Source organism: Microchirus variegatus (assembly GCF_963457635.1).
Source record: "Microchirus variegatus genome assembly, chromosome: 7".
Taxonomy (NCBI): Eukaryota; Metazoa; Chordata; class Actinopteri; order Pleuronectiformes; family Soleidae; genus Microchirus; species Microchirus variegatus.
Window position 1 is genome coordinate 19,099,884 of NC_139808.1, and position 144,179 is coordinate 19,244,062.

The window sequence follows — 144,179 nt, forward strand, 5'->3', positions numbered from 1 at the left end:
AAAGTTACTTAAAGCTAAGAAGTTGCACTTCAAAGCTGATATGATATGAAATTAAATTAAAATCAAATTCCATTTTTTTCTTTTCTTGACTTTAAACTGTTAATACACTCTTTTAACATGCAGTAAAGTGTAAATAAGTGTTCTGGAGCACTGTTAAAAAGCACTTAGTCACATTATTTTATGGCTGTTTTATGGGAAAACTAAAAAAAAAGGCCAGACATTTTGAGGCTTAGGTGTTAAGGGTTCACCTGGTCATTCTGTCTAGGACGTGCAGTAGAAGAGTTTAGGCCTAGTATGTGCAGAGGCTGAACACCCAGTAGCTCAGTTTAACCCCAGGTTACAGTCTGTGTAATAGGATAGTGGGTCTGTAGTTTTCCTCTGATCCACTGTCAATAATTAAAGACTAAAGAGTGATGAAAAGAGAATGATTAGTGCTCAGACCTACATCTCTGCATGAACGTCACAGCAGGGTGCTGGTGGTAACATCTTCTCTATAGGAGGAGGTACATTCATGCTGAGGCACACATGGAAGTGGAAGGCACTGCATGTCGTGGTGCCACATACAAAGAACTGCCACCAGTATACCAGTAGTTTATGGAATATATAGCAGATATATGTATATGCATCTGAAAATATGCCATCTGTCTCACACCAAAAGGTTCCTCCATAAAAAAGGAGATATTCAGCACAGGTGGAGATGTGGATAATGATGTATAGTTCTGCCACCAAGGTAATAATTTAGATTTTTAATTCTGTCCCTCATAATTCAATGAATCATATTTGTATTGAATAATTAATGCAATCTTTCATCTATCTTTTTGCCTGGCATTGACTTCCCTGTTGTACCAAAGGAATCATTTCTGGTATGTAAAGTTTCAGTGGTGCATCATGTGACATACTGTCAACTAATCTGAATGAAATACCGATAATATAATAGTATATAACCCCACAAACCCCACAAACCCACAAAAAAAGAAGAAAAGAAAAAACTGAAAATTAAATGAAGCAGATTCTGAGACAATGTATCACTGTATGGGTGATCAGGAATAATAATATAAAAAAATGCTTCTTTCAATGTAAATGAAAGGAATAGTATAAGATAAGTGTTATTATTATGTTAACATTCAATTATTAGGAAAGTTTATTGGCAGAAAATACTACCAGTAACTATGGTTTGTGCATAACTGATTCCAAAAGAAAACTGTTTCATGTGGCCTTGGAAAAAGCTTTTTACATGTACTTTAGTCAAGAGACTTGCTTTGAAGCAGCTGAAATGTGTGAGTGTTTCACATGCACATGAAACAATGAAAGTAGGAAACAAGACCACCGTAAATGGGAAGAGGTCTTCTGTTTTACCATCTGCAGTCTCACTCGTCACAAATTCCTACACTCTGAACGTTTTAATTTGTATTTTCTGATTCCACGTTACGAGTATGTAGTGGTTGCGTGCGCGACATTAACTGTACTAACTAACCCACCGCTGCACACATTCCCTCTCCACTCACTTCAGTCCAAGGACCTTCACTGTTCAATCACACGAGTGCAGAGGTAAAAGTGTGTGTGATTCTGACGAATGCTGCAGAATACATTACTTTGATCTATGCAGTGATGAAACAGGCTGAGCCTTTCAAACTCTTGGGGCTGCTTGACCCAAATTCAGAGCTCTACTTTGTGTGCTGGGTGGAAGTCGGCACGTTGGGCACAGCGAGAACAGGGTCAGAGCGTGCACGAGATGGTACACAGCTATATTTATTCACAAGAGGTGACCTAGAGCAACTTCTATCACCAGCTGATTTCGTATGAAGGTCAGTGTGCTCTCTGCGGAATCTTCAATGAGGCCACTTTCTTCTTTGTGTTTCTCAGATTGAAGTTTGTTTTAATCGCAGACTGTGTATATAATGTGGACATTGTCATCTGGTTGTAAAAAGAACTCTAATAATTTTGAAGCCTCAGGTTTTTTTCCACGACAGTTTTGGAATTGGAAATTCAAAGATGCCACCACCTGCGACCAAGTAGCTGTTGGGCGGTAGAAGTCACACGTGCTTTGTCGTCTATTCTCTTCTAAATGGGAACTTTATTTATGAAACTGACCTCATGTGTGTTTGATGAAGACCTGAAACTAGAGATTGAGATAAAAAGTTGCTGGTGACGGCTAACTGGTACTTCTGTTCCCCTTCCTTGACCTCACAATTCACACCAAAATGCTATGTCTCGTTTTTTAGGTACAGTGAAACAATTGAAAACTGTGCTTCACGTCCCTTTTGAAACCAGCCATATCGCCCTCAGATGGCTTTTAAATAAATTGTGACTTATTTGTTATACTATGCCGACTTTTTGTGTACTATCCATGGTTTTGATACATTTTGCGATAACCATTGTTACGTTTTCAACATATTGTTTGTCCAAGAACGACTGTGAGTGATGGTAGAACATTTCTTGGCCCAGGATTTCTTTGCTGCCCTCTAGTGTCAACAACAGCAGTGTGCTTTATTTACATTTCAACAAACAGAAAAGGAGACTCTGAGAATAAAAGCCTGTGAAGTTAAATGGATCATGAAAAGAAGGCTTGCCAAAGCACCACCGCAGGCTCTCGCCATAAATGGTCCACACTTTTCCTCCGCCTCAAAACGCACGTCCAGCCCAGCTTCTCTTTTTTCTCCCACCCTTCCTCCAAGGCTACACCTGTCCCACACAACGACATGACATGTTGTCGCAGCTTGTCCTCCAGTGTGTGTAAATGCACAGATATCACACAGAGTGAGGATGATTCTTCTTCGGTAGTTGGACAAACAGATTGTAAACAGCCTCAAGTGACATGACCAGGTAATGTTTCATGTTTCGTGTTTTTACCTTCTTTTTTTTGCCCAGTTTGAAAGTTAAAATTATTATGTTTTCTGTGGAAATATTCCATCTGTGATTAGTTGTTATGTTCACAGTAATATATATTTGCATGTTTTTAATTTTTGCTACCATGGTTTACATGAGGATGGGCCTTTTATATGGGCCATATGTGAGTGAATGACACGAAAAGTGCTCTGAAAAAACTGTGAATTTCACAGGCTTTTATTTTGGAAACATTAAATATACAATATTCAAAGCAATACTTTTTCAATTTATTAAGGTGTCACCAACAATGATTTGCTTAACATAACGTCCTTAACCTTAGGCTGGCATTTACATTTGACAGCAACTATTCTGGCCTCAGCAGATTCTCTTTCAGAACTGCTCTTTAAAAAGCTTTAATGTTAATCCACTCATTGCAGGTATTATATAATTTTTACCTCCTGTAACTGCAGCAGGTTTTTCTAGTTTTTTCTTTGTATCTGCATCCTTGAAAGTCCCTCTAAAGAAATCCAGACTTGGTATAATGTGTGAGAAATCATGTGGTTGAAATTTGATTTTAGATACATATAGCTTGAAGATGTGACATTGAGCTGTTTCTGTTGGACATTTAGACAAAAGGCAGTTGGACGAAGTAGGTCAACACAATTGTCAAGGTGGTGAAATCCATTCACTTGATCCAGCAGGTCACATTTCCTACCTGTGGGCACGTTAGTCTTGACAAAAAACCAAGTCGCTTCACTGACTTTTGGTCACTGACATTGACAAGAATATCAGAATGTATATCTGTTGTTGTCTTTGTGGGTCTGTGGGTTATGTTGAGTCATGGAGACTAAAGGTGATGACCTTTTAACAGCTTCCTGTGGCCGTTGTGAGGGTCAGCTGCTTCTTCATGAAGATGCCTGCTTCTTAACTTTGGTATGAGAACAGACATAGATTTTACAACTTTAGCAATATGACCATGGCTGAATGGCTCATAGATGTAAGCAGTGTTGCTCCCTGTGTCCTTTCATAATTTTCAGTTGTTAAGCTGTCAAAGAGAGACACTCATTCTTTTCTCGCAGTCCTGTTTTCACTGCTGCGTTTACTGAAAATAATCTGTTTTTGAACAAGTGCTTCGTGGAAATGAGAGGTATAATCATATAAAGTAGATCACATATTATTTACTTTGCCTGTCCCTTGCATACACTACTTTATTCAGCAGTTTTTCCCAAACGATATATGAGCACCCACTTTTTAAAGATGACCTATCACGACCAAAGAGATGTTAATTAAAACTTCAATACAAACATGTTTGGACCCTTTGCACATAATTTGTTTGGTGACCCACCCAAAAATAAAGTCTCCAGCAACACATCTGTGGGTGCCACTGCCAACCCAGTCTCTGGGATTGACTCTTGTTTGATGGAGCAACTGCTTTAAACCTGGATTTTCTATATTTAGTTGGTTGTTTTTTTTTTTCCAGCAGGTGCATCGTCACATTTCCCACTTAAAAGCTTTTAATGTCTTCTTGAACGGAATGCTTCTCAATCCTTGACAAACACAGGCACAGACAGGTGTGTCAGTAAAAAAAAAAAGGGAACACAGACACACGTACCAGCTGTATGCAGTGTGTGTGTGTGTGTGCGCGCAATTTTATTTATTATTATTTAAAATTAGATTTAAGATTTTCATGTAAATGTGAGTTGTGTAGTTATTTGCTATGTGACACCTACTTAACGTATAATTAAACTGACTCCCCAGGAACATAACATTTGTTTTATGACATTTATATGGATTTTTACCATCATGATTTTTTTGTTTATTGGTTTTATTCCATCAGTATATTATGAATGTGCGACCCCCTTATGAACACATCATCCTATGTGTGTGTGTGTGTGTGTGTGCAAATGTGCAAACATGTCATGTAAAGACCAGCCTCTTTGCTACCGTTGTCTTTGTCAGGTCGATTGTTTACACAGCTGCAAGCACGCACGCACGCACGCACGCACGCACGCACTCACGCACGCACAGACACACACCCAGCATACATTTTAAATCTTAGTCCTAGAATTTACAACTTCCTCAGAAATGAGGTTATCCATCATTCAGGCCAGGTTTTGGTGTGGTCTCACAGTTAAAGAAGAAAAAGGATCTTAAACCAGGGGTGTCAAACATATGGCCCGTGTGCCTGAAACGAACCAGCAGAGGGTCTAATCCAGCCCGCAGGACGAATTTGGGAAAATTTCACATTATCGTAGCGTCAAATACTATATTTTTCAGTTCCAGATGCCTGTGGCAACGTGTTTTGTGGCTTTGTAGATCACTGTGATCTGTAAATTGTAATGCACACGTGCAAATGGTAAACTTAGCCTTAATATTGTTGAAAAGTGTTATTTTTCTCAATAAATTTTAAGTTGTTCATAATATGTTATGTAAAAAGATACTTCGATTTTGGAGTCCTTGTTATAGGTTATTATAATATTATTGAACTGCTCTGGCCCATTAACTAATGAGTTTGACACCCCTGTCTTAAACAGATAACATATATACACACACAAAAACAAATCCACCTGAAGATCTGAGACATAATTTTAGCATGATTCCAACATGTGTACGCGTGATCGGTTTGTAGTTCTGAGTCCTACTTTTTGTTTCAATGACTTGGACTTAGCCCCCCCTCCAAAAAAAAATGTTGTAGATGACAATTAATGCAACTTTTGATTTGTTACTTTTGATACCAAGCAATAAGTAAAGTAATATAACTACTAATGAGTAATAAGTCACTTATTAGACTTATAAGTAATTTGGCCAACTTTGCCTAGACAACTCCTCCCCCCCCCCCCTGTGTGTGTGTGTGTGTGTGTGTGATGTTTATATCTTCAGACATTAATCTCTTTGATCTCAAGTATTTTTGTCGGGCTGGAATACTGTGAAGCTCCCACACTGTGTTCCATTATGTATTATATTTCTATCGCTTTCGTAATTCACTGATTTCCTTTTCTGTTCACCACCACATCAGCAGCTCAAGCCAGGTCCTTTATCATCGACAGACAGATGTGAAAGCATTTAGGTCATCCAGATGTTCTTTTGGGTTGTGAGGATAATGCCTTAGAAGGAGGCAGGTGAGGGGAGGGTCATGAGGCTTTTAGTCGGTTGTCAAAATGACATCTGGATCAATTTATACTGCGAATGGAAATGACTGCCTTCACCTGGCAGCAGGAAGGAAACACTTATCATTAGCCCTTGTTTGGTTTGGTCTCGTTTCACGGCATCATCTTTGTCTTTTTTAGGAGACGTTGCTCATGAGCCTTATGTGTACTGTCAGCTCTTTTTCACTGCAGATGCTTTGAAGTCACGGGATGATGTTGATACAAAACAGAGCAGAGGGAGGACACATACTTTCTCTCTCTCTCTCTCTCTGCTGTCTTGCTGTGAAGCATATTATTTCAGTCTGCTTCTCAAGTTACAGTCACAAGTGAGACAATTGATGTTAGCTGACCTCTAGTGGTGAAACATGTACATTGCAGGTTTGCTGCTGAGGTTCGGACTGTGCATCAGATGGGGGGGAAAGGGTAATTCAAGGGACTTGAATGTTATGATTAATGGTGTCAGAAGGGCTGGTCTAGTCTTTTCAGAGTTTTCAGAGTGGTTCACAGAGAATGGTCAGAAAAAGAGAAAAATATCCAGTGAGCAGCAATTCTCTTGACAGAAAATGCCTTGTTGATGCCATAACTCAGTGAAAAATAGTCTTATTAGAAATTACATAAAGGCAACAGAAACACTTTTGACAACCAAAGAATGAAAATGACCTGATCTGAACACATCAAACTTTGAAGCAGATGGGCTATAACCACTCCTGACACTTGTCTGTGTCCCTTATACTGAGTGACCAGTGATTGTATTCAAGTATGCTGGTTTATAGTTTTGCTGTTTTCAGTCTTATTTAAATGCTGTTTCAATGTACATTACATTTTTCCCTCTGTCCAAGTTTACAGTGTAGTGAAAGAAGCTGTGTTTCAACGTGTTTGCTTTGATCCCTCCACCCCAATGGCTGCAACATACTCATAACATGCCAAAATGATATATCAGTATTTATTTGGGGTGGTTTGTTTCATCATGTACCCCTAAGCTAAACCTTTACAGAAGTCCTAATATTCACAAGTAGACGTTAATCACATCCTGATGTGTTTATGGACCCTAATGTAAGTGAAATCTGAGTCTTTGATGTCTGTTTGTTTCACAGTATTTATGATGTTATGTTAAAGGGCAAAGCTTTTTGACTCCCCACCCCTTCCACTAATTTTCATACAGTCCCTTAGTGGTGGCCTTTGTTCGCTGATCTCTATCACAGGAACTGTAAATCATGGTCTTACTGAGCATTGGGCAGGACCCGAAAACTTTCAACCTATCACTTGTCTGACTTTATGGTTCAACCAAAACATCTGCTGCACTCACAACCACAACTCAAAGAAAGCAAGAAGAGCAGCAGGCCCTATTGGGACATGGAGAACTCAACACAACTGCCGTAAAAACTGTTTCACATCAGCAGACGGGCCTCGACAAAGTCAAGACTGAAAAGACTGAAATAGTTTGGGAAACACAAGTGTTTTATTATTATTTTTTTTTTTAAATATGAACACAGGAAATTACTAGAGGTGAAATCTGAGGGAGAGGATGAATTGTTGTAAAAGTACATAGTATAATAGGGGTTTTGTGTGTCTCAGGAATGGATTATCTACTTTGACCAGTTCAAGTTCCAGACACCAAGTAATAAATCAGAGAGATTTGCTCCACTCAGACACCGTCACCTCCCAACAGCTGCTTCTGCACTGTTACTGCAGGGAAAAAACAAATAGCAGATGGGATAAGGAATAAACAGAAGAATGCATATGAGAAGAGATGACAAGAGAAGAGAAGATGCATTTAGACGAAAACAGGGGAAAGTAAATAGAGATCAGTTCATCAGAGCAAAAAAAACAGATGTGATCAGAATAAAAGGATCCCGATAGAAACTGAGGTGATATTTGACGAGACAGATGCTGCAAATGAAAGAGGCAAAGATAAGTGGGGAAAGCTGACAGATCAAAATCAAACACTCATGTGCTGTGAAAAACAGAGTTAACTCTCCTGTTTACTCACACATGAATCATACCATGAATCAGTTGTTGTTATCACTTTGAGTTTTGTCTGTTTACCGACACATCCAGTGACCACCGACTGAACTTAAACCTCAGTTTGCTGAACGTTTCATCTAAAAACAGGCTCTGTCAAGCAATACTATCAGACCTGACTGAAGGGGTGTTCATGTACACCAGCAGCACAGAACCGGTCAGGGGTAAGAAGCATGTATTCAGTCGAACTGCTCAACGACCACATTTTATGAGCAGTAAATGTCATACTTTCTTTGTTAGCTGTCTGTCATAATGTGGTTTTTGCCTTTGTCTGTCTTGACATAATGGCTTCCTGTGTTCAGTGTGGCAATGTCACCGGGCGACACCAGATCTAAACACTGCCATCGTGAAACACACAGAGAGATTAACTGATGAGCTCAGTGATGGGAATAATGGTGTTAAAAATAAACGGCATTACTAACTGAGTTGTTTTTCTCAGTAATGGGTTACAGTTTCTATTGTCACAACGTTTAGTGTTTTCAAACTGGAAGTACAGTCATTACTTTTCCCTCATTGACATGAGAAGCAAGAATATATATGTACATCAAAAGTTCTAAAACATCTTTGAAACATGTCATTGTTCATAGTCATGATAATATTGACAATAATGTGTTAAATTTGATCACTGTCTTGTCTCACAACATTAAAATAGTGTAGATTAGTGTTTCTGTTAAGAATTTATTCAAGTGTCCATTTCATTCATTTAGCTTATATTCAATTTTATTATTGAACACACAGTTGAAATTAAAGTTTTATGGACATATTTGAACATTAAAAAGAAACTAGATACAATGTGGTAATTCAGTTACTTACTCTAAACACTAACTTTTTGGGAGAAGTAACTATAACTAATGAGTTTTTTTAAATGAACATGCCCAACACTGGATAAACTTAATCTCTGTGTGAATTAATTTACCATTGGTTTGGATTTAATTGACTGGGATGTGAAATGTAATTTTCAGGTTCAGTTATTCTACTTTACAGCATGAATAACTCAAAATTGATTTGTCCGATTGTTGCATGTACAGCAAACTCCAGCAGTCAGAGTAAGAAACATCAAGATGTCTCCTCTAATCTGCTTTTTTCCCACACAGCCACACTCACACCTGTTCTCCACTTCACCTGAAACAACATGGTCTGTGTGTGTCTCTGACTCAGCTGCATGTTTGGATCTCCCCGTTTCCCATGGCCCGACAGCAGGCATTGTTTTTAAATACCACACTCCCAAAACACCACTGTGTCGACAGCTTTGCTTTGGCAAACACGTAGAGATGAGAGTTAACCATGAAAAAAAAATTCATTGGTTGTTGTTTGATGATGAATTTGAATATGATAATATAGAGCTTAGCATGAAAAGACATCTAATAATGATGTTAATAAATATTCTTACAAAACAACATGTCAGAAAATAGGGAGAACCCCCCCCCCCACACACACACACACACGAAAACATAATTGAAAAATCAAATCAAAATTTTATTTAAAATTGGTCCCATGCAGTAATTGATTTACTAAATAAAACCATATTTATCAGTATTCACCACACTGCACTATCTTGATTTTTTTTTTTTTTAGTTTTTCCATACCTATATTAACTGATATAACGGCATGTAATCTTCAGGAAGTCTAAATTAAGAAAAAAAATACTGTTTGAAATGTAAAAATAAAAAAATGTGAAATGACAAAAATAAATAAATTATCTAACAATAATTTCCATCCAGAGATATTTTATTTTCTGGTGTGTGATGATCAGTAGGTTCAAGTATGTGTGACTGAGTCCACACATTGGAAAAGGACAAACATTTCTCACATTTTAGTGCCTCAGTTTGCAGTTATTTTTCTTTTGCTGTTGTGAATTCAACACCTGCTTCCAACACTCGACCAGCGCCCAGCAGTGACCGGCTGAGGTCAAATCCTCCCAGCACTGTGGCTCTCAGGAAAACACATCAAGACAGAGAGGAACTAACCAAAACATATGGAACCACTCAGTGGCTCTACCACAAGACTTTGACATATGATTGTAATCAATATTGCATCTAAATGCCTACTTCTTTCTGTGGAGAAAAAAAAAAAAAGCTTTCAGAGCCAGAAAAGCTCTGTGAAATATTTAATTCAATTAAGTGTTCCACAGAAAAATATTTCACTTGACAAAACTGTCTCAGGAGGATACATTTCTCTTTAAATCATTGCAGCCTCTACCACTGTAACTTGAAGTGATATCAGTAAACTTCCTCATTGACAATTATCCACTTGCATGTCCAGCTGAAGTCTGCAGAAGGAAAACAAAACAAATATGGTTTGTGTTTTTTTCCCCTTTCTATGGCAAAGATGTTCCCAGTTTGGGATGCCTTTAATGTATCATTCCTCTCCTGCAGAGAATGCACGGTGCATTATTCCCAGCATTTGATCTACTAAGCTCTTGCAGACTCAGGCTCTATCCTGGATTGCAGCGGAGACGGGTTCACTGGCAAAGCTCGCTGTTTTCCACAGGAGAGTGAGGATCGTATTGTGGATGTGGAATTAATGGGATTTTGTGATATGACAACATGATGAGAGCATTATGTAGGATGCGGAGAGCATGACTGTGATGATATCTGAATTAACAAAGGGTGATGAACCTTTCAATGAAATATTGTATAATTAACTGAGAGAATAGCTCTGCTTTGAACCACTATTTTATCACTCGCCGTTATATTATATTCTACAACAAGTTTCATTTTAAATAGATTCTCAGTAGTGTGCCATTTTTAACATTTCTCCAGTGTTCCTTAAACCCTCCCTTGTGTTTAATGTGCCTATTTTGAGGTGCATTATGTAATAGCTCTATAGCAACTGGCCATAAAATCCTCCTAATATGTCACAGAGACTCAGGAATAATGTTCATATAACAAACTGCAGACTGAAAATCATGTTTATGTTTTGAAAATCATGTTTTGGCATGTGGCGCCACCTACCGCCGTCTACCAATCATTGCAGTCAGTAGAGTCTCAGCTGCCGAGCAACCACAGGTTGCCAGTTACGTCAGAAAACAAAACCTAAGACCTTGGTATTTTGAATTTGAATGTAGTAACTGTTTTTGGCCACATTCTTACATATGGCACCTTTAAATGTGTAGTCTAATGTAACTTCTCTTATTTTAACTGTTAAGGCTTTAAACACAACAAGGAGGATTCAAATGCTCAACTCCAAAGTAGGGTAAAAAAAAAAGGAATGTATTCAACAAACAAAAGACGGTCTCAAGGAGGAAGGCAAACGTATGGCGGATCAAAATCTATACTCTAAAAGCTTAACTTTTACTTGTGATGCTGTGGTTCTCGGACGACAGGACTGTGAAGCAAGATGGACAAAAACGAACTGACACAAGACAAGGGAAACGAGGACTATTTATACATGAGGTAGGGGAACACAGGTGAAACCAATGAGGGGTAGGTTTGGCAATCTCAGGAAAGGAAAGGAAAAAAAATCACACAAAGGGAGGAAGTCAGGATCTGAGAACAGAGGGAGAAGATGAGTACAAAATAAAACAGGAAGTAAATGACAAGACTGGACATAAGTGACTTACTAAACATAAAGCGACACAAAGGACCAACATGAACTAATCGACATGACAAAACGTGAAACACTAAACATGATTACATTACAACATTAACATATTTGACAAGACTTAACATTAACTGGATATATGGGTGAGTCTATGTGTGTAATATAGTGTTACCCATTCATTTACTTCATGTTTTAGTTCCATGAAAGTGGTGATTGGCAATTTAATTTGTGCAAATACTTCGATAGAATGAGGCCTTGACGCCATAAGATGTACAACTCAATGTTTCCGAATAGACTGAACACTGAAGGCTCGACATGTTTCGCACAAATTTATTGTCTTTTTTTCAGTCATCTGTGAGAAGCCAGATGCGTTTACATAAATGTGAAACTGCACCGACCGAAGGCCATGATTGTATGCCAGCAAGCCCTCCTTTCTGTATTAAAATGTGATGTCTCATTATAAAATCTCAGTGGGAACAAAGCTGTTAAATTGGGACAGATGGAGAACAAATTAAAGTGTTGGAGGCGTCTCTGTGCCACCTTTTATTAGCCATAAAAAAACGGAGCAGTATAAGGAGAACCCAGACTGATGGATTAACACATATTTAAGGAGGCAAATATTTTGGGAACATGTCACGATGTATCACTCAACAGCACCTGAATGAGAAATGAACGACAAGCACACACATGCACACACGTGTGTCCCGCTGACCCTGTTGGAATGTCCTTGAATGTACGTCTTTTCTCCTCAAGACCATTTTTTCCCTCTATTCACAAAGTGACACACAGCTCAAAATATGCTTTATATCCTCTCTTTAAAGAGATGATGACACATCACTCACAAAAACACGTGTGGTGTAGAAAGACGTCAGCAGGGAAGAAGCTTGGACATATATCCGTTGTGTTTGTTGAAAGAAAAAAACAATTGTGTAAATCACAACCCTGAACCCCCGCCAATCTTGACAGACTGATGTCTGACAGGAAATGATGTCACAGTCACAGCAGCAGAACTCCAGATACTGATAAGGTCACTCTCCCTGGGAAAGTGAAAAGACGAGAGAGAGACAGATAAACCTATTGTTTTCTATTGCTTCCCTTTCTTGTCCCATCAAGACAGGAGTGAAAACAGCCAAAAGCTATTCACACATCCATCACCGAGATGGCAAACTTCAAAATAATGTCACTTGAGACATGCTGTAGGTGTTTGGGTCAGGTCCAAGAGCAGCGTACACTCAGAGAATTATCTTGGCTAAGATTACTCTCCTCCTGTTGTGTTAAATGAAAACAACCCATGACACATAAAGTTAATGAATATAAGCTCAGAGAGCAAAATGTAGTCAGGTAATTGATCCAAGAAGTGATGCAGGAGGTAGACTGCCAGGGGGAGAGTTGCTGCTTTCCAATTCTGTAATTGACAGTTAGTGTGTACACTCACTGTGAGTCATGTTTTATAGACTGTAGGCTGCTGTGTCTAAGTGCACGCAGGGGGGTTATGTGGGCAAATGTTAGATTGAGGTAAATACTGATGAGGTTCTGCTCATTTGCCGTAGGGGTCTCCCACTCACGAGGAAGGAATTAGGCACGGAGCAATCTGGGTCCAATCCTGCTGCGTTTGTGTGCAAGTATGTGTGTGTGAACATATGTGTTTATTATCTATATTGACAAAGTTGCTCATACATGTGCATGTTTTTATGGTTGCTTAATGAACCCTTTTGGGTGTGTGCTCCAGTGCTCCAGACTTCCTGTATTTGGCAGTATCTCCAGGACTCTCACTCCGTATCTCTGTGTACATTTCCCTGTCTAGTTTTGTCTGGCCTTTGTTCCTATGTGTGTTTATGTCTGCAAATTTTAGAGCATCCTATCACATCTCCATGTTCACTGACTCACACAGAGCACAGAACCTCCTCCACCCCCTTCCACTGTCTCACTGTTGGTTCAGCCCATCTGGTTTTCATGAGGGACGGAGCTGTGGCCTGCTTTCATCCTGATCAGTTTCAGCTTCACTGTAGAAGGATTAGCCTGGACTTGTCTGGACCTTCAATAATAACTTGAGAAAAAAGTAGACTGCTTCCATTTCCAAAAAATAAATGAGACTCAGAGATATTTCAAAAATATATCTATATAGATATATATCTATATAGATATATATACAGTATAATATATAATATATGGTGGATGGAGGTGAGCAGTGTGGTCGTTGAGGTACTTACAAATTGTTAATATGTTGCTGAACGTGCCACTAGTGCACCACTGCATTCAAGAACCAGTCTGAGACACAGAAAACATGGCTACACGCACACAAAATAACTTATTTTAGCCACAAATCTTCACTTTGTGAGGAAATGTTTGCCACTTTACCTCAGCCTTTTCTGGCTGGAAACTGAAGTTTATCTCTTTTGTAAACCCCTCCACCACAGGTGTTATTGATCTACTGCTAGTAAAATTTTCTGAAGATAGTATAGACCAGGCCAGGCATAGTCTTTTATTAGGGGAACATATTGTTAAGTGGCAAAGAGTGATTAGTGAGAGTGAGAGTCTGTCGCTCAGGCTAGTTCTGGGTGATGGGAGTAATCTTGGAGAAGGCCACGCCAGAGGACAGCAGGATTACTTATTATTATGATTATTACTACTGGCCATTGGTTGGTCTTGTCCTCTACTTACTCCAGCTTCATGAAAGCAACACTTACTTAAAGGGACAATATGTAGTATTTATGGGTTTATATAACCCAAAATCCACTTTTTTTATACATATTATGTGCTCCTGCATTGTCTAGTCGCTGTATAATATTTTTTGTTTCATTTTCGTATTGTTTCAAAAAGTCATGTAAAATAACATGGTCGCGGGATGCGGTTGCATAGCCACTGTTAGCAGCGAGACGCCATGTTTCTACCGGAGCCTGTAAGGACAAACGCGAGAGAACATATCAAGCGTCGCTTTACTTGTAGTGGAAGTCCCGCCTCCACTCTCTCCGCTTCGTCTGCTACGGCCGCGGTAGCTCGCCCTCTCCCTCGCCTCACGAACCTCATCTGCTGACACGGAGAAAGACAACGAGGACGACATTTGACCGGCTGCGGATACCGTAGCACTCAGGGAAGGGAGGGGGTGAGCAGAGGAGCAGTTCTTTGTTGTAAATTTCAGCCTCTCCTCGAGATGGCACTATAAACTACTTACTTCACCTTTAACTTAACTTTATCTTTTTCAGGTGCATGATAGCCAAGGAATATTACGTTATATCAGTGTTACACAACATATTCTACATATTCCTATTAATATACACTTCATATTCTACACAATCTGAAATACAAATACAATTGAATTGAATTATAAAGTTAATGAGACCAAAGTACATATATCCTTCTGCCATCGTGTTAAATTTGGTCTTGGTAGATTCTGTAGCTGTTGGAGATTGCTGTGTCAAGGAATAGCCTTATAAGTTTAAATATTTGTGATTGAGCCGATAAACCAGTGGTTGGTGTTTAAAGCAGTGCATCTGCTGCTTCTCTCCTTGTCCTCTTAATCCCTTCTAAAAACAGATGTCCACATCAAAGAAACAAGCTTCAATCCTTTTCCCGAAGGGGAAGATGAGAGTGAAACAAAGAGAAGAAATGGGAAAAAGAAAAAAAGGAACACATTTTAAAGATCACCTACATATTTTTGTGGTTTAAGAGTGAAAGACAAATTGGCATGGCTTTGGTTCTGCGAAAGAAAAACATTCGAGGAATGTTCAAGAGACTGCGCTCTCTGCCGAGTGGGAGACGGCAGATACAGCGAGAGTCAGAGGAGGAGGCTCACAGTTTATGGTTCAAGCCGAAAACCTTACCTCATAAAAAAAAAATGTCAAGCAACACGTTTGTATTATGGAAGAGGTGGATTTCTGGAATTCAAATGGACAAACAGACAGAGAGGTGGAAGCCAAAAAAGTTACCTGCTTGTCTAAACTCATATCTGGCCTCCAGTCGACACAAATAAATGTTGACCTGTCAATCTTTTTTCATTGGAACGTCTCAGTGATGAGTCCCACGTCTTTGCAGCAGCAGCTCTTGGGTTTCATACTTTGTATATATCTTCCAACTCTAGATGTAAAATGTAGTCTAGAGGGTGTAACCCTACATTCCTCTGGCCTAATGCACAGTTATAGCCACACACTCTTCACATGCTTGCTGCTGCTTGGCTCGGACCTCTGCAGGGAAGCCCTTCCGCTTTGATATGAGTGAAAGATTGGGCAGTCTTCTGGAAGACAATTGCTAAAGAGAGGAAATGAGAAAGCCTGAAGCAGACATTGGAGGTCTGTAAAGGACAGGAGAGAGGAGAAAGACTGACTTAGCCTTCTGAAAGCTCCCTGCGATTAAAATAGAAAGGAAGGGGCCACAGATGAGGGTCTGGATTTTCTGCAACTCTGTCATAATGTGCAATGCGAAAGTGAATGCATCCGTGTGTTTACAAACAGGACGTGGATGTAGGAATATCAAAAGTCTCACACGACATAAAAGTAACACAAACATTCAGTGATTTTTTTTTTCTTTTGTGCGTCCAATTGTGAAATACAGTATATATCGAATGGTTAGGTGAGTGAAAAAGCCTGAGAGAGAGGGAAGAAACTCAAAAGCCTTGAGGGGGATTTCCTCAGAAAACTTTTCTCCTCCCAGTCTCAGACTCTCTCTCTCTCGCGCTCTTGCCTCCTCCCCTCCCTCTCACCCCAAACACTCTCAGAGAAGCCTGAGAAGTGAAAGAGGCGGATCAACAGGCAGCTTGACAATTTGCTGCATTCTGTGCTACACATTCTGATGTGTGGAGAGTCTACGAAGGCTGGGAATTACTTTTTGCGTACTTTTCAACCCATACAACTTACTGTCATGTGGATGTACTTCAGCCACCTTCTGCTGCTGATACGCTCACCATGGCAGCTCTATCAGCACAGTGTGTAGGGAGGCTGTCTGAGCAGGAATATCAGGAACTAAAATGAAAACTTTCTGCCTGAGAAAACAGAAGAGAAACTCCTGCAAAGATGGTGAAGTAACACCACGTTTTATTTGTGGTTGTCATACTTGTCTGTTGTTACTTTCTGGTTTAAAAGTCGTAGTGCTCCACTGACCCACTGACTGAGAGTGTAAGTGTGTGGTGTGACTTTTTTGTCTCTGAGTGGTTTTGTTAGTAATGTGTCTCTGAAGTTCTGATAAGCCCAGTTTGGACCGAGCAAACAACACATCACTGCAAAAGCTTTAACTACCTCAGTAGTTGTGTAATACTAAACAGATGCATTCTCTTTGTTACCTATTCACGAAACCTTATCTTTGTGGCATAGAAAGGCAGCACAAAGCTAATGTCACCATGCTCTTCCAATCCTTTTTGTTGTCCTGAACACAGTTGGTGGTGGTTTGTTTTCACATCAACAAGCCTGCAGCATCTCAAGCATTGTAAGTGCATGCACGCTGACAAAGAGACACAGAGAGGCACATTGTCTTTTGTTTCAGTCCTTTAAGTCTTTTTGATTAGTACTTAGTTCATTGATGCAGATGGAACACTTACTTCAGGTTAGAGTGATTTGTTGTGTAAAATAGAGTTTCTGACAGCTTTGCATGTGCACATGATTGAATTCTCCATGTCAGTGTTGCGGCTCTCATAAAAGTTCAACCGCTGGGCTTTAATGACTAGAGAGGAGAAGTCTAATCCTGGTAACAACAGGAGCAAATAATGACAGTGAAAGAGCCACATGATGGGAACATGTTAGACTCTGACGATGGGTTTGTGGGAGGATGTGGCCTTTTTCAACTTTTGTTTACTGCCTGTTGTCTCAGGGGAAATTGAAGATAAATAAAGATTATTATTGTATGAAGACTTTTGGTGAAAATCCATCCACTGAATTCCTGGGGATGGAGGATTTATGTGCATTTATATGGAAAGTGTTCAGACTCATAATATCTCTCTAAGTGTTGTGGATAAATCATAGCTTTAAAAGAAGGATGTTTATAGAAATCCAGACTTGGCTGCTCTTCATGGCCATCGCTGCACTTTGTCTTCCCTTCACCTCCGCTGCAGCTCTTGTTTGACCAGCTTTTACAGCCTCGACTGTTTGTTTTTCTTTTTGCATGACTGATGTTGTCATCCGTTACCACCCACCAACTTATAGTCATGACCCCTATTGTCTAAATTAGTAGATTTACTGTGCTGAACGTGACCAGGGGTTTCTATCTTGTGCAAACACTCAACAATCGTACAAAACCCAGAGCACCGCAGTGCTGGCGTGCACTTTATTTGCATTTAGTTACTGTGTGATTGGGGGGGGGGGGGGGCAAGAGTCACTTATTCACCAGCAAGGTCAAGCACAGTCTTCTTAAGACCTTGGGGGTTGTGTTGGACAATAAACTTGGTGATATGGTGCAGGGCAGATCTGCTGCAGCATCTGTTGCTGTATTCAAAGTTTATTTAAAGGTAATGCAAATCATCAAAACCTGTGCTAGAGTTGTCGTTCTTCATGTAAGACATGTTTGGTGTAAGCTCAATAGACCATTAATTAATTTACCGGGTCATGCAAAATCGTGTTAAATCCTATAAGACAGATCTTTTTGAACCAGCATTCATTGTCACTTTGTTTCCTTCAATATTCACCTTATGTAGAGTGAGATGTATTTGCTGTAATGTCTGTAGGATTGTAAGTCCTACATTCAATCAGCATCTCTTTTTTGGAATTCCTCATCTTTTTCATCCTTAAAGAGAACAACTTTATCATTCAAAATTGCAATTTGAACCAATAGAATTAACAAATCACAAAGTTTATTTTTGATTATCCTGTGTTCTGTGTCAATTAAAAAATGCAATATATTAATGTGAGAAACAATGAATATCTTTAAAATTGCTCGTTAAAATCCTTAAAGTGGTTGGTATTTTGATTGTATCGATTGTGCTTGCTTTAAATCTATAACACAGTAAATATTGACCTGAAGGTGGAAATATTGACTCAAATCATAAATGCAATTAGATATTTTTTGTAAAACTACTCTAGCTCTACAGGCTGCAGAAATGTTTGTGCTGTGAATCCAAAACAACAGCTGAAAGATGCTCAATGTCCCATATGCCTGAGGGTAAAAACTCTCCATTTTATTTCCACATCAATGGATCATGACTATCTCAACAGACACAGTGGACATTTTGAGATATTTTAAATCAACCGTATGAATTTTAACGTGATATTTTAACTGTTGGAAACAGTTGCCTGATGTGAAAGTGTATAGACACACGAGGCCACATCTGTCTCTCTCTCTCTTTGACAGTCCTGGGAAAGTCATCATTAGCTCTATTCCCTGCCTGTAATGAGTCATCACATCTTTATATCATCTGTGCTCCAGTCAGACTTTTTGCCCACCGCTCCACTTGCTGTGATTTTGCGCAATTGCTACAGAGCCAGACGGAGAGAGAAGATCTAAACATGGAACTGCTGTGATTTATAGAGAAAATAGGAATAATTGCAGACATGTGCTTTGCGGCGCTGTATGAGCCAAATTGTTCCTAATTTTCTTAAGTCAGCAAGTAAAGGTTCGGGGAGTTGTCATAGCTCTGAGCTGAGTTTTCACTGTGTTTATTGTCTATGTACCAGAAAAGTGGGTTAAACTCAATAGAGGCTGTGCCGTATATTTTCAAAACAGAAGCTTTGCCAAGTGTTCTGGGGGAAAACGTCTGTGCAATAGGCTGCGTCTGAGTACATTGTCTCCAGAGAGTCACAGCAACATTATCATTTCCTTTTCAGACTGCTAGAGGGTTTGTTGTTGTGGCTTCCTCTGGAGCCATTTTTGTGAGGAAACAGTTGTATTTCAGCCACTTCGGTGGTTATGACACACCAATCCCTCAGACATAAAGATGAGTTTCTGCTTGCTCATGACCAAAACCAGTTGAACAGCTTCAATCACATGTGTGAAGGAGATCGTGACGTGGCACCTCTTTGTGCCATATGCAAGTGTAATTTGCTTTAATACTACAGGTAAAAAACCCCAACAAAACATTTCCTGTTTTTTGATTTTTTCCATATGTACTGTAGACCAGTGTTTTTCAACCAGTATGCCATGGCACACTAGTGTGCCGTGAGAGATCATCAGGTGTGCCGTGGGAAATTATCCAATTTCACCTAATTGGTCTAAAAACATTTTTTGAAAACAAATAATTAATTATCTGCAAATAATATGGATATAAATATTCAAGACACTTTCATAAGAATGACTAAATTGTTAATATAGGCTACAGAGTATCATTTTTTAAACATTTTTGTTTGGCGGTGTGCCTCGTGATTTTTTCAATGAAAAAAATGTACCTTGGCTCAAAAAAGGTTGAAAAACACTGCTGTAGACTGTTCTTGCATTGTTTGGAGATGTGCACTGTAGGGCTACAACATGTAGAGCAAAACAGATGTTCGTTTTGATTACACTTGCAATAAACACCATGTACGTAACAAATACCTTGTGTTACGGCTTTTACAAGGCATTCCATTACTTCCTGTACTATTAATGTTTTTCCAATTTTCTTTTTTTTTTTTACATAATGAGATAGTCTGGGAACAATTACTGTGTTGCACTTTCCATCAACAAAACATCTGTAATAGTTTTCCAGATGCAAACTTTGGGAATGAACTTGGTTTCAGGAGACACTGTCAGCATGAACTTCACCAAAGTCACACACTTATGTTTTCTTTTTTTCAGGACATTTCTTTTGTGTCTTTATGGTCCATTTGTATTGAACCTTGAACAAACAGTGATGTACTTCCTTCCTTGCAAGTTATACCATCAGGTATTTTGGCAATTTCTTAAATGTTACAACTGTCTCATCCTGTTGTTGTGATCTTAGAAATATGATGGGATTAGAGGAACAATGGGAATGTTGCTGTGTCCTTAAAGCAACCTCAGGACAGGAGAGCAACGGGCATTATTTTGAAAGATATCGTTTGAAAGTTGCCATTTCATAAAATGTGGTTTCAGCTATGAGTCATAGATTTATTAAAGATTCACACACACACGTGATTCATTGTTTTACAAAGACAAATATTCCCAGAGTGACTGTACCACAGGGTTGTTGCAACAATTTCAGGTCACGTTCATCTCTGTACTCCCATGTTGTAATTTAGTTTGAATAAATGCTTCTGCAAAATAAACACATTTTCTCAAATACTACATATTGTACACTAAAACTCACAAAATATCCATGAGCCATTTTTCCTTTAAAGACACATACTTTGGGATCTTCTGTCCTATGAAATGAATATTCGGTGCCCTGGCACATCATTTGCCTGCCAGCGAACACACACTGTGTTTACCCCTGGCAGAAACAACTTTAAAAAGGAGTTTTTTTTTTTCATAAGTGCTTAAAAGGATTTAGAAAGGTTTAGCTGAATGGAGGGCCCCTCTGCTGAGTTTAACAAGAGTGGATCTCACAAAGGCAGCACTGTCTTCCTCACTGCCAAACAGGAGATACTGAAGGTTCAAGAGGGAAAGAGGGGAGAAGAAGGGGGAGTAAATGAGACACCCATTACATGTTTTTGATCATAATAAGACCACGACTATGATTGTGATAATGATCAACATGATCTCAACATCTTCAAATTTTTCTGTTGTTGTGTAAAACCAACAACGGCAAAGCGAACACAAACCGCAAGTCCATTTATTATGGAATTTTGAAAACCACAAAAGAGAGAATGCAAATCGTATTTGCATATGCTTTAGATTCTTCTTCCCACATTTGTTGTGGGTTGGTGTCAGGTCCCATAAGCCCTGCATGTGTCACCACTCTGACTCTCTTTTGTTTTGTCTGAGTTGGTGATGACTGAGCCTCTTTTTGGACACATGTGCAGGTCCATACTCGCCAGACGGAGGCAGTTTTCAGGATTTACCAGAACATCTTAACTCAGCTGTCACTTCGGTTTAGTGCTTCCTTTTTTCAGCCCTGTGGGGGAGTGACAGTAATGTCCATGTCTTTGTGAGGATTTCAGCAAAATGTCCGGTTCAAGTAAGAGACATCACGTTAAGAGCTGGTGTCCAGTTTACAACAGTCACATTCCGTGCAGATTATCTTTGCTAATCTTTTGACGCATTGTGACCAAAAACACATACACATTGTGCATTGCACAGCTTGACAGTTTGTTTATACTGTGGCTCAAATCTGACTTTCTTTTGCCAAAGCCCAAGGCAATACAGAAAAAACCTGTAATTACCTGCTTAATACTCAACACTGCAAATCCTCCCAGCCTTTGCTAAGACAATGAAGGAGTGAACTTTTATAACAAATGTCCTTTGTCCACATTAGAATGCCAGTTCAGGTCCAACAATGACTTTCTTTTAGAGACCCAGGCCCTTTCTAGAATTAACGCATGGGCAACACTGGACAATAATCAGCAGAGGGAATCCCCTTGTCTTGAATGTGTAGAGGAGGCGTAGGTGGAATGAGCTCATCAGCTAGTTAGTGACCAAACCTCACAGTCTATCTTGATCAAAGATAAAGACTGAGAATGAATGCATTAATAGCAACTCCATGTTTCCCAAACAGGAAGAATGAGAACATAGCAATGTAGGGAAAGTGGCATATTGCAGACAAAACAGCAGCAGGCACTTGGGCTGACCTTCCAAGTCATTGAAATTTTACAATGTTAAAATGATTGCATTTTATTACACCAGTAGTCATTAAAAGGAGGGTCAATTTTAGATTTTTGCCTACAGACATCTTGGAGTCCGACATCCTGCATCACAGAGAAAGACTATGCTCAATGGCTTGTATTACACTTATTTTGTGTTTGCACACTTGATTAATTACACATATTCAGCACATAGCTAATCATCAACTCATATAGCAGCAACACAATGCATTAGGCATGTAGATGTGGTCAAGACCACCTGTTGAAGTAGAAGAAACTGAGTGTCAGAATGGGTAACATCCATTCATCCATCCATCCATTGTCCACCACTTTATCCTTGCCCTGTCTACTATGATTTTCAAGCACACTTGTGACTGTGGTCTGAAAAAATGAATGGCCAGACTGATTTGAAATGATAAAAAGGCAATAGTTAATAGTAATATATATATATATATACATACATATATAATAGGTGTTGTGTGTCTAATAGTTGCTGTAGAGTATGTTGATTTGCTTGCTGACTGAATTGTGAAAGAAAGCTGACATGTTTTGCTAGAACATGTATGATCTAGGGCCAAAGGTTCCACCATCACTTTTGATTATCATTCTGATGAATAAAGTCATGGTAGTCAAATGCTAAACCAAACGTACCAAACATTAACACTTTGTAAGCCATTCACAGTATAGCCAGTTATCTGGCAGTTTGTCAGGTGAAATGAGACACAGAAGAGTTCTCAGCACTGGCAGGCCACCCTCCCTGCCCTCAGTCAATTTGGCCGTCTGGCCTGTCTGAGCTGGGTCCAGCTGAACGGTGCTTAGTAAAATCTCAAGAGGGTTTCACTCGTATGAATATCACTAGCCAAACCACCCACAGAGAGGACCTCCTGTCAAGGGAGATAATGTCTCATCCTTTAAAACTTCTTTGTTTTGAGAAGTTTATTTCTGCCTTTGTGTTAAAGGAAAAAAGCCTTAGATCTGAAAAGATTTTTGTAATAATGTTATGATAATAAGTCACTGAAATTCTATCTCAGGTTTTTACTGTAAAGAACTGATTATTCCACAGAAAAAATGACATGCTCCAATACGCACGTCACTGCACGGTTGGTTCAGTAACAAACGTGCACACTGGGAAACTGCATTTCTTCAATGTACAGTACCTTCACAGTGCTGTTTTCAATTATAGACATGACCTCAGGTTTACACTCAGACATACAGTAGAACCAAGCGTTGAATAGCTGCGTTGAATAGCTGCAGTCAGTCTTAAAACAGCTGTGTTGCATTACCATTCAAGATCCAGCCTCAAAGATTCTCTGTAGTCCATTTCCTAATCTATTGTGACAGATGTGCCATATCTGGAAAAGAAAAGCAGCGTTCCTTTCTACTGAGGACATACAATATCTACAAAGAGTCAGAAAGGGGTCGAATGAAATTATATTGATCTGTCATTAATTGCTGTTGACTTTGTCCCTTTAGCTTATTTTGCAGACACTTGCCCTGCTACACAAGACCAAATATAGTTAACTTTCAAGTCAAAGGCTGAATGATTAACTGAAATATTCTGTAAATCACGAACAGCAGTTAAAATTTTACGACCTTTGTTCCTCGTGTTTCATGTCCAAAGCTCCTCACAGAAATATTCATAAGCCAAACACAGCACAGTCCCAGTGCTAACCAGTGTGAGGTCTTTGAAGCTGCAGCACTTGTGTTTACACTGGGCCAGGCTCTAGTCCAGACTCTGGTCCTGTTCAGGCCATCAACCTAAATGAGGAAGGGGCTCCTTTGTGGGACTGGGATTTTTACACAGCAGGGTACTGTGAACTGATTGTATGAATAGCTCACCTGCTGTGATTGGCAGCAAAGACCTGTCCAGATGCAAAGCAAGTGAAAGTCCTTTCTTTCATCATTTGACTCAACGTGAATATTATTCCTGTTCTTTTTTTTTTCATTACAAAGAGACACTTGTTTGACTGTGTGGATGAAAACACCAAGTCTACAGTAAACGTCAAAATGAAACAAAATGCAATACCCATATTCATCACCAGACAATTAAATATTAAAAGGTAGATACATGGCATTTTAGGCCCAAAAGATATTAATCAGGGATGTACTATTTATCCAGTTTACGTAGAAAAGAGGGTGAGATGATTCAAATGGGGTCGTACCTATGTTCCCCGGGTCCTTTTTTTAAAAAAAGGGTCCTATGTTCCCTATTTTGTGGAAGCCTGGGTGTGGAGCTCCAGGGTAAATGTTGGGGTTACGGTTAGGGTTAGGGGTAGGGGTAGGGTCCTATGTTCCCTGGGTCCTTTTGGGTGAAAGCGGGGGAAAATAGGGCCCTTTTTCTAAAAAAGGGTCATATGCTCCCCGGTCACATACAAAGCGGGGAACATAGGACCCGGGGAACATAGATACGGTCCAATTCAAATCTATCTTCACGTTAAAAATACTAATGTTTAGTGATCATTAGCGAGTGCTAGCATTGGTAAAGCAGTGGTAAACATTCACACAGTGTTTATGTTCTCATGCTGATGCTGGCACATAATTATGGTTCATATTACCGCATTTGCTGAACCAAAGTGAAAGCAGAACATTTACATATGAATGCAAGGACAAAATTATTGCTAGTATGCAGCATTTAAAGGTCCAGTGTGTAAGTTTTAGGAGGATTTATTGGCAGAAATTGAATAAACTGCTTTAAAATAAAAAATTGTTTCAGGCTTTCAATGCACCCTGAAGGACACTAGCATCTCATTCACACTTGGCGGGTGGTTGGACTGTGTAACCCAGATGCCACTACATCCTACACACTGGTACTTACATTTTTGAAATTGCATTTGCAGTGCTTAACATTTGGATGTCATGCTTGGTTATTTTTATAAGCTCTGTTGGTCAACACACGTTTTTTTCTTCATCTGAATAATTAGCTGGACATCACACATAGCTGGTGTTAGAAGCTGCAAATTTGTGTGCACAGTCAACACTTAGATGGCCATAAAAAAGCAACTGTGTTAATGACAGTTTTATGTCAGCACATTTCAGCTGTGTCAAAACCATGTGTCTTTAAGAGCTTTGGTGCGTTTGTGTCACTCTGAATAAAGTTCTGACGTTGACCCTGGTCTGTTACAAATGTACCATCTCAAATGAAGCGTATTCTGGCCAGACATGAAACAAGTTGCACTCACACTGGCAGGACAGACTTAATCATCTCCAGATACAGATGAAAGGCTTTGGATGAGGCTCAGAAATACCCCCGTTGTAAACAGTGTTTAATTCATCTCAGAGTCCTACATTGATTTAATAGACTTCCTTGTTGTGATGTAGGTGAATCTGATGGTTTGCTGCAGGATTCATTTTCTTTCAGATCTGTGCTGCTCAAGCAGAAAAGCATATAATTTCCTTGTTTGTTCTTGATGTTGAAGCTGGAAACTCTTTGAGGCATTTGAAAAAAAAGGCACAGCTAGGTGTGAAAGGCCAAGACAAACATCAGTTCTGTCATTTTGCATTTGCAGAGCTTTTGTTCTTGCATATCTGAGCCACGGGGATCTTCTTCAAATAAATCCATGAACTAGTCAAACCTACACAGGCCTTTGAAATTCGCTGAACACATTACACACATGTTGTGTATATAGCCAGTACGTTTACAGCCATGGCTGAGACAAGTGCATTGCTTCTCTTAAACACAGCAATTACCATAAATTAACAAAAGTATAGGTATAAAGCTGACACATAGCGTCATAAAAAGCAGGCCACAAATGCACTGCTTTAATGGTAGGTGATGTGATTCCTTAACTACCATTAAGGGAAAAAAAGAAAGTCTGGCAAACTTATTTAAAGGGTACTTTTCTTTGCTCCCCCAACTGTGACCAGATGCAATTGACGTGAATTTTCCAGTAATAATATACAGGAAAGGTTGTAATTAACCGGAATTTCTACCTCACAGTTGTATATCTCCACCAGCCAGTCAACTTGAAGAACATTACACACCACTGTGACTTTGACTTTTTTACCATATGAGTCTTTATAATTTTACCTTTATAATTTTAATGAAAATTTGAAATTATTTCAATCATCCTTGAGTCAGTATTTGAAGAAGATATTCCCAAGATATTGATCTCTCTGGGTTCAGGAGGACAAACGGCCAACTGGAGAATCCTCCATCTTCATTTATCATTTCCACTGATTTATTGCAATGTCTTTTCTGTTATTCGTGAAATGCAGCACTGTAGAATACTGTATGTAGAATGTCATCTCACAGACATCCATCTCTTCCTATCCTCTAGAACCCAGAATCTCTGGACTCATCCATCCAGAGTGCCCTCTCTGCCCTCTTCCCACCTTTCGAGGCAACTGCACCCATCGTCCTCAGCCAATTGTTTCACACCATTGAGGAGCGTTACCATGGCGATGCACTGCAATGCCTGCTAGATTTCCTCATCCCCTCCAAACACCTGTTGGAGAGTGTCCAACAGGCAGCATGTGTAAGCATCCTGTAGTCACACCTCTGACAGTTTGCTGAACAAACACACCTTAACACTTTAAACCATGTGTCTGAACAGAATCTTTTGTCTTGAGTAGTAACAAACAGAATTGCCTACATATTTAATACAAGTGTTAAAATAAAGGCCTATGAAACAGGACAGAACATGATATTATGTAGTGAAATTCGACTGTAATGATTTTCAATGTTTATTTTTCTCCAGGCTGGATACTCGGATGTGGTTTTCCGCTGCGAGGGCTGGCCTCTATGTCTCCATGACAAAACTGTCATCCAGTTAGCACCGGTTAACCCTTTGCTTCTGCGACCTGGAGACTTCTATCTACAGGTGGAACCTTTTGGGGACCAAGCTGCTCGCATTGTCCTCAAAAGTCTTTTGGCAGAAGGTTGTCGAGAAGTGGAGGAGACCCCTGTGCCTGAAACGTCATACCCTTGCATTTTCACTGAAGAGTGGTTGCAAGACATCAATGAAGGACGCCATGGAACTCCTTTGTCACGTTGCTTGCTTTGCACAGATCAAGGAGTAATCAAGTTGCCTTGGGCCAAAATAGCTATTCCAGAGTTTTTGGACAAGCCCAAGATTATGCCCACTTATCGGGACCCTCAGCCTGAGCCACAGATAATCTCAGCTCCCTTGCATTACAATTCGTCCACCCTCCCAGTGGAAGCCATGATTTTTCCTGTAAAAGACAGGTCGTCAGCATCTTTGAGACCTGCAGGCTGCTCCTCCAAACTTATCAAAATGGACCATAAAAGACAAATGCCCAAACCATGCCCCAAACCTTCAGTCAAACCTGTGGGTTGGGTTTCCCCAAATACCTGGGACAGTCGAGAAATTGAGGGTGATTATGTAGACCTGCTGGATATCCCCAAGGGAAAGCTCTCTGTGGAGACGCAAAGAGACAGCCATTCAAATCCACCTAATATGGCTTTGTTCAAACCTGTGAGACCACCTCCACCTGTACCCCTTGGGCACAGTGTTCCCTGTGGACGCACACTTCAGTGTACAGACAAGGTTTGTGTGCCATGCAGTCAGACAAAGCTGGGTCAGGAGCTCACTGATCAAGACTTGAGGTGTAGGTACAGAGACTCTTATCTCGCAGCACTGAGAAACCCAGTCCCCTTTGAGAGAGGGAGCAGAGATCTCCTGTCTTCTCTGGAAGAAGCTGGCCTATGCGCAGAGGCAGACTTAAGGTCCAAGGGCACATTTGAAGCTCCAATCGATGAACTTGGAAGCATTTATAACCATTCTAAAGAGGCTGTGATTCGTGATAAGCTTTGCCAGTACAAACCCTGCTGTGAATCATCACCAGAATATCAGCTTAAAAACCTTCCTACAAGTTCTGAGTCTGAAAACCTTATGAAGGAATCACCCACTATTTTGAAATCAACGCCAGGTTTGAGCCAGAGTCAGAGAATTCAGACAAAACTTGTTTCACAACAATTAGGACATCATGTTCGTTTGCATTCGGGATCTGACGTGTTCCTGGAGCCCCGTGATCGTGACATGAAACCACAGCAGAAGGTGGAGGTGGTAAAACCATCAGGGAAACATAAAGTTAAGCAGAGATCTTTGTCCACTGTGTCAGAGACTCCTAAAGGAAGTCCACTTCTCTATAAACTCAATAACAGGAGCCAAAGTGATATTTGCCCTGAAGCAATCACTAGTGTGATCCAGTGTAAAGCGGGTGACATTTTGGATCAGATGATTCCGAGGCTGGAAAGGCTAACTGGAAAGAGTCCAAAGAAAGGTAAGCAGAGTCAGCAAATTAAGACTCTTGAGGTACCACATAGTTCACTAGGTAGGGTTGGTGCCAGTGAGGCCGTGGACATCTGCAGCAGTCTGTGTTTGGTTTCACCCTCCTCTCTAGTTCAGTGTGTAAGACTTAGTGGCATCTTAAGGCAAGACTGCAGATTTTAACAGATGGAGGACTTTTCCACTTACATTTCTCATTCCCAAGCACATCGGTTAATGGCCTTTGTATACCAAAAAGGATGTTGTTCTTCTTTGGTTTGTCCATTCAGGCTGCTGTAGAAACATTGTGGTGCAAGATGTTGGCCTCCTTAAAGCAGGGCCCTTGACTACAGTACATAAAAGGGCTTATTTTAAGGCTAAAGAAACCAAATTATTGTTAATTACACACTTATACAAATATACATATAAGTATTATATTCAATTTCTGCCAATAAACCCTCCTAAATGTTACACACTGGACTTTCTGGGTTTATAATTCTCTATATATTTCCTTCATATGCTTGCCCGCACACACTGTTTGTACATTGTTATTATTTCAAACAAAGCCATTTATTGTGTTGCTGAATGATAGACGAGCCTCTGGACATTCACACCCAACAGCCTGAACCGATTGAATCTCAACTGTGACCTTGTGTGCCTGAGGGAGTGCAATACACTCAGAGTCACAGTTCAGAGGGACTTTTTGGAAAGAGGGTTCAAAGTTTAAAGGTCAGGCAGGATTGAGAATGATCTTCCTCCTGAGATCCTCCCACTGCCGTCTAGGTCCTTTGGCAGAATGGCTGCATTCACGTCATTCCCATTACTGAGGGAGTGAGCGGAAATAGCACGCTGCACCCCTCTGACAGAGAGGACCTGAAAGAGCAGAGAATTCCTCTAATGTAGATAGACAGCGTAACATGCAAGAAGGAGCTTTCTGTGTCCCCTGCACCCACTGACATGCACCCTCATGCCCTCAGAGGGCCATGTTGAGATCTTGACTGGAGACATGCTTGTCATGAACTATTAAAGTGGCAAAGAGAGAGAGCACAGGCGAGGCTTTGTTGGCTGTAAGGAGAGGCTAATTAGGATGTGTGTAATCAAAGCCAGGCTTAGTAGCCAGGCCAACGCAGTGTTTTGTTACAGAGTTACTATGTCCCATGTTAAATCTCTGTCTGCGCACACTTGTGCAGCTGTGCAGAGTGGGACTGTGTTGATGTGAGGCTGTTAAGAGTTGCAGAAATTCATCTGAATGTTTCCATGCACATTTATCTCATGTCCTTGTCCCAGTATGTAGGGACAAGCGGGGAATCAATATATTGAATGAATTGTGTCTGCCTCTAGGCAGGTGGTGATATGCACCCGTTGAGGTTGGTAGTATCAGGCATTTTCTTGTTGACCTACTGTATTTCGTCACAGACTAAAACAAATGCAACTGTCAGCTAGTTGGTGTCATATCGAGTGCTATTCCATTTCTTTCTACCATTCATTAACTTTGAAATATGTACTTATTTAAGCTGATTTTGGTCTCCTTGTCAGTCCAAGCATTCTGGATTTCACCTTCTTCTTCTTCATCTTCTTCTGTGTATACATGCAGAAGAGGTTTGAACCTCACATTATCTGGGTGTGTATGTCCAACTGAGAAATTCAATTTAGTACAATTTTAAATTAAAAGTACTTACACTTAGGAAAGGACAGATGTCAATGAACTCCTCAATATACAGTTGTTGCTTTAAAACAAATCTTAATGTGGTTGAAAAATGCCCTCAAGAAAAAGACAGATGGATTTAAATTAAATCAAGGTACAGTTGAAAGAAGCTCTCAGAAACTCTGCCAAGGCTGCTCAGTTTCCCACAGTGTCAGTACAGGTCAAGATCCAGATTTCAGCCAAACTACATCGTGACATAGATCCACATGAGCAACAAGTTCATGCTTTTTACAAAGCTATAATAACATTTTTAGAAAAGTCGTTAGGGAAATGTTGAAAAAAACCCATCTTGCAAGTTTAACAACTGTTTAAAAAATAATTTGGATCTATATCCAGATCACGACTAAAACCTAATCTTTGTCTTGTCTTTCTTTGGCCATAACCCACTCTACATCCCCACTAGTTAACCAGAATCAGTCATTTACTTTTTGAGATATGCTACTCACAATCAGACAGACACAAACATGGCCAAAAACACAAAGGTTGTATTTGCTCTTGTGGAAAAACATATTTTGCAGTATTTTTTTTGTGTCTGCTCGCAGACTCCCAGCCAAGTCGGAGTGAAGCTCTCTCCGCTACAGATGGAGTTGATTCCAGAAACCACAACACAAAGATAGAAAAGCCATCTTCTCTGCAAGCTCAGATTCCTGACACTACTCAGTCTCCACAAAGAGAAGAAGTCAAATTCAGAGGCATCTGTGGACTGCTTGAGCTGGGCATTATTTGTCTACCAGGTATGTCACACCAATGTGTCTGACATCAAGAATCCAATAATTAGATGTGGCTGGTCATAGTGTGCAAATCATCTTTTCCTTTGTATAGTGTAATATACTGATTTTATTGTTATTGAATTCTTCTGTTGCTTGTTCCTTGTTTTCTTTTTACTGTAAAAATATATTACATGCCACTATTTTGTCTCTGTCCTGCTTGTCCTTAGGCAGCAGGGACAGGACAGGCAGAGCAGTCGTCGAGGTTCATGGTGACCGGAGGGAGTGGACGTCCCCTCTTGTTTCAGCTCAGAATTTGTGCGAATTGCTGCTCTACCTACACTCCATACCAAGGTATGATTTATGAATTAAAACATCAAATGCCTGTAAGTAAACTGACATTGGCATCCAAGCTGACTGTAGGTCTCCACTTGTTGTGTTGTAATAAAATATATGACCAGGAGAGGGCAGCAAAACATCACTTAAAATGTACTTCCTGTATGGTCCCATGGTCCTAAATCCAAAAGAGTCTTCTAATGTTTTACAGCTAATAGAACAAACATTTGTCTTATCAAGATCAGCAGTTGCACTGACATATGCTGAGCCTTTGCCAAAACGTGCCACTCCTCACCCTCAGGTCCACAAACAAGCACTTCAACGACGTTATTTGTTTACACTGGGTTTAAATGGAGTCTTTGAACTCCAGAAAGATATCCTACCATATGGCTTGGCATTCCTTTGTCCCCCTCTAAAGCGTCAGACTCCACAGGTCTGTATTCAGGCTGACTGCCAACTCTGTCTGGCACGAAGAGCCTTGTTGGAATTAGCAGCCAAGTCTGAGATATATTCAAACAGCAGTAACCCAAGAAGAGGGCATTAAAAGGGGCAGCTGTGAAGGTGTTGAAGATGTCGATCGAGATATGTGAAGAAGAGGTTGATAAGTGACTAAAAGGTGGTTGGATTTAGGGTCAGGTCCAGGCCTCAGCAATGTTATGTCTCAAACTGAGGACTATACTGCATGAACAGGTTTTTCAAGCATATTCCAACATTACAATACCACGATTCATCAGGCTCAGCCTGTGAAAGAGTTGAGGGAGAATGAGTTGTCATTTTCACATATGGATGTGTCACCACAAGAGTCCAGACCCTAAGAAAACTTTGTGGAGAAGACTTAACACGGTGGACCAACTGCACTATCATAAATACAATATTTAAAAATAAGGAATGCAACTGTGGTTTGAAATATGATTTCATAAAATAATCATAATAAATGGCATAATCAAGCTAAAGAGGCGCAATATAGCTCAAAAGCTCGGTCAGTTTGGCCTGGTACACACATCAAGACCAAGGCCACTGTGATGAATGACATGAATGGATGTTTTTCATAGAAAAGATGTTCGGGAGCTGGGAATGACTCTGGTCATCAATGCCAAGAAGAAGCCTCCTCCACTTCACCTCTACAAAGCTCTGCTTATGGCTCAGGTTAAAGCACACCTGCATGCATGCACAGTAACAGTCTTTCCTTATATAATTGTTTTCTTTAATATGCTGTCTTCTTTCTGCAGGAACAAGCTCTTCACGCAGTGCACAGTATTGTGATACTGATGGATAAAGACACTTTCCCACGCCCTGAAAAACAGCCCGGGCTCCAGGTCAGAAATAAAAAGAACATCTTTCATGTCGTCTTTATTTTAGTCGCATCGGACACCAGAGATGAGTGCTATTTTATACTTCCTTCCCGACCAAGCCCTTTTCTTTATTTGTCAGATGGATCTGGTGACGTCTATGAAAGCTCTAAACAAGACAGTGGAAGCCTCCCAGCTGACACCCGACCTGGGCGGCACCTTCACGTACAGCCATAAAGACTGGATGCAGTTCCATCAGGTACTGACTGTTCACCACGTGTCTACATTTTTGCTGCAACTGCGGCATCACATCCCGCAGTCACTTTAACGAAGTGTTTCCTGAAGATTCAGAGGAGTTTATAAACACAGCTCCCCAACTGGGGATGATTTGTGATCCACATACCCACACTACAGCATCCATCATCTCTGCTGCGTGTAGCTTTAGCATTTGAGCGGAGGGAGGACAAGAATCTTATCTGAATTATGAATGTGATTATTAAATATTATTACATACATTATAGAAAGACTATTTATGTAAGACTTTTCTGCACAGACTGGTGGAAAATCAGGAGATGAGAAACGTCTGTTATCATTGTAATGATTATTAAAATATCAACCTTTGTTTCTTGAGGTCCAAGAGAGTCCTGCCAGAATGCAGCACATTTAAGGTGTTTACAAACAGACAAAATAAGAAATTACAGTCAGATTTACATTGAAACCATACTGTGTAAGGTTTAAATCTAAACAAAGGTCTGTTACAGTTCAACTTCTGTTTAGAAGTCAATCATTTTCACACAACTCTGTATTCCTCAGTTTCGTGGTGGTTTCATCTTGTGACGTCCAGCGAGATCCCAGCAATGCACAAAAAAGTGATTTGTTTTATGTTGAGACATTATATGAGGAGTATGCGGGAATAAATGCGTCTTACCCCTACCCGCCCCTGCAGTGCTGTTGTATACACACACATGCTCCCGTAATCAGGTATGTGATCGTGCTTGACAGTTTTCAGATGAAGCACGCAGGAAATACTGGGAAATTGTTTATTTTCTTAAAATCAAGACACACCCATATAAGATATAATAATCATAGAATATTCATACACAAGACAAAAGAGAAGCAGAAGATATTTTAAATAAAACATACATTTGTCAGCATTCAATGATAATACAGGACAGTGTGAATCAGTTCAAACATCTGCCAGACTTGCGTGACTCCCAAGTTATTCAGACTTCCCCCAACAAGATCCAGTGAGACCAGCTTCATACGATTCAATTGTTTTTGCAAATAATTCCAAACTGATGAAGAAAGTGGAACGCCCTTCTTTTCCTGAATTCATTTGGGACATTCAAAAAATAAATAAATCCTGAGAGCAAATGGCATAATTTTCACCACTTTTAAGTAGAATGTAGTTGTGAGATCTGAGGGCCAACTTTTGCAGGGTGCATTTAAAACCAATTATTATCACTCGTCACACCCGAGATCCCAATTATCGCTGTTCCAGTAGCAGAGCCTCACTGGCCAAGAGAGACACAGAGGTGCTGAATGTTTTGATAGCTTATCACGAATCTCACTTATCAACAGTCAAGAACTATTTGTAGTCTCGGACATTTTAATGTGACCTGCGTATGAAAGAATGGCTCATTTCTCCATGGACACCGTCTTTAGTTGGTTGTAATAGGCCTTCTCACCACTAGATGGCAATGGATCTTAGAAACTAAACTATTTTCTTAATTGATAACGTTCACGTTTAGTATGTCAAGTGTCAGGACTTTAAACTGCAGGTCTCAGCTCAGAGGCTGACAAGGACACATAAATGGATTAACAAATGCAATTGTTTCTTTAATGAGGCAACTGATTAACCTATTTTGTGTGTGATTTTGTGCTTTCTAGTTTACTAATGCTTTTCTACACAATTTTGTTGTTTAACAATATTTATGAGTTAAAGATTGAAAAGTGAAACATAAACAATAAAAAATGCACAGGACAAAGGTCCTTCAAATGCATCTTTATATTTTGATATAAGAATAAATTCTTCTAAATTGAGTTTTCACCTTTTTAGCTGTGAGATTCACTCAGCAAAAAAAACTGCCTGTGGAACATTATTCCTGTCATAGTGCAGTTTTGTAAAAAACTGCTTGTTGGGCACCGAACTCCACTGAAGAAGTCTCTTCATCACTGTTTGGATTTCAAAACCACCAAGACAGCATCAAAAATGTAAATTACTCTGACAATTCCCTAACCACATACAAACAGACGGGTCCACCATGTGGAGATTAAGTGTCCTGTTGATACATACAGTATCATTTAAAAAAAAAAAGGTTTTTTACTGCCTCTGTAAAATTGTACAAGGATGCAGTGTAAGCATTAAACATGTCTAATGGTGAGACTGTAGACTGTTAATAAGTATAACAGTGCCCCTGTAAAGCTAGGTGTTTGCCTAATTGAACAACCCTAATTCAAAGACAAAGTTTTAATTTAAAGTGATTATACACTTATTCAAACAGTCTTAATGTAACACTGGATCTTTAAAGACCTATTGCTTATGTCTGGAAAATGGGAATGGAAACAGTGCCGAGGTTTATGCTGTAATCGTGTCACCTACAGAGCAGACAGAAGCATGTGAACATGTGTTCTTATAATCTGAGCAGCTTAAGCTTATAAAGACACCTCGGGGCAGCTGTAAATGCCCTCTGGATGCTGCTGCCTGTGGTGCCCCCTGTAGGCCACTTATGGCGGATATGTAATTAGTTGCTGTCCTCGAAGAAGCTCACAATTTCATAGCAATCTAATCTACATTTGTTAACCTCTTTCAGAAACTGGTTTCCTTCATGGGTGACTTACGTGGTGCAGACAGCTTGTTGCAAAAGGCCATTAGTAAAGTGGATGGCAGCAAACAGACGGACTCTGCCCAGGTAAAATCTCCACATTCATACTATGATATACTGCATTTATTTGTATCTAAATATGTGCATAAAGTGTTGATGGTGACTTTACTAATGTTGACAGGATGTGCAGCAATGCATTCAGGAACAGAAAGCTTCGATGAAAGAGGTACTGGAGGATACTCGACTGGTCACTCTGCAAAGAGAAGGAGGAGCTGCACTGGCCCGGATGAGGAGAGAGGAGTTCAGGTTCCCTCACTCTGAAGACTATAGGTATCAGTCAATATTCAAGCCTACTTATACTCTGTTTCTGAATCAGTACAGTATGCAGTAAATATCACTTCATCAGCCTTGTCTACACTGATCCTGAGGGTTTTTCATGTTATGGAATTTCCTCTATTTATTTGACAGCTATATCCATGAGTTTACTGATTATTGGCCTATTAGTAAGTGTTGGCAATATTTTCTGATTAGATTCAACACCAGGTGTAGGTAATGTAAGACCAAAATTAACCAAATTGTATTTATAAAACTATTTCCAGTATAACACAACCAATACTATGAGGGCTCAGAGGCATTGAAATGCCTTCTCACCACTAGATAGAATGGTTTTTTTGTAAAGATTATGCATTATCATTGATACATTACATAATAACACAATATGTTTACGATAAAATCCTTTTTATGTCAGTAGAAACAAATCAGTAACACTGAATGTAATAATGAAGACATATCGGGGCCTTTCTGCACAATGGAACACCTGTCATACTACATAAGTAATATGCTGCACATCCATGCCCCTGCCCCTGCTGTATAAAACAGATGCTCCTGTTTCACAGCTGTGTTTCAAATTATAGTTAAAAGTATTTCTAATAATAACAATAATAATAATTAGATGTATTCTCATCAGTGGTTGCATAGAATAATAATATACATTTAATTGGTCATTATATTATTAAATAATGTGGCAAGTGTGCCATGTTATGAACACTGGAGCTTTCTGCCATTCCAAAACTACAACATCTGCCCCAAAATACAGTCCTGTATACCTTGTTTGCTGTTGTTTTGTAATATGTGTCTGTCTTTCCCTGCAGAGATGGTCTGGACTCAGTTACTAGTCTGTATAATCAGGTGGAGGAGAAGCTCCACATGCTGGTGATGAGATCGAACGAGTCACTGCAGCACCTCGAGTTCCTCTTCAGACTCAGAGAGATGGAGGCCAAAATCACCACGGTACGAGCAGCTGTGTCTGTGCACAATCCTGGAAATTTCCATTTTGAAACCTTTTTGAGAATCGCAATTTCCTTGGTGCCATGTCAATTTTTAAAAATGGGAGTGTCACCTGCAACCAGCCTATTTATTCTGTGATACCAGCTGTCAATCACATGGAGTCTATTTCCCTTTCAAAGGCAGCATTTTTCACAAAACTGATTGAGACCATTCACTCATTAACTCTGACATGAGTGAGAAGTAGACCTTTCAAACTGGAAGGCTGCATCCATTTCTCATTCACAGTCTATATCTAGGATACGTACCAAAGCATCTGGAATTCATTAATAATGGTGTTATATGTATATAATATTTTTTTTCCATACAGTGTGATTGTTAACAAGAAAATTCCTCTCACAGTTTGTTAAACTATAAATCAGCATTGCACAATTCTACATTGCATCTTACAGGCTGGGGTGTGGTTCAATACAGAAGGAGAGCAGGGACTGGTGGACACAACAGATGATACCCTGGTATGCTCTGAAAAGGCCTTGCAACACTTTGAAGAGTTTCTCACTCAGTCTAAGGTATGACTCTAATCTATCAAAGTGGGTTTCCCAGAAGCAAAAGTTATCCTTATTTAGCCCGTTGTTTCTCTCTTCACATACCAACATGTTTCTGTTCTTCTCTCAAAGCTAAAATATTTGAACGAATGCCGTGATAACAGTAAATTGTAGATTAGGAAATTGCACAAAGGGAGTTCCACATGACATCTCATTGTTTATCCCAGGACAAACAACAGCACGCCTTGACCCTAGTGATGGATGCAGAAGGAATAATTGCCACCAGTGACTCCAGTCCTGCAACAGATGTTTTTCGTACGCTGATCAGTACATTCAAATCCAATATCGACGGTTTTATGATGCGGGTGGAAATTAAGTTTAAAGAAGTGAAGACAGTGGTGCAGCTGCACCGTTTCTGTCATCAGGTAAGGTTGTGTATGTTGTTTTTTCCCCACTTTTTCGTGTTTTTAAGCACATTTTTAAGAATACTTTAAAAAAATAATAATTCTCTGTCTGCACTTGCCTCATGTCAGTATATTTCTAACTGATTTGTTGACCTTTAAATATAGACTGTTAAATTCACTTTTATTTCTGTCTCTCTATAGGCATCGACACTGGCCAAGGAATGCAGAGATATTTTGGAGCAGGTAGAGCAGGGGTGTTACTCTGCTCAGACCTTAAGCACACTCCAGATGCATGAAAGGAGATTAGGTGGCGAATTCTCCACCTTGCACTTCCAGGCTCTGAAAGTGAAGGCCTGTGGATCAGGGGCCTCTGAGGTGCTAAAGGTGTGGAATGCAGCATGGGTCCAGTGCCAAGAAGTCAGACAGCGTCTGGAGGATATTCAAAAGCAGCACCGGGTAGATAAGAACCAGTCCCAGCAGATCACAGCTGCAGATTCCCAAATGACAGATGAGGTAGCAGAGAGGGAGGAAAGGAGTGAGGCAGGGGAGGATGACTACCCAGTGACAAAGCAGCCAACTTCCCCTAAGAAAGTAAGTTCCTCAGAAAATGTCAGAGAAAACATCACCACAGGTTTAAACCATGATCTAAAATCAGACACAGATGGGCGTGTGAAAGGAGAAGCCCAAGTGAAGAAATCGCCTGATACAACAGCAACGACTGAGAAAATTATTCCACAAAACAGTGACATTCGCCCAGAAAACACATGGAGGCCAAGAGAACACTACAGTGAGGCAGATCTGAGGAGTGCAGATCCTCCTGAAGTGTGCAAGGGTTTCCAATCGCACAAAGGCCTCGGTCGGTCCTTGAGCGAGGGATCATGCGTTCGATCTCACTCGATGATCTTTTCACCTTTAAATGTACGGCACAAACACTGTCAGGACAGGACACAGGTGCTGGAACAAAATCTACAGCCTTTCCAAAATCTCTTCATTTCCCGCAAAAAAAGTTTGCAGTCGGAAAACTTGGGCTGCAAGTCATTTAGCGACAGTAACGAGGTGAAGGGAGAAGGATACACAATCTCCACTCAGAGCCTCAAAGAACTGAAGACCCCAGAGACGTTACTCACACCAACAGAAGACAACGGCAGCAGTGTTTTGTAAGTAACCGCCCTCCTTCATATATAAAGCTCACTGAGACGCAGTCCAGGACTTAACCCTCATGCTATTTTTTTTAATGCTTTTTCATATTTTCATATTTTTAAATAATTTAATTTTGTTAGTGCTTATGACATGTTTGTATTGTGTTCCTATGACATGTCCACTATATGCTGTTTAAACAAAGTTACATTCATTACCTTAAGTACATAAAATGCCCATTAAACCCATTGAAACCCATTATACCCATTGTCCTGCCCATCATTAGAATAAACATATAAAACACATTAATATACTCCTTGCCTCAAATATATGTTTTATATTATATTTTGAAATGAGGCTGTTAAAAACAATGATGGTACTTTTTTGCCTCTGGTGCAAAGAGAGTGTTCTTTTTGAAAAGTTATATCCACTAACATCATACATTCAGCATGTAAATAACACAAAACATCTTCATGTACTACATGTGGAACAGGAAGCTGAAGAAGATCATGGAGGAGCTGCTGACAACAGAGAAGGAATATGTGAAGGCTCTAGGTTATGTCCGAGAACACTACATGCCCGAGCTGGAGAGGGCCGATGTCCCTCAGGACCTCAGGGGCCAGAGGGGGAGCATCTTCGGTAATCTAGAAAAACTGCACGACTTCCACCAGCATCATTTCCTCAACGAGTTGGAGAACTGCATGAATGAACCCTTCAGAGTGGGACGCTGCTTCTTACGACATGTAAGTGCCTCGATATGAGTTACATTTTAAACTTTGCTCCTGGAATGGGGTTTATGGGAACAGTTTTTTTTTTCTTTTTTTTGGGGGGGGGGCTTTTTTTTGGATAACATGAAAGAAACGTAATGCTTTACAAACCAATGTGTGTGTTAATTTCCATGACTCAATGAGTTGGCAGATGTTAAGTTGCCGTCCATGGTTTCCTGGTTTGCGCCACAAACGCGATAATACAGCATAAGCTATTGGTAAACAAAAGCTCTTCCAGATGTATCCTGTTTGTACACTAATGCTCAGCTTGCGTTAGCTTTAGCTTCCAGAAAATCTTGTCTTTTGACAATTACAAAAACCATACATTACATACAAACAACAGTGTTACTGTTGGGAAAAATGTTGTCAAAGACTAGGAGACCGGATCTCAAGTTTTTTATAACAGTTACACACACATTTGAAGAGGTGATGATTATGATAACTGATGATGATTTTGATTTATCCCTTTTATTTTAGAGAGAGAGCTTTGCTTTGTATGCCCTGTATAGCAAAAACAAACCACAGTCTGATAGTCTTCTCGTCAATCATGGACAGGCTTTCTTTAAGGTAAGTACCACAGCCAGCCTCTGCTTTTCATTTCTCTACTAAAACTACATCTGGAGTTTTTTTTACACCACTGCCTGGACCCAACAATGCAAACACATAGACTCAAAGTTCAACATATTTAACATTATCAGAGGCAGAGGAAGAAAGCAGGTGAGATAATAAAATGGGCACCAGGTGAAAGAGTTGAAGGCCCATTAAAAACTGGTATCAACATCAAATAACTTCAAAAGCATCCATGATGTGTCAGCTGTGACCACAAGAGATTGGATCAGTCTTTGCATGCCCGGTATTTAAACACTGTACACACTGATGTCATGTTTGCCCGGACACAATTATGTGACGTGTCCAATGTCAACATGTTGGTGTCTCTTGGGGGGGGGGGGGTTATTAAAGTGTCCTGATTCTGAAACTGCAGAATGACTCTCTCTCTCCTTCTGGTCTGCTTGTACATCAGCAAAAACAGCTGGGCCTGGGGGATAAAATGGACCTGTGGTCATACCTGCTGAAGCCTGTGCAGCGCATCAGTAAGTACAGTTTGCTGCTGCAGGACATGATGAGAGAGTGTGGACCAGGACAAAGCAGAGAGTTGGCCGAGGTCAAGGCTGCACTGGAAGTAATCCACTTCCAACTCCGCCATGGCAACAATCTATTGGCGATGGACGCCATCCACAACTGTGACGTAGGTGTTCTGTCATTTTGTAAAGCCCATATCTGACAATATTGAAAAAAATGTTGAGAGTGTATATATGTATTTATATATATGTCTGTATATACAGTGGTATGCACAAGTTTGGGCACCCCTGTGCATTGTCATGATTTTCCTTCATAAATCATTGGTTGTTTGAATAAGAAATTCCAGTTAAATATATAGGAGACAAACACAGTGATATTTGAGAAGTGAAATAAAGTTTATATGATTTACAGAAAGTGTGCAAGAATTATTTAAACAAAATTAGGCATGTGCATTAATTTAGGCACCCTTGTCATTTTATCCATTCATGAGAAGAGTGGCAACATGGGAGCCTCATAAAAACTCTCAAATGACCTGAAAACAATGATTTTTCAACATGGTTTAGGGGAAGGACATAGAAAGCTATCTCAGAGATTTAAGCTCTCAGTTTCAACTGTGAGGAACATTGTAAGGAATTGGAAGACCAAGAAAAATCTGCTTAGAGGCGAAGGATGAGATGGTGAGAACAGTCACAGTCAACCCACAGACCAGCTCCGAAGACCTACAACATCATCTTGCTGCAGATGGTGTCACTGTGCATCGTTCAACTATTCAGCGCACTTTACACAAGGAGATGCTGTATGGAAGAGCAATGCAGAAAAATAATTTTTTCTGCACCCACCACAAACAGAGTTGCGTGAGGTATACTAAATCCCATTTGGACAAGCCAGCTTCATTTTGGAATAATGTGTTGTGGACTGATGAAACTAAAACAGAGTTATTTGAGCAAAACAAGCATTCCAAGAAAAACACTTGCTACCTACAGAAAAATTTGGTGGTGGTTCCATCATGCTGTGGGGCTGTGTGGCCAGTGCAGGGACTGGGAATCTTGTTAAAGTTGAGGGTCGCATGGATTCCACTCAATATCAGCAGATTCTGGAGAGCAATGTCCAGGAATCAGTGACAAAGTTGTGCCAGGGCTGGAACAAGACAACAACCCTAAACACTGCTCAAAATCTACTAAGGCATTCATGCAGAGGAACAAATACGTCTGGAAACGTTCTGGAATGACAATCTCAGTCCCCAGACCTGAATATTATTGAAAATTTGTGGTGTGATTTAAGGCGGACTGTCCATGCTCGGAAACCATCAAACCTGACTGAACTGGAGATGTTTAGTAAAGAAGAATGGTCCAAAATACCTTCTGCCAGAATACAGACTGTAATTGGAAGCTATAGGAAACGTTTAGAGGCTTATTTCTGCAAAAGGAGGATGCACAAAAGTGTTCTTTTGTGTGAAATTTACAGGAGTGCCCAAACTTTTGCATACCACTGTATATATTCAAGGATATATTGCAGGTTTAGCGTGTGATGTGAATGACTTATCAGCAATGTATTTGGAATTGGCAGAAGAGGGAAACAGGTACAGGCAGGACTATGGCATCCCCTTATAATTAAGTGTAATTTGATTGCTTGGAAAGAGTACTTGCTTGGAAAGGTATGTTTGGCTTTGTGTATGTGCTATTGGATATGCACGTATAATCTGGGATGAGTGGAAAATCCAACCCCGTTCCCGCAAATTCACTCATCCTTATAACTGGGCTCCAGACCACCATCCCACACACTTCCAATGAATCCCATACAGAAGATGATAACACTGTTGTTTTTCCTAAGTAGTATGAGCAATGCAGACTCCATACCTTCAGTGTGTGTTTTTGTGTACTGCAGGTTAATCTGAAGGAGCAGGGGCAGCTGATACGACAAGATGAGTTCCTTATAACATTCAGAAGGAAGAAGTGTTGCCGCCACATCTTCCTCTTTCAAGATCTCATCCTCTTTAGCAAGACTCGGAAGACGGATGTAGGAAATGACACATATGTGTACAAGCAGTCTTTCAAGGTACTCATAATGTACACACAAGCAAACACTAGGTACATTTAAGTAATATTTCATGACATGTTATGATGTCATGGCTGAGGAGTGTTGTTTGGCATGACTCAAATAGGGATTTTCAAGGACCAGTGCTTATATTTCGCATGTGCAAAAATCCTTTTTGTCAGGCTGAATGATGATCTACTGCCATAAGAATCTATCAGTAGCTTCAGACCACAACCTCATGCACAAAAAGCAGTTTATTGTGCCCTCATAACACTCAACAACTACATTTCTTGGCTGCAATTGAAAGAGAAAAACATTTCCAGGGTTCTTCTTTGTTTGTATTTAGACATCCGACATAGGAATGACCCAAAACAGCGGTGACAGTGGCCTGTGTTTTGAGATCTGGTTCAGGAAGAGGAAAACCCAAGACACTTACATACTCCAGGCTGTTAGCAGCGAGGTGAAGGAGGCTTGGACCAAGGACCTTGAAAGGATTCTCTGGGAGCAGGCGGTGCACAACAGAGGTGAAAACAGGCACCACTGATGTTGACCTCAATGTGTATTGATTTGCTTCAAAGTCTTTATTTATGCGTTTCTTAAATGGATTAATTTTACATGTTTTATTAGAGGTCCGCATGCAGGAGAGAGTGTTCATGGGTATTGGAAACAAGCCTTTCATGGACATCCAACCCAGCGATGCAGCAATCAGTGACAGAGCTGTCAACTATGTACTGATGGGAAGAGGTACATCACTCACTTACTTAAGTCAGGAGGATTTTTCTATCACACCCTCTGATATGCTAAACCCTCTGAACTTTGTCTCTGCAGAAAACAAAGTGCTGTGCTCTGTGGGATCAGGTGGGGGACAGGATGGACGGTCAGGGGGGCGTCCAAAATCGGTTGGCTCAGCTTCCTCCACTTCCTCTGGAGGGAGCCATGTTTCCCCTGTGGGATTCCAGTGTGGGCCAAAGCGGAGGGTGGGCATGGGGGTGCTTGCGGGATATGTACCGCCCCCTGGAGCTCTGGAGGATGACCTCGACAATGAGAGTGGGAGTCAGAACTTAGTGTGTAAGTAGAATTTACTGTAAATGCTCTGGACAATGTACAAGAGTAAATACAGTATTTGCAGTAGTGAGTTGGTTTGATGATTATAGATTTATTTATGTTTAACTGGCCACTTCTTTGGGAAATACTTCAAGTTTCAAGGTTGCTGTGCGTACAGTGATGGTCTTCATTTTTTACACAAAACTCACCTTACTGGTTATTTTCTCTTTTTGGACCAGTCTTTGTAAATACAAGTGTGTAAAATATCTCAGTAGATCAGGAGTTTCTTAATAAATCTGACAGCACCAATAGTATGGATGTACAGATATGAATAGTAATGGTATCGGTGTGTTATTGGTAAAAATCCCTGTATAAAATGTTGGAAAAAGAAAACATAAAATCTGATATGTTTTTACATAACTGACTTTTTTATGAGAGCAACATATTATTTATTTTTTGAAATGATAGTTCATATGTTGTAAATACATCACTACAATGTGTTGTCAATATCCTGGTAGTTTTAAAGATTTAAAAAAAATAAATAAAAATGACTGTATCGGTCTGATATCAGCATCATTAGTGTGTAGAGTGAAGTTTTCTCTCTGTTCCAGTGGACAGCTCAGAGTCCTCAGGAGAGAGCGTGAGCGGCTTCAGCAGCTGCAGTCACGGCTACCACTCTGCCATCGGAGAAGTGGAGGACGCCTCCTCTGTCTGTGCCTCCATAATCACTGTGAAAGAGGCCGGGCTTGGTCATCGAGCTAGCTTTCCAGCTTTCCACAAACCAAATGCTCTGGCAGGATCCCCAGACGAAACCCAAACCCCAGATTCAACAAATCCTGAACTTAAACCACAGTACAAGACCAAGGACCTTTCTTGTGGCAAGGTGCATTTCAAATCTCTTAACCAGTACTTCTTCATATGATTAAAATGTCTAAGGACCAACTTTGACCAGAATGTAAATCACTGCTAAAAGCATTTAGGTCAAAGATGAATGCTTAGATGTACTTCTACGAGAAGTGTCTGGTCTTTGGGCCCTTAGTGATGTAATTAAGCGACACAAGTGTGGATGTTGAGAGAGACAATATATGAGAACAGGTGTTATTTTCCATGACACAGTGATTAATCACTCTTTTCTAGGAAGTGTAGTTGTTGTGATTGTTACTAACTTAATAATGGTTTCCTGAATCTCTCAGGTTCAGAACACAAGTGTCGGGAAATCTACTGAGGTTTGATCTTTGACACCTGGTACAAGGTGAGTACATTTATTTAAACCATTGTCAAACTAGTTCACACAATGCAGGTCAAGCCTAGCCTCCACACAGTTCTCTCTGTATTTCTCAGCAGAGTTTAGATCTTATCTTGCTGTGACATTTCTGCGCTGCACACAGGAAGTGATTTGACAGACAACTGCAACAGCCACATTGTGCTAGTAAAGTCAGACGGCTACAAACAGGCTGGAGTAAGACTGAAAACACAATGAAAAGATCCAGAAGTGATTACTTCTGCTCAAAAATCCTGGTCATTCAACAGTTTGAGGGGATAAATAGTTTTTGCCCCTCCCGTCCCTGTGCTGCTGGTGTATATACACAAACACTCCACTCAGTCAGGTCTAGTGCTGGACAGATAACGTTCCTATTCATGTAGACTAATCAGCGGTTGAATACAAATATCAATATAGTAACTATGTGAGAAGAAAATGTTTCTACTTTAAAATCTTTGTCTTTTTTTCCTGCAGATCTTGAAGTGATCCAAGGAGAGTCACGTGAGCCAAGTCTGTCTAATGTCAGCACAGAAGAGACAATTTAAACTGACCCTTTTGTTGTATGATCTGTAACTGTACCACATTACTGCTCTGTAGATACTCTTTGTTACTGTTACCACTAAAAGAAAATGTCTGTGAATGAAAACAAACAGTGCCACATTCTTACCTGACATGGCTCTATGTGTAGTCGATTGTAAATTCAGTGAATACTTAGTCTGCACTTATGTGTCATTTATAAAAACAAAATACCAAATTATACTGCAACTTGACAATGTGGCCAAATCATTGAGGTAAAAGGAGAACATAACGTCTTTTTTGCTTTTTGTACAGTTTTATTATATTTAGAAACATATTATTTCACTCTGTCTTTCCTCATAACAGTTTTGTATAAACCTATGTTACTGCTCTGAAGTATAATGATCTGTGTAACAGTTGAAATACAGAATATTTGCAGTAATTTGTGATTGTGTTGTACAACATCATTTTATTGCAATAAACTTAACCAACTGCACTTACAGATGGATTGGAAATCCTGAACTTAGCAATAGTTTCAAGAACTATTTCTATATGTTTCAAATTGTTTGGCACTCTATGGCATTTGGAAGAAAATTGAAGGCTAATTTACTCTCATCATTGTGACCTCTGTTGCTGCAATATGGAAAAAAACAACCTGTACCTAATGAAAGTTTAGTTTTGAAACCACTGAGTCAGTCAAAGTAATACCATAGTCACCTTTGTGAATCATGGTTAACTTATCTTTAATCATTGTTATAATCATGCTTACCTGTGTTACTGTGGGCACCTTTTTTTATATTTCATAGTGTTGTTTTTGTTAATTTAATCATATTTTAAAATGTCAATGTTCTCTTGATTTGTTGTCTTTTCTTTGTTCACTTTATTTTGTTAACATTTAGTAACACCCTGACCCCCAAACATCCTCTTTCATTTTTTGCACAATCCCAAACAGGTTTTCTTGGAACTGAGGTGAGCTGATAGACGCCACAGCCTGTCTGCCTTTCTTGGCAAAGGCACCGAGTCATTTCCACAGTGTGGGTTTTGGACTGAGCTCTGGCTTTGGTTTCTCTTCTCTTATTCACTGAATTCATTTTTCTGACATGATGCCTGACTGTGGAGCCAAGACTCATGTTTGTAGTTAAAACCACATGACTGCCTTCACCCTTAACTTGTATTGCCAATTAAAATGCCAAAATTATTACCGGCATAAGCATTTTTTGTGCATAGTTGCAGTAGCAGTCATATGTTCTAGTGAAGACAGAGGATAACAACTTCAGCAGGTTGAATACACATTTGCCGTGACTCTAACTCTTAAATTTTTACCCTTTTGCATGTGCTTTTTTTAATATAGTATTTATTATTATTGCACATAGGAGAAGGAAAAATAATGTGAACATGATTGCATATTTAGATTGTTTTTTTTTGCACAGTGATTGCTAAACTCATCCTTTTTACATTCACTACAGTAGCAGCAATTAGGGAGCAAGGAAGAGGATCGAGGATTGGGTATTTTTCCTTAGAGGAAACCCAGCCTTTCCAGGATTTGAACCAGCGACCTTGTCATTCAATTTGTCTTGGCCATGGCCAGAGTACGTGCAAAAAGGAATAAAAAGTAATTAAGGGAAAATATTAGCCACAAAAAGGGTTTGTCATGTGGACCCCAATGTAATTGATATTGAAGATGATGATTTTTCAATAAAATCAAAAGTTAAACTTGAACTGAAAATAAAAAATGTACATTTCTGTTGTTGCAGTATGGTTAAATAAACATATCCCTGTTTCTGAAAGTTGAGTGGGGAAATCAAATAAAACTCAACAAAAAGCAAACACACAAAGTTGTAATATTTCAAACGACTCATTGGCCGTTTCTCAATACCCAAGTATGCCAGTATGTACCTGCTTACTTGGAAAGTACATACTTGAGAAGTATGACTGAAGTACATACTTCTCGATTCTTCAAATGGAACAGCAGTGTACTTCCTTGTTTTACTGTTTGAATGGGGGGTGGCACGAAGCACTTAAGCCTCATTACCGCCACCTACAGTATTGATGAATGAACATATAAAATACTTTTAATAAATACATATATAGTTGTTATTTTCACATTTTAATTGTTTAATTGTATACACTATAAAATAGTGTCCATTATATGTAAATACATTTACAATGACAGTGCGACTTTAATATAAATCTAAAATTCAAAGTTACAGTAAGTTAAACAATAATATTATACAAAAGTTCACACTGTCAGGTCAAAACGTTTGCATTAAAAACAAAACATGTCAACAACAAATCTATGGATCACACCAAGTATGTAATGACGGAGCCGTCTGAACCAGCGGATCATTTCATCACGACAGGCCGAGGTAACGCTGCTCTGTGCCGGGCACTGTGCGCACCAAGCGTCCGCAGAGGCGGAGCTGATAACCTCTGACAGCGGCTATGTTCCGCCGAAATGCATTCTGGGATATATGGCTTACCCAAGTACGCTCAAGTCACCACCCGATGCATACTTGGTAAAATGGGCGGAGCGAGAACACTTCCGGGTATGAGAACTGTACTCGCTGCTCACGTTCTTGATAAATGGAACAGAACTTGACTGAGGCTGATGACGTTTTCACAAGTACGGGAGTACGCAAGTACGGACAAGTACGCACAAGTACGCACAAGTACGCACAAGTATGGATATTGAGAAACGGCCCCTGTCAATAAACAGCTGCACTGTAGTTAATAATAGATGTTACTCAAACAGGAGCAATTAATAAATTCTCCAATGGATTAATATTAGTGGTTTAGTGTTACAGTAAACACAGATGCACATGTTGGAAAATGCTTCACCTTAAATCCACAATTAGAGCCTAATCCCTTTGGCTTTTACCCAGGATGTAATGAAAACCTACAAACTGAGGTGATAATCTTTTATTCAATGAAAGAACAGATTTGTCATCATATTATACCAATGTTTTATCAACTTGTTACTGATTACCATGACAACCACAGCCTATGTGGCAGGCTCAATAAGAACCAGAGTTTGTCCTTTACAGCTACAACTTCATTAATCCAAAGAGCAGTTTGCTTTATGACAGACAAATACAAGATACAAACAGGTTACATAGGGTATGTGATAAGCATCTACAATAACACACTTACAAAGTACACAAACCTCTACCAGTGCTGCAGCTGCAGTGTCATTAAATTGTAAATACATTGTTAAACCAGAAACAATGTTTAAAAAATGTGCACTTTTTATATGACAGTCTTTTTGTGTGTCTTTTTAATAATTCACAACTGCATCGTTTCAACCAAGCTAATCAGTAATACAAACCTATATGAGACAATATTGCAATATTCGTTTTATTAAAGTAATATTGACATCGTTAAAAAAATAATAAAAATGCATTTATAATAATAATGAAACCATATCTGGATTGCTACTAAAGTCTATTCAGTTCTTACTTGGGTCACAGACTTTAGTCATCTTTCTGAGTTATGTTGTATCCGCTGTAGGAATAAATGTTGCTCAGAGCTAAAGAGCAACTGTTAAAATAAAAAGAGGTGAATCACTTTATTTGCTAAAGAAATTTTTTTATAGTTATTCAGTCAATACAGCCTCATATCGATAACACTCCTAAATTAAAAGGTCTACTGTGTAAAATTGAGGTGAAATAATTTTCATTTGACAGAAATGGAAGATAAAAGATACTTCTTTTTTTTTTTTAAAGTTTCTGATGGTTGTATGAATTGTTGTTTTGCATTATCTCAGAATAAGCCTATTATTTTAATATGACGAGCTGCATGGGTCAGCTCTTTAAAGACGGCCATGTTATTATAGATTAGCCCACAATGGACAAACTAAATATCTTATTTTAAGTTTGTATGCTAACTGAACGCTGCATAGGTTTGGAACGTTGGGTTTATTCATCTGCAACACTCATCATCATCAATAAATGTTCCTACATTTTACATGCTGTGCCTTTAACTGTGACCTTGCTGACACTTCACGATCCACTCTTTGATTGTATTTCATCAGAAAAACACTTTTGCTACACTGACTTCTCCACTCTGAACACATCCAAAGGCTGTTCAGTCACTGTTGGCTACAATGTGACGCTCTGTCTGAAGTGATGAATCATTGACGTCACACTATAACGACACACCATGAGTGTTGCTTTCTTTTTTCTTTTTTTTTTTTCACTCCCCCCACTCCTCTTCCTCTGGAAGGGAGGGTCGCGTCACGCCCACCATCAGCCTGTCTGCAGAGGAGGACTACAAATAAAAACCCAGATAACATCAGGGTGAGACACATTAGTCCCAGTCTGAGCTGGGCACTCACTGAAGACACAGTCGACGACACAGCAGTCATGACTCAAGGTAAGAGAATATTAAGATTAATTCATTTGTAAAAATTAGTTTCTAGCTTTACTTACATTTGTTTTCCCATTTCTTTTGAAGCCTTACAACAACTCAAACAAAGTGAGGTTGTATGAGACACTTACTGTATGCATGGTCAGTGTGTTACTGTATGTACAATAGACAGCATTCAGTGGGCTGCCTGTACAGAGAGGGAGAGGGAAACTTGACTTATGTATTGGCGCTTATGTGTGTTGACGAAGCTTTTTGAATGTACTATGCTGTCAGACGGCAATTTTCTCAACACATTCCTACAGTATGTGAACAAGCACAATAATATAGAAGCAGCATTGGCAATTATGATGATTAAGATGACATCAGATCAGCTGGTAAATCAATTAAAGGATTCCAAATGTCATGAACACTGTTATGGATTATTATTGAGCAAGTGGGGCCCTTGTACAAGACTGCTTTTCCTGTTAATCACGAATGGCGACTTTATTCACCCCTACAAAAAAATCTAAATTAAACTATTATTATTATAATGATGGGTGCAGTTATGTTTTTCCTCTCCGTGGAGAATAAGTGAAAGTCATGTTGGGCTTTCACTTGTCACTGCTGCAGGCATCTTGTGTGAGAATAACAAAGGTGGCAAATGTGAGGTGATCACCTCATGCTGCTCTTTCAAGCAAACATTCAGAGATCAAAAGACCAGAGCATCTGAAAAATCTTTCACCCCGATGTTTCAGCTGAGGATTGTTGCCTTGGGACTTAAATGCCTGTGATAGCAGCTGAGAGCCCCCACCAGCTAACTGCAGCTATCTTTACACACACACACACACACACACACACACACACACACACACACACACACACACACTGAAAATAGTTTACTTTAAGTCCTTGCAAACCCATTCAAAACATTCCAAACCTGCAGGTTCACTCTGAATCTCCTCTACAACCTATTGCCAACTATAGTGCACAGATGTAAGAGAATAAACACAAGTTATAAAACAATTTTAATTTGAAAAAGAAAAGCATGGAATGAGAATAAAACCAATGAAACAAATAAAAATGCAATAAATTGACAACTCTTGAGATAGTGTTTATTCAGTTTGCCTGTTTTTGTAAAGATTTTAAAAGAGTTCTTTGGTTTTAGCTCATTTGATTATTTGCTTCTCTACAACAGAAAACATCGAGTGAGTAACGTGTGAAGTATAACATGACATTAGACGTCACATTATGGCCGTCATTTTAAAAATATTTTGTGACATTTTATGGAGCCAGGCAACTAATCAATTTATCAAGACAAAATTTGACAGATTGATCAATCATGGGCAAGACAGCTTTATTTATATTGCATGTTTCATATACAAGGGCAAATCAATATGTTTTACATACATTTACATTTTTGGAAACAATAAAATGTACAATTTCATAACTGGAGCAATGGAGCATAAAATATGATTGTGCAGCATGAAACAATAATTTACTTTAACATGCAGACAATTAAAATGTAAAAATGCTTTAAAAGAGCTCAATCATGAAAACGAGAAAAGAAAGGTTTTTAGCCTCGACTTAAAAATATTCACAATTGGTGCTGATTTTAGTTCCACTGGTAGTTTATTCCACTTTATTGCTGCATAACAACTAAATGCTGCTTCACTATATTTGGTTTGAACTCTCGGGTCAACTATCTGACCTGAGTCAGTAGATCTCAGAGCTCTACAAAGTCTATATTCTTGTAATATGTCATTAATGTATTCTGGACCTAAACCGTTTTGTGATTAGTAGACAAGCAGCAGCAGAACTTTAAAGTCTGTTCTGGAAGCCAGGGTAAAGACTTTGAAACTAGAGAAATGTGCTCTGATCTTTGTGTTCTGGTTAAAACGCGAGCTGCAGCGTTCTGGATGAGTTGCAGCTGGATGAGTTGCAGCTGTTTAATGCGACATTTGGTTTACACCTTTATGGAGACTTTAATTGAAAAATCAGACAGTTTATATAAATATGGAGCATTAATTTGTGTTTATTTAACACCTCTGCAGAATGAATATGTTTTTCTTACATTGGTTGTTTGTGTATTTATTTTTCCAGGATTTAAAGTCGACCCATGTCGACACCAATGACATTTTGTTTTACTTACCTTATTAGGCTCATGCTGGCGTCATTGCTGCCAGATTTGGCTGCTTTGTGGGAGTTTGTGGGAGCTAGGAGTGAGCATGTGAATTATGTTAAGCTGAGCGAAGGAGTCAAGGTCACGGCTGAGGAATGTCTGCCTTCTGCTTTTTATATCAGATCGTTGAACTGCTGCAAGTTATGTACCCTATAGAATAGTCTGGCAGCTAATGAAATGTATTCACTTTAGCTTTGCACCACTTATGCACAGCATCTGGAACAGAGCACAACAGCTTTACTTCAAAAGACTTATACTGTAACTGTGAAGTTTGGGAGCAAATCAAACTGAATTTCCTTTACACCGCTCATGAAACCACAGTAAGGCTCCCAAATCATTACAGAGAGGATGAGGTCATGCACTCATTGCATCATTAGGTTCACAGTCTTTCATGTGTTATTCATCGTCGTTTTTACCTTGTGGCCAGCTGAGAATCTGTTTCAATGGGCACTGTACCTTGTGTTGTGGGGTGTGATTAAAAGCTAAACTCAAAAGAAAAAGAAAACAATAATCTTAATAACTTGAATACATGTCATACGTATTTATTTATTCAGTATACTGTTCGACTCAAAACCCTGTGCTTGTATTTATTTAACATTGTAGATCAAATGTAAACAATGAAGTCTTGTGCTTCCAAAACTCCAGCTGACTATGGATAGGTATAGTATAGCCCTCTTGAAAGCATTTGCCACAATTGGAAACACAAACAAGACCATCATGGTTTGTGGCCCAAGGTTAAGATTAGTAAAACCTTAAAGCCTTGAGAAGCCGAGGAATGACCCCCCCCCCTCACAGAATTCACGTAAAACAGCAGAAAGTGTTTGCAGATTTGTCTTTGTTTACTTAAGGCAAGCCCAGCCGTGACTCCACCACTTCCTGCCCGTTTCCAGGACTTTTCTATTCTGAACACTAAGGTATGACTTACGGGAGAGACACTGACCTCCTCGGAAGGTCATGCAGGAGCACAGACAGTGGTCAGTCAGCAGCAGCAGGGACAGAACTGTAGATTATTCAGTAGTGTTTCTTGCAGTTTTCCTACAAACAAGAAATAAAATGGAGGGATTCACTCAAAGTCACGCTCCGTGCAGTGGAGAGAGGGAAGGGATTTATATTTGCACATTAATGGAAGTAACTGTCAGTATGTCTATTTTCCGCATCTTACAGTAAGTTCATAGAAAACCTTGTGTGACACATCTTACCATAAATGACTGCAAGAGTAAGTCCACATAACTTGCAGAGGTTTTTAACCACCTTGACAAATATTTAACCAAGGAGGGAAAGAAACTCACTTTTAGAAAACATTAAAAACTCATATTCAGTGATGATGCATCATCAACAACAAACAAACAAACCACCTTTTACTGTCAGGTGAGGTGAATGATGAAGAGTCAATATCGCTCAAGGCAAAGTAAGAGAAGAAGAAGGAGGCAATAATCCAACGTTACAGATGCCAACTGACATAACAAACAACATAAGGAAATCTTATCTCTCATTAAATGTATTTTACTAGTTATAGTTCTCCACAATTGTCTCTGTCCCACACCTGCTGAACATTTTACAGCTCCATGAAGACTTTACTGTGGCAATTTAAATTCTCCATAAACATATTTCCTCCTATTGGAATGAAGGAAGCAGTGATAGGCGAGCAGAAAACAGATGTAATGCATTATGTTTCACACAGTGTAAAACAATTGAAGAATGTGACATTGAAAAGGTTCCTCTCTAAGACTTGAAAAAGGCTGAAAGAATAAAGTATATATGATACTTGATCTACATAAAAACAGCATTTTTTTGAATGTTTTCTTCTTCTTTATTCCTACAATTAAGCGCTGGACATCGATCACTGTAACCTGGAGAGTGAATTCAACAACACTGACCATCGCACTGATCTCAACGGCATAGATCGTCTGATCTTGAGAAGAGGCCAAGTGTTCACAATCAGCCTGCATCTTCGCTCCGGGAATTATCAGCCAGGACTCAGCTCACTTGACTTTGTTGCAGAAACAGGTATAGGCTACAACTCCTTCAGTGACTCTACACTTAACATCATCTCTAATCATCATATTCTGATATCTGGCAATGACAATCTGTGTTTTCAAAACCTCAAAATGAAGATGTCCCGTGATAGCTGGTTGTGTATACATACAAAAGATACTCACTTTCTCTGGTTGTCTTTTGAGACAAAGAAACGAAAAATATTCACATTTAAGAAGACAAAAAAAATCCACAATTTCAAAGCTATGGACACTAGAATAGTTAGGCAGCTATTTTACTGTAGTTATTAACTAATAATTGATGAATTCCTGCAGCCCTACAGTTAATGTCATATTAAGATGGTGCCATTTTGTGTTATGGTCAATGAACAAATATAGACTTAAAAGTAAAGCATAACCCAAGAAATATTAAATGTGTTTTGTAATTCACATCAATTCAAATAATATTTTTTTGGGGGGGTTAAACTGTGTAAAACTTATCAACCCTCCATCTGCGATCGTGTTCTGGATGTATAACAACAAAGATCCAAACACTCTTCAGTTACTCTTGACATCATAAATGCCACCATCACTATGACTTTTAAATTATAAAGCAAAATGTTGTAAGATGTTAGATAACATAACAAGATAAATCAACCACTGATGAGTTTGACGGATGTAGGCAGGAAGCTTGACGCTTCTCTTTGCCCTGAAAGTGAGTGATTTGTGTTTACAGCCCGGGGTTAAGTATGAGCTGCGTCGTGTTTCACTGACTTCTGCCTTCCTTATGTTGAGAATACTGATTGATGGTTCCTGCTGCTTTAGTAAGATGATATTGTCGTTCAGTTTTATGTTTTTGTTCGGTGGTCTGTGATGAATCCTACTGAGGCGAACTAAACCAGGCTGTAATGTTGAAGGAGATCACACATTCAATTAAAATATAATGTAAACTAAGTGGTGGACTTGAAGTCTGCGGAGTTCCATTAAAGCTTGTGTGTAACTTTTCAATACAAACTAATGTTTGTTACGAACGATTTCCAAATGAATTCACACACAACTGATGATGAGCGACAGCTCCACGTGGTGTTCTGTGTTTCTCAGTGTAGCAGTGTTTTGTTTTCATGTTTGTGGTGACAAGGAGCGATGCACCTGGCGGAGGGAAAGGTGGAAGCATAACAGCTTTGCTAGTAAAGTGACACAGCAGCAAACTACTATCCCCAGCTGAGGTGAAACAAATGTTGCAGGAGAACGTACATTTCACAAATTGCCCCTGGTTCTCTGGAGCACGAGTGAGGTTGTTGTGAGCTACTGAAACAAATGTTCAAAGACAATGTTGGAAACAGACCTAGAGTTATTATTTCACAAAGCTATGGAGGCTCACCTGAGTGGCTAATTGGAAGCCACACGAGCAGTATATAACAAGAAGTTACACACTCCAGCTTTAAAAAGATGAGGCATTTCTGACCTTTTACTGTTGGGTTAAATGTTATGTTTATAATGACCTTGTAATGAGGGGGAATTACGCAAAACCATCCATCATGTCCTTGCACTGACAAAAAGGAAATAAGGGAAAGTGGGAATTTTCCCTTTTCTCTCGTCAGTTGCACTGCTACTGCCTTTTACTTTGAAAGCACTTCCATTACTTGTAAGATGTTCTGTTATTGTTTCCATTGTTAAGCTCAACCTTTCCTGCAGAGCTGTGATGGTGTTAATAGATTTTGCTGTTATTGTTGGGAGCCTCTGATATTAAGAATATGAAAATACACTGAAAAATAAAGACTCCTCTCCACTTTTAATATTTGGATAACATTGTCATGTAGAGTTTGAACAGCTGTTGCTCGCCATGGACACTTTTAACAGGAAGTATTACTTGGCAGCAGGAAACCATGTGAATAGTCACAGATAACATTATCAACCTTTTAAAGTCCATTTTAATGGGCTGGAGAGGAATCATCAGACCACCCATTGAGGAGGACATCAGACATCATTCCAGTCCTTTATGAGTTTAAATTTTAAAGTTTAAATGCATGTATTAAGTATGTGAATATTTTTACACAATGTACCTTTAAAATAATTCAAAGATCTAATGTGGGAGACTTGAATATCAGCCACTTAATTAGGTGCCATTACAGAGTTATTCTGCCCGCACATGAGAACATTCCTCAGACGTTTGCTCTAAATTTAACATGGTTTGGGAAAAGTCCCATTCCCACACATGCAGGATTCTAATATCTTCTGGCGCGTGCAGGTCCTCAGCCACATGAGCAGTATGGCACCAGGGCTGTATTTGGTCTGTCTGCCAACGTCGACACTACCCGCTGGAGCGCCGCTATCATCAGTCCTCCTGGGGACACGGTGGCTCTGTCCATCTGCTGCGCCCCTGATGCCCCTATAGGCCGCTACACACTGACCCTGGGTCATTCAGCGCGGATCGAGTTCATTCTGCTCTTTAACCCCTGGTGCCCAGGTGAGTGAACAGACCATAATGTCATGTTGTCATGCCATGAATCCTGTGTTCTTCTCCAAAGTGCTTTGATGATCATGTTTCATGTCGTAATGGAATCATGACGGCAGATATTCAGGATCCGTGGTGATGTGATTTTACTGGGGGTAAAATGCTGTAAGTTTAATTACAATTACAAAAGGAGTAGTTTACATTTTGGGAAGAGTTTACATGAGACAAATCACTCCAGTCTCATTTCTTTTTCATAGATGTAAAGACACTTAAGCAGCTGTTGGCTTGGCATAGCATTAAGACCAGAATTTAGAGGGATAACAGGTAGTCTGGCTCTTTCCGGTTGAAAAACCTTTGTGCAACCATCACAAAAGGTCCAGCGTGTATGGGCAAGTGACATCTGATGATGAGATTGTTCCTCCACTTACCAAGCCCTTTCATCAGGGAGTTGTTATGGCCTTCATTTACCCATAATAATTTAAACACTCACAACTCTCCATTCTTCTTCATTGGTATATGAATTGGGTTTATGTGGGCAGAGCCGTCCATTCATTCTGGTTGCAAGATTAAGCCTTTGCCAAATACTATTAAGGGCAAATTCTTCGGCTTAATTTTTAGACTTAATTCTTACTTTTTACACACTGGACATTCATGTCTCTCACAAATAAACCTGTTATATCCTGCTTTTTAATGCAAGTGTAAAACAAAATGTTCAGTTTTACTCCGTTACAAAAGGACGAGGCCACACATGTGGATTGCCCTGATTCTATAATGCACAGCTAAACCTCATATCGAATGAAAACATGTTATATGAACTTCTGAACTTCTTGTCTTAAAGTGTCCTAAGTGTCTGAAAGCGAGAAGCTATTCTTAAAGGATTTAAGAAAAAGCACTTTGTATTTAAATGCCGAAAGTATATAGTTTTGTTTCCAATACTAAACCAGTCTACCAACCTACTACATGTCCTCCAGTTTGGACATGCAGGGGGACAGACGTTGTACTGATGGTGATGTGTCCTGGCCACAGGTGATGCAGTTTACATGGAGGATGAGAAGAGTTTGGAAGAATACGTCTTGTCTCAGGATGGGATCATTTTCCGAGGGAGTTACAAACATCCCATAGGTGATCCCTGGAACTTTGGCCAGGTACCAACACCAACACTGATGCTGTTCTCCTCGCACACAATCACCGCACATGCTTAGACAAGCAGGTCGGCCAACATTGTGTCTGAGTAATGAAGGAGTGTGTTGACTCTGATAACAGGGCAATATCCACTTATCACATGACTAATGTGTTCCAGAACAGAAATGCCTCACTGTTATTCCCCATAAAATTCAATATGTCAAATTAGAGATTTGTTATCTTTTTGTCCTTGTTTTCTTTTATAGCTGATACAGTTTAACTTAAGCATTAAAAGTGAGTTACTCTCATGTAACGTCAGTAAAATAACAAACGATAAAACAAACATACTTGCCTAAAAGCTAATGTAAAGTATATTTTTCTTTTTTCAGTTTGAAAGTGGGATTCTTGACATCTGTCTGAGGATTCTGGATATGAATCCTAAATGTCTGAGAAATCCTGGTAAAGACTGCTCAGGCAGGAGAAATCCCATCTATGTGTCCAGAGTGCTGAGCGCAATGGTGAGACAGTTCTTTTCTGATTCTCGTGCGCTTTTCTGTTTAGAAACCATTTATTTGCAAATACTGTGAGTTTGATAGTACAAGTACACTCTTTTCCTTTCCATTTTAGGTGAATTGCAATGATGACAGAGGGGTGTTGCTGGGAAAATGGTCAGATGGTTATGAAGGAGGTGTGAGCCCGTTGTCCTGGAGAGGCAGTGTGGAGATTCTGCGCAACTGGGACACACAAGCTTGTCAACCTGTGCGCTATGGACAGTGCTGGGTGTTTGCTGCAGTGGCGTGCTCAGGTAAGATAGAGCAGAGTGCAGTTTGGCAGCCTAACACTGAACAGCAGACTTGATTTGTATCAAACAGATGCAGCATAACACCATAATGTGTAATCTAAGGGTTTTTTTTTGTAATGCCCTGTCAGTTTTCAGAGCTCTTGGCATTCCCTGTCGGGTCATCACCAATTACTTGTCAGCCCACGACACCAACAGCAACCTGGTTATTGAGCGCTTCATCAATGAAAATGGAGATCTCATTCAGTCTAGAGAAATGGTCTGGTAAGTGCTCAAACATTATATGCACTCTATATTGTACCACAGCAGGATGATGCAACATTATGTGCTCTAGAAAAAAGGACCATGCATTACAGTAAAAGATAGTTGTATGGAATGTAGAAGTTTCCAGGATGACTGGGAATTTGAAAGGGAAATTCATTTGTGGCAATTGTATCTCAAATTTAATAAAATATTTCTTAGAGAATAAAGATAAATGTGTAAAATGCCCCTGATTTGATCATTAAAGCTGTAGTGATTTAACACTCCCTCCTGCTTGGCCTTAGCCCTTAGCCTTCATCCAGATCCAGAATGAAATTATCATTTGCAACACATTTGCCAAATGAGTTCACACTATGCTGATTTATTACCAATCACTCTGATGTCCACAGGGGGCGACAGTGGAGCTTTAACAGGAGATAAATACTGTATACTTAATGTCAACAGAAGAAGAGATTTAAACCGTTGTGGTTTATTTCTGTCAGAAAAGACAGGTACGTGTAAATACAGGAATCAAGCTGATGGTGTGTAATATATCTATAGGAACTATCACTGCTGGGTGGAGAGCTGGATGACCAGGCCTGACCTTAAACCTGATTTTAATGGCTGGCAGGCCAGTGACCCTACACCTCAGGAGAAAAGTGAAGGTAACGAACTGCACCACTGCACCCATGTTGATGTCTTCATTCAAAGGGAAATTCTCATCAAACGTGATCAATTGTCTTTGTTTTGGCATTTTCTTTCAGGAGTGTACTGCTGCGGCCCCATCCCTGTGAGAGCCATCAAGGAGGGAGAGCTCTTGTACAAGTACGATGCCCCATTTGTCTTTGCGGAGGTTAACGCTGATGTCATCACCTCCATGAAGAAGAAAGATGGCAGCATATCAAAGGTCACTACTACTACAGCGGTAGGCCAGAACATCAGCACAAAGAGTGTTGGCAGTGACGCCAGAGAGGATATTACTCATCTTTACAAGTATCCTGAAGGTAGAGACACAAACCTATAATTCCCAAAATGTCAAAAAATATTGATTCGTACCAACTCTTAAAAATACGGTGTGTCAACTTTAAATAAATCACATGCATTTCACACAATGCTGATTACATTTCTGGCATTCCCACGCTGATTTAATTTATGTCAAGACTGACCGAGGCAAAGAGGAAGCACAATTGCAGCATAGTGCTGCCAAAGTGAACCTGCAGCAACAGGTTGGCGTATGATTGAAAGCAGCAAGAAGCACTCATTTAAAGTTTCAGGAGTGGATTCTACTGATGAAAAACATGTATGTTCAGCAGTATGACAGGATAAATGCTTATTGCAACTGTATAGCAGAGGGGCGAGGTTGTTGTGAGAGCAGTATATTAAAATTTAATATACTGCTCTCACAACAACCTGTAGAGGTGTTTTTTTAATTCCTCAGGGGAGAGAGACGGAAGTTCCCCACTTGAGCTTTAATGCTAATAACTTTATGCTTTTTGATTCCGGTTGATTATACCGTAAAGTCGATTATTCTGGATGGCAAATCCACATTTTTTCTGCAGTTCATTGTGTGATTTTGTTGCATCCTCATAGGTTCTGATGAAGAGCGGGAGGCTTTCAAGAAAGCCAACCACCAAAACAAGCTGCTCCAGCAGCAGCAGAATGAAGGGCTGCACCTCACCATCAAGGTGTCAGCAGACATGAGGAAGGGCTGCGACTTCGACGTCTTTGCTGTGGTAACTAACAACACGCAAAGCACCAAGAAGTGCCGCTTGGTGTTTGGGTCCTGCGCTGTGTCCTACAATGGCTTCCTGGGACAAAACTGTGGCTTTAAAGACCTGCTCAATGTTGAACTCTCACCAGGAGGAGGTGAGACATCCAAGCCGACCACGTTGGTGCTTTACATATTAAACTGGTGTTTTTAAACCTGTTGTCTCCTGTTTTTCAAGAGAGGCGTGTTCCACTCAGACTGAACTACTCTAAATATGGCGGCCAACTCACTGAGGACAACTTGATTCGTTTGGCGGCTCTGTTGTTTGACTATGCCACCAAAGAGTCAACGCTGGCAGTGAGGAACATTGTGCTAGAGAATCCTGACATTAAAGTCAGAGTGAGTAGAAAAAAAAATGCATTGTGCTACACTACTTTGGTTCAGTTTACTATCTATCTGCAGTTATTGCTGTTATTTCTGTCCAGCAAGACAGTCCAGTTCAGCTCACCACGGTGTGGTTTGGAATGGTAAACCCTGATATGACTGGTTTTTCCACCTCTGCTAAAAAGCCAACGCAAAACAGTGTAGCCCCCGGAAAAGATCCATGGAAAAGAAGAAAACGTCACAATAAGGTTTTTTGTTTGTTCTTTTGCAAATCCATCCATCCATCCATTATCTACCGCTTTATCCTTCAAAGGAGGGTCGCAGGAGGTGCTGTGCCTATCTCAGCTGACATAGGACGATAGGCGGGGTACACCCTGGACAGTTCACCAGTCCATCACAGGGCCACATATAGAGACAAACAACCATTCACTCACACTCTCACACCTACGGTCAATTTAGAGTGACCAATTTACCTAATCCCTGTATTGCATGTTTTTGGACTGTGGGAGGAAGCCGGAGAACCCAGAGAAAACCCACGCACACACAGGGAGAACATGCAAACTCCTGGCAGAAAGGCCCTTGTTCGAAGATGTTCCAAACAGGGCTCAAACCTGGGAACCTGGGTCTTTCTTTGCTAATATTCAACACAAAAGACCTTCAATCCTCTCTTTTTGTCACTGTGTATTTAAGATGACACTTTTACCTTACTGTCACACAGAAGTGACAATTCACTGTTGACCAATCAGCAGACTGCAGTGTGTCTACTTCTGTACCCAAACAGTAGCAAAAAACTGGGTTGGTATAGATCACTTAAATTGGTTCCGCTCTCAACCTTTTGCAATGGAAGTGCAAATAAACGAGACAAAGCTGAAAAACAGTGCCCACTGCTGCATGGTGAGCTGAACTGCACTGGTCCTGCTCGGTGGAAATGCAACTTATTTACCTGCAACAGGAAATAACACTGAAGCTCACACATTCCTGAGTGACAACAACATATTTTGGCTGGCTATAAAAGCACTGCATATCATAACAAGCACCTTAGCCCTAAACAACCTGTACTCTGGTGATACTTTGACTAATATCTGGAGTGGCTGTGCTCTGCAGATCCTGGGTGAACCAAAGATGAATCGTAAACTGGCAGCAGAGATCACCCTCCACAATCCACTGCCAGAGTCGCTGGAGAACTGCTGCTTCAGCATCGAGGGGGCCAACCTCACCGGGGGCTGTGTGATTTCTGAGAGGTATGAGAGTCTCAACGTAGGAAGAAACTGTAACACAACTGAAATTAAATGCTTGTCCTATGTTCTCCATCATGAAGTGGCTCATAGCTTGAGCAAGAGCAGTTCAGTCGATTTATCTCGCTCACAAGATTGGTTGTATACTTTGCTGTCCTACTTTAACAGCAGTCATGAAACTGTGAGCATATTGTACCTCTTGTTTAGTTTATACGCATCTCCGTCTCCATAAATAGTCATAAATATGTCTGTCAGTGATAATTGATTGTCAAAATATTTACTGTGATAAACTCCTCCCTGTGTGTCACAGAAGTAACGTTTAAATATTTATCCCACAGGCTGGGCTCTTCAGTGGGATCAGGGGAAGACGCTAAGGTGAAAATTTACTTCACTCCCAACCATTCTGGCCTGAGAAAGCTTGTGGTCGACTTCAACAGCAGCAAGTTGTGTCACGTCAAAGGCTACAGAAATGTCATCATCGGGAAATAGTGTTACAGCCTCTTGTGACAGCAGCTTTTTTAATATATATTTTTTTTAGCCATTAAGCAAAGCATGCTTTTGTGCACAGTTTTAATGCATGAACTTTTCCTATTATGTATTTCATTTCTTCGTGCTATAAATTTTCATTGAGATTTTCAGTTTTAAAATGTGACCGGAGAACATTTTGTATGATAAATGTAGGTCAGCTAATGTGTGCATGCAAATATTTTTTATCCACAACCTGTACCGTTTCTTCTCACAATCTGAAGTGAAAGGAATAGTATTTTAAGTACCATGTACCCTTTTTTTTTATACTCGTGCTGCAATTAAAAGGTCAACTTATTATCCCACATGTCATTATTTTGTAGGAGCATTTAAAGGAGAAACGACGTTGGCACAACACAATTAACCTAGTATTAGTCAAAACAGAGACTGAAGATGTTCACCCTCTAGTCACTAAACACCCACTGAAGAAGGAGACATCTCTAACCTGCCTTTATAACCTCCTGCTCGGGCTGATTGCCCTCAGCTGTGGGAGAACACAGGTGCCGCAAATAAATCCTGAGTTAGATTCTGACTCTCTCTGTAACAAAATGTCAAAAAACATTAGACTCTGTTGGACAAATGTGTCCACCACGATCTAAATGCAAGGCCACTGATTATACTTGATAAGGAGGTCTCTGTTTTGAAACCACTGCTTCTGTATGAGCAAAAGGAGCATAAAAAGTGAACTTTCTCCGTTTCCTTGTCCAGTGTGATTCCTGTCCTGCAGCCAATATTGATTGTATTATTTTAAAATCCAAGTGTCATGGAATAAAACAAAGCAGTCAAACAAACAAGCAAACAGTATTATCACTGAAATCAAGATAATTGTATGACTGAAAACACAAAGATATGCCCATAAACAAGTTATTTTAAGTATTCTTACCATGTTGCAATTTAGTTATTTACATTTTAAGGGACTCTTTAAATAATATTGCACACTAAATCTGTATTCTTATAGCTTCTGTACAATGTCTGCCGGTCTTTTTGCTGAGAGCAAATCACTTACTTCAGGTAAAAAAAAAAAAAAAGAATCATGCACACAGTACTGAAACAATATAAGTATTTGTTTCTGTGTGTGTTAGTGTAGACGATTGGAGGATGTACTGCTCTCTGCTGGCCAGAAATGTTGTCTATAACCGTTGGAGCGGAAGATAAAAAGCATCTGCAGAATGCACTGTTTGTTCTGTACAGTAGCTGGCAGCAATGCACAACTATTTAACATATGTGTGGTGGTATAGATGTGAAAATGACTCCAGCTCCAACATCCAAAACAATTTTAAATGAAATACTATGAAATATAATTTAACCACACTGTTAAAATTAAGGACACACAATGATACAAGAGGTTTGTTGTTCTGCAGTTTTCCATAAAATAAGAAATAGTTTCCTGTGACATGTACTGTATGTGGCAAAGGTCCAGTGTGGTACATTTATGTTAGTACAAGTTTATTATCACTTTAAAATAAACATTGCTTTGTTTTTACGACCTTAGAAAAAAGGCTTTTTTTGCAGTTCATACTTTGCCGTACAGAGGCCACCATCTTGCTCCAACAGTTTCTACAGCAGCTTGAATGGACAAAGAAGCCAGAGCATGTTTTGCCTATGTAGTAAGTGAAGACCACCAAAGTTTCCTGATGTAGTGCTCCGCGTGTTGCAATCTGCAGTCTTACTCTTATCCTTTTAATTCATTCTGGATCTGGATGAAGGCTAAGGGCTAAGGGCTAAGCAAGAGGGAGTGTTAATGGCAGCAAAGGACAGGAAGCCATTGCTGCCATTAATACTCCCTCCTGCTTCCTATAGCCCATTTTCAACCGCAAGAACATTTCTCATTTGCCCAGGATTTTGAGAAACTGAAAGAGACCTTTCAGATACCTTTGAGGTACGGTGGAAACACAAACCACACAGATTGTCAGGAAGTCTCTTCCCCAGGTAAATAAGTTCCTGGTCATAAAGTTTCCTGGAAATTCTGTTGGAAAAGGGGCTAAATAATGTCACTTCAAGAATATGTTTCATGAGAACATGAGACATTTATTCTCTGACAAAAGGCCTAACGTCATGTACACAGAGTGAATCAAGTGTTGTGTGTTTTTTGTCAAACCTCATGAATCAGTGATAGCTGTCAGACTAATAGTTAACTCATATTTTCACTCTCGTATTTCAGTAACAACAACCGAGTGAAATGCTGCTATTTTTATCTTGCATTAAGCATAGGTCATATGTTCTATTCTTAAAACACACGTTTTAGAGAGAAAGGCAAAATCAGAAATAAAAAGTAACCATCAAAATTCATTTCAAATGAATGTATTTAATGGAACAGATACCAAACAGCAGCACTTACAACAAACACAGTCAAATGTAAATGACATGATGTAAAAGTTTAGGTGAACATTAGCATTTATATAATAAAATAATAATAATAATTACAGCAATAATATTGAGTGATTAACTGTGTCTGGTGAAGTGAAGGTACAGTATATTTATTTTAGAGACAAGAAGTCCAAGTGTGAAATTACACAAGAATTTGTATCATAATCTCGAGGTGATGGACGTGTACATTTGTGGTTTTGTAAACATACTCAAAAACAAAACAAAATGCATGTGGGTTCATGTTCAGACAAACATTACAGGAAAATGAAAATTGCTCCATTCGTTCCCTTTTTTCCCCTTGAAAGCATTTACATAAAAATACTGCTGCTTTTGGTGAATGTTTTAGTCAAATCAGAAAAACTGGCACATCGCAAAAAAAAAAGAAAAGAAACAACAGTATTGTGTGTCTGGATCAGTGAATGCCGACTATTCATTATGTATGGCAGCAATAATAATCCTCCGTCCTCAGCCACAGCCATTTACTGCACTTTGGTTTGTGTGCAAAGGTTACAGGTGTTTGAACAATGAATGAGTTCTGATCAAACAACATATACTAAAAGTGTTGTTATAGCATTGCTGTCACATTATTATAATACGAAAAAAAAGCACAGAGACCCATATAACTAAGCAAACATAAGAACATTATCATATATAGCTTTAATAAAACTGTGCCATTTACTGGCATTCAACAGCAATATTGAAGCTGCAGTGCGTAACTTCTGGTGATTCTTTATCTTATTTTTTTATGTAACGCTGTTGCCTTTGCAGCAAGAAGACCCGGGTTTGTGAACCAGTGAGAATAAGGGCCTTTCTAAATGGAGTTTGTATGTTCTTCACGTGTATGCATGGATTTTCTCCTGGTTCTCTGGCTTCTTCCCACAGTCTAAAAACATGCAGAGGTTGACTGGACACTCCATGGGTGCTTTCACACCTACAGCATTTGGTGCGCACCAAACGTGTTTGGTCCCATGTTTCGTTTAGTTTCCGTAGGTGTGAATGTAATCTCGGTACTTTGGTGTGCACCTGAAGGGGTGGTCTGGGACCGCTTTATCTGCCCTACTTTGGTACGGTTCCTCTGGTGTGAAAGCAACCAAACCAAATGGGACGAAACGGTCTAGTTTAATGCATTATGGGTATCAGATCAGATACGGGATTACCCTGAATTTCCACTGGGCGCGTCAACGGCGGGGAACCTGGATAAGTGCAGCCTTGCGAGCCAACCATATTCACACAAGAAATCGCGGAGTGCCCAGTGGAAATGCTCAAATTGATTAGAGAGGCAGCGATCAGCTCCGGTGACCGCGGAACGCTGACACACCCGGTGGAAATCCGGGGTCTGGTTGCGGTGCCGATAGTCTTCATGGTCTATTTTGGTTCGTTTAGAACTCTGCATATGTGAAAGCAGCCCATACCCACGTCTGTTTGCTACATGTACCATTTTTCTGACTGGTGCGGATCAAAGCATTCGAACTATAGGTGTGAAAGCGCCCTAAATCAGGGATCAGGGACAAGAAGTATGTATCCCTTGAAACAGCGAGGTGCCCTGGTATTTTGAGCAGTAGAATCTACTTCTGGTGTTTTTTCACTATTATGTTCTTACCTCTGAAACTTCTCATGGGTTTCTCTTTGTGTTTTCTGTTATATTCCAACCTGTTTAAAGCCATTCAGCTTGCTTAGCTCAGTGTCGCTGTTGAATCTTCAATAAAATAAATCACTTCCTTTGTGCAGGGCGGTAATGTTATGTTGACACAGGAACAAAACACCAATATACTGAGAAACACAGAAAGAGTCATGTGGAGCTTTTCAGCTGAATCAGCAGTGCATGAATTATCTGACAATGGTTTGAATAAGTTAATAAATTTACACACTACAGCTTTAAAGAATGGCGCAGATAACTGTTAAACACAAGAGGGTCCAGTTACGATCAATGGCTCAGGTCTATGGTGACGTATGCTGATGATCATCCCTTTACCATGCGGACAGACAGACAGACAGACAGATGGGCTGGCCTCTCTACAATACACATCTCTCATTACAGTCAGTGGTGCTGTCAGTTGATCTCCTCCTCAATTCCCTGCCCTCTGTCCCGTGGTGGGAGTGTGACCTGTGTCCCGGCTCCTGCAGTTTAATGTCATCCTGCCCCTGACTGCTCTCTGGCTCCACCTGGAGGTAGGCACGGACCCGGTGGTCCTGTGCCACAGGGCCGCTGAAGTCGATGACGCGACATTCATATGTGCCCTCGTCCGATGGCTTCACGCTGGAGAGACGAAGCTTGTGGGAGATGTTGCTGCCGGCCACTTTTACAACCTGATGGGAAGAAAGAGGGTGTGCACAAATTTAAAATGGTTATTGTTATAGTTATTTGAAGTGTGCTTCTCTGAGGCAATGACACACAGTCAGCGTGAGGATAATCTGGATGCAAATTACGACACAGATTAAGATCGGCAGATCGCCCGGACTGCTGCCGAGCGGTGACAATACTCTTTGTCATGAAAACAACGTTCTCGTTCTGATTGGTTTGCGGTGAATTTTTCAGAGAATTGGGCCATTTGGGTTGCAAATGCTTTAACTCTTGGTAATTATGCACTCCTTTGTTACCCACTTGCAGAAAGTGCAGATTGTCAGTTTATTGTTAGCAGTATAAAAACACTTTTTTGGGCTCTTTTTGGCGTTTTCAGCTCTACTCAAACCATTTGCAGCCATCTCACTTTCACAAGCACAACATTGCTGTTGAGCTTCAGTCTTGCTTTTGTGAACTGTGACTTAAAACAAAACACTTGCTTTGTGTGAACTAATTCGTCAGTGACTTGAATGAAATAAATGAAACTGGAACTGTTTTAGGCTGGCTTTTTAAACGGCAACGCTCCCGGGTGAAACCGACAAAATATTTTATCAGATGTGCCTTTCGTTTAGACGGCGACGGCATTATTGGGGCTTAAAAACGCAAAAAAATGAACCCACCCTCCAGAGTGGAAAACTCTCCGCTGTCGCGTTCCCGTCTAAAGGGATGAAAATGCAGTGTTCTCTGAGCTGCTCCTGTACATGTTGCATGATCCATGTGCAGTACAGACAAACAACAACAAACATTTCGGATTATATCCATCAGTCGGACATTCAAGTTGCCTTAGCTGCTCTGATACCTATCCAGGAGTCTTTTCAGCAATTACGAGTTAATGTTTTGGTTTTTCGACTGTGGGCTACTCAGCGCTACTAGAGAGAAGTAGAAGGACGTTTCAGCGCATGCGCGTGCTCCTGGTGTTGTTGTATGACACTGCTTCACATGGCATGCATACTACATCAAATTTCACACACTTTTGCGTCACTGTGTGCAACGCCCACTTTTGCGGTTTGTCTTCAGATCATTGTCGTGTAAAGCCAGCCTTAGTGATTAGCTGTTGCATTTATTGTTGCATATCTATTGCCAAAGTCGGCACTGCACACACTGGTGTCTTTAGTGAGCCAAGTGTAAAGCCCGTCAAGCGACCCATTGGACAGTTATGTGATTAACAGACAAACAGATAGACGTTCTTTGCATTGATTGTTACACTCTTATAAATAAAAGTGCTAAGTAGAACCATATAAGGTACTTCGGCTTGTCCTCATAGGAGAACCATCAAAATGGTTCTTACTGGAACCAGTAGTGTCCAGGTAGAACCTCAGCCCTTGTAGAAGGACAATTTTGGAAACCCCATTCCTAAGAGTGTAGATTAGTTAACAAGTTATAGACTACAGTTTATAACTGTAGTCTACATGGCTAAATGTTTATGTTTATCCTCCTGTCCTACTGGTAGCCATGTTGTTAGCGAATGTCCAGCATTGCACTATGCAAAGTGAGTGTTGATGATGTGGCAGTACCTCATACAACAATACTTGAAAAAACGTGAGCTTTCCCTCATATGATTGTATGATGTCAACTGCAATGATTCATGGATGTGAATGGATAATACCTGGATGTCTTTAATATTCATGAAAATCACTTATTTGTTTATGTGTAAGTTGACAGTAGACACCACATCAGACTTACGCTAATTTTGGTGGCGTCTTTGGACTTCTCCTCCAGTGGAACAACCTGCAGAAATATAGAAGATATTTTAGCAGCATGACATTTTTGTTTTGTTTTCTGCATTTTTTTGGATTGCATACGTATCATTTTCTCTGGTACCTGAGCTATATATATATATATATATATGCATTAAGTTCAAACGTGTGTATGAGCTAGTACGCTCCGAGCTGCACCATGTCTGTGAATGTGTATGCGGAGGCACAGAGGTATTCTTTTGGGCATACAGTAGGTATGAATAATGCATGGAGCAGATGGAGATTTTGAGAATCTATTTCTCTCTCAGTGCCAATTATAGTGTCTTGAGGCACAACAGGGGAGCCAGAGTTCTCCCACGATGGGAGAGAGTCAACCTGTTCCCCCATTGCTGGAAAATGCTAATCAGCAATTATCCCTTACGTTTCAGTGCAAGTTGTTTTCTGCCACAGCTAATGTTGTATTCTCTCTCTCTCTCTCTCTCTCTCTCTCTCTCTCTCTCTCTCTCTCTCTCTCTCTCTCTCTGCCGGGTACACAGTGAGTGTCAGTGTCCAAGTATGAGACAACTGAAAGAAAAACAAGAAACCTTAAAGCTGCAGGAAATTGAAATTTTTGTTGTTGATGATAATATTCTGCCTCTGTTTGGTCTTTATGAACAGAAACAATATAACATTAGTTGTATGCTCCATCCTTCTTCTGAAAACAGGCTTTATAAAGCAATACTATCAGACCCAACTGAGTTTGTTTGTGTACAGCAGAAGCACAGGGGGTTTATCTTGTCAAACTGCTGAAGTTCCACTTCAGAAACTTTAATTGGGCGCTTCTATGTGTTTGCACTCATACTCCAACCTGTTTACAGCTGTCTCTCCCTTTACTAGCCCATTGTTGTTGTTGCCTTCATTTGTCTTAACATTAAATAAATGACGTATTGTGTGCCACACAGGAATGTTGCAGATCGACACAATATCTGCACACCAATATACTGAGAAACAGAGTGAGTCGTGTGGAGCTGTATACACTCAAAGAAAAGATAAGAGAGAAAGTTCATCTCTTTTCTTTGCTTTTTGTTTTGGATTCACAAATGTACTTTTTTGTATTTTTCAAAACAGAAATTCTTTAGATGCCACCCTCAACATCATTAGGAGGTAAAGTAAACTTGTATTAATACTAAAAAATAAAAGGGGATAAACAGTTAAAACTACAGTAATGTGGATTATGTTTATATATAAATGCCAAGAGACAAAGATAAATCTTCAGTTTTAGAATGTGGCTTACATAATTAGTGATCTGCGCTGACTTCACTCTCCAGTCCTTGATGTACCACCACTGGATCTCCAGGGCGTGGGTGGGAGAGCCCGCCCCTCGGAAGGAACACGCCATCTCTACATCTTCACCGCTCTGTTTTGTGATGTCGTGTGGCACCTCTGTGAAAAGAGCTGCAAGACGGGGGAGGGAAAAAAAAGGGACATTGCAGTGAATGATGGACTTAAGACATCCCCAAAATGACACTAACACAAATCCTCAGAGTGCTCACACAACATTTCACTGGTGCATTTCACACCAGTAACTGAAAAACTGCATGATATAATTCAAGACTTTATCACCTTATCAAACCGGTATAATATTTGTGGAAGTGTTGTTCCAATCACTTTGTAAAATCATAATTTTCCAATAAGCAAGGCAAGAAACCACAGTTTCTGCTTCATTTTATGGTTTTCTTAGGACCAAACTAGGACAGAGAACCAAACAGAGCCTCTTAGAACCACAGCACCTGCATGTTCTCCAAACCAGTCTTCAGAACTCATCATTGCATCACGTTAACACAAAACATCTGAGTCTGCGGAGGCTCAGCTAAAGCTGGAGACAGCAGCTGAGCAAAATACTATTAGTTTGCATGCATTCAGCTTCCAGAAACCCTACTGCAGGAATTCATTCTTAATCCACTTCTACAAATCATGACTTGATGGTTTCATAAATATAAAATCAATATATCAAAAAGCTGAAATTACCAAGCATGACAGTGAAATCAGTTACCAGTAAGAAATTACACAAATTGAAATGTTATCAAAGGCTGACACTTTTAATTAAATGTACCATGAAATGTAACACCATTATAGTCAGCTTATTGTTGTGCTCTGCAGTATTCATAAAATATTGAACACTCTAATCATAATAAAGTCAATATTATATACTCATGTTCTTACTGCTTGCTTTAATTAAGTACATTACTGGAATAAGAAAACATAAGCACAGCACAAACACTTTAGGTCATTATCAATTAATTGTAAGTAAAAAAAATTCTGTTTTTCGTGCAAATTTTTTCCCCTGTTTTTCTGAGTAATTTTTTTCAGAATTATCAAGAACTCTCGCTATGGTACACACGCCGCCGAAGGCAATTCCGTGTGCATCCAATATTTTCAGCAGTCTCCTGATCGTCTGTTGAGTTACCACATAGCCAGCCCGAATGCATTTCAAATGCATCATCTTGTATCCATGGAGCATGCCATATCTGTCCAACTGATCCTGGAGAAAGATCGCTATGTCTAGCAGATCTGAATGGGCTTTCCTTCTGAACAACCGCAAAGTCCTCAGGTGCCTGCGTTAAGTCGACAAACTAATGATAATACCATCTATGTGACTTAAAGACAGGACTATCTCCCAGTGTCTTAAACCCGGATCAAAGTAAAACTTGATTAAACTAAACAAGATGTCCATGTTGTTCTAAAAAAAATAGTCATGAATAAAAAGAGTTTTATGGACTTTCAACAAGTGCACCAATGAAACACCAATCAAACATCTGTTAAACTCAGGGTTAGGGTTAGGGCTAACCCTGCTGAAACAGATTGATGTTTTAATGTCGTGAAAGCAAAAACTCAGTGGTTAAAGGTCCAGTCAGTGTTTAACATTTACAGGAGGTTTATTGGCAGAAAGTAAATCAGAATGTTTGCCAGAAGTCGTATCATAACACAAAACAATAATCTTTGGATTTCATAGTTTTAGATTAAACCTTGTTTATGTACATGCAGGGGCCTTGCTTTTGCGAAGGCCATGGCAGTTTAATTGGACAGAGAAGCCAGACTCTGCATTTGCCTAACTCATAATACACAAAGGAAAAAGAATGACATCCTTTTTGTTAGCAGAGGCCATCTCAGTTCTCTGACATGCTTGGGAAAGGGAACGGTGAGCAGAGGATTTCTCCATTTGCTACAATCTGCAGTCTCACCATTAGCTGTCACAAGTTCTTACACACTGGACCTTTGAAAGACAGTGGCACAGCTCATAAATGCAGCATTGTGTATGAATCTGCTTTTATTATAGTATCACTATAACTCATTTTGTTTTTGCTTCTGGCCACCTGGTGAGCGTAGGTGCAACAGTTATTCTCCTGAGATAACAGAATCATCAGAGTCTATCATACAGAAAGGCTGGCAGCATAAAGCCTCTGGCCATGACTATCGCCTGAGATTTCTGAGAATCCTTAGAGCAGGTGAGCAATGAGAAAAGTTAGTCACCGTGTCTGGATATGACATTTGCTTGGCACAGTGCAAAACTGATCCCCGGCATGAACAGGAAGATAGAAAGACTAGAGGAGCGATAGAGAGGGCTTTGGTGTCGTTTGACTGACTGGGCCCACATGATACGTGCCCTTCATACACCTGTGCCTGTGGCCAGGCAGTGGCCTCATTTGTCAGGACAAAACGTACTGGAGGGATGGAGCAGTATAGGGGAGCCAAGAGGAGCGGGAGGAAGAGGAAAGATGGAAATAAAAGAGGGTAGGTGAGGTGAGAGTAAGGAGGAGGAAGAAACAGTCATGAGAAAGGGTCAGGGGAGAGCCGGAAATTCATGACTAAATAAACAATGATTAACAATCCTTTTGGAATCACTTTCCTTTAACCTGTAAGCCATAGTGGTATTGTTAAAGTTGAGGGTCGCATGGATTCCACTCAATATCAGCAGATTCTGGAGAACAATGTCCAGGAATCAGCGACAAAGTTGAAGTTGTGCCGGGGCTGGATCTTTCAACAAGACAACAACCCTAAACACTGCTCAAAATCTACTAAGGCATTCATGCAGAGGAACAAATACAACGTTCTGGAATGACCATCTCAGTCCCCAGACCTGAAATATTATTGAAAATATGTGGTGTGATTTAAAGCAGACTGTCCATGCTCGGAAACCACCAACCCTGACCGAACTGAGATGTTTTGTAAAGAAGAATGGTCCAAAATACCTTCAGCCAGAATCCAGACTCTAATTGTTATAGGAAGCATTTAGAGGCTGTTATTTCTGCAAAAGTAGGATGCACAACATTTTTTTTTCTAAACTTATACACATGCCTAATTTTGTTTAGATAATTCTTGCACACTTTCTGTAAATCATATAACCTTTCACTTCTCAAATATCACTGTGCTTGTCTCCTATATGATATAGTTAACTGAAATTTCTTATTCAAACAACCAATGATTTGTAAAGGAAAATCATGAAAATTTACAGGGGTGCCCAAAATGTTGCATACCACTGTAAGATGCTAATGTTAATTAAAGCAGTGTTTTTCAACCTTTTTTGAGCCAAGGTACATTTTTTTCATTGAAAAATCACGAGGCACACCACCAAACAAAAATGTTTAAAAAATTATACTCTGTAGCTTGTATTAACAATTTAGTCATTCTTATCAAAGTGTCTTGAATATTTATATCCATATTATTTGCAGATAATTAATTATTTGTTTTCAAAAAAATGTTTTTAGACCAATTAGATGAAATTGGATAATTTCCTACAGCACACCTGACGATCTCTCATGGCACACACACTGGTTGAAAAACACTGAATTAAATCATAATTAACAAATGTATTATTGTTTTTTTTAAGACTTGTCAAGGCCCTAGTAAGTAAGCAATATTTTGAATACCTAATAAATCCTTATTAATGTCTATACATTTATATATATGTATTTATTGTTTATTTAAAAGGATCCCCTCTAGCTGTCAAGACAAGCTTCTCTTCCTGGGGTCCACAAATAAGTTCTTACAAAATCGAATCTAAAAGCAGTGAAACATTATATGTATATTATACGCCTTGTATAAATCTCATTAATATTTATACCTTCCTACAATATAATTCATCTTTACCCCTAACCCAAGTCTAATTATTGAAAAAACAAAAAAGAAAAATTCATTAATTATGCCTTTATTAACATTGACATGACACTTTTATGTTTATAAGCATCTTATAAGTGGCTTATTATTTGTTAATTACTGCTTATTACGAGGAAATCTTCAAAGTAAAGTGTTATTACAGTATAACAAGCGTACTTAATAATAATATTATGCAAATAATTAATAATAACTAATTATGCAAAACTACCTTTTGAAAAATTCCTTACATTTTTAGAACACCAGCAAAATGTTCAATGTTCAAAGCTTGAACTTCAGCTCATTTCCGCCCAGTGCACATGCTTTCAGAAACTGAGCTTAAGACACAACCCACATCCCCAACGAGCCACCGAGTGAGTCACCTGCTGAAACACAACCAAAGCATTTAAATGTGTACAAGTGTAATTCTTCAGCTGGGACATAAACAAGCTGTGGATGAACCAACTTAATCCCTCCATATTTAGGATTTATAGCAAATGCGTAAAAGGCTTTTATGATTATGCATTGTGTAAGCATTTGTCGCAGCAACATGATGGTCCGTTTCATTTCAACAGGCAGACTACAACAAATAAAAACTCCCAGCACATAATGGCCACTTGAGAATAACACCTTTAACCTTCCTTTTCCGGCTTATCTTTTATTCACATTCTCATGAAACATGACATGAGATGAGGATGCATATGGAGTCAGATTCAGTCGACTTCTGTTGTCCTTGCACCTTCACAGTCTTACACCGACACAAGGACAGAAAGCGCACTATTCTCAGACCTGTCAGCTACAAATGGGTCATGAGAGATAAACGTTGTACCACACATGGCCTGAAGCTACGACACTGTATGTAACAATAGAGAGACTGACAGTGAGATGAAGGTTGGTGTTCAGGGAACACAGCAGACGATGGCTGATGTCGAAAGTTCACTTTTGACAATGAAAACATCATTCTCGACAGACACACAGATTTTATTGATCACCAAACTGGAAAATATTCTTGTCTTGCTCTCTTAGTAGTAAGAGCTCCTCTCCAAAAATCAGAACAAGCTTTTGAACACCATCACAATCATTTCCAGTAGTTAAAATTTTGGAATGTATCCACACTCCAAACTGTGGCCTGTGGACCAGACACCACAATATGATATTATCATGATATTTTAGTCACAATACCAGTGGCGGAAGGTGATAAAATATCTTGGGGAGGTGTATTTTAATGAAAAGAGAGAGAAAAAAGCACTACACGAATAAAAAAAAAACAGCTAACACGAGCGATGAAAGATCAGATGTGTTGCTCAGTTTGGAGCGGAGAGACAGAGAGAGAGAAAGAGAGAGCTCGGCTGCGAGCACTTTTTGGTTTAATTTTGCGCCCCAGAGTTTTCCTATCTTTTGTATTGGAAGAGGGTTCCTGTGTGAGTCTATGGTAAAGATTTGTGCGCTGCGCCCCAAAGGAACAAGAAATACGTCTCTTGAACGGCACTCGCTGTGAACGAGTGAGAGAATGTTTTTAAGCTACATTTGAATGCAGATTACACACTGTAATGTGTTGCTCGTTTATTGAAAGTGAAGTATTGTTTTTTGCGGCTCTGTGTGTTTGTTTCTTTGTCCGTCCATTTGTCCGTTTATGTTTCCGCACTTGCATTTGCCACTATGACCAGCAGAGGGCACCAGAGGCTTGTTGCTTGAATCGGGTAAAGTCTGCCATCTCTGATTGCCTTGTTTTAGATGATTCCTATCTTCTTCTTCTTCATGTGAGATTGGTGGGGAGGCGCCCTAGTGCCCTCTATGGATGGGCCACTGCTGCGCAATACAATAATATTGTGATATTGCAAAATTCTAAGTATTTGCAAGATCATATATTGTGATACTCACACAACAGCTCTACTGAGAGTGACCACTTGGCACCATCTAATGGACAGAAATGTCAAGAAAAGTAAAAAAAAAATGCATGCAAAAAAATGTCATACTTTCAATCGAGACTGTCGCGCAACATATCACAATATCACACTGTATTGACATACTGAGGACCTTTATGTAGCTGCACAGAGAGGGCTGTGCATCCTCACGAGTCTCACTATTCAATTTGGTCACAATAATCATGTCAACGATTCGATTCCATGATGGTTTGTATTGTATACATACACACGTCTACGTTTTCACCTACAAATGCAACTGAAATGTTCCGTCCACTCAAACAAAACTAATGCTTCTGCAGTCGAGCTGCAGCCTCTAACGACTTAATAATCATCAGGCAATGTTTATTCAAATAATCATATCCTGTTATTATGGATGTATAATCACCCATCTCCACATTTTGTTGCATCTGAGAAATTATTATTTTCAATTATGCACTATGCATTGTAAAGAGAATGTTGCATGAGCAAAACTAGCATTTCCTTCCAGGCATCTGTGTAACAACCCGAGTGAAACACTCTTGGCATCTTAGCAAATTCTTCCTTTTTCAGGTGGATAAATAGTTTTTCCAAATCAAACCAAAGTTTACAGACAATGCTGCATTTGTTTTCCCCTCCACCAGTTTCTTGTCCACCAAGCAGCTAACCAACAAATGTATTTTACCTCAACTAAATCAAACACAAAGTGCCCCATGACAGAAACAAAAAATCTGCTAATTAACAAAGGCAATCATCAGGTTTCCTGTCATTTTAGAACAAGAATATACAAATCATCACCCATCATTATGTTGTCCTTATGAGTAGACAATAGCCCTTATAGTTAGTTTCTATCAAAGAGGTATTAAAACTACAATAATTCCGTTTGAATGACTCGACGAGTAAATAATGCACCTTATTAAACGCAATTCAAGATGAATACATTATTTCATATTTTATTTGTCATTATTACATAATTTAAACATACAAATAAAATGCTATACATTTATTAAGCAGCACAAACGTGACTCAATTTTCTAATAATTTCGTAATATTATGTTCAATTATGTGCAGGTCTTGTTTGAGTCATCCTCTGTGTGAAATACAGATATGACTGTGTCATTTTAAACTCAAATTGTCACTTGACTGTGGAAAAGAGAAACACTGATAACTTCCTGCACCGGAAAATAAGTCATTTATTTCCTTGTGCAGCTCTGCGAAAAGCAAATGAAGACATAAACACAAAATGTTCCTGCGCTAATTCTTTGTGATTGTGTTGCTCAGCGGGACGAATTTCCTGTGGCGCGATGTATTTGTTCAACGCCAGTGAAGATTGTAATCACAGCTGGCGTGATTATTCATTTTCATCTGATGATGTATGACTTTCCTGATAGCAGGAACATCAGCAGGGCAGCAGAACAAAGCAAAGCAATCTGCGCAGAGCATATATCTAGGAGATTATAAAAACAGCAAAACTTATTCATTTCAAAGTAAAGGCGTGATAAATGCAACTGTAAAGTTACGGCTTCAAACGCTATTTAAAAACAAGCAAAGAGAAGCTTCTTTTTTTGACAGATGGACAGTGTTTGTGTTTGACACAGAATTTCTGGACTGTTAAAGCAAAGGCAATACTTTATGACAGAAAAAGATGAAAATCACGTGATTAAATCATCTTCTTCCACTTTACAGTTTATTATTCAAAAGTGATGTCTGATGAAAAGCAGAGGAGGTGACAGCAAACTTACTCTGTCTTGTAATATTGTGTAATTTGAACAGAAAAACTGCAAAACAACTGAGCGGGTAATCATTTCAGTTTCCTCAGCATTTGATGCAGGTGTTGGCACTTTTTTTTTTGTCCATCAGATACATGAGCAAACGCCAGAGGCAGAACACAGAGCGCAGCATCTGTCACTTTGAAAAGACTGAGTCTGCACACAAAAAAAGGGGAGGAGAGGCACATGGCAACAAAGTCAGAGTAATAACAATGATTAGGTGATCTACTTTACTGATTCACTAAAAAAATTGCAAAAAACAGATTTTGTCCACAAGCGAAAATGATGTGCACGCATAGGAGTCATAATTTGAATATATAGAAATTCAAGTTTTCGATAGTTGTATCATATCAGAAACAAACAAGTTGTATCAGGCCATTCCAAATGAAGGTCATTAAAGTCGCAGTTCATCATCAGCAGTGCTAAACATGACAAACAGCCTCAGCCCCGCCCTGGACGGAACTGTACCAGATATATTGGAAGGTTTTCTGGTGTCCTTTAGGACAGATATGAGTCATGTGAAGTGTGCACGGAGGAAGTATGAAGGAAAAGTGGTGAAGAATTAATGAAGCTGAGGCTGTGTCTCTACAGCCATTTGAAACCACAGTGTGTGAAGCCAAAGTCAAGTCAAGGAGACAGTTGTACAGGGAGTCCAGAAATACACTCGGGAGTGCAGAGCTACAGCAGGACGAGCTTCATCGCTGCAAGGTAATTCCAGCACTTTCCCATTTCCACACTCAGCCAATAAGACTCAGATTCTGCCAACTCAAGATTTTCCACATCTTCCCTTTCTTTCTTTGCTCTTTCTTAATCCCCGTCTCTCTCGCCAGCTCAGTAACAAATCTCCTCCGCATTTTAGCTCGTCTCTGCTCTCAATTGCAATTTCATTGTTACTTTCAACCTATTAGTTCTTGTACCTCACTTTTCCACTCGAGCCTCTTCTGTACTCTCACCTAACTCAGCGCCTTCATTCACTTCCCCTCTTTGCTTCCTCCTCCTCTGTGTGCCTCTCTCGCAGTGTGGGCATTGTGAGTCTGCTGGCTCTGTCTGACATCAAGTGATGAATCCAACACTCCCTGAGTGGCTCACTTCATCTCCTGGAGCCTTGCCCACTGGCACTACAGCAGGTGTTCGCTGTCCTGGAAGAATTACGCCGCATGTGTTTCACCGTGTGCAGGGCCCTGTGGTTTGTATTCAACAAACAGCACTGTGCTGTGACTGTGAGAGACTGAACTCTCTGGGTTGGAAATGCATGTGCGAAGAAGTAATACAGAACATTATTCTGTCGCAAATTGATAATGAACACACAAGGCGTCGTTGTCAGCATTGAGAGGCACATCATGCAGTAAATGTCAGCACAGTAAGCACAAATTAAAGATGAAAGGACTGAAGAAAAACTATTTTCCACCAGAGACAGAGAGGAAGACAGAAAAATGTAATATACATTTCAACAAAATATAAATATAATGTAAAAAAGGTGATAATTCATTAGCAGTTTTTTTACACATTCATTAAATTCCTCTTTGAACACATCATGTATGCCAGTGGCAGACTACATGATATGTTTCTGCCATGATGGTCACTGTGTCATATTATACAGTAATACATTTATACAACTAACATGACAGCGGTATCTCCACCTTACTCGACCAATCATCGTGACCAACATGGAAGAAAGGGGGCTGGGGCCAATAAGGCTAAACTAGATGACAAAAGCCTAAAAAGAGAAAGACTGGATGTGTCCATGAAGAGGACATCGTAAAAGACAGGAAGAAATATTACAAGGAAAAGTCATCATATTACAAGACTCAAGTCATAATATTTAGTTTCCTCCTTGTTTTCTACTTCCACGTGATGGTTAATTCCATCAACTTTGTTTCTAGTGAAACCTCTATATGCAGAGCACACAGAGCACACCACAACCATCCATTTCTCCCTCCACAAAAGAGAGAATTTTCTCCACGTCTTGTGTGATTCTTTCTTTAGAAGAGTTATTTTTTTCTTAAACACTCTTTTCAAACCCTGATACTGATGCCACTATGGTGCTGATGTGCCAAACCAAAGATGCTCCACATTCCTCATCTCGTTGCAGCCGATTAGCTGAGATTTTGCTTGAAAATCACTTTTTTTTTTCTTTTGTAATATTATGATTTATTCTCGTCGTATGCTGCGGATGTGGCTGTAATTGGTGTACACTACATGTGAATATGATCAGTTTTCGGGGGGGAATGGGTCATCTTTTTTTTTTCTTTTTTGACAAATTCTGGTGTCTCCCAGCAAATGTGTGGGATGGGAAGTTGCAATGATAATGGCAGCAATTGACAGGGAGTTAGCCAAAAGTTAGTGAAATGGCAACCTTGCTGACAGCACTTTAAGCTTACTCTGGCTAATTAGAATTAATTACAGACTACTGCAGTACATATGGCTCCATACTGACAGGGGGGAAAAATAAAGACACTGAGAATAGTCTACATTTGACATAGTGGAGGAAATTTGTGGCCGTAAAAGCTACAGAGAACAGAGGGTGAGTACAATTTACTGCTAATAAAGAAGAAATATGAGCTGAGCTGAAACCTTGTGGATATTAAAATCCTCGTTTGTTCTTGCTTAAAGCAAAGCAGCAGAACAATGGTGATGAGTGTGCAAGGACATCGTTTTTTTGTTTTTTTTGTTCATTTTGAATTAAGAAAGAATAAACTTGTTTCTTATTCTAACTGTTGCAAGTTGTCAGTTGAATGACAAAAATGCACTGCAGTACAGATTTAGGAGATATGACATGTAATATTTGTGTATCACAATGAGAAATTATTGAAAATCAATGTTTACATTGACGTAAATAATTGACATTGTGAACAATGTTGGACCGGTCTGTGTGAAACACATCTTGTTGACTGTCACACTGTCTCTGAGTCCTTTGTCAACATCAGGCTCTGACAAGTCTGCTCAGCAAACACTTGACTGTTACCTGACTTTAATCACAGCGGCGTCACCAGAAATCAATAGCACAACGTTGGTCGAATACTAAATCAACACAAAAGCTGAACCTTCACAGAGAAAAGAATAAACAACCATGTGCTTCTGTGGTGAATGTGGACTTTGAGGCAAATCTCGAGTTCTCATGGTTTGTTTCATTTTGTATGCTATACAGTGTTTCTGGCTGAGAATACTTTTTGCTTGGCTTGGCCTTTTCTTCCTATAGGTTTTCATGAAAGCATGCACTGTAAGCGTTGCCTCTCCTCAGACACCCTCGTTTGAAGATGTGAGTACAGTACATTCATTTTTAACGCTGGCTTCCTTGTCATTTTTCACTATATTTCTCAGAGAAGCAGCAGTGGATGCGAGGCCATGAGAACACAGAGCTCACAGCCAGAAAAGACTCATTAAAAATGAAAAGGGAAGAAAATGATCAAAGAAAGCAACGTGGTGGAAGGACATAAAATATCAGTCCCCAGAAGAGAAGTGCTCAAGTATTTTCAAGTACCTGGCAAAATGAGACGGATATTCAGCCTGAGTGCCAAAGCAAGGTCAATCCATCGATCTAGAGGACTTGAGTTGCTCAAGAATGACTAAATTATAAAATGTCTTATAAGGAAGGTCTGCAAGTGACATCCACATCAATGTGTGTGTGTGTGAGAGTGTCTGAAGGATCAGCCGTCACCAACACCTCTTACAGTTTTCTTTGTCAAAGCATTAAAGGACGACGTTTGTCTGTCAGCTTCCTGTCATTATATCCCTTTATTTTAATTGTTCCCAATGACAAAAAAACAAACAGTGGTTCCCTTCAGAAATACCTAAAGGAGCCAGGCACTATAGTTTTTACACAAATGTCACTCTCACACAAGTTAATTGTGTGTTTTTATGGACACATTTTGCTCCAAAAGTCACCTCAGTGCAATAGTATAGTTTTTTTAATGTGGAAGAAAGTATAACTCTGTTTAATATCTCTCTGTTTCGGCGCAGGCAGTGTCGTAAATAATCAGAAAATGTCCAGAATATCTGTGACAAAAAATAAGTTGTGTGTTTGTCTACATTTTTAAAATAAGTTATGGTTCTCATTTTTATCTACTCCACGTCCTGTAGATGTATTACTGAGAAAGGCACACACAGTCATCCTGGTGGAAGAAATGTTGAAATCCTTCACAAAGTTAACCCTTAGTGCTCATGCAGCACAGATCTGAAACATCCTGGAGGTGTGTGTTTATAGGTCACATGTTCAAGCTTGAATAAAATATGTTTTTTCATCGTCTTCTTACGTGTTGTTGAGTCAAAGTTTCATTTCATTTTATATCGTATTTTATCAGCGATATAAAGTAGCAATAATTGTGCAGAAGTCACTAAATTCTTTTGTTTTTGTTCATAAAAACAAGCTTTGAACTGTGACGTATTCCCAAATTTCACAAATTCAATCTGATTTTTTGACATTTTGAGTATTTGTGTGTGTATGTGTTTATATAGTTGGTGAACATTATTATTTTTTTGATTGCCAATGTGCTGAAAAAAAGGATATGAGACACTCTATATTGCACATTCTTACCCTCTGTATGTATATGCGTTTTAAAATAGTCATGGAAAAAACAGCCGAAAAGCTCTGTGTTCTGAGGGTTAAGTACAAACTTTTTTTTCATCTGAGAGTGTGCGTCATCTTCAGGACACGGCCGCTAAAAGCAGGCTCATTAGCTCACTACCTTTAAGAGACACACCTGTAGGGAATTGCAGAGATCGAAATCAGCTCCAGAAAATATGAAGACATAAAAATCGGGCTTAACATCTTAACTTGCACTGTGGTACATTTAAATAGACTGTGAACAGAATCCCTGTGGGCAGAGGTATTTCACTAATTTGATGAATGGCTTTAAAATCAGGAAAAGCCCCAAGGGAAGAGTGAGTGAAACAACAAGAGCCTGGATAAAAAGAATTACAGATATTTATCTTGATCTAGAATAAACTTCAGAACTGCATAAACAAATAAATACATAATCAACAAGAAGAGGTTTTGGTGTGTTCAGTGGTTACAACACTTAAGCAGATTTATATTAAATACTGATTTTACTGTACTTAAAATACCTGTTTAAAGTGTTCCTACATGTGTTATTTGAGGTTACAGCTACAAATCTAATTCAAATTCTATTCATTACGAACCCAATTTGACGTTTTACATTCACTCTCACACATTTATTTCTGCAATGTCTGATTTGTGAGACCACTCAGAATTGAAGCTTGAGACAGATAAGATTTGATGTATCTTTATTGAAACCTCATTGGGGAAATTCAGATATGGCAGATAAGCTCTCGCAGTGAAAATGAGTCTATCTATCTTGATCATCTGATCGTCGCATAGATGATTCAAATGTTATAAGTGTGAATATTACTATCATATTGTCTCATTATGTCAAAGGTTTCCATACAGTACGAGTAATAAAATATCCACAAACAAAATATGCAGTCCCAGAATTTTCCCAGAAGTTTAATAACCCTAACCATTTTATTTCAGAACCAGGCAAACAAACACACTTCTCCTCATAGAAAAAAATAATTTTTGGGGACCTTCCACCTCCTTTTAAAGTGCAGGGTAAAAGAAAGAAATAACAGTGGCAACAGTTATTAACACGAGCAGCCAACACTCTGCGTCTGCAGATTGAATTTTTCATAGCCCTTGGGGAAACAACATTCAGAGGCCATTTTTGTGTTTCCTCGCGGTGAGTGCGGACACAAGGTGACATGTGGTGTTGGCAACGTGTCCAAGCTCAGAGGCAATTTTAGGAATGCACACTACACTCCAGCTGGACTCCTCAGGGATGAACGAAGACATTATGTTCTGTTGAACGACACTCATCAAACTACATTTCACTGGGATGAGTGGACACCAAGGATCATACCACATTCAAAGACACATTTCTTTACCATTCTGATGCTTGATTTGAACCTACGCACCATGTCTAAAAGCAGCCATAAGATTTGGCATTACCTCGCAGCTGAACAGGTGTACCTCATAAATGTAAGTGCACGTTGCCCATTGTGTGCTTTCATGAGATGGGACAGTTTTTCTGTTTAGCATGATGTGACCAGACAAAAATCTCTATCCAGTGTGTAATATTTAGTGAAATCTAACGGTGAGACTGTAACAAACCAGAAGACTGTGCTCACCCCTCTCTTTCCCAAGCACATCATGGAGATACGGTGGCCATCACATACCAGAAAGGATGTTATTATTATTTTCACTTCCAAACTGCACTCTGCACATTCTGGCTGGTTTATCCATGTGAGCTGCCTTACAAACATGAGCAAGAGCCTTGGTGGTTTCGCCATAATGAATCGAAAACAGCGAGTGAGAAATGAGAGTATTAACTGGATAACCTTTCTAGCAAAGCTTAAAGAAAGTTCATAAAGTCAAATTGTATGTCCTGAGAAGGAGTTTATCATTATTTTGAGAGAGGCAAATGTTTTTTTTCCCCATCAGCAGATCATGGCACCTACATCAGAGATCACTGGATCACCAGAGGAAACAACTGAGTGTTTTTTTGTTTGCTTGTTTTTTGTTGTTAAAACCATCCTTTCACTATCGTGCTTTCTCCTGCGGAGCCTAAACCAGCACCTTCTGCTGTGGCAGTGTGACTGTACAATCGGCCGCCCACCCCACATACACAGTCAGAGCTCCATTAAAATGAAAGCCCATGCAAACTGGCTGGGCTGGCTGTCCTCATTAAGAGGACACCAAGCAGAGGACTTGCAGTGGATCCCAGACACTTTGAAAGCCCTAATGAATTGGTACATGGCCCCACACTGTGAAAGTGGCATCCTCACTATGGATAAAGGAGCTGCCAAATTCTGTTTAGTATATTAGTTTGACCTACCTTTATGCTTGAATAATAACATGACCCTGGTGGAACCCTTATTAAAAACAAAACATTTTGTTGGAGTATTTTAGGTCAACAAATATGTGCTGTTACAGCAGATTAAATCGGGACATGTTTGAGCAAACAACAACGCTGGTGGTGCCCTGACACTTTTGCACAATACTGTATAATGTTATTGAATTATTGCCCGTGCTCTAAATCAAACTAATGAATAATCAATACTGGTGTGCGGTGTAAATGTTCAATATGAAAGTGTGTGTAGCAGCTCTAAACTTATTAAAAGCGATCTGTCATTATTAGAGGTGTAGATGCGATGCTTAACTATAGACAATTTAGACAATAATACGACACTTTCAGATGGAAACACTTTCATTTGGAAGATATCTATATACGTATATATCTATGCATAAACAAAAACAATTACCTACAGAAATAAATTCAAACTGATTAATAAAAACAATCACAATGAACCTGTTATTTATGATCCGTTTTCCCCCCCAAACACAACAACAATCACGGCTACTTAACAACTTACCGTTTCCACTGACGTGATTATCCACCTTATTGTGCCCGACGTTGACAGCTGCGTTAAGTTGAAGGTAAAGTCCCGCATACTGTAAAATCCCCACCAACACTCCAAAGGTGCCCATGGCTTCAGCCGCTGTTTGTTGCAGTTGTATGAAATTGTCACCTTAGGTGGAGAGCATCGGTGAACGATCCCCGCAGCCGCTGACCAGCAGCCTTCACAGTCATAAAGCTGGAGCTGGATGTGAAGCTGGAGAAGAAGGAGGAAGAGGAGGAGGAGAAAACGCTGCTGCGTCCTCCTGCTCTGCGGGAGAGAGGCGATGACGCGGAGGGAGATGCAGCGAGGAGGCAGGTGCGGCGGCTTTTACACCGGGAGTCAATTAAAGGCGGAGGAATCTCACAGAGATGTTAGTAACGTATAAACTTCAAGGTATGATCTGTTGTTGCCATTAAGAACAAAGTAAAAAATGTGAATGCTACGTCCTTCATGTAAATACTAGCGCTGTCGAGCAATACTATCAGACCTGACTGAGGTGTTTGTTTACATCAAACTGCTGAATAACAAGGGATTTTTTAAGGAGGAGCACAGGTATGATCATTGAGACATAATACGAGTTTCCTCGTATTATGTTTGCGTTTCCTTGCACAGCTACCATTAAATGGAGACACCTTAGCTAATTTAGTTATATTTTTACCTCCATATGTCATATATATATATATATATATATATATATATATATACATATATACATTCTTGCTTCTCTTAGCTCTTAGAAACAGGATTGTCGTAAACATGAATCAGACGTGTAAAGCATGTTCCCATAATAACAATTATCTTAGAAATAATACAATTTCACAAAATCATACTGATAATACATTATGGTTTTCTCTGCTTTATTTTATTTATTTGCTTTTGTTCTCTGTGACCATAGTTTTCTGATACTTTGATTAAGACATATTACAATTATGTCTTCTAAAAAAAGGGGGGAGGGGCAGTTGCTATAGGCAACCAGTAAGAAGCCACGCAATTTAACTTAAGATTCAGTTTGTGGATAGGAGAGGCTTCAAGGTGCGTTAGCTATAACAGTATATATATATTTTTTAAATTTTTCTAAATGTAAACTGAAAATATGTTGACGAGAAAAACCCCCCAAGGTGATTTAATAGCCTTGTCAGCGCTGCAGACTGTCACCATAATTACAGTATGCATGGGCATAACAGGATTGTTAATCTGAGCATGAGTGTCCCAGATGTTTCCTCATGACGTCCAGCAGTCATGGAGATAAAAAATAATAATATGATTTTGCCCTTTAATGGTCATCGTTGTGAGCGCTTGCAAAATTAACATAGATTAAAATAGATGCTGTCATTTTTAGCAAAAAAAAAAAAGGACAGAAAAGTAATCAAAGCCCAAACATATCTGTACTTTTTAAGTGTGGTGTGAGATACGAGTCTGTGTTAATCTGTCCGGGATTGACAAGACTAGTGGCCTTTTAGCTGCATGGTGTTCTTTATTTCCCAGATTGCGCAAGAAACTTCACATTACATCTGAAGCTCAATTGTCTCATTTTGGAGACTTGGAGATGAGAATAATCATGGCTGCGGTCTTCTCCTGTGAAAATACTAAAACAGTTCACCATTGCAATAGGAGCACAAGTTGCATCTCCATGGCAACATTTCATCAGATACGTTCCATGAAAATGATCTTATTTTTATGTAAATGCTCTTGTTTTTATAAAGTATAACAGGTTATTGAGTTTTCATCAATCCAATCTAAAGATGGATTTGCTCTATTCTTTCAATGTCTGGTGAAAAATATATTGTGATGACCTGATACAAAAGGTCACAGCATGTGTTTTTAGCTCAAGTGTGTAAGTAATCATTATCAAGGTAAGAGCCATTTATCCTGTTGACCTTGTTGCATCAGTGCACGAGTGTGACATGTGTGGCACCCAGCATATCAATTCAGATTTCCTAATGGAAACAGCTGAATTTGATTAAACTTTGAGCACATTTAAACTGTTATTGTGAATACCCAGGTTTTATAAGATGTCGCAGTCCTGTGGGGCAGTGAAATCTATTTATTTGCTCAGGATTTAATGAGATCTTTAATTCCAAGGCACCTGCTGATTTCTGTTAGTCTCAGCAATAATGGAAAATTATCTGCTTGGGGTTCAGACATTTGGAATATCTACAGAAGCCTGCTCCCTCCACATAACCTTAAAGGGCTTTGAGAAATGCTGCCATTTTACTCGTGTTTCTGGTCCAAAATGGGGCGAACAAAAAAAACTCTTGGCAGGTGCTGCTCTTTCTGTGGCTCTGATGCACAGGAAGCTGAGGGGGAAATTGAAGCTGATGTTTGGAGACATGAGCCCTTAAAACGGACACAACACCTGACAGTGGCTCTGCACTCAGCACCTGCCCAGCACTAACTGACTCAGACAGCTCCAGCAAGATGAAGTGTGTGCCTGCCTGCATGCGTGCTTGTGTGTGTGTGTTTGTGTGTGTTGAAGATGATAGTTATAAGATCCACTAGATGTAAAATGAAGGTTTTGAACTGGGACTGTGACTCAAGGAGGGAGTGAATTTCAAAGCTGACAGCTCCCACTGAAGCTTCTTGACACCCATTATTTATTGAGTTCTCTTTGACACATTCAGCTGCTTATTTTACCTGCTGCATTTACATAGCAGAACAGGAGTTTGTTCCTCCATCTGAGCAAATCAATTGGCTGGTTGCAATCAGCCGAGAATGTGTAACACACCTGTCGTGAACATGACAAAGAATAATAACATAACTGGACAGTTTATTCAATTCAAGTCCATGTTTTCTGTTAATTGGACAGTGTGTATTATCTGCAGGTATACTGCTGTACCCACGTGATTGTTTGCAGATTTAGCGACTGGTTTTTATCAGAGTTGTGCACAGAAGTAAAATGCAAAAGGACATAGTGGAAAGCAATATCTACCATCTAATGGTGAGACCACAATTTGCAACAAATAAGGGACTTTCTTGCTCACTCGTCCCTTTCCCAAATGGGTCAGCAAACTACAGTAGGAAGTATTCTGTCTTTGCATGGTAAACTTCCTCTTCAAAAGCAAAAGTGGATAAATAAAGTGGAAGGTGAGGCCAAGCTCGAGGTACCAATGTATTCAATCTGCAGTTTGCTAAAAAGTCAACATCTTTTTTCTGAGGAGTTAGTGTCTTAATTGTGAGCTTCATCTCTTTTCCAAGTATGTTCTCATTTTGAAGAACATAGATGATAAAGCTGAGCATATACAGTAAGAGAGGATACACTGTGATTAACAGCTGCTATCATCCAATGATGATGCCTGGTTACAGGTTGTGTCTGTGAATTTCTCATTTCAAAATGTCAACATAACACCAGTCAAATTCTTAATCTTAAGGCCGCAAATAATTCTCATGGATGACATCACTACCAGTTGCTGCTATAGAGTCACAGTGACATAAGCTGGCCTACGTAAAGCAAGGTCCTTGCCTTATGTACATATAACAGCCTTATTCTATGAATGTTGAAATCACCATTTGTTTTACAGCAAATAACACTAATACGAACATACCTATGGCTAACATATAACATTTCCATCTTTAAATCCTCCAAACTGTTATACCCTGGACCTTTAAAGACTTTGTGGACATCCCTAGGCTGTCATCATGCAAATATATTTTGGACTCATGGTTCATCCACAAATCAACCCTTCAACCTGCTGCTTTTTTATACTTGTGCTCAACCCACACAGTCGACTCATCCAGTCGACTGTGTGGTCCAGACATCATGGCCATGTTCTTGTCTTCCTTGAGAGATTTTGCACATTTTTAAACATTGTGTTTCTCTGTGCTCCGGAATTGTGAGCTGCAATTTGGCTCCCTTTTTCTGCTCCATCCATCTCTGTCCTTATTACCTTTGTCCTGTTTGGATCATTGCCTCAGGTCCTGGTCCAGCTCTTTGTTTGAATCCTTGTCTCATGGCATGCCCTGTTTTGCCCCATACCGCCTGTAACACTTCACTCGAGTAAAAGACTATTGTGAAAATAAACCATCTCTCAAACCAAGAGACACTGTTGACAATAAATCCTTTAAACTGCCTCAGCCCTCAAGTCTGTGCTATGCATTTAGGGGGACTGTTTTTTACCCAACACCAAGGGCTAAATGGTGTAAATAAAACAAAATGACAAGTTGCTATCAAAAAAAAAAACACCTGCTAACTTTTGGGCTAACTTTTCTCAGTCCTATTTGTTGTTCTTTATTTACATAAGGACTGAATTTTAAGTTGACTATGAATGAGGGGCAGGATTTAAATAAGTGTAAACTTCATCCTGCTCCTTTTCAGGCACAGTTACTGACAGATCTATGTTTTCGTTGCTTTTTATATATATATATTATTTTTCTTTTTTTTCTTTATATATATTTCTTTAATTCCGTTATATGTTCTTCTGTCTTGTTTTCTGTTTGGAATTGTAACTGTACTTCTGTCTGAAATAAATATGAACATAAACATAAACTTAAACAATTGTGCATGTTTAAATCATGGTACATTATTGCATACAATATTTTAATCTATTTTGGGTTAGGGTTAATCTTATCCATTTTACCTGACCATTACCCTTAAATTTACCTTTGTAAAGGGGGAATTACATGTAACTTCATGATTACTAAACTAAGCTCCAAGCTTTGGAAGCTAAATAACTCCTGCTTTAATACAAATGTTGAAGACTTGATCAAGTTAAAGGTAAAATACTGTTGTTTTCAGGTTGTGCTCAATCCTCAAGCCCTTCATGATTTAACATGGCATGTACTGTGACATTAATTTATTTTCTTTGCCGAGTCTTTTTGAGGTGGTCAAGTATAATATCATGTTGATGGAGCAGGTATTGTCCCCATATAACTTGGCTATTTTGGCGAGTGGAATGCTAGTTTTGATTCCATCTGCAGGACTTGTAAAAAGTGTCCCCTCCTGGGAGTTAAATGGAAAAAAAGTTGACCTGAAATCGACTACATTGCATTTACTACACAGGACCAAAAGGATACTTAATTAAAACAGTCTCATGCTAATCCCACATTGTACAGTGGATTTTGAAAATTAAATGGAGTGCAGAACTCGGTGTCACGTTGAAAAATCAATGTACAGCGGCCGAACCACAAGAGCATAAACTTTCAAACTCATCTCTTGTTGCACCAATTGGTGTAATGTCGTTTGCCTCCACAAGAATATTGACACTGTGCCACCATTTTTCACAGGAAGTGTTTTCACACTCCATGGAATTCATCACTCTGCAGTTAGACAGGTCATCGGCCAGCCTCTCGTTTCTGTCTCCACCTGTCATCTCACCGACCGTTCAGGAAAAACTATGAGATGAAGAGGACCGTGGCACCATTTCCTGGTTCAGTGGCTACTGCTTCGCGCTCCACTAAATCTTTGTTGTTCATTTCTGGAACAAGTTTAACGGGCTGCCACTGTGAAGCCAAGATGTCAACTAGCATCTCGACAGTAGCAGGTGCAGGACGTTAACAATCTTTTTGTTCACTGACGTCCTTCTGAGGTTAATGTGGCTTGACAGAAACATGCAATGAATACAGATAATGGTGTAGAGGTGATGAGTCTGTGTTTGAGGTGTGAGGGAATGGTAAATACATGGTAAAAATGCAAATTTGTATTACAATGAATCACGTTTGTTCGGGTTTCTTTAAATGATAACAAATGAAAACAACAATTACATGTTCATTATATATTTAATAATTGCAGTTACTACTGCCTCATCAATCATCTACTCTGAGATTATTCAAATGCCACAGCTGTGGACTCTGTGCCTGCCAGTGCGAGCAAATCTATTCTGGATATTTAACAGTGGAGTGTTAATACAGCCTCATTAGAACAAGCCTTTGGCTCTGGAGCTGATACAGTTTTTCTGTGCTCTCACTCTCAGCAGCCCCTGGCATTTGAGCAAAGTGGGTACAGTCAACTGCTTTTTATCAGCAGAGACAGGTCTAGCTTCCTACTGGCCATGTCGAGTGAGCAACCTTTTGATCAGACGTTCAAAAGCAACACCAGCTTGACGTGTAGACCCATGTATTAAACATTTTAGATCTTTTTATTTTAAATATTCATAAAGTTCTTACTTTGAAGGCGTTGTTTGATCGTCCTACTTAACAGCTGTTTAATTACAAGTCTGGCAGTTAATTGTCGCAAGTTCAGCATCAAACTTTATTTTCTCCACATGAGCTGTTTTTATAGAGGAAAACTGCAACATCATTATATTCTATTGATTTGCACCTATTTTGTTTCCACTTAAGTAAGCATGCTAACCAGGTAGTGTGTTTGGTTACTCTCGAATAGAATCTGAGGATCCACAACAAACGTGACCCAAATCACAACATAAATTGTGACAAGAGCAAATGTGTTCATAATGTAGCGGCTAGTATCATTTTGAAATATTAGCTGAATTATTTTCAAGAATTGTATGATACAACTTCATTTTATGCATGTTACTAAAATGATATACACCTACATTTGAATGAAAAGGTTAGGACAAATCTTTTCTCAACTCATCTGTGGGTCCAGACCCAGTCTTTGGGAGTTACTGGACTATAGACATGTGTAGTTCAGTAAATAAGTTAAAGTAAATGTCATTATTTGCTCAGTGGTGCATGCAGACCCTTTGCAGATGAACATGAGCAGCCTTACATATTGTGTCCATGTGCGGACTGTACGCATTGACTGCTCCCTGTCTCACAGCAAATAGTTTAGGTCAAAAGAGACGGTGAAGAAGAGAGCAACCATTTGTGGGGAGGTCCACTGGTACCCACTCATGTACAAACCAGCGCTTAAAGCACGTAAAGACGGGAGTGAACTCCTGGTGGGAAATCCCTGCTACTGGAATGGAATGTGACATCAAGTATGCACGCAAACAATGCTAGACTGACAGATCCTCATGTTAGTATGAATGAAACCATGTGGCAAGCGACTGTCCTTGGATACTGAGTGCAGAAAGTATGACCCAGGCTTCGGTTTATCGCGTTATTTCATTTAGACACAGATTGACATCCTCACTAGTTCTGCAAACTAAATATGAAGCTACAGAAATAAACCGGGTCACTGCTGGAGTTTGCTTCCTCTTGTCCATGCATAGCCATCTAACTTGTATCTTAGGGCGCTTTCACACCAACAGCAGTTCGTGCGCACCAAACGATCCATTCGAACCAAAAACTCTAGTTCGTTTCGTTTTCGTTGGTGTGAAAGCATCAATCACACTCGGGTCCGCACCAAATCAAGCGGACCGAGACCGATAAAAAGAGGTGGTCTCAGTCCGCTTGACTCCGCACCAAATGTCAGACTCTGGTGCAGTAAATGCCATGGACATAGCCTACCTTGTAGGTCTTTGGAGCAATCTTCGTCTCATAGTTAGCGCGACCACATTCATGAAAATAGCGCGTCTCCTCTGCCTGAAATGACGCGCTATACGTCTTCGCTGACTCCAGCGCATCAGCTGATTGTTCTCCAGACGCAGCCGCGACTCATTCTCAAATTGGATATTTTGCCAAAAATGGCCAACACAGAGGTAATAAACGAAGATCAGAGCAAGTAGCAATGTGCGAACGTGTTGCTCCCTAGTGAGTCAAAATTGGTGCTTTTCTACCGGAAGATATATACACATTGATGAAACGTCAATCGTGCCAATTTTGGTTCATTTGCTGGTGTGAAAGCTGACCACACTGGAGTCATATGTTACATAATAACAATTGTATCTCCTGGTGCGGATAAATTAATCGAACTAGTGGTGTGAAAGCGCCCTTAGGTGGTGTTTTCATGGGGTTTCTTTTCTATTGTATATGTTATGTTATGTTATGATCTGGGGTCCTTCTGCACATATACCTCATTTCAAGTAATGTTTTAAAAAAATATTTCTAAAAAACTGTATAATATATACCAGATGGTTTCTTCAGTCTGCTGGCAACTTCCGCGCAAAACTCCTCTGCAGCAGTGAAATTAAATGCTATTTTACCACACAAATATGTGCCTGACTACCATCATGTTTTTTTCTTTTGCTGTATAAAAACAACCCACTCCACATTTCACAGCCATACAGTGTGAATTAGGGTTGGGAAGATTCACCGATTTGCATCGGTATATCGATTTGTACATATACGATGCGGTTGCATCGGTTCAAAATCCGAATGAACTCGAGATGTATCGTATCTAAAACATCTGCATCGATATAAACCGAATAATATCTATTATTATAAACGTATATATATTCTATAAAAACTGGTCAACTTCTGGTTTGAGTTGTCTCCGCAGCCCGAGGCGGTGAGTCAGGTCAGAGATGGTAGAGACATGGAGGAACAACCTGACGTGATAAACTCGCTGGTTGGCGTCAAGTGTGTGGAAAAGTTTTCGGCTTTTACAAGTGTGGTGGAGAGCTAGATAAATCAATTGTGATATGTAAATTGTGCCGTGTCGCTGTTTAATACACCAGCAGCACTTAACTCCTCACCTGAAGCGGCGTCATGACTTAAATGTTTCCCAAACCCTGTTGAGACAGAGTTGTTGTTATGTTGCTCCGGTTAACGTCAATATGTAAACACTTTTACACACAGAGCTACGCAGACTTCACTCACTTCTTCAGTGCTTCTTTTATTGTAAACAAGAACGTATGCACCAGTTGCTTAGTGCCATCTACTGTTAGCAAACGGTATAACACATTTCGGCTCATACATAACAGTTATCTTTTCAGATTTTTGTTAAAGGTTATACTTGTATCATTTCCAGAGATACCTGTGAACAATCCATTGTCTCTGCTTCAAAGCAGTGTGTCTCAGCACAATAAGCTCTCTCTGATCTCTGCTGTATTTCCTATGTTTCAAAATAAAAGTCCCAGCCAGCTTTAATGCTTTAAGTGCCATAACTTGAGAATTACTATGTATTCGATAGTATAATTTTCTTCTGCATCGCATCGTATCGTATCACACTGCATCGCATTGTGTTAAAATTAAATTGTATATTGTATCGCACTGTATCATAATAGGTGGGAGAATCGTATCGTATCGCTGTTAAATTTCATGAATCGATAATGCATCGAATCGTTGGCAGTGTATCGAGATGCGTATCATATCGCTTCGATGATGAAGATAGTGTGAATCATGTGAATATACTGCTGCAAATAAGCCATATTTAATCTCATTGTCTTAAATTTATACCAAAGATGCCTCACTGGAAGATCAGTCTGTACTATGAACACACCTCCATGCAATCACACATTATGAAGATGGACAAACATATTAAATCTCACATTTCAAAGCATCCACCCACTATAGAAAACAAATAAATAAATGTGCAGGGTTTAATAAATGAAGGAGGATCGAGCTGCATCTGCTCTCAGAAAACTAGAAAAAAAAAACATATTATAAAGGCGGAAGATGATAGGATTCGCAGTGTGTATAGAATCCTGCAGTATGTTTGACATTCCTCCCATGTTCACCACTATTCCCCAAAGAGAGAGAGAGAGAGCAGAATTTGGTGTGCATTATGCAGAGTCAATCAATTTTGCAATTGCTAGTGTGTGCAGCTACTTAATTCCATCACTATACCCTGTTGTCATGACAACGCTTTATACATTGCTTGGAGGAAATGAGCGTTTCAACACTGAGCATTCACAATTTGAGGAAATTCATTGACTATGCAGCAGCTGAGAACAGTATGGATCATGTTAGTGTTTCGTGACTTGTGTTTTTCACAAATCTATATCAAAGTCAAACTAAACTTGATCTACAGACCACTATGAACCATGTAATGTGCACTCCAGATTGTAAATGCCGTGTGTGGTTTATTGTCCAAGAAGCAAGCAAACAAAGAAAAAAAAGAATTATTGTCTTCCTCTGTAGCACTCAAACATATATGGAAAAAAACGTATATGATGATATACTATGTCCAAACCAAAACATACTCAATAACAGATAAACAAAACTAGCAAACAAATCAACCTAATTCTAATTCTAATTAATACTGAAAATCAAAAATCCAACAATGACTGAATATAGCCTACAATGTCCTTTTGGCTGTTGCATGTATACAACTAGAAAAGAATGTATCTGATTTGAGGAAAAACTTCTGAAAATCAAAGTCCAAGCCCGAGACAGAGGAATATTTGATATTGTCAGCCAGATCCTCAAGTTTACACAAAAATGTTCATGCTCACTCACACACATACAAACTTCAATGCAGTAGAGCTTTGGTCAGTGAACTGGCTCAGTGTCAGGCTTGTAACAGATGGGTATTTATTACAGTTTCATGTGCAGCAGTGCCAGACTCACCCAAGTGGCATGTGCTTCACACGGATTCTCTGGTGAATTCATGTGTCTTATGAGCAACAAGGGCTCTGGTGTAGTGTGTCAAGCTGTAAGGAAAAAAATCTGCTCAATCGTCGAACACAGAAGAGATTGGTTTGGTTCCATCTTTATAGTGATGACAAAGCACAGAACAAGCACATGGACTGTTAACAACCAAGCTGTTCTGTTCCAAACCTGGAAGTTGATGGTTTTTCTCTGACTAAACTGTCATTTCATGAGCTTCCCCACAACCAGAAAGGTGCCCCTGGTTCTGGAAATAAACCTCATATGTTCAATTACCAGCAACATTGTTCGCAACCATTCAGACTGGATTAATTGCAGATCAGATTTCATGGTTCACATTCACAGCAGACGTGTCTTGTTTCTGCATGTGACTAATGGCCTTCTCAAATGGCATCCATCCATCCATCGTCTACTGCATTCCCCTCCACTGAGACAAACAACCATCCACTCTCACACTCACTTACAGTCAATTTAGAGTGTCCAATTTGCAGAATCCCCAAATCTGCATGTCTTTGGACTGTGGAAGGAAACCAGAGAACCTGGAGGAAACCCAGACACACGAGGAGAACATGCAAACTCCATGCAGAAAGACCCTTGTTCCGACCTGGGTCTTCTTGCTGCAACGGCAAGAGTGCTAACCACTATCTCAAATGGCATGCATGTGCTAAAATAACTCTTTCCATGCAGAAACAGAAAACATTATTGGGGCGACCACTCAGTATTGCAGCATGATAAGACACGATGCACATTGATCCTTCACAGGAGAAATTTGGAAGCTATTCCAAATTACCATCTCTTGGTATCACCAAGAGATGGTGATACTCTTGGGATTGAGGTGCATAAAGCTGCATGGACGACTGCTCTCACTCGTGTTGCCTGGGCACTTATCAGATATAATGTGTAACTGTATAACTGCACTGGGACCAAATAAATCCAATGTGAAAATCTGAATTGATTACTCATGTGATCAGATATAATCAGATCTGAATCAAAACAATGAGCAAAAAAAACATCATATACAGTATGTGTCACTTTAGCCTGTGAACACAGGGTTACTGACCATTCTGCTTGACTGACATGAATTTCTCTGGGTGATAATAGTGTGAGCTGCGATGCAATTTGTGACAGCTTGTATTCTCGCAAACCTCAAGGCAGATGCTCACTGTGACCTTTAGCTTTAAATAGCCCCAAGAGAATGTCTCGGTGAAATTTCCTTTTTCGAATACATTTTTTTCCAGTTGATTAAAATGTAGCTGGGGTCAGTAGCTTTCATCTGGCCCCTTCCTGACAGAAGGCATTTCTGTGTCTGTCTATCAACTGCTTCTTCTGAGCTTCTATGGGATTTTCGTTCTTTTTTTGTCGGAGGGGAGAATTAGATTGTTGAGTGCATTCATTGAAAAAAGTTTCAGTTCACCTCATATTGAGCAAGACATCTGACACACGCTGGATTACATGAACACCTTGAGGAGGCATTAATTATTCATCGTGAGATGCAAGTTTTTGTTGAGTGCTCAGGGGTCCGTTTCACAAAGCAGGTTCAACAAACTCTCAGTCTAACCCTGAACTCTGAGTTGATCTACTCTGAGAAAGGAAACTCTGAGTTTTTGGTTTCAGAGCAGCTGATTTGAGTTAGTTTGATCAACTCAGAGTAGTTTCACCTTGAGTTAAGCGCGTGCACCACAAGTATAAAAAGACAGCATCAACGGAGCCCCGTTTCGATGAGTCACCATAGCAACGGGGAAGCAGAGGGCGACGTTCTTCACGCCACTGGAGTTGGAAATCTTAATGCGCTCATACGGTGAGTTTGAGCATGTTTTTAGAAGAAAGTGTAACACTGCTGCAGCAGCAAAAGAGAGGGAGACGGCGTGGGAGAACATTGCTGCTCGAGTCAATGCGTAAGTTTAAATGTCGTCCTTTGCACAATCAATATCAACAGTCAACAACAATAATATTACAGCGGGAAACTGCTTGAGTTGTAGACTATTAATTTATTTTATTTAGGTGCAATCCCGCGGGGGAGAAGCGCACTTGGCAGCAGCTTAAAATGAAACATAAAATCATTGTTCAAACAGGTGAGACCTCGGTATAATCTCATGGGGGCACCTCATTTTGATCATGTTTTACATTGTGTTAATAAGTAAATATGAAGTGGCTGTTTGACTGTACAGTTGTTTTATCCCCAACATAATGATGTTTTCACACATAAATGACTTCTCATCTATATCATGTTCTGTTAAATAATTAAGCCTATTTAAACGAACACAGACTTCTACTCAGCCAACAGAAAGAAAGCTGATGCCCCTAAAACGGGTGGTGGCTCAGCACCGCCACCTCTAACAGAGGCAGAGGAGCTGGCCCTAAGCCAGAATTTAGGAAGGCCAGTGGCTGAGGGAATCCCTGGAGGGAGCTCATCCTCTGAGCTCACAACCCAAAACACAAGTGCTTTTATAAAATGTAATATGCCTAGACCTATATGTATTTGAAAGCCTATTCATAAAAATAGTTATTTCACTTTCATCACTACTTTTTTTTTTTTTACTTTTGTACTCACAGATTCTGATGGTGCTATCTGCCTGGTGGATCCCCCTCACGCCACAACAGACCTTATGACTGTAAGTAAGCAATACTCTTATACCATTTTGTCAAATGGTAGTTTAAATTATTCTGTAACGTATCATCTAGGTTGAAGAGTATGAGGAAACTCTATCTGCTACCTTTACAGAGGTGGATCCAGAAAGGCCTAATAAGGTAACATCTTGATATGTTATTGAAAGTTCTCTTCCCATTTACATTTCTTAACATTCTGGTGGAATATAGAGTGACATTTAGCCTACACTGAAGTATTAACACATTCTCATCCTTTTTTAACAGGACATGGCTGGACAGCAGCAGGAGGCTCCCTCAACTTCCACTGCACAGATTGACACAGTGAGATGGATGTTCAGTAAACACCAGATATTCATTCAACAGAATTCATGTGCAACTGTATAATGTCCTCCTTGTATGTATTTCCAGGTACCAGTCAAAGACATTTATAAAGTGCTCCTTCTGAAAAAAAACTGACAAAGAAATGCAGTTCTTGGACCGCCAGATAAGGAAGGCAGACATAGAAATTTAAATACTGGAGCACAAGTTGGAGGTAGGTGCATGGTCACAGGTGAATTATGTTAACTATTGGAATATTCAATAAACTAGCTCTTGTATTTGCAGGAAATCAAGAAGACCAAATGAAATGTGTATCATCTCTTTATTTGGTTGCTGTGGTGGTTGTGGCAGTGATTGAGACATATAATGTCTCTCACTGCTCTGCCGTCCTGCACTGCTGACAGTTGGATGGGGTCATCTTCGTGGTCTTCTATTTGTAGGGCAGGGTGTTGCTCTCCTCTAATATTAACTAACAACACATGCCACAATAATGTCACAGGCCCTCTCAGGGGTGACCCTGAGGTGACGTAGGCACTGGAAACGGGCTCTCGTCCTGCAGTGATCCCGGTTGAAGTTCTGTTGGGGGCCTGGTTCAGGGTCAGGGTAAGGGGTCAGCAGTCTGGGTTGACACGGGTAACCCCTGTCACCCAGCAGATGTCCATCAAACTCTCCTGTAATGTATAGTGGATACATTAGAGTATATTAAAAGGAGGGAGACGAGTGAATTATACAGTATTGTGCAAATCTTTAGGCTGCTTACCACGCTGCAGTCTGTTGCTCAGGTTAGACTCACGATACATTCTTGAGTCATGAACAGACCCGGGCCACTTGGCCTCCACATTAGAAATTATGTGTGCAGCATCACATACGATCTGGACAGTGCAGAGAATGACAGATGTTTAACTATGATGCAGTCTTTAACATTTTGAAACAGTAGTCAATGTACCTGCACATTTATCCTGTGAATGGACTTCCTATTCACATAATCTGCTTCATTGACTGACGGAGCCGTGATGGGAATGTGTGTGCCATCAATGCAGCCAATCACACTGGGAAATCCTGAAAGAAATAAAAATCAATAATCCCAGTCTGATGTTGCAGCACAATGTCATGAACAGAATATTATTTAATAATCATTTAATGTATCTCTACATCATTCACCTGCAATCCTGTGGAACTCCTCCTTGATGGCTCTGACGGGTTTATGGCCAGGGAAAGTTACAAAGATGGGCAATAGTTTTTTCAGAGCAAGGCAGACTTTTCTGACCGGAAATCTGGAAATGCAAGAACATCAATGCACGGTCTGAGAATCATCTCCTGACGAATATTTAATTCTCTGCGCAGTAATGCTGCACCTTCATCCACAGGATCATTGTCAAAAGGACACGCCATGGTCGTGAAAATATTCGCCACCTAATATAACTTCTAATGTAGCCGGCAAAACGAACGGCAGAAAAATACTATGCCAAAACACTGCTGACTGAATGAATGAGGAAATTAAATACCGTGTGTGTCTGAAAGAGCGCGGAGACAGAGAGAAACTCAAGGTTTGTGGAGAAAAACCTGCCAGGTTAGGTTCATAGAGCATGTTACCATGGTAACTGACCGAGAGCTTAAGTTACCTCTCTCTGTGAAACCGGCTAGAGTTACTCCTCTTTCTCTGGTTTGACTTACCTCCCTTTGTGAAACGGAAAACTCTGTTTCCCTCATTTCAGGGTTAACAGACTCAGAGTTTTCATTAACCCTGCTTTGTGAAACGGACCCCTGGTCATTTCCTGCATTCACTGACCATAAAATACCAAATGTCTAAACTTTGCCGCAGATGTGGTAGATCAATAAATCTTCAATGACAAGACTTTGTTGTCGTTTATCTCTGCCACAGGCAGCAGTTTCAGACAATAAAGCAAACTCTAATTTAGGTTTTGGCATGACATTCCTTTTTTTATTCTTTAAATTTTAAAATGAAAATGTTATGGAGAAAAAAAGGAGACTAAATTCAAGTTGCAGAGGACTAAAACATAGAAAGCAGTGGCATGATAAGCTAATGGTTTAAGGCTACACTGTCAGAATATTATGAATATAAATGGTGCAATAAGTACAAATGTGTTGTGGGTTGAGTTGTGACATATGCTCAGTTTCTGACAGAGGTGCCATTCACCCTAACTTTAAATGCCTGGCAATTATTAAAACATGGTACTCCACAAAAAGTGGGACTCAAAACCACAACTCCAAAAACAGTTCAGATTTCAAACAAAGTCAGATTACTACAAAAGGGTGGTTCGGTATACAATGATCGATCAGTCCAGGCAAGTAAATCCAAAAGGACAAGGCAAAGGCAGAAGTCAGTAAACAGGCAATAATCCAACGAACCAGGAAAACACATCACAAGGACGAGCAATTGGACGGTTGGAACATTTGACACTGCAGTACAAAGGCAAACTGGCACAGAGGGGGAAGGGAACACAGCTTATATACACATGAGGTGGAGGGAAACAATGAGACACAGGTGAATCTAATGAGGGCGGGGCAGACAATCAAAACTGGAGGAAACGAGAAGAGAGATAAGTTTCACAATAAAACAGGAAACATGAAAGAAACAAACAAAAAAACATGACCTTAAGAGGAATGCTGAGATGTAAAATGTGATGTGGTAAATTTGACATTTGAGTACAAAACATGTTTAAAATAACAAAATACGGAAAGGTGTTTTTCCAACTCTTTCCTCTCTGGTGACAAAATCGTTGATTCCTGCAACAGCACGAGTGAAATTACCACAATATCCACACGTTGGCCTTGACGTGCAACTTCCAAACTTTCAGAAGCCGTTGGAATTTTTCCGATAGCACAAACAGTTGCTTAATTGCAGTAATGCAAAATGCGCTTGTGCATCTGCAATAAAGTCATTGAAACCTTCATAAGACTCTCTGGATGTTCAATTATAATGTAAACCTAGCCCAAGGGTACTTATTAGGCTACAGAAAGAATGACTTACAGCATTTCTGACAGACTCTTTGTTCCTCTCATTTAAACTGATTCTGAACAACAGATTGTTTATTTCTTTCCAAAGCAGCTGCAGTTTATAAAACTATAAAATGCATAATGAATACAGAAAAGAAGGCTGTGGGTTTATTGAAAATGTGCACATTTTACCAGAACAGCAAACACTATTACACCATGAACCATGTGCTGATTCTACCTTTTAATGTTGTAGTGTCTTAATTCTGTCACGCATATAAAACTTCTTCTCATATGAGAGTAACTGAGATTTCTGACTTAACATGCATGATATCGTATTTAGTTTAATTAGTAAACATCACCAATAGAAAGAAAGTTAGATTTAATTATCAGGCACACATTATAAAACAAATATTGTACAGAATTAAAATGTACTATTGTGGTCCAAAAGTATTTATAACCTAAACTGTGGATACTATTATTAAAAGCTTCCAGATGCTAGGAAGCATTATATTCTGAGCATTATAATCCCATCATATGATGTCACTCTGCAATATAATGAACCTTAGATTTCGGGCTGAATAAATTAGTTAATTTGCTCCGGCTTTGCTCTGTTTTCAACTCATGTGCTCCATCTGTTGTTATGCAATTATCTCACAACCTCTCAGTTATAGACACATTCTTGCAGTGTTTGCGTTGGAAATGTGGTCGCACTAACGTCAGCTGTGTGACAACTCCATTAGCACGGTTTAGCTTTCAGAGGTAAAACAGAGGCAATCATTTCAGGAGGCCTGCGGCTCTGCCGACTCTGTGATTAGCCTCAGCTTCCAGGTATGTAATGACCTGCCACTGCTACGAATCCATTGCACAGCAGAGACCGCGTTCAACCTCCTCCTCCTCCTTGACCCCAACAAGACCTCTGTTCATATTAATCACAAGATCACAGACCTTAATATGGAACAATAATTATGGAGGTCAGTGTTAAACGAATGGACAGCAAATAATCTACTAACAAGTATGAGAAGGACTTTTCCTGCTGTTGTCATGTGTGTGTGTGTGTTGCTAATGTTGCTAAAAGTGATGGTGATGTGATCTCTGCCACATCAGCCATTTTTGGGCACACACTCTCTGACAAAAAAAAAAAAATTTTCAATTGAAAATTTTAAATTAAATAGGCAAATTAAATTTAAGGCCAATTGGACTTTAATTTAATCGCTCTTTGACAGGAACAAAAAAAATCCCAAACATGTATCATTTCTGCATTGATATATAAACGTGTTTTCAATTACGTCAATAATATCTGATGAATAAAATGATTTTATTGAAGTGCTCTTTATAAAATAACCACATAAACCACAGCAAACAAACAGGAGCCATTGAAAGGGCAAATGTCATCAGGACAGCGGGTGTAAAGCAGCTGTGGGAAGGATTGCCTGCCTCCAAAGTTGTAATAAAACATCACTTCAAATGGTTTCCTCGAGGGAAAGGAGCAGAGCAGAGAGCTGTGGTGAAAGTGAGGCGTGAGGCCAGAGGAGGAAAAGCACTGGTGCAGATTTAGAGATAGTACTGCAGAATAGAGATTGATGAGGTGCTGAAGAGGGGAACGAGAGAGAGAGAGAGAGAAGCAGATGCAAAGACAGTATGGTAACAAGTAGTGGAGGAGTTTAAACATTCATAAAACACATGATATAGAGGATAATCTGATCAAGCAGTCACATTTAATATCATATTCTCTCACAAACACTACTATAGTCACGTACATGTACTATCATACTCTTTCACAAGCATTCCTATAGTCATGTACATTTAATATCATACTCTCTCACAAACAGTACTATAGTCACATGCATTTACTATCATGCTCTCTCACAAACAGTACTATAGTCACGTACATGTACTATCATACTCTTTCACAAACATTACTATAGTCATGTACATTTAATATCATACTCTCTCACAAACAGTTCTATAGTCACATACATTTACTATCATATTCTCTCACAAACATTACTATAGTCATGTACATTTAATATCATACTCTCTCACAAACAGTACTATAGTCACGTACATTTACTTTCATACTCTCTCACAAACAGTACTATAGTCACATACATTTACTATCATACTCTCTTTCAGGCTATTATGGATGCAACAACATGATAGTGAATGTATGAGGCAATGATATGCAGTGTATGCGAGTATACTACTATGTGTGAGAGAGTTTGATTGAAACGGAAGTCAACTTGAATTTCCAGTTTCCAATTGGCTTATCATGATGTCTCTCCAGCCGGATCTCAAGGACAATGTCCCGCCTCCTCTGGACCGTGGTCGATGAGGAAATGCGGTGGATCTTCAGACCTGGAGCAACAGGTGTATCAGGGCTGAGCGGATCCTCTCCTGAGGCTGCTGTAGCCTACATCTGACAGCCTTCAGCCACATGAAACACTTGTGGCCATGGGCGCAGTTTACAACACACTCTGGAATGGAGTGGAATGATGCTGGGTTCAATACATAGAGACAAACAACCATCCATTCTCACTCTCAAACCTACGGTCAACTTAGAGTAAATATGCATATAATGGATTAGGCATATAATGCATGTTTTTGTGGGGAAACTGGAAAACCCAGAGAAAACCCACCCACACACAACATGTAAAACCTGGGTCTTTGCTGCAAAGGCAAGTGTGCTAACCACTACACCAACCGTGTGGCTCCAGTTTGTCTCTTCAGGCTGCTGTAGAAACATGGTGGTACACGATGGAGGCCTTTATAAAGCAAGGCCCATGCTTAAAGTGAACATGAAAAGCTTATTTTTAACTACAAAAAATCTATAATTCTTATTTTAAAGCAGTTATGCACTATGCACTACTATACAAATATATTCATGGGTAGTATATTCAGTTTCTATTAATAAACTCTTTAAATGTTAGACCTTTAAAATCGGAGAAATAGATTTTCCTATGAGTTACAAGGTGTAAATGAGTCTGTCTTCACTCTGCAGCACCATAACAGAATGTACTTTCTGAGAAGTGAAATGCAGATCAGATCTGGGCTCTTGATCAGAGAATAAGAATAGAAAATTCCAGATTCATCATCCTTCAGCCACTCTGACACTTCACAGGTTTGCTTATAAAAGAGTTTAAGGCTCTGCATTTCCCATGTAACACAAAACTAGTGTTTCCTCTTTTTTGCACAATGATCAACAGTGATATTAACAAGTTGAGTGATTATAAACATGTTTGGCACAAACTATAGAGAAGTATAAAAGGGAAGCATTGCTTTCTGTGGTGTATAACTTTTAAATGTATAAAAGAGATTCTTACCATTGGCAAATGAGTTCACAAAAACCTATCAGCTCCTCAGAGTTTGTTTCACCACATAGTGATGATTAGTGATTCCTTCAACAGTAATGTTTGTGATTATGAAGCGCGACAACTGCAAACATGACTGAAAATACAATGCAACATTTTGGAAGTGCATTTTATGGCTCAAACAATCCAGTAGTTCAACAGTTTGCCAGCCCCTGCACTGCAGTTCACCCACACTTTATTTATAGTGCACATTTAAAAACAACACAATTACCCAACGTGCTGTGCAATAACATTAAAATGACATAAAACACAGGTAAAAAATAAATGAAAGAAAATATATTTAATAGTGAAAATCAGAACATCTCACATTCACAAGACTATAACAGCTCACACTGCATCAAAGGCCAAGGCGAAGAAGTGTGTCTTGAGACGAGCTTTATAATCAGGAAGTGAAGGGGTCGTGTCTAATATTTAAAGGCAACTCATTCCAGAGTTTGGGAGCCAAGGCTGCAAAAGCAGGTCCCCTCTGAGATTGAGTCTGGATTTGGGTACCGTCAGAAGCAGCTGATCAGCAGATCTGAGAGACTGTGATGGAGCATAGCACTGAAGTCAGATAGGTAGGGCAGAGCAAGGCCATGTAGACCATTAAAAGCAAACAAAAGTATTTTTTTAAATTAAATTGATCATGTATTACACCAGGAGCCAGTGAAGTGAGGCCAGAATGGGTGTGATGTGCTCGTGTGTGTGAGCTCCAGTCAGCAGTGAGCAGCAGCATCATCATTGTGCACATAAGCTTAAGGTTGTGTTATAGGTTATATATATATATATTAGGGCTGTCAAAATTAACGCGTTAACGCAGGATGATTAATTTGTCTTTTTAACACATTAACGCACTTTCATCGCGCTACGAGTAGACGTGCAGTTTATGAACAGGCAAGGCAGGCAACTGCATGGGGCCCGAGCCGATAAGGGGGCTCCCGACACTCGGAGCCTAAATGCATCAGTGAGCAGGCGCATCCCCGTCCCCCTTAAACAACAATGACATCTCAGTAGGAAACCCCCCTAACGGGGCCCCACGTCACCTCACGTTAACTTGTGTGAAGTTATCGTTCTGCAAGTTGAAAATGAAGCGGAGTTATCAATCAGAAAGTTAGAAGAGGAAGAAAAAAGAAAGAAAGACACACAGTTGTAAGTGGCGCTACTGGCACAGATAATAATATAATCATAACATGAAAAGTCATTGTCTAACTAACAGGGACACAGACAGCAGCTAACATTAGCGTCAGAATGCTAGCTGACGCTAACGCTAACTAGTAGAAGCAGGTGCTGATGAGGAATTTCCTGCTGTGGGTTTAGTACCCCCAAGAAAACTATTTAACTTCTATACTTTATATTTTGTTATTTACAGTGCAATGTGTAGTTTTTTCAAAGTTATTTACAGTATTTTATTTTTTCTATTTATATATATTGTCTTATAATGTGGGTTCTTTACAATGTAATGTTTATTTTTTACTAAGTTTGTATAGGTTTTTAAAAAAGTTATTTACAGTATTTTATTGTTCTTTACATTTATATTTTCACATACTTTATTTATCTCTCCGTTACTACAACAATATAAGGAGAAAATCTGAATTTTTCTGGCATATTTACAAATGGTAATTAATTGTGATTAATCGTGATTAATCCACAGCTACCCTGTGATTAATCTGATTAAACATTTTAATCCTTTGACAGCCCTAATATATATATATATAATGTCATGACATTTGCTCAGATTCTTGATGCATTTGTTTATGGAATGATTTGTTTTGCTCAAACCCAGTAGTCCAGTGTCACTTGGCCACTCCTATTTGAGTATTTCAACTCACAAGAGTCATGGAGTATGGCAGAGTGGTGGTCAATATGCGTGACCAGTACACAGACACTCCCTGGTCTGGTCAATAAAAGGGCACACCAAAATGTAGACTTTTGTCACTTGTCAATATGCCACAGATGTCACAAATCATGAGGGAGTGTGTCATTGGGATGCTGAGTTCTGGGTTGAGCGTTACAGCTGTGGCAACACAACTGAATGTGCATCATTCCACTGTCAGCCGCCTTTGGACTTGTTTCAGAGAGACTGGAACGACAGCGAACCGGGTTCCAGTTCCCAGAACGGCCATCAACTTCAAGTGGCTCTGCAGGAGGAATGGGACAACATCCCCCAGGCCACGATGAACAACCTGGTGATGTCCAAGCGTCGCGGGTGTACCGTTCTGAGTGAGGTTAATGGTGGACAATAATGGTGTGAACTTGGATCATCGACCCCCATTGTGTTCTTCCTGCCATTACTCCAGGACTTTTGTTTTGAAATTGATCCTAATGCTTAGAGCCACTATTGATAAAGTTGTACTGTTATTTTTGGATAGTTACTCTGTTTTGTCACATAACAATAACTACAAGTTTTTCTTTGTGTGTTTATATTTTAGTGTATTTGCATGTGCTTTTGTTTTTTGTGTAGAAAAGACAACTGTATTGTAGGTATTGTTACGATTCGATGTTACGAAGGTAAGTGTGTAAAAAAAATTTAATTGTGCTTATTAAGTGTTTATTTAGCCTGAGTTACAGCAAGCTAGCGAGCACGTAAGTATAGTCAACGAGGGAGAATGTGACAGCTAGCGGGGGAAAGGGGAACGTCAGCGATTCCACAGTGGCGAAAGTTCATCAGTTTGGGTTCCAAGGAACGAACTCACTCAAAGTGGAGAAACGAGGAGAACAGGAATCCTGATGAGATGGCGTGTGCAATGGCGGAGGTTTCCGCTGACGAGGAGGAGACGAGGTGAGAAGGCAGGAGGAGTAAGTGATTCCGGAGGAGATGGAAGCCACTGGAGCTCCGTATCTTCTCGGCCGCAGGAGACGTGATGACCTGGATGGAACAAGTCGTGAGTATTTTCACAGGGAGTCAAGTTTCTAGGAGCGAAGTAATTGTGACTGTTACCAGCAATGCGAAACAATGAACTAACGCCGGTGATTCGCGCAGCCCCGCCTTATGAGTCATCTTGATCGTTGATCAGACACAGCTGGGGCGGAGCTGCGCAGGTGGAGACAATCACCAGCGTCGTCTGGAAAGTAGGTCAACCACGCCTCCTGCGAAAGAGAGAGAGAAGACCAGGAGCAGCAGGGAACAAAACATGGACTTGTGGAAAATGTCAGAGTGTGGATTGTGACAGGTATAGCAAACATCGTCCTAATGCAAATTTATTTCCCAGGTTCTGCAGACAATAGAAACACGTCGTCTCCAGTGAGAACACAGAGCATCTGTTTGTGATCCCTTTACAAAATGGATTGCTGCCACCAAAGTAACAACAGCTTTCAGAGGGATTAGCTCGACTGTGGTAGCAGATACAACAAACCAGAATTTCACCAGTGGGAGAAAACAGAATGAGTCAGGGTGTGATTCAAATTGGAGAGTTTGCCTGTCCGTGACACAGAATACAATTCAGAGATGTTTCAGGAGCTCTAATCACTTGGTTGCTATGAGGAGCACATTCATGTGCTGTTGTGACCGTGAACAACACGGATTAGAGGCTGATGATCGCAGTGTGATGACTCAGTTGGAATGCAGTGTGTCTGTCTGCATACCAAACAGCTCGTTCTGGGGCCTGAAATTCTCTCAAATAAAGACTTGAATCACACATTGCCCTGTTGTCATTGGGTGGTGTTGTTACACCTTTTTAAAACTGACGGAAATATTAAACTTACATTGCAGCAATACTGAGTCAGGTTTTCATACTAAGCATAAAAAAGCTAGAGCTGATATCTAGATTACATTCATTTATTCATACTCCAACCTGTTTGTAGCTGTCTTGCTGTTGCCTCTGTCTGTCTTGACAAAATGTATCACTGTGGGTGCAGATTGGGAATACCACCATGCAATGCAATATCTAAACACCTATATACCATTTGAGAATGGTTTTAACGTAATAGACATTTGTTTATATTTATAACTTAGTGGCTAAAGTAATGACGCAGGGTTATTAATTCATATGGATAAAATTAAATGCACAGACTAATTCCATAGTGGATATGTGTGTTAAAAGTAGTGATGGGAATTCCGGCTCTTTTTAGAGAACCGGCTCTTTCGGCTCGGCTCACTAAAAAGAGCCGGTTCTTTCGGCTCCCAATCGGCTCTTCAGGTTGTTTTATTGCTTTCATTAATTTATCAACAACAATATAAAATTATGCACAAAATTAATTACTAAAGTAAAAAAACGTGATTTTTATTCATATATGTCTATTATATAAATATGCTTTTATTTATACACTCCACATAAAATGTAAAAAATAAATTATAAAATACAAAAACAACTATTTACAATTCAACTTTTAACTATTTCAATTTTCAACTTTTTCCTTTTAAACAAATTTAAAGTGAATCAACACAAAACACTGCAAACCACAACATAATAAAATATAGATTAAAATATGCAAAACAAAAAGAAAAAAAATGAACACCCAGATCTTTAATTAAGGTCGAGGTTGGCATTAAGAAATACCAAGTGCCTCAGCTGTGCAGGTTGTTTGTGGAGCCGGCTCTGTAGGATATTCTTTTCTTGCAGACTCTACACTCTGCCACTGTGTTGTCAACAAAATTGAAATGGTTCCAGATTTTGCTTCTTTTCCTGGTGTCACTCATTTTCTTACTATGGTAAAGGTATCTACTATACCTTTTCTAATGTGTCGCTGTTGTCTCTTCTTAAGTTCTCCATCCTGCTCTGTTCGTGTGTTACTGCTGCGAGTGTAACTACCGCCCCTCCCCCCGCTGCTCAGCGCAAACACAAGGCACACACGCATATTGACCAATCACGTGCGGTGCGAAGAGAAAAAAAAGTGAGAGAAAGAGAGAGAGAGAGAGAGAGAGAGAGAGAGAGAGAGAGAGAGAGAGAGAGAGAGAGAAAGAGGGAGAGAGAGAGAGTGAGTGAAAAAAAAAAAAAAAACACGGCTCCCAAGAAAGAGCCGGCTCCCGTCGTTCACTTCAAAGAGCCGGCTCTAAGAGCCGTTTCATTCGCGACCGACCCATCACTAGTTAAAAGGTCAGACTACAGATATTAGATTCATAATGAGTCATTATAATAACCCATTTGTATGTCTGTCCATGCCATGACTTTACCTGGTACACACAGCTGAAAATCTGTCTTACACACACTCAGCAGTTCATCAGTCGTCCTCTCTGATCTGTTCATTTGAGATAAAAGAAGTCAGTCCTGCTCTCTGGGGCATTAGGGAGCAACTCTTCCACCTCTCAATCCCCCACCATGAAATTCTTATTTCAGCAAATATTCAGTAAATCTAGATGAATATGTTTGTGTTGTATACGTTTGTTAAAACCAGAGGAAGCAAAGTCAAGTATTTCTTTATGGTCTAATGGGTGTAGTTAGAGTATAAGAAATAGGGAAAAGACATTTTTATCACTTTTAAAATTGTAATCACTTGCAATTTGCAGCTGTTTTTAGTTGTGAAGTAACATTTACCGGTGTATCTTGATAGGGCATCAAATGGAAAGCAAAGATAATGACTTTATGAACTTTATTTGATTATTTAAAATCTAAAGAAGTGAATTAAGCTTGGGGTCACACAATGTTTACTTCAGAAATTTTAATCCAACAGTGTCTGCAATTTGCAATCTGTTCTGAAGTTCACGTCATCATAAATGAACACTGCTAATTCTCCCAAACATTTTCTCAAAACTTCACTGTCACTGCTTGGTCTATGGAGGTTACATGCATCATGCTGCCAAAATGTATTAATTTGTGTTAACTTGCAATACATCAAAAGTTTGTAATGAGCAGTAAACCCAAACCCAGTCTCAGTGTCCACAGCCTTTACCTGTCTTATTTGAACTTGGCAGTGGGATGATGGGGTTGTTTTGTATTTATTTGCAGGTGTGTCACTGTCAGACAGACATTGTCCCATTTCTCCAAGCATGTCTGATGTTTATGAGTCTGCCGACAGGACCTGCTGTGTCACTCATCATCAGTCGAGCAAGAATCCAGGTGCACTTAACCTTAACGGGAAACAAAGACCCAAAGGAAGAATCTTATTCATAGATGCTAATAAATATATGTGGAATCATAACCATCACATTTACATCTGCCAGACACTGAAACCTGTTAGTGAACAACAAAAAGTTTACTCTTTACTTTTGGTGCAGACGGACGGACAAATGCTTCTGAAAATCAAACATTCTTTTGGTAACCTTTGTGAGGCTTGGTCTAAGAATCATGTACGTCAAGTTTTGTGAAGACAGGACAAAATGTGTGACCTGGGAAAGTTTAGTTTAGCTTTCTATTCAATCCAATATGGCGAAAGAAGAGAAGGGTCAGTAACACTATCTTCAATTTCCACACTACAGCTGTTCCGGCCGGACGTTCCAGAGTTGGACCGGTGGAGATACCTCAAAAGGTCTAGGAGCAGGAGCTGACCAAATGTCTGGCTGACAGGAATAAGAAAACTTAAGAAGGACAATAGCGTGCTACCTTTCAGCAAGCATCCTCTTCCTCTACATGAGAGGCAAGGGGATGCTGGTACCAATCCCAGCATAGGGTGAAAGGGCAGTGAATCTGGAGTGTCCAACTAACCTCGGCACATAACCTGGGAACCCTAGAGAACCCCCCCCCCCCCAACACACACACACACACAGAGGGAGAACAACTGACCAATCCATTTAGGGTTTTTGAAGATGAACCTGTGCCTGATTCCAGAACAAATTTGCAGTGTGCCACTGACAGTAATTGGCAGGCTGGTCAATGATTAGGTGAAAATCAAATACCAAGTGTCGTTCAGCTGCTCTCTTTTTACATTCCTGTTTCAATCAGCAAATGAAGCAGCCTCAACAAGATGTGATAAAACTCATACATTTGAACAAGTGCTCTCAGGCCTCTCTTCTCCTCTGCCAGCCTGTTTGCAGACCCACAGCCTGTCTGGTTGCATCAAGCAGTCAACAGCTAGATTCCTCAGGGTTAATCAGTGTCACTAATGGAGGCTAAGCTGAAACTGCCACCATTACCACTGGAAGACAGGAGGCTCATGGGCTGTGAGATTGTACAGTCAGGAAGAATTTGAATCAGGTATCATTCATGCTTGAAGGAAACAGGAACACTGAAGGAATGAAATCACTCCTTGAATCACTTTCAGAGGGAGGCTGATTTGAGAAATGCTGATTACACTGTACACATGCCCTAGTAATAAGGTTTTAGGTTTAAATTAGTTTTCATTGTGGATCAGCCACTTTGTTTAACAAATACACACGTTTTGACCTGTATCTGTCTCTTTACCATGGAGCACTGAGTAACTTTTTGTGACTGCTGTCAATGATACTATTCTTTTTGAGACATACTCCAACCTTTGAAACCGTCTCACCGCAAATAGTTGGAGTTGGTTGGAGTGAAGAGACTCTTGCTTTACCAGCTCAATGTTGCTGTTGCCGCCATCTGTCTTGACATTAAAAGGAATCAGTTCCTGTGTGCAAGACAATCGGAACCAGTCGGAACAAAGGGCCTTGTTCCCCCACCTTTCACCGTCTGTCAACTGGGATTGGCACCAGCGACCCTCAGGTGGAGGATTAAGCAGTAGAAGATGAGTGAGAGTGAGTTCCCATGCATAGTGAGGGAATCTCACCGAGCAACACAAGATCTAAACAAAACTAAACTGAGAAATACAGATAGCGCTGTGTGGAGCTTGATAGGCTTAATCGGCATTGTTTCAATTCACTTGACAATGGTTTAATTGCAATAAATATTGGTTTATTTACTTTTATTTAAAACAACTTTAAATTGGTCATTGTATAGGTAGGAATGTGCTTGTTTTTCAAGATGGTGTACCAGGCTTTGCTCAATAATCAGTTTAATCTGAGTTCAAATACACCACATTTAAGATGTGTTCAGACAGGAACTTCATTAAATGGGTTTTGACATCCACCACATTTTGAAATCACCACATCTATCTTATTCCTGCTTCTGACAGGAAATATTTTGATATAATTTCATTGTGTTTTAAATATTTAATAGGGACTATTGAACTGAAGCTTGACTCCAAAAAGATTATATTAATAATCACATTGCAGTTGAAAAATCAATTAGATATTATTCCCAAATCTTTAATCCCTTGGGAGGAGAGGTGCTGATGTAAACTAAAATACCTTTACTTTTCACATTTTTGAAAAAAAAAATTGACTGGGCTTAGGATTGGTGGCAGGAAAAAATCCAGTTCAAAGCAGCAAATCCAGCTGATAAAACTGTTCCACCAAAAGCTTCAGCACATCACAGGAAGGAGTTGGCAGTGATGCAAAGCACTTTGCATTCATGAGCAGATCTGACGGTAAGGACACTCCCAGCAATGAAAGTGTTGTCTTTCTCAGTTAAAGGTTATTCATAACTGTATGCTTATGGCACTCTGTGATGTCCTTATTAATAAGCTGAGTCCCTATGAGCTGAGCACATGATGCCGTTGGCTGAATACTGAGTGAACTCTTTGGTTGTGATTGAGATGCACGGTGGCAGAGAGAAGAACCAGTAACGCAGTGGTCCATTGCGTGCAGCAGCTGTTGTTCAGATCATACAGCATTAATCTAAGTTAGTCAGGGCTGAATTGCCTTTACTCAGGCTCTCTGGAATAATTAGCTTAGAGAGGGTAAAGCAATTAGATACAGACAGTGAAGAGGCTTGTGGTGAAGTTTACTCGCACTGGGTTGTTGATATTCAACATTTGCCTTATGCAATTACAGTCCCAGAAAGATAGGGCAGGATAAGGTAATTTGGTTCTGAAACACTTCACTTCAAGCACTTCTTCATGCTCAGATAGCAATCCATCCATCTTCTATTGATTTGTCCTCCAGATGAGGGGTGCTGGTGCCAATCCAAAAGGTGGGGATCACCCTGGAGAGGTCTCCAGGCCACCACAGGGCTACAAAGACAACTGTCCACTCTCACACTCAGCTAAGGTCAATATGGAGTGTCCAATTTGCCTAATCCCCAAATCTGCATGTTTTTGGACTGTGGGAGGAAACTGGAGAACCCTGAGAAAACCCACGCACATATGGGGAGAACATGCAAACTCAATGCAGAAAGGCCCAGACAGCAATCAACAAAAAAGGCATCACAACCATTACAATTATGTACTTAATCACAACCAATAATTTCCTCTGGACTGTATGGAGTTATTTGTTGCTATTTGTCACTTACTGATCTGCCAACCTGTGCACACTTCTCACATCATGTGATAATTTCCACAGCAATTTGTAGAGGCAAACACCACTGAAGCAGAAATGATAGTCAGATGTTTGCATCAACTTAATACAAGGAATGGACTTAACTTGACGTTTTGAAAAATAAAGCTTAAGAAGTAGTGTAGTAATTAGCCACCAGGGGGCGACTCTATTGTGTTGCAAAAATAATTCAGTTTGAATGCAAGGCAAAATTAGCTTTTAATTCTCATCTGATTTATACAATAGTAAACATTTTCCTAAGGAGTTAATGGTCTAAATGATCTTCTTTAAAAGCACATGATGTCAGTTTGGTAAATGATTTTCCAATTTAGAGTAAAATAGATGATGAAATACGGTACATATGAGTCCACACTGTGTGATTGACAGCTGTCTGATCCAATACAGTAGGTGCCTAGTCAAATCACAAATCTCAGAAGTTTGTGTTGCAACCAGAAGATCTAATATTTCCAAGTTCTCAGAAAACTTCCAATGTTTTGGGGATTCCTTGATGAGAGGGTTGACGGGATGTACTGTATATGCAGCCTGCTATTGCTAAGTTTTTTAGACTAACCAACCCATGATTTAAATAGTTGTATTTTAATGAATTTTTGAAAATCCGGAAAGCGATCCATGCACTTGGACATTCCAAGTATGTTGGAATGTCTTGAAATTGTACTCAGTCAGAGTCAACGACGCCCTGAACAAGAATCCATTGAAAATATTTGCATATCTCTTGAAGAATATTTTTAATGAACTTTTGAAAATCAGGAAAGCGATCCATGCACTTGGACATTCCAAGTATGTTGGAATGTCTTGAAATTGTACTCAGTTATAGTCAACGACGCCCTGAACAAGAATCCGTTGAAAATATTTGCATATCGCTTAAGGAATATTTTTAATGAATTTTTGAAAATCAGGAAAGCGATCCATGCACTTAGGCAGTGACTTAACTTTTTCGTCCAAAAAGACCCCAAAAGTATCTTGGAATGTCTTGAAATTGTACACAGTCATAGTCAAGCATGCCCTGAAGAAGAATCCGTTGAATATGTTTGCATATCTCTTGAAGAATATTTTTAATGAACTTTTGAAAATCAGGAAAGCGATCCATGCACTTGGACATTCCAAGTATGTTGGAATGTCTTGAAATTGTACTCAGTCATAGTCAACGACGCCCTGAACAAGAATCCATTGAAAATATTTACATATCTCTTAAGGAATGTTTTTAATGAATTTTTGAAAATGAGGAAAGTCTGTGCACTTAGGCAGTGACTTAACTTTTTATTCAAAAAAGACACCAAAAGTATCTTGGAATGTCTTGAAATTGTACACAGTCATAGTCAAGCATTCCCTGAACAAGATTCTGTTGAAAATATTTGCATATCTCTTGAAGAATATTTTTAATGACCTTTTGAAAATCAGAAAAGCGATCCATGCACTTGGACATTCCAAGTATGTTGGAATGTCTTGAAATTGTACTCAGTCATAGTCAACGACGCCCTGAACAAGAATCCGTTGAAAATATTTGCATATCGCTTAAGGAATATTTTTAATGAATTTTTGAAAATCAGGAAAGCGATCCATGCACTTAGGCAGTGACTTAACTTTTTCGTCCAAAAAGACACCAAAAGTATCTTGGAATGTCTTGAAATTGTACACAGTCATAGTCAAGCATGCCCTGAAGAAGAATCCGTTGAATATATTTGCTTATCTCTTGAAGAATATTTTTAATGAATTTTTGAAATTCCGGAAAGCGATCCATGCACTTGGACATTGCAAGTATGTTGGAATGTCTTGAAATTGTACTCAGTCATAGTCAACGACGCCCTGAACAAGAATCCATTGAAAATATTTGCTATCTCTTAAGGAATATTTTTAATGAATTTTTGAAAATGAGGAAAGTCTGTGCACTTAGGCAGTGACTTAACTTTTTATTCAAAAAAGACCCCAAAAGTATCTTGGAATGTCTTGAAATTGTACACAGTCACAGTCAAGCATGCCCTGAACAAGATTCTGTTGAAAATATTTGCCTATCTCTTAAGGAATGTTTTTAATGAATTTTTGAAAATGAGGAAAGTCTGTGCACTGAGGCAGTGACTTAACTTTTTATTCAAAAAAGACCCCAAAAGTATCTTGGAATGTCTTGAAATTGTACACAGTCATAGTCAAGCATGCCCTGAAGAAGAATCCGTTGAATATATTTGCATATCTCTTGAAGAATATTTTTAATGAATTTTTGAAAATCCGGAAAGCGATCCATGCACTTGGACATTCCAAGTATGTTGGAATGTCTTGAAATTGTACTCAGTCATAGTCAACGACGCCCTGAACAAGAATCCGTTGGAAATATTTGCATATCGCTTAAGGAATATTTTTAATGAATTTTTTGAAAATCAGGAAAGCGATCCATGCACTTAGGCAGTGACTTAACTTTTTCGTCCAAAAAGACCCCAAAAGTATCTTGGAATGTCTTGAAATTGTACACAGTCATAGTCAAGCATGCCCTGAAGAAGAATCTGTTGAATATATTTGCTTATCTATTGAAGAATATTTTTAATTAATTTTTGAAAATCCGGGAAGCGATCCATGCACTTGGACATTCAAAGTATGTTGGAATGTCTTGAAATTGTACTCAGTCATAGTCAACGACGCCCTGAACAAGAATCCATTGAAAATATTTGCTTTCTCTTAAGGAATATTTTTAATGAATTTTTGAAAATGAGGAAAGTCTGTGCACTTAGGCAGTGACTTAACTTTTTATTCAAAAAAGACCCCAAAAGTATCTTGGAATGTCTTGAAATTGTACACAGTCATAGTCAAGCATGCCCTGAACAAGATTCTGTTGAAAATATTTGCATATCTCTTGAAGAATATTTTTAATGAACTTTTGAAAATCAGGAAAGCGATCCATGCACTTGGACATTCCAAGTATGTTGGAATGTCTTGAAATTGTACTCAGTCATAGTCAACGATGCCCTGAAAAAGAATCCGTTGAAAATATTTGCATATCGCTTAAGGAATATTTTTAATGAATTTTTGAAAATCAGGAAAGCGATCCATGCAAATAGGCAGTCACTTAACTTTTTCGTCCAAAAAGACCTCAAAAGTATCTTGGAATGTCTTGAAATTGTACACAGTCATAGTCAAGCATGCCCTGAAGAAGAATCCGTTGAATATATTTGCATATCTCTTGAAGAATATTTTTAATGAATTTTTGAAAATCCGGAAAGCGATCCATGCACTTGGACATTCCAAGTATGTTGGAATGTCTTGAAATTGTACTCAGTCATAGTCAACGACACCCTGAACAAGACTCCCTTGAAAATATTTGCATATCTCTTAAGGAATATTTTTAATGAATTTTTGAAAATGAGGAAAGTCTGTGCACTTAGGCAGTGACTTAACTTTTTATTCAAAAAAGACCCCAAAAGTATCTTGGAATGTCTTGAAATTTTACACAGTCATAGTCAAGCATGCCCTGAACAAGATTCTGTTGAAAATATTTGCCTATCTCTTGAAGAATATTTTTAATGAACTTTTGAAAATCAGGAAAGCGATCCATGCACTTGGACATTCCAAGTATGTTGGAATGTCTTGAAATTGTACTCAGTCATAGTCAACGACGCCCTTAACAAGAATCCATTGAAAATATTTGCATATCGCTTTAGGAATATTTTTAATGAATTTTTGAAAATCAGGAAAGCGATCCATGCACTTAGGCAGTGACTTAACTTTTTCGTCCAAAAAGACCCCAAAAGTATCTTGGAATGTCTTGAAATTGTACACAGTCATAGTCAAGCATGCCCTGAAGAAGAATCCGTTGAATATATTTGCTTATCTATTGAAGAATATTTTTAATGAATTTTTGAAAATCCGGGAAGCGATCCATGCACTTGGACATTCCAAGTATGTTGGAATGTCTTGAAATTGTACTCAGTTATAGTCAACGACGCCATGAACAAGAATCCATTAAAAATATTTGCATATCTCTTAAGGAATATTTTTAATGAATTTTTGAAAATCAGGAAAGCGATCCATGCACTTAGGCATTGACTTAACTTTTTCGTCCAAAAAGACCCCAAAAGTATCTTGGAATGTCTTGAAATTGTACACAGTCATAGTCAAGCATGCCCTGAACAAGATTCTGTTGAAAATATTTGCATATCTCTTGAAGAATATTTTTAATGAACTTTTGAAAATCAGGAAAGCGATCCATGCACTTTGACATTTCAAGTATGTTGGAATGTCTTGAAATTGTACTCAGTCATAGTCAACGACGCCTGAACAAGAATCCATTGAAAATATTTGCATATCGCTTAAGGAATATTTTTAATGAATTTTTGAAAATCAGGAAAGCGATCCATGCACTTAGGCAGTGACTTAACTTTTTCGTCCAAAAAGACCCCAAAAGTATCTTGGAATGTCTTGAAATTGTACACAGTCATAGTCAAGCATGCCCTGAAGAAGAATCCGTTGAATATATTTGCTTATCTATTGAAGAATATTTTTAATTAATTTTTGAAAATCCGGGAAGCGATCCATGCACTTGGACATTCAAAGTATGTTGGAATGTCTTGAAATTGTACTTAGTCATAGTCAACGACGCCCTGAACAAGAATCCATTGAAAATATTTGCTATCTCTTAAGGAATATTTTTAATGAATTTTTGAAAATGAGGAAAGTCTGTGCACTTAGGCAGTGACTTAACTTTTTATTCAAAAAAGACCCCAAAAGTATCTTGGAATGTCTTGAAATGGTACACAGTCATAGTCAAGCATGCCCTGAACAAGAATCCGTTGAATATATTTGCATATCTCTTAAGGAATATTTTTATTGAATTTTTGAAAATCAGGAAAGCGATCCATGCACTTAGGCAGTGACTTAACTTTTTCGTCCAAAAAGACCCCAAAAGTATCTTGGAATGTCTTGAAATTGTACACAGTCATAGTCAAGCATGCCCAGAAGAAGAATCCATTGAATATATTTGCATATCTCTTGAAGAATATTTGTATATCGGTGTCATGCAAAGGAGAAATAAAAAGTAAGATGAAGTTATGCAGCTGTATCACACTTTCTTGTTTTACATGGGGTGCAGTAAGTAAGTATATCTGCTACCTTTCATCCAAGGTTAATTTTGTTGCTGAAAACCAATTTGTGCTTTCGATTTTCAAATAGACACACACACACACACACTACAAATGGGTAAAAAGTGCACTTACTTTTGCACCTTTCATAAAGTGGAGACCTCCAGGAGAGTTGTTGGACTCCTGGTGGACTGAGATTGTCTGTATGACAAATGTTCTGCAGTTGAAGAGAGCAAATTAATTTTCTATATTTGTAGCTGATCACAAAGCAGCATTCAGTTCCCTTTGGACTAAGCTAGAGCGCTGTCTTGGTGGATCTGAGACTGCGCAGAAGAACAAGGCCTGTCCAGCAAAAAATAAATGACCTTTAAATCTGTCACATTGTCTCCTTTCTTTATGTTATCCTTGCTACAGTAAAACACAAGCAGCAAGCCGTGAGGTTGTAATGAGAAATAAATGCTACTGCTTGCGCTGTGACCCTGTCAATGGAAAGCACCCGTTTCTCAGACATGAGTTGAATTGTTCACAGTTGCACCCTCATTGCATTGTCTGTGCCTAAATAGCCGTTAAACCACACTGATGGATGGTGGAGTTGTGCAGACATTGGCCACGAAAAAAAAATAATAAAAAAGAAAACAACAAGTAGCCTAGTTGCGCGTCTACATGCGTCTCCCCCGCTCAAACAAAGTGTTTGCACGTGGATATAGCATTAAGTTCATTTTGATAAAGTGTGTGTGTGCCATGAGGTGTATCCAAGTAGGAATCAAGCCCATAAGCGCACATATACCCCTGTGAATATTGGCACACACATGTGAGAATGGAAGAAATCGGCAACAAAAAAACCAAGCGGGCAAAGTCGTTTACCGCGGAGGAGATGGGCGTGTTGGTGGACGAGGTGTGGCAGCACCGTGAAGTTTTATTTGGTGGAACTAAAGGAAAGAAAAACATCAGGGTGAAGAACCGTTTTGTGTAGTACTATAAACGTGTAATTCAATAACAGTTTTTTCTTCTCTACTATTAGCCTATGTTTCTTGCGCCAGTGGTCCACAGCTATGGGCGCATTTCAACATTGAACATTGTTTTATTATTTCAAAAAGTGGAGGATATAAATTTCCCTGATGCGGCTTGATCACTGTAGCCTAGAAATCTAGACGCCCCTAGCAGCTATGATCACTGAACATTTGATGGCTAAGAAGGCTGTTAAGAGTGGGTCAGCTCGATCTTACGTTTCCTTCTTAGTGAAAGATCTTCTTAAGCTAAGAGCGACTCTGGGAAACACGTTCTTCTTTCACAGCGTTCTTAAGAGCGCTCCAAAGAAGATCTTAGCGCTAAGAGCTTCTTAACGAATCTGGGAAACGCGGCCATTGTCAGTAACTGGAAGTACTTCTTAAATAAGAAAAGAAAAGGATCACACTAACACATTTTAGGGGAATAGGGTGGAACCTTCTGTGCCCCAATTCCATTATTTTAAGCAGGTTTTTTACTAAACATGCTGAAACAAACATGCTAAACTAAATATTTTGCAGTTCAAATGTTATATGTGCTGTAGGACCGCCATTCCGAAATTTAGGGATGTTGCAGCACAAAGCAAACAATGGAAATCAACACACAAGCCTGTAGCTTTAACATTTTCCATACACATTACTGTATGTATGTCTGAACATTGTGAACAATAATATTTGAACTTTCAATTGGGCCTATGAATATGGTAAATTGGAAATGGTTAAAGCTTTTCATGATAACAAATCAAAGCCCTTCACATAGTTTTACTATTCGCCCATTCCTTCTCACATTCATACAGCAAATCTTACTTTTTCGATCACACATTACACATTCAAAAGCTACCGTACAGCTGCCAGGAATAACATTGGGTCAAGTGTCAAAGTGTCATGTTAGGTGTTAGTCAGTCAGTTTATGTTTACCCATGGTTTTATTTTGGTGAAGGGTGTTTTTCCTTCCTGTTTTGCACGTCACCTGTCCAGTAAGTCTCGTTGATCCCCTGACTGTCTGTACCTGGTGTTAATCAGCACACACTCTTTAAATGTGCCCTCTTTCCTTTGTCCTGTGCCAGTGCGTCTTGTGTGCTACACCCTACGGATCCTGTTTAAGAATTTCACGACAGCCTGTTACCTGAGCCTGGCTCCCTGTCGTTTGACCCTGTCTGAATTCTTTTTGAAACCTTACCTTGTGTAAGACCTGTTGTTGGATTTTTTTTATATCAAATAACTTTTTTTTTTTTTTTACTGAAAACTCTTTGCCTCGTGTCTTTGGGTCCACATTGTTTGTGTGCGTACGGTCCTGACACAAGGTATGTACTGTGCCAAAGTCTTAGTGCCACTATTAGATTTGTCGTTTTAGCAATGCTATAAGATTCAATATTCAAGATGTTTATTGTCATATGTTCAATTAAGACAGATGTCACATTGCACAATTAAATTCTTCTCCCTAATCACAACCAGTCACTATTGGAACACATAATACAGGAAATATGTATGCAGTTTTAAAATATATTTAGTTTTTAGAGGTGCATAGGTGCTTAACGTGACAAGTATTTGACTTTCTTAAATATATTATTGATAAAGCATCATGTTGACAAATATCTACTTGATCATTCCATGCACATGTTGCATGAATTAAACTCATCTGGCAGTTGTGATCACATAATTTGTTGGACATAAAAACATCAAAGCTGGACGGCTTTGCCCTCGACTGGAGCACTAAAATATTCATAATAATCCACCCACATCAATATGAAAATGTGCAACTTTTTAAAATTAATTATGAATATTTTATGATTATTTGAAGCTTAAATACAAAATAATTAAACATTTGTCTTCGTTTTTAATGGCCACTCATCGCCCAACTGCAACACCTCAATTGCTCACCAGGGGGCTGCAGCCCAGACTTTGGGAATCTCTGGTGGTGCATGTACTGTTGTATACCACTGGAATGTCACTCTTTACGCCTTGTTGTACCACACCTGTCCACTAGGTGTCCTTGGTGACTTTCTAAACTCTGAGACAGTCAGGTGAAAATCACCTGACTGCCCTTGTGATCTCTTTCCACACAGCTGCTGCTTGTTTGCTCATCACTGCCTGAGCGTTAACATTCATGCTCAAGTGGTTTAGTTCCGTGTTTCTCAACACTGGTCCTGGGGACGCACTGCCCTGCATGTTTTACAAGTGTCCTTGCTCCAACACACCTGATTCAAATAAATATCGGTCGTTATCAGGCTTCTGCAGGGTTTGCTGACGAGCGGACTTTTTGAATCAGGTGTGTTGAAGCAGGGAAACATCTAAAACATGCAGGGCAGTTGTTCCCCAGGATCAGGATTGCACTTTTGTATTTCTCTTTTTCATTTTACCCCCATCTTCTCTCTGATGAACTTTGGGTTTCAGTCGCCATCACCCCACTGTAGTCTGATCAAATTTCCAAAATGCTGTAAAATAGAATGGAGTATGCAACTCATAGGCTGGTCTCTGTGGGCTCTGTTTTTGATAATTTCACACTTAGCGACGTGCTGATTAGGGATAATTAGCCACGACTTGCAAAACTGGTCTGTGATAATTGTGCTGGAAATCACACGGTGTGATCTAGGCGTAACTAAGGTAATCATTTCTCCCCGGTGGGTGTCAACATATCGGGCTGTCACTGCCTCTTTACAGTCCCCTCCACTGCTAGCACTTCCCTACCAGTGACATACTCTCATTTTCCCCTCCAGCAGTTTTCAATTTAGATTGTTAAAACCAGCATGTTCTTTACAGACAGCAGCGACGTAAATCTTAAGAGCAGCTGTAAAAGCACAGGGACTGGATTTCCTGTAAAGCTTCTTGTTTTGACCCGTGGTCATGAGCCAGGCTGAGCTGATAGATGCTGACATCCCATTAGTCCTTCATGACCTTAAAAACACAGCAGTGGGATTTGGTTTTCTTCAGCAAAGTTTGTCCACAGCTACATCAGCTTTTTTTTTTTTTTTTTTAAAGAAAACTGGCCAGTTTTACCCACAAAGTGCAACATATTCTCTTGTTTTTAGGTGCACTAAAGCGCCACAATTGTTTTTAAATTTTTGTTTTCAACGGCTTCAGACTCATTTTGATGGCTCATTGACTCTTTTTTCCAAGTTTTTAAGTCATCTGAATGTGTCTGCCCTTTCAAAAGAATGCATGCACACAAATACCTTTTGTGCTTCAACAACAGAAAATGACATATTTGTGAGACCAAGATACTGAGGCAGGAGACAGATGAGATACAACAAGCTTTATCTTTATTGATCAGACACAGAAGCTTTTGTGGGTGAGATTTAGCTCTAGAGAACAGCACTCTCCTCCATTGTCAACGCAGCCACGCTCAATGTATACGTATAGGTTAGAAGCCACATAGATGCTCATCACATTTCTCACTCATACTGGCCACATATCGGATATACTGCTGTAGTGAAACAAATTAGATTTGAAAACTGGAAGTGAAGACTGTACAGTATTTCTGTGTCCACACAGACCTTCTGCAATTTAGGAAAATTCCAACCTGGTTATCTGAATAAAGCCAGTGAAAGTAGGGAGAAACATTGTGAATATGTTTACCTTGATGATGATTGGTGACTCAAGCTGCAACAATCAGGCCCAGCAATTTCAAGAGACACGCTGAGGGTGAGCTAAAAACACATCGAACATTTGCTTTCATCGTGCAGTGCTTCAGACAGCGATAGCAAAAGTTCCATCTTGTTGTTTTAATTAAAAAACAAGAATATTCTGGGGGGGGCGCTGTTGAGCTGGCGATGGAGTAGGACGTGTTTGTTTGAGCTCCCGTCGAACTTCTTTTTTATTTTAAGTTAATAAGCGCGCAGTACATTAAAACATCGACTAATCTGCTCTGAAATCATTTCCGAAGCTGAGAAACAGCAGCAGAGTGAATGGCGACGAATCCGAAGCTGAAAAAATTTCAATATACTGGAGCAGCGAACACGAGGCCCAACACCGCCGGGAGCTACACTGCTACTAGCACCGCGGCAAGACCATCTCCACCACATCTACGGTCAGCTAACGTTAAACCAGAGATGGACGCCAAGTCCCTGAAGTCGGAGATTCTTCTCTCGCTGAAAACAGAAATTTCGGCGGTGATAAAATCAGAAATGAAAAACGCACTTGCCGACGACTTCGACTTCCTTAAAAATGAGCTGCAGGCATTAAAAGCAGAAGTTAAAAATAGCACGGCGGCGATTCACTCGGAGATCGACCAAGTGAAAACCACAGTCCGAGACATGGAGACCGGATTGTCAGCATGGTCAGACGAGGTGGTGACTTTGCAGACCACGGTGAACACCCTAAAGACGGAGGTGGCGGAGCTCCGAGACAAGTGCGAGGACATGGAGGGAAGAGCGCGGCGGTGTAACATCAGAATACTTGGGCTGCCTGAGACGCCAGGATCAAGCTCAACGTCATCGGTCTCAAAGCTGCTACGAGAGGCGCTGCAGCTGAACAAGGATGTGCTCATTGATCGCTCACACAGGAGTCTGGCTCCAAGAAAACCCGGCGGGAAACCACGAGCGATAATAGCCAAACTTCACTATTTCCAAGACTGTGTTGAGGTACTGAACCGGGCGCGCACCCGTGCTCCACTTCGGTACAACGGAGAGTCAGTTGCTATCTTCCCGGATTATACTACAAGAGTCGCCAAAGCCAGAGCCGCGTTCACCGAGGTCAGAAAGCTGCTCCACAACCGCCAAAACGTCCGGTTTGGCATACTGTTCCCAGCCCGTCTCCGTGTCACACACAACGGGGAAGAAAAGGAATTCACCGACGCAGAAAAAGCGATGACCTACGTGAGGAACCACATCATCCCCGCCGAGGAGCGTGAGTGAGACTGTTTTCGTGTTTTCAACTATTCTGACAATACTTTATTTGTTCTCATCCGTGGAAAGGCAACTAAACTGGCTGCACCCAGTGGACTAATGTCGCTGTTGTTAGACTGTTACAGTTTCACCAGCTTCTGCTGTCAATGTTCAAAGTGGAAAACAAATGTAAAATGACTGGACCAAGAGACCCCTTCTCTCTCTCCTTTCTTTGTCAATGCTGATTACCTTTATTCATAGGCTTACTGTAGCCTAATAGTTCTTTGTTTTTCTTACAACTTAAAGGTTGCCTTATAGTGAAAGGGTTTGTCGGATTGAATATATTTCTGTTGATTACAAAATTTAATTTTTTAAATGTTATATGAGGGCTAATCCAAAGTGTTTAAACTATTGATTCCATAAGAGATGTGGGGTTTAAATTTACTTTTTTTTTTTTTTTTTTTTTCCTTTCTCTTACTTAAACACATAGCAGATGTTGTAATACTACAATAACAATGCGCTGAATTGGTTTTCATGAAGCGTTCGATGGGAGCCTGAACAGTTGGCTCTATAGAGTTCCCCAACACAAACACATATGTGTGGATTTGTTCTTGAGGGGTACCATGTTCGCCTTGTTTCTCTAGGCACTAGGTGGGGTGGGGGAGGGTGGGATTATACCAGACTTGTTTACTTCTTGGATTTATTTTATGTATGTCTTTCTTCCTTTCTATTGGCTCAGCCAGATGTAAATTTCAAGTGCACTAAATCTCTTACTCAGTAGGTTATGACTGATCCTAATTCTACTAGAGGGCTGGATGGACTCTCATCAGTGAACTTAGTGAGTTGGAACGTGAAGTCACTTAACCATCCAATTAAGAGAAAAAAGGTATTTACACACTTAAAACAACTTAAGACCGATATTGTGTTTCTTCAGGAGACGCATTTGCGCACAACGGACCTGTTCCGAATAAAAAGAGGATGGTCAGGACAAGTTTATCATTCTAATTTCCACACAAAGACTAGGGGGGCAGCCATCCTCATTGATAAAAATATACCATTTACAATGGCTAATGTCGATTCTGATTCTGCAGGGCGCTACATTATTGTGACAGGGCAACTTTTTTCATTTCCGGTCATCCTGGCCAATATTTATGCACCAAACTGGGACAATCCAGAATTCTTTTCAAATTTTTTTTCTCGTCTACCAAACATGACATCACACCATCTTATCCTTGGTGGTGATATAAATTGTGTACTTTCCCCTACCTTAGATCGCAGTTCCTCCAAAAAGACGTCCTTGTCTAAATCAGCACAAGCAATCCAGCTTTTTCTTAAAACATATGGTGTAGTGGATGTATGGCGATTTCGTAATCCCACTGCTAGAGCATACTCCTTTTTCTCCCCAGTGCATAAGAGCTATTCTCGCATAGATACTTTTTTCCTGGATAAAAGACTTCTATCTTCTGTAACTAAATGTGATTATGATGCCATAGTCATTTCAGATCATGGTCCGCTAACCACGAAAATCAGCATTCCTAACACACAAAATAGTTACCGCCCTTGGAGACTCAATCCCCTTCTCTTATCAGAAGAGTCTTTTACCAACTTCATTTCATCTGAAATACAATTTTTTCTTGAAATTAATCAAACGCCAGGAATGTCATATTTAACTATATGGGAATCTTTAAAAGCTTATCTACGAGGCCAAATCATTTCTTATTGTGCAAATAAGAAGAAAACAAATACAGTACGCCTTAAAGAACTAACAGATCAAATCCTGGAACTAGATATGTTATATAGCCATCAACCATCTCCTGACATAGTGAAAAAACGTCTGTCTTTGCAGACCGAATTTGATATCCTATCAACGCAACAGGCAGAATATCTCCTCTCCAAATCTAGACATGGATGCTATGAACATGGGGAAAAAATTGGACGTATTCTCGCACATCAGTTACGACAAAGAACTGCCAATCAGACTATACCTGCAATCAATGATGAACAAGGTTCAAAGTGTACAGATGGCCTCAAAATTAACTCCTGTTTTCAAAATTTCTATCAAGTATTATACACATCAGAATGTCCAACTGCACCCTCAGTGTTCGAGGATTTTTTAAGATCCCTACATGTTCCATCCGTAGACCCAAACATGGCTGATTCATTGGAGAAAGACTTCTCGGCCCTGGAAATAATATCTGCAATCAGATCTATGCAAAGCGGCAAGTCCCCAGGGCCGGACGGATATCCGACAGATTTCTTCAAAAAATTCTCAGGCCAACTTGCACCTTTACTATTGTCAGTTTTTGAAGAATCACTTTCACTTAAGACGTTACCTCTGACCATGCGCCAAGCAGTAATCTCTGTAATTCTCAAAAAAGGAAAAAATCCTCTAGAGTGCAATTCATTCCGCCCAATTTCTCTCCTTAACACGGATGCAAAAATCCTTGCTAAGGTTCTGGCACGCCGACTAGAAGGGGTTCTTCCTTCCATTATATCGCCTGACCAAACAGGCTTTATTAAGAACCGTTACTCTTTTTTCAATGTCAGACGCCTTTTTAACATCCTTTATAGCCCCTCTCCACCTGGTGTGCCAGAGGTCGTCCTCTCACTTGATGCTGAAAAGGCGTTCGACCGGGTGGAGTGGGGCTACCTTTTCAGCACACTGGAGAGGTTTGGATTTGGCAATAAATTCATATCATGGATCAGACTTTTATATACTTCCCCGGTGGCTGCTGTTCGTACTAATAATAATTTGTCCCCTTTCTTCGAGCTTAAACGTGGTACAAGACAGGGATGCCCCATGTCACCGCTTCTTTTTGCGGTTGCAATGGAACCACTAGCTTTAGCTCTGAGGCAAAATACTGATATCAGAGGAATTCACCGAGCAGGGGAGGAGCACAAGGTCTCGCTTTACGCGGACGACATGCTACTATATATATCACAACCCCTTTTGAGTCTTCCTAAGCTAATGGTCTTACTAAAAGAATTTGGCAAACTATCCGGTTACAGGGTCAATGTTCAAAAAAGTGAGCTGATGCCTGTTGGCACTAGTAATGATGAGACATCCTTAAATTCACTCCCCTTTAAAATTAGCCCCAAAAAATTCAAATACCTCGGCATATGGATTACAGATAAACATAAAGATCTTTATGCTGTTAACTATCAGCCCCTGTTATCAAACTTAAATCAGGATATCGAACGATGGGATCCCCTGCCTCTATCTCTGGGTGGAAGAATTAATACAGTAAAAATGAATATACTGCCCAAGTTTTTATATATATTTCAGTGTCTTCCCATCTTCTTAACTAAATCTTTTTTTACAAAATTAAATAATCAGATATCAAGTTTCATTTGGAATAAAAAACCGCCCCGGATAAAAAGAAGTGTACTTCAGAGACCTCGCTCAATGGGAGGAATGGCACTCCCTAATTTCTTGTATTACTATTGGGCGGTTAACATTCGAGTACTGTTATATTGGATGGATAACGATAATGATAACACTGACATTGAATGGCTAAATCTGGAGGGGGCATCTGTAAATTCCACATCTTTAAAAGCCTTATTGTGTTCTAAGTTGCCATTTACACAGCCCATTTCTAACTTTACCTCTAACCCTGTTGTTTTGCACTCAATCAAGATCTGGAACCAATTCAGAAGATCCTTTGCACTTACAGATCTTTCTCAGACTGCCCCAATTACACTGAATCATATGTTTGTCCCATCATTAATAGATGGGGTCTTTGATATGTGGTCCAGAAGAGGTATGGTATCACTGTCTGATCTGTATATTGACGGCAGCTTTGCCTCCTTTGAACAGTTGGTACAAAAATATCACATTCCCAAATCACATTTTTATCGATATCTGCAACTTCGGAATTTTGTATTCTCAAACTTTATATGTTCTCCCTTACGTCCTCCAGCTGGCCTGTTGGATTCAATTTTTGATTGTAAACTAGTCAGAAAACGAACTATTAGCACAATATACGAAATACTATATTCTCATAACTTGATGCCTTTGGACCTCCTCAAAAATAAATGGGAGACAGACTTAAATGAGCAAATCACAGACGACATTTGGCACAAAATAATACAGGGAATTTTTTCATCTTCCATCTGTCTTAGACATGCTGTCATTCAGTTTAAAATTGTACATCGTCTGCACTGGTCTAAAGTAAAACTCTCTAAGATCAATGCTGATATAGACCCCACTTGTGATAGATGCGGGCGAGATCCAGCCACTCTCCTACACATGTTTTGGACATGTCCAAAGCTTGGCACTTTCTGGCAGCGCATCTTTGAGACCTTTTCTAAGATCTTTGCGAAAAGGCTGGCACCGTCTCCATTTATTGCACTTTTTGGTGTAACTCGGATAGACTCCCATCTAGAGACGTGGGAAAGAATTATGGTGGCTTTCTGCTCTCTCCTAGCTAGGAGACTGATATTATTGAAATGGAAAGATCCAGCACCTCCAACATACAGTCATTGGGTCCGGGAAATCATGTCCCATATCAAGTTGGAGAAGATCAGATACACAATCAGGGGGTCTACTAGAAAATTTTATAACATATGGCAGCCTTTCTTAATGTTTATTGAAGATATGGAAGCAGACAATATAGTACTGTAATCCTCTGTTGTTGTCCTCAGTCATCTTTATTATTATATCTCTTTTTTGTTATAGTTACTGTTTGTTTGTTTTTTGTTATCTGGCTATATGAGCTCTGTATATTGAACTATGTATTTCACACTGTGTACTTTGTATGTCTGGTGTTTGTGGGTGGTTGGGCGATGGGATTTACGATTTGTTTGTTTTTTCTTCCTGTGTGTTCTGTTGAACTTATGTTAAATTGTAAACTATAACTTGTAAAACTAAATAAAAATACCTTGATCAAAAAAAAACAAGAATATTCTTGTCAAGATAGTCTTCAAAACAGACAAATACTTTGAGCAAACTTGGAGGGGACATCAAGATCATGCAAGCGTGACTCCCATTTGTTTCAGCTAGGTCAAGTTGACGTGCAATAAAATTCGCACCTAAAGCAAAACCGAGTACACATAAACTGTCTGGACTGATACACTGTGATGACAATAGCTCAGTTATGAACTACTACATAACAATAACATGTTTTATTTATCTATCTATCTATAAGGGTTGATAAGGTTTATTCTGTCGATCATTGTTGGTTCTCAATCACTTTCAATCACAATCACAACTTGTCAGGCATTTGCAGGTTGCATTGGTCATGCCATGTTCAGCAGAAGTGGAGAAAAAATTAATTTTCCAAGTGGTAGTGTGAGCACCAACCAATCAAATAATGTTATATGTGTAAAAATTGTATCACAGGCGCAAGCTAACCAAATGTGTACATCTTGAACACCACAGCATCCACAATGGAGCTCTTGGAAAAGGGGTGAATCCAGCCGAGTCTGCCAGCGATTTGGTTTTGCTCTGCAGACACGCCTGGCAAGGGCGCCATTAAGTCGACCTCTAGAGGACGATATCCAACATGGCGGCCACCGTAGAGCAGCTGTGTTTTGATTTGGCTGTTGCTTCCATTTTTGCTTTCTTGGGGAGCTCCCTCAAGAAAAAGTCAGAAGACACCATCCATCCATCCATCCATCTTCAACCGCTTATCCGAGGTGGGGTCGTCCCATTACTCCTACAGAACTACATGCACATTTGTTGATGCCTTTTCCATATGTCACAAAGATCATTGATTTGCCGGGTTGTAGGGGCCAATTCCAATTCCTATCTTAACCCTCAAGCTCAACCCTTAATCTTAACTGGCCTCAAAACCAAGTGTTGAGGGTTATTTTGTCACTTAGAAATGGGACATTAAATGCAGATATGTCTTCAGACTGTAGGGGGCAGAATAACGCGAAAGCTGCGTCCAGGCTGTCAACTCCAAAAAAGAAGAAGAAGAACACATTTAGGTCACGATTATTTATTACGATCCGTTTTTCAGTCAAGTTATTAGGTTGTCAGTTAGTTATAAGATGATACTCATACAAATACCACAACCACGGACATATTCAGCTGACAGTTACCACACACCACGGCTTATTGAAAAGTAAACGATAGCAAACGATCGCTTGTCCACACCAGCCGGCTATTGACAAAAGATCCATCCATCCATCCATCCATTTTCCACCGCTTATCCGGGGCCGGGTCGCGGGGGCAGCAGTCTGAGAAGGGACGCCCAGACCTCCCTCTCGCAGGACACTTCCTCCAGCTCTTCCGGGGGGACCCCAAGGCGTTCCCAGGCCAGCCGGGTTACGTAGTCACTCCAGTGTGTCCTGGGTCTTCCTCTGGGTCTCCTCCCGGTGGGACATGCCCGGAACACCTCCCCGAGGGAGGCGTCCAGGGGGCATCCGATACAGATGCCCGAGCCACCTCAGCTGGCTCCTCTCGATGTGGAGGAGCAGCGGCTCTACTCCGAGCTCCTCCCGGGTGACAGAGCTCCTCACCCTATCTCTAAGGGAGCGCTCCGCCACCCTGCGGAGAAAACTCATTTCAGCCGCTTGTATCCGGGATCTTGTTCTTTCGGTCATAACCCAAAGTTCATGACCATAGGTGAGGGTAGGAACGTAGATTGACCGGTAAATCGAGAGCTTTGCCTTTCGGCTCAGCTCCTTCTTCACCACAACGGACCGATACAACGACCGCATTACTGCGGCCGCTGCACCGATCCGCCTGTCAATCTCACGCTCCATCCTTCCCTCACTCGTGAACAAGACCCCAAGATACTTAAACTTCTCCACCTGAGGCAGGATCTCTCCACTGACCCGGAGGGAGCAAGCCACCTTTTTCCGGTCGAGAACCATGGCCTCGGACTTAGAGGTGCTGATTCTCATCCCCGCCGCTTCACACTCGGCTGCAAACCGCCCCAGCGCATTCTGGAGTTCCTGGTTCGTAGGAGCCATCAAGACCACATCATCTGCAAAGAGCAGAGATGGAATCCAGCCGCTCCCAAACCGGACCCCTTCTGGCCCCTGGCTGTGCCTAGAAATTCTGTCCATAAAAATAATGAACAGAACCGGTGACAAAGGGCAGCCCTGCCGTAGTCCGACATGCACTGGGAACAAGTCTGACTTACTGCCGGCGATGCGAACCAAGCTCCTGCTCCGGTCGTACAGGGACCGCACGGCCCTTAACAAAGGGCCCCCGACCTCATACTCCCGGAGCACCCCCCACAGAATGCCACGAGGGACACGGTCGAAAGCCTTCTCCAAGTCCACAAAACACATGTGGACTGGTTGAGCAAACTCCCATGAACCCTCGAGCACCCTGCGAAGGGTATAGAGCTGGTCCAGTGTTCCACGGCCTGGACGAAAGCCGCATTGTTCCTCTTGAATCCGAGGTTCGACTATCGGCCGAACTCTCCTCTCCAGTACCCTGGAATAGACTTTCCCCGGGAGGCTGAGGAGTGTGATCCCCCGATAGTTGGAACACACCCTCCGATCCCCCTTTTTAAAAAGAGGGACCACCACCCCGGTCTGCCATTCCAGAGGCACTGTCCCCAACCGCCACGCAATGCTGCAGAGACGTGTCAACCAGGACAGCCCTACAGCATCCAGAGACTTGAGGTACTCAGGTCGGATCTCATCCACTCCCGGTGCCTTGCCACTGGGCAGCTTCCTAACCACCTCAGTGACTTTGGCTTGGGTAATGAATGAGTCGACCCCTGAGTCCCCAGCCTCTGCTTCCTCTAGGGAATGCGTGTCAGTGGGATTGAGGAGATCCTCGAAGTATTCCTCCACCGCCCAACGATGTCCCCAGTCGAGGTCAACAGCTCCCCACCCCCACTGTAGACAGTGTTGGCGGAGTACTGCTTCCCCCTGCTGAGGCACCGGACAGTTTGCCAGAATCTCTTCGAGGCCGACCGGTAGTCCTCCTCCATGGCCTCCCTGAACTTTTCCCAGACCCGAGTTTTTGCTTCTGCGACTGCTCGGGCCGCCGTCCGTTTGGTCTGTCGGTACCTGTTAGCTGCCTCAGGAGTCCCTCGAACCAACCAGGCTCGATAGAACACCTTCTTCAGCTTGACAGCATCCCTTACTTCCGGCGTCCACCACCGGGTTCGGGGATTGCCGCCACGACAGGCACCGGAGACCTTACGGCCGCAGCTTCGAACAGCCGCGTCCACAATGGAAGTGGAGAACATGGTCCACTCTGACTCAATATCTCCAGCTTCCCTCGGGATCTGGTCAAAGCTCTCCAGGAGGTGGGAGTTGAAGACCTCCCTGACAGGTGATTCCGCCAGGCGTTCCCAACAGACCCTCACAACACGCTTGGGCCTGCCAAGTCTGTCCAGCTTCCTCCCCCGCCAGCAGATCCAACTCACCACCAGGTGGTGATCGGTTGACAGCTCAGCCCCTCTCTTCACCCGAGTGTCCAAGACATGCGGTCGGAGGCCAGATGACACGACCACAAAGTCGATCATTGACCTCCGGCCTAGGGTGTCCTGGTGCCACGTGCACTGATGGACACCCTTATGCTTGAACATGGTGTTTGTTATGGACAAACCATGACTAGCACAGAAGTCCAATAACAAAACACCACTCGGGTTCAGATCGGGGAGGCCATTCCTCCCAATCACGCCCCTCCAGGTCACACTGTCATTACCCACGTGAGCATTGAAGTCTCCCAACATAACTACGGAGTCCCCGGCTGGAGCACTTTCCAGTACGCCTTCCAGGGACTCCAAAAAGGCCGGGTACTCCGCACTGCTGTTCGGCCCGTAAGCCGAAACAACAGTGAGAGACCTACCCCCCACCCAAAGGCGGAGGGACGCGACCCATTCGCTCTGCGGGGAGAACTCCAACACATAGCGGCTGAGCTGGGGAGCTATAAGCAAGCCCACACCAGCCCGCCGCCTCTCACCTTGGGAAACTCCAGAGTAGTAGAGAGTCCAGCCTCTCTCAAGGAGTTGGGTTCCAGAGCCCAGACTGTGCGTGGAGGTGAGCCTGACTATTTCTAGTCGGTATCGCTCCACCTCCCGCACAAGTTCAGGCTCCTTCCCCCCAGGCGAGGTGACATTCCATGTCCCCATAGCTAGGATTGTTGTCCTGCGATTGGGTCGTCAGGGCCCCCGCCCACGACTGCCACCCAAATCACATTGCACCGGCCCCTTATGGCCCTTCATGTGGGTGGTGGGCCCACTTGAAAGGACGCCCACGTCGCTCTTTCGGGCTGAGCCCGGCCGGGTCTCGTGGGCAAAGACCCGGCCACCAGGCGCACGCCTGCGAGCCCCACTCCCGGGCCTGGCTCCAGGATGGGGCCCCGGTAACGCCAGTCCAGGCGACGTACTCGTCTTGTTGTTGTGTTTTCTTCTCATAAGGGGTTAAGTGAACTGCTCTTCGTCTGATCCGTCACCTAGGACCTGTTTGCCTTGGGAGACCCTACCAGGGGCATTAAGCCCCGGACAACGTAGCTCCTAGGATCATACGGATACTCAAACCCCTCCACCACGATAAGGTGCCAGTTCAAGGAGGGGCTACGCAACAATGACGTCAGTAATCCATAATATGGGCCTAAACTAAGATAATACAATGGTTTTCTATTAACAAAGAAAATACTTAATTTGTAGCGTACTCGTTTCGCTGATTTCGACGTCATCTTTCTTATGTGAAAACACACAATGCATTCTGGGTAGCCCTTACTCAAGGGTGGTCTCGGAAAATCTCAATATTGAGGGCGATACAGCCCTTAAACTCGCTCCTCAACTTAATTTTTTGAGAATCGGGACAGCACTTGCACGAGAGGGAGCGCGCATTTTTGAGATTGAGGGTTAAGATTGAGGGTTAAGCAACGAATTGGAATTCACCCTTAGTCTATCCATTTTTTTTTCATCACACTTTTTGGAAGTTGGTGGTGACTACACCCATGTTGGATCCTCTTCTAGAACACCGGGGGGGGGGCATTTGTAATGGCTTCCTCTATAGTTGGCCAAAAGGGTGTCCTTGCCAAATGTGCCTCTAGAGCGAAATCAAACTGCTACCAGACTCGGCTGAGTTCACCCAGGCTACACATGCAGTATGTACGAGTCTCCTTTAACTTCTCACCTTTTCCTTGTTTGTCAGTGACGTGTATGAAGTGGTCACCAGGGAAGATTTTTCTTCCTCTGTGATTCTAGCTCTGCAAAGGAGAAATTAAAACCCAGAACGATTACACAATCCCCACACTACATGATATTTATTACCTGATAAGGTCAGTGCTCATTCTTTTCCCTTTAAACACCACATCAGTTACAGGCCAAGGTTGTGGAAATCATCTTTATTGAAAAATCTATCTATATTCTCTTTAAGAGAATACATCTGCAGATAACCTCTGGATTAACTGCGAAGAAAGCAAATGCCTGATTTTGCAGAACGTTAATACTGATTGTTCTTGGCTGACTTGGAAATGAAAACTAGTGCATTATTTACCCTCTTCACAGAGTTTAAAGATTGTAAATTTAAACCTAGAATTATTTTTCATTTGAGCTGCGCGTTGCTGCAGAGCATAGACCACATAGATACAAAGTAGAGAGAGTAAAGAAGTCTGTTTGAATGGAAGTCTATTGAAAAATCAGCCTACTTCTCTCTTTATTTGCAATGCAACTAAACATTCCTCAGTTAATGGTCTCAATCACTACTTTTGTAAATTATGTTCTGACTCTAAGTAAAATAAAGGAAAATCTATGTCAGATATGAGTGGACACCAGTGTGATTGACAGCTGATATCTTTTAATAGTTGCTTGTCAAATCATGAATCTTCAGAACAGTAGTTCAGATTCCTGGGTGACATTATGACATTATGAAAGAAACTTCAAATCTTTATTTATTTTAGTTATTTCACTTGAAGCATAACTAAGTTCCATCAAAGGTCCTTAATGGAGGTGGACAGTACACATGATATTGCCACACAATAATATTCACCCTGACAAAAAATATCTAACATGTTGTACTAACATACTCTCTTGTGCTGAGTTCTGTATGTTTCACCAAAAAAGTAAAAAAAAAGCAAGATCTCATTAAAAGTTGCACAATTGTTAAAACAGTGCAGTTTCCTTTACTATTGCTTTCCACTTACTCAGATTTGTATGCATGTGTTGGTACCACTGTTGCTCCAGGTTTCAATAGAATTCACACCATAGATTGCCAAGTCAAAGACACCAATCAACATCAGCAAGCCCATTGATTTGTCTGATAATGAGTCCAGATAGCCACTTTACACAGGGTCCCAAGGCATATCACATCAATACTAATTGCAAACTTTTCTCCATGCACACTTGTATTAGGGAAATCCAGCATGATAGTGAAATCTAATGGTGGGAAAAATACAGCCTGCAGTATTTAAAGGCTCAAACTTTTCTCAGTGAAGGGGCTACAGTTGTAGCTAAGTAAGGAAACAGGCAAACAGACATGCGGGCTGAACAAGCATGAACTTAACTAAATGATTCCACACTAACTAAACAAAGAACGAAACTTGAACGCCATTTAATTAATGATGCAATGAGTTGCAGGTGCAAAGATGGGAGGAGTCACACAGGTGAAGGGAATGAGGAGGAGAAAAAGACTGACGAGAAGAAAGAGGATAGGCTGGTAAAAAAAAAAAAAACTGGGAAACAAGGAAGAGCTAACAAAGCAGATGAAGAGCAGGTGTGGAAGGAGAAAGAAAGACAGAAAAAGACAGAAGACAAGAAATAATTTTATATTTAATATCTGCAAAATGAAAAATAATTTTACCAAAATCGTACGAGCTGGACCTTAAAATTTATTGAACTGTTATATATTCGGAAGAATAGGTACTTGTAGTGTGTTGGCAGTTGACTGCCCTGATTTCTAAATATCAGCATCGGCCGAAGAAAAACAAACTCTTGTGAGGACAGTGATAGTGAGGTAAGTTTTGAGCTACGCAAGTGCTGGGAAAATGTGTTCTGATATTCTTTGTTCTGTTCAGTCACAGGATATCACATGTGACATTAGACAAAGCCCACTCATATCCATACCACCACCCAGTGGCAACCTGGTCCAATCAGTCATCAACACCATCATTAAACATTTTGCCACATGTTCCAGGTGAAAGTGCATGAAAGGTGTTGAGCCACAGGTGAGAGGTCTTATCTGGACCCTCCAGCTGTGCCCCAGTTACACATCATTGCCTCTCATATCAGAAATGTAGTTCACCAAGTTTAAAATTAGATTGGGCATCTATCATTTCCCATCGGCTGAATCGGTGGGTGTTGGAGCCCTGGCATACAGGCAATCTGTCTCCTCACATTTGTCTGTTCCGCCTCAAAGCACCATCACTCAAACATACCGCCTTGTCACCGAGAGCTGAGGCAGCGCCCGAAGAGCTGAGGAATATTGCTGTAGGACACAACGGCAAACACAGTGAGTTAGAGCTCCCTCTGTGGTGAGCATCAAAACAGTGGCACAGGAATAGACAGGAAACAAAGAGTACGGAGTTAGTCAACGTTGACTTACAACTGCGAAACCCAATGACATGTCTGATATCCCATTCCTACAGGTCGAAAACTCATTTTAACCTTGGCTAGTATAAAAAATATGTGATGGGTAATTAAAATATATGGAATAGCCTCTAGGGCAGGGGTGTCAAACTCATTTTTACTGAGGGCCACATCAGCATAATGGTTCCCCTCAAAGGGCCAGATAACTGTCATACAGAATAAATGTAACTAAATGTAACCAAATATAATGTAAAATAAAGGTAATTACTTCGTAACATATTGCTCAATACATTTCTGTATTTATTACTTATTATTTTTAAAAGTCTTTATCTGGTCGAGGCAGACCTGCTCACACACCTTCAGCATGCACTGCTTCAAAAACACACCCTCAGAAAAAGACTTTGAAGGACGGGCGATTTCTTCAGCCACAATAAAGCTAGATTTCACTCCCACATCACTTTTGGTTGTGGCTTTTGTGAACACGTTCTGCTGCGATCACAATCCGAGTCTCAATTCCAATTTAACTCGTTGCGTGATGCATATACAATGATACACTGCGATACAGTGGTGGGATGCCGTCACTTTGCGGGTAACTCATCGCCATGCATTGTGGGAAATGTAGTTGATGGTCAATGCACGATTTTTTAAGACCAATTAATCACTCGCGGGCCACATAAAATGACGTGGCGGGCCACATCTGGTCCCCGGGCCCTGAGTTTGAAATATTTTCTCTAGGGGGAAACTAAACTGGTTGCAAAAAGAACTAATTATGGAAAAATAAGCCTACATGATGAATACATCAATAAACATTTTCTGAGTCTCATGTTCCAATCTTTTGCCTCCAGAATTGTGATTCTGCAGGCTTCAAAATAAGCGTCCAGATTCTTATTGGCGACATCACAACCAGTTACCACTTAAACCAAAAGCAATGTGTTTAATATGCATTTCCATCCATATATCCGTTAGCATAGCCATTAGTCATGAAAGTGTATGGCAAGCAGATTCATTATGTTATATGTAATATTTATTCATTAAAATATCTATAAGCATCAAGACAAATGTTACACAAGCTAAAATGTTTCCAACTTTCTTTAAAATCCATTGAAATCCATATTTTTATAACTACAAATCATGCTTCTATACTACTGTATACGACAGCTATGGGCTCCAGGACAAACCACCTATGAAACATCGGAGTGAAGAAGGAAACATTCAGTATCAGTAATTAGCCAATATGTTTTATTTTGTATATGTTCTGTGTATTTGCCACTAATGGATCACGTTATGTGAAGTGGCGAGCATTGTTGCTTCACAGCAAGATGGTTGGAACAATTTGACATCATTCATCTAAGTCTAATTTGTTGATTTTATTGAGAGATCACTAGTGGCAGATATTACATGTAGTGTGTTTAACTGCGCAATCCATGAAAAGAAATACCAACATAAAAGATAGTTCTTCCTCTGACTAGTTTTGTTTGCAGCACATTAATGGTGTCACATTTCACGTGTGGGTGACAAGGGCGTGGGGAAAAAAACTCTACTACTACTACTACTCTCTTTTTTGAGGCTTCAAAAATCATGGACATACATTTTAAATTCAGTGTTGAAGAGGCTTAATCCGTGTCATAAGGACAACACGTTTAACACGTTTGTTCAGCATGTATTACACAAATGTGGCAATTTAAATCCACTGACCTTAGAAATGGGTTGGAGATGAACAAAGAGCTCCTTAAAAAGTCTTACTAAGGTTGCACCGGCAAGAGCATAGCTGACATCACTATAAATCTCCCCGTGTTTAAGAGCTGGAGAATCTGAGCACTGGACAAGAGCTACAACATCAGCTGGAGGGCACAGAGCTGCAGCGTTAACTCGAAGCAACCCATCACTTAGCTGCTGTCGACTATGTGGGTTAATGTACTGTGACATTACACACCTACCTCATTTTGCAGCACCTATACACAGTGGAATAACACACCTGCCGTCTAAGAGTTTTAAATGCAGCCCAAAAGGTTTCCTCTGAAATGATCTTTTATTTATTGTATTCTTTTTAAATGGGCCTTTTTCAGATGAGAGCTTTACTTGATTTGCATATTTGAAGAACGCACTGCATAGTTTTCTTCTGTGGTAATGAAACCCTATGATGTTCTTTCGTTGATTAACTCACATTTGTGTATTTTGTGCAGGCCACAGAAAAGTGTAGGAAACTGTTTCCCTTTGACCAGGAGTCTCAAACTGGCGGCCCGGGGACCACATGTGGCCCCCCAATCGATGACATGCCCCTCTTAATATCATGTTATAATGAAATCATCGCCCACGACCGCACTGTCTTCTAAACACAGTGTGTAGCTTAGGCACAGCTGCCAGCGAGGTGATAGAATATATGTTTGCTAGCAATGTTTATTATAACAGTAATAATAAGACATTTGTTTATAATTATCCCATTATGAAATGTATCATATACAACATTCAATTACATATATAAATACACTTGTTAGGGCCCGAGCCACGAATGGCAGTGGCCGAAACGGCTCCTGGTACGAATTTTAATGTCAGTTGTCCACACTGTTATTTGTGTAATTTAATATAATAAATGTCTGTTTTTGATATGAATACATTTATTTTGTATCATAAATAGTATTATTAAGCATACGTGTGATATCATGATGCAATATTGTGAAAAAAACATTTTTTTTTCACTTTTTGTTCTCTTTTTGTGAGCTCCAAAGTCCATAGTTTTGGATTTCTGACCCCTTGTCATATTTCTACTACCCTCACACCCCATGCAAAGTAACTAAGTAACTTTTACTTAAAGTACATTTCAAATGAACTACTTTTTACTTCTACTTTAGTACATTTTCAGATGACTACTTTAACTTCTACTTGTGTAATATTTCATCAAAGTATTGGTACTTTTACTTGAGTCCAATATTTTAGTATTTTTTCCACCTCTGTCATTTAGTAGTAATATGACTCCCAATTGCTTGATCTGAGAGTGTTAGTCACACTTTGAGAGATTTGATTTAGTACAATTTCGGTCACACAAACAAGTTAACTTGTTTTATTAAAAAAACCTCCAGTTTTTGTCAAACTAAAGTAATTTGTGGATTTTTTTAATGTCATGCAAACGTGTATGTGTGTGTGTGTGTGTGTGTGTGTGCCTGTGAGGGCGTTTCTCCTGTTCCTTTTGTGAAAGCAAACAAACTTTGACTCCTTCTTTGACAGTAGCCAGACCGGTCTGGACGAGTCGAAGGGTAACAACCATGAGCAGACAGAGCAGACAGTTGGTGGCTCAACAATTAAACCATACAGTGTTCGCACATTAATCATGAGCTTTGCCGTTCCATGGAAGGGGATTTACTACAGTTGAAATATAAAGAAATAAGAATATCTAAAATGATGGCTAAGCCCAGGCTCAGACTGAACATGACTGAACAAAGAGGATCAGAGCAGGAGCAACGAAACTTTATCCACGGTTAACTGTTCATAAAAACAATTAAACATTGTTTATGAAAATGTTCACATGCTGGTTGAATTTCACAGTTGTTGGACTAGCTGTGCCATGCACAAAATACCAATCATTATTCACCTGGTAAACGTATTAAAATAGAGCAACAAATAGTCCTGAAAATCCACCATTAATGAGACTTATAGATGTTGGCATGCAACTTAACATGTAATGACCTTTACAGAAATGAAGTTTGTAAGTCTTGAAGATAAGTAATTGTCAGGGTAAGGGACTGTATTGACTGTGTATCCAGAGTCTGAATCTTTATGTATTCTCATTTTTGTGGTTCTTCTGCTGTAAATAGTGATTATGGCTGAGGTGTGTGTTCACAGATGTGTTGAAGCAGGGAAACATCTAAAACATGCAGGGGAGTGGTTCCCCAGGACCCAGACTGAGAAACCCTACAGGAGGGATAAATGGTTCATGTAACAGAGACAGAGGAATTATTACCAGCCGTAATCAGTTAATTCCTAATCCTAACCTTCTTTAACTCCAGCCTCAATTTAAATCGTAGCCCTAAACTTAACCAGTTCTGCAGAAATTAGGTTCTGCCTTCATTACGACCAGGTTTTGGTCTCCATGGTGACTACTGGTCATGACAAGTTCAGTGTTTATTCCATGAAAGGTCCTAATGACATAACTAAAACAAGTATTTGCAGGCACACACACAATCTTGTACAGCATCTGGGTAAGGATACTTATCGACAAAATGCATTCCCGATCCCCTCATCCTAAACTTAACCAACACACCTTAATGCCTAGTATTACCCTTAAAGCGGACCTAGACCGGAAGTTCCAATTAACGCTGTTTTTTAGTGTGTATCTGCGTCATTACCTTGTCCACCGATCCAGAGAGGGGAGCTGCGCTTCTGAGATCGGGTGTGCTGAATATGTCACTTCTAGGTATTGGCCAATCACAAGACAGTTGGGAAGGCTCTACACTGGCTGGCCAATCACAACACACTCTGTCTTCAGGGTGTGAGAGTTCAGTCTGAAATATCGCAGCTGAGGAACAGCATTAGAAAAGACAGATTTCTATCGGCTCGTTTACAGAAACTAGGAGGTTTTTGACCATAAAAACAAGTTAATGTATGTAAGTAGACCTCCATAACTAATATATGTTCAACAGGACCACTCTATGTGAGCTTTAAACCAACATAAACATAATTCTAAAACCAAGTCTTAACCATCAAAATTCCTTTTAAATTTCTGAAGACCAGACAAAATGTCCTCACAGAAGTAAGGTTGACACAGACACTAAGGCTGAATCCCAATTCCACCCCTTGTGTTGCTGAAATCAGACTCAATGATTATGTGAAAACTCAATAAATTATCTTTATGCTCATTAATTACAAATGTACCAATACATGTTGAAGTGAAGAGTTCACTGATCAAAGTTTGAACAAAAGTGGATACATTTTTTTTTTTATTTGTTTGTTATTGTAATTTGTCCTCTGGTGTTTTTTAATACTTTGCTAATTAAAGGTCACATTGTCCTGGTCCTGTTGCACATATATGTTAGTTATGGAATTCTACTTATATTAACTTGTTTTTATGTTCAAAAACCTCCTAGTTGCTGGCAACGAGTCGATAGAAATCTGTCCTTTTTGAAGCACTTGTCAGCCGCGCTATTTCAGACATAAATCTTGCCTGAGAAGACAGACTGTGTTGTGATTGGCCAGTACCCCGGAAGTGACATTCGGCACACTCGCTCCTAGGAGCGCAACGCCCCCCTCTGGAACGGTGGATGCACTGCTCCTCATTATCAATACATTGTTTTAACAGTGTTTAAAAATAGCTTCGTCATGACTCCCCACCGCAGTCCCTTTTATGACTTTGACCCGGAGTCAGACCCAGAGTCAGAAGACACTGTCGCTCGTGAAACACCTCCACAACGGACATTATTCTTCTTCTGCGGTTTAATGTACGCAACCGGATGTGCCCGGACTAGTGCCCGGAGCAGGAGGATCTGCTGTTCCGGAGAATCGCTGTTTACGTTACTATAACGGGATTTTCAGAGATCTTGCTGAGCCCGAGATTACAATAAAACACAGCGTTCTCAGCAATGGCTGAATTGTTTGTTTTGAAACTTCAGGGCTTCATAAACAAGGTAATGATGCAGATACACACTAAAAAACAGCGTTAATTGGAACTTCCGGTCTAGTTCCGCTTTAACACTAGAAACACATACTCTATGTAAGTGTAATTTGACACCTGGTCAATTATTGTTTTGTTTTTTTTTAAACAATATCAGATGTTTGTTTGTTGGTGTTTTGCATTTTTGCTATTTGTTTTAACAATGCATTTGTATATATTAACAGTAGTCTGAAAGTATTTTTGAAATATTGTGATTATTTTACAGTTAAGTACAATCATTTTGATGTAGAAGATTAAACGAACATAAATAATCACATCAAGTGAAATTAAGTTCACTGTTGATAGATGACTTGCAACAAACATTTAATAACCTCTATATTAGTGACACAGATAATCCTTTACCAACATGGTAAAAAAATAAAAATAACTACTGAAATGTGTGACTGACTTACAAAAACACAACATGACAAATACTTCACCAAATAGCTGACATGGTGCTTTTTTGTGATAAAATCAATTGTGGAAGTTTCTGTTACCCAACATCTGTGTGTCTGCTTTAATGGTTTATTTGTTGTGTGCTTGGCTTCACACATATCAAAGCATTGTTTATGATGGGGTCGTATAAAGTGAAATGTGTGTTTGTTTCCCCTAAAGGACTGTTTTGTACTTTGAGCAAAACCATTTGCTTTCTTTTCCACTATGTCTTTCACATTATCCTCTAAATCACAGACTGCAGGTTTATGTCTAGCAACACTGCCGCAGGGTCTGACATCACATGCACATACAGACACCAACTAGTTTGTCTTTCTTCTTCTTTTTTTCTCACTGTTTCCTGGGTAAAGTCATTGTAAAGCTAATGCAAAGTTTTTTCCTCTTTACACTTTGTATATGTTAGAAAATACTGGGTGAGAACACACATGTTAAAGAAGACACACCAAAGACTAAAAATGGTTTCTCTCCAGTCTAGTTTTTTGGGCGTGTCTAAAGTTTGGGTTGATGACCGACCCGAGCCACAGTTAGAATAACTCCTCTTATGCTGTAAAAGTAAAAAAAAAATACAGTTTACTGCTCACTCATCAGTAACTGCACCTGCTCCTACGCTACTGCCTTTTTCGTTTGCTGGCTATTGTGGAGCAACCTATTCTCATTAAAGATTCATACTGAAAGGTACAAAAATAATGCTTATTTTTGCCACAGAGCCGTGGTCACATGACGATGGACTATATCCCCTAACCCTGTCCCTTTCCCTAACCCTACCCATCACCATAACCATAACAGTAACCATAACGGGAGGCAGAGAAAAATCTCTGTAATAACTAAGAAATGGAAGATAATCCGTTCACCAAACACATGCGCACTCGTGCTTCACTTACACTTCAGATTTGTTTTCACTGAAGCGCAAATGCACATGCGTGGGAATGGGAATGTCTCAGCAAAACCTTTCAAAACCTCTTGCCTTTTATTCCATTCACATTTTGATCTGTTATTAATTTGTTTTTTCCCCAAAAAAACTCAGGGTTACATACATGTCTGTCCATCCAAGGAGTGTCATCCCTACTCTGTGGTTTC

The 144,179-nt window shown here is 40.0% G+C and overlaps 3 protein-coding genes across 3 annotated transcripts; 2 read left to right on the forward strand and 1 right to left on the reverse strand.

Moving 5' to 3' along the window:
- Positions 1-16,352: 16,352 nt before the first annotated feature.
- On the forward strand, positions 16,353-46,285 carry quob (quattro b). Its single transcript, XM_083891914.1, has 24 exons — positions 16,353-16,546; positions 26,422-26,619; positions 26,842-28,387; positions 30,619-30,810; positions 31,014-31,137; positions 32,172-32,265; positions 32,349-32,435; positions 32,551-32,667; positions 35,222-35,320; positions 35,415-35,563; positions 36,385-36,523; positions 36,970-37,086; positions 37,290-37,487; positions 37,668-38,623; positions 39,097-39,346; positions 39,848-39,937; positions 40,392-40,616; positions 42,335-42,505; positions 42,831-43,008; positions 43,112-43,228; positions 43,313-43,552; positions 44,140-44,411; positions 44,722-44,780; positions 45,264-46,285. Exons 1-23 carry the CDS (start codon positions 16,544-16,546, stop codon positions 44,758-44,760), a joined length of 5,601 nt encoding a protein of 1,866 aa, XP_083748040.1. The 5' UTR covers positions 16,353-16,543; the 3' UTR covers positions 44,761-44,780; positions 45,264-46,285.
- A 3,342-nt stretch (positions 46,286-49,627) lies between these two features.
- tgm2b (transglutaminase 2b) lies at positions 49,628-62,542 on the forward strand. Its single transcript, XM_083892975.1, has 13 exons — positions 49,628-49,676; positions 53,656-53,835; positions 56,050-56,268; positions 57,283-57,401; positions 57,768-57,896; positions 58,006-58,183; positions 58,309-58,441; positions 58,979-59,082; positions 59,182-59,421; positions 60,008-60,283; positions 60,364-60,524; positions 61,614-61,750; positions 62,083-62,542. The coding sequence occupies exons 1-13, from the start codon at positions 49,667-49,669 to the stop codon at positions 62,231-62,233; spliced, it is 2,037 nt and encodes a 678-aa protein (XP_083749101.1). The 5' UTR covers positions 49,628-49,666; the 3' UTR covers positions 62,234-62,542.
- Positions 62,543-66,649: 4,107 nt separating this feature from the next.
- vstm2lb (V-set and transmembrane domain containing 2 like b) lies at positions 66,650-84,978 on the reverse strand (the record flags this gene model as incomplete). Its single annotated transcript, XM_083892730.1, has 4 exons — positions 66,650-66,943; positions 68,661-68,705; positions 69,948-70,108; positions 84,864-84,978. 4 exons carry the CDS (start codon positions 84,976-84,978, stop codon positions 66,650-66,652), a joined length of 615 nt encoding a protein of 204 aa, XP_083748856.1.
- Positions 84,979-144,179: the final 59,201 nt, after the last annotated feature.

What these genes read in the sequence shown, in the direction of transcription:
- quob (XM_083891914.1), top strand. An exon ending in GGGCATTATTTGTCTACCAG is followed by an intron (nt 30,811 to 31,013) that starts GTATGTCACACC and finishes GCTTGTCCTTAG; the next exon opens with GCAGCAGGGACAGGACAGGC. An exon ending in GACGCTGCTTCTTACGACAT is followed by an intron (nt 39,347 to 39,847) that starts GTAAGTGCCTCG and finishes CTTTTATTTTAG; the next exon opens with AGAGAGAGCTTTGCTTTGTA.
- tgm2b (XM_083892975.1), top strand. An exon ending in TCTTTACAAGTATCCTGAAG is followed by an intron (nt 59,422 to 60,007) that starts GTAGAGACACAA and finishes GCATCCTCATAG; the next exon opens with GTTCTGATGAAGAGCGGGAG. An exon ending in GGCTGTGTGATTTCTGAGAG is followed by an intron (nt 61,751 to 62,082) that starts GTATGAGAGTCT and finishes TTTATCCCACAG; the next exon opens with GCTGGGCTCTTCAGTGGGAT.